Below are 141,742 nucleotides of genomic sequence, written 5' to 3'. Positions count from 1 at the left end.
ACAGTATATGAAGCAAAAATGGAGTTTGTACAGTTCTAATGAGCTTGAAAGTCATTATTAGGTATAAGCACCTTCATTCTTCAACACAGCCTGAACTATCTTACACAGCTTTCTTGTAATTTCTTTAGGTAATCTTCTGGAAAAGTTCTCCAGAATTCTTGAAGGTCATTCAAAGCTCATCTTTGGATATTTCTGCCTTCTGTTCTGTTCAAGTTGATCCCACACTGCTTCAATAATGTTCAGGTCCGGGCTCTGGCGAGGTCAGCCTACGACTGATAGTGTTCCACTCTGGGTTCTTCTGCACACAGAGTGTGTTTGGGATTGGTGTCATGCTGAAAAATGAAGTCATTGCCAATCAAGCATTACACAAAAAGTATTGTGTGGTGGATCAAAATCAAATCTACAACACTGGCTTTGAGCTGAGATGCAGCCCGAAACCATAACAGAACCACCACTATGTTTTACAGATTGCTGTACACTCTCAGTGCTAAAACTCTCTCTTTCAGTTAATAGCTATTTGAGAATCACCCTGTTCATGCAAAGGTATACTGTTTTTATGCCTTTCAAAGTTCCCACTGTGCAGTTGTATAGCTTGCAACAGGTCAGCCTTGCCTCCCTGCTTCCCTTTCTTAAAAATGGCTTCTTGATTCTGTCTCTGAGAACATTTCTGATGAGGCTCCAGTGTACAGGAGCAACAGAGTCTCTCAGGTTCTGTGTCAGGCCCTATTTCTTAAAGACATAATTTTCAGATACTGTTCATCTGTTATAGATTTCTAAAGCCTGGCACATCTTTTGCCCTCCAGTTGTGCAGTTTTCTAAAATGTTTGAAGGATGCACTGGACGACATGCGAAGATGTGCCAAGTTTTCAGCTAGTAGCTCTTTTGGAATCATCTTGTTGGTGCAAAAATATAATTTTATGCCTGTCATACTTTGTTCAACAAAAGCAATAGAAAAAGCAGGCTGCTTGGAAAAAAACACCTACAGATACAATTTAATATTGCTTCTATGTGCTTGTTTTATGCTTGAGCATAAGTCTAACACCTTGGAAGCACAATATAAAGAAATGAGGGGTGGATCGTGAATTTTACACTTTAATATACCTGATTTTAAAAGCCATAACAACCAAAGCAAAAATGTCTACAATCAAAGCTTTCTTCTTTATCAGCCAGCCTTGGCAACAGGCGGTGGGAGAGCGTGTGTGTGAGAGCTAGGTTAACTATCTGCGTTAGTAATCTAACTTCAATGGTAGAGAGCCAAGCCTGAGCCAGCCACCGCTTAAGATACACCCACTCGTGCTGTGCCACAACCAAGCTACTACATAATGCATGACACTCTATGGATCAGAGGGAATAAAGAAGAAGAAGAAAAAACATAAATTGCAAATTTAAATACTGCGAAGTCAAACTCACTGCTTAAATTGAAGAACTTTTTAATAGAGTTCTGTCAGCAGGCCTTAATATAAAATTCAACTGCAAGATTTGGAAAAAGTGTTGATGAAGATTTTAATCATCTATGTTTTTAATCTGTGTTCTTACTGCATCTTAGTAACAGGTTACGAATATTAAGCATGATGCCACTGGAGTGGAAGCAGCTTGTAGTAGCACTAATTAAACAGCTGCAAAAACAACTTGTAAAAGTAGGTTAAAACCTTCGAAGAGGTTCAAAGTAAACATCTATAATGCAATATATATATATATATATAATGTTTCAACTTAAGTTGTATGATAAAATAAAATAACTACAATGGAGTTTGATATGCAAGAAAGTATGATGTTGAAAGCAAATTGTTAAGATACTTAACTGAGCTGATATGTTACTGAGCTTTTTCATTCTCTTTACCTCCTCTACGTCTTCTTCCATCTGGATCTTTTGTGCTTATGAGGCACTCTATTAGGATTCAACTGGAATTACTGATCGTTATTCAGGTCCATTGGTCCATTTGATCAACCTTTGTTGTTATTATTTATTTTATTTTATTTTCAGTTGTTACAGACGGGACAGACATGACTGAGGGATGGGAAAGGGAGAAAGAAAGATGAAGGAAAAGAAAAACAGAAGGGAAGAGGGACAGTGAGAAAGGGCACTTAAAAAGAGAAAGAAGAGAAAAAAATCTCCTGGATCACCTGTTGAGAGAAAAAGAAGAGAAAACAAGCCAAAAAAAACAGAGCAACATACTAAACACAACACCATCACGTTAATCTAGCTAAGTGTAAACAGCAGTAAATACTAAATATTGAATGTTGTTGTGTAGCAAGCAGGATCGACAGCGCATAATGTGCTTGGAAATAGCAGCCAATAGAGGTGTAGTTTATGTCTATGAACAGTGAACACCCGTGTGCACACCTGTGTGGATCAGCGCGCTTGTATTCAAAAGGTTTCCCCATGTAATGGTCCGCTAGAGGATGTAGAGAGCCAATGCCCCGTCCCCCAGGGCATGAAGCAGGCATGGAGGAGATCCAGGCTCCAGACATCCAGAGGCCCCAGAGTGCGAGAGCCCAAGGAGGACCACCGGAGGGGCATCTGTGCAACCCTCCTGGGAAGAGCTGATGAGGGGTCACCCAGTAGCCACGGAGCAGAAGCTAGAGGGGGCTGTAGTGGCGTGCCCGCCGGCTCTGCCGGCAGCCAGCTGTGCCAGAGTGAACCGAGCTGCAGGCCCGGAGGCCCGAGGGCCCCCTTTGCCCCGGGAAGAGGCCTGACCGAGCAACAGGCACCAGGCCCCGCCAAGTAGTCACCGGGAGTGAGCTGGTACATACCTGAGCGCCCAGCCCCGGACACCAAGAACCACCAACGCACCGACCCCTGAGGGCATCAGTTACCGGCAGGGAGTGTGGTGAGGGGAGATAGGCTTTTGGAGGGCCTGGGAGTTCCCAGAGAGGTGGAGTGTAAGACCAGACCTGACATATAGACACAGACAAACAGGCACACACAGACACAAACATGCATTCCCACCCTCATGCACACATATACAAATACTCAGCACTCACCCAACGTAGGGATAGACATACATGGACACTGTACACACAATCACACTCCCCAAACAAACCCTATACCCCAGGTCCAGGTACCCTCGCCCCTGGAGGGGGAAACGGCACCTAGACCCAGGAGATGTTACCCATTACAGTGTATTCAATGAGTTAAAAAGAAAAACTCCCATATTGCATTTTGGACTGAAATATCCAGTCTCAGAGCTTAAAATTCTGTCATATGTGTTGCTAATGGGTGGAGGGAGTTTCTGATTACACTGCTTAGAAAACCTATTTTACAAACTAGAGCTTAATAGAGTTCACTTTTGTTTTTTTCTGCACTTCAGGATGAAAACAGCTATTTTATGTGTCTGTCTAAGAGTGTGGGCTACTTTAATTTAGCTTCTGAGATTCTTGGGTATCTGAACGGCACTTCAACCCGTACAACATTAAAGACCATCAACTAACTTATAGACAGCTTCTAAAACTGCTAGGCAAAACTCAACCCATGGTGGGTTTGAGTGGGTAATTAAGGTAAGTATGCTCAGCTGTTAAGTTTCATACTCATAGGTTTATTTAAAAAAAATAATTTCTTTGATCATGCAATTTTAATTTTTCAGTGTTGAGAAGAATTTGATTTTGATTGATTGGAGAATATCCTAGAAACCCGACAGATATGCAGATATGAATGACTGAGAATTAAGAATACAGCTTAAAAAAATACAGATAGATAGACAGAAACTACTGAAATATTATACTATTATATTATACTCATAACTTATTATAAATCTAATATATGAAAACACCCCTTACTTTTTTTTTTTTACAATATGCAGAAAATACCATCTTTGATCCTATTGTTTTTTGGTTCAGTTTGGGGTTTTTTTTTTATCTTGACTCCTTTTCCTCTCAGCATCCGAGGCACATTGCCCATCCTTGGACTATGGCAGTCTTTGCTTTGTCATCAGCTATCGACCCAAGAGACCATATCAACATCCTTGCAGCTAAGGCATCACAGATACAGCCTGACAATCATTATTTGTGTCTGATTTACTGAGACACGTCTGTCACCTAAGTGGCATACCACTACAAAAGAGAAGAAGGTTAAAGGTTTTTAAAAACCTCAATTATTTGTATTATTCGATCTTTTACAACGTTTTTCCTATATTAAAAAATAAATAAATGGAAAGAGGAATGATTAAAGATGCACTATATCTACACAGACAGAGACTAATTAAAGGTTTTCTGCACTTTCTAATAGTCCAAGACACAATTCTCACCTTCATTTACACTTGTATTGAATGTATTGAATCAGTCTTTACCTCAAGATTGTGACATTAAGACTGCTGTGAAGAAGTGTTCAAGGGTAGCATATTTTCAGTTCATGTTTTCTATCTTTGAATTTTCTTTGACAGTGGTGATTTTAAAGGAGACTTTCAAGGAGACAGTTTAAAATGGTTTAAGAGATTTTTGAGATTGTAGAGGAATGTAAAATAGGAAGTCAGGCCATTATCAACACAGCTAATATGCACTTTTTTCTGACATCATTAGCCATTTCCAGGTATAAAGGTTCCTTTATCAAACAAATACAGGCACACCACTGAGAGTTAAAAGCTGTCAAAATTCTTTAATCTTCAATAAAATGATCAGCGTGGCTACTGTCTCAGGTGTTGCAATAAAGACACCCAGGCATCAATGATAAAGAGGATTTACAAGGTTTATCAAATGGTCGCTGGTTTGATTCCATCTGGAAATACACTACAAATCCCATTTTAGGTTTTGTCAAGAATGCAATCTCTGCCAAATCAAACATGTGGAGCGACCCGCTTGTGACAAGGGAGCGGCCAAAAGAAGCAGATTATGCTTCATTTAAACTTCTTCAGGAAATCTACTGTAACCAGGATGTAATTGTTAACACCTCTTTGCTATAGCTATAGTGTACATAGTGAATTTTAGCTTAAAGACCTGCTGCACATGACTAATGACTAAATAAAAACTGAGAAAGATGAGAATGCTCTATAAACCTTGAATGCAATTCTAGTAAAACAACAAATCTAACCTTTTTGTTGTTGTGTGTAAAAATGAATTAGATCAGCTGCAGTTCTCCCTATTTACTTTTATTACCTTCTCATAGGAGTCAGTAATGGCTCTGTTATAGTCTGTCACTCCCCAATGAGACAGAGAAAATGCCGTACACTGTACACCTTTATGTCGGTGGCTACAATGTGAAGACAGTCCTGCATATTTAAAGGAACCTGCAACACCCTTTTTGTTACTGAAGAGTTTGCTGCAACTGCGTTATTATGCTCTGTTAACATACTGTTTAAACTGTATAATACTGCATAAAATAGGCAAATAGGTAAAACCTTGAACATTATTTACCAGTTTGCCAAAGCATTTTGTTTAGCTGCACATATTTAGAGGTCACCTTCATGTTCAGATAAATTTACAATGAAAATATTACCTTGGCTGAATCACGCTGTGTCGGGATATAGCCATGTCATGTCCTATCTTGTGCAATGCAGTAAATTTGTGTGCTTACATGATGTCTGACAATCCTGCATGCCATGCATGACTTGTACTCAAAAAGGCATGAGATTACCAAACAGCCTGTTAAGACTGACAGGAAGTGAGCAGTCACAATATTGGCTGTCGGTATAAGAACAGTTGTTATTCATCTTATTCATCTGCAGAGATTGAATACAATCTAAACAAGAAGTAAAGAGGTGAAGGTGGGAGGAAATAAAACAGAAACACGCTGTATCTGAGTGATGTTTTACATAACGTAGGCTTTGTGCTACTGGCAGCTTGTCCAAGGAGAGAAATGTTTGGACATTATTATTGTCCAGTGTGTTTGCTTAACATAGGAAATATGTATTTGTGTTATTATTCTGCAGTGCAAAAAAATTCAATATTTGCTATACTTTTTGATACCTTGTAAGTGTTTGCTGTGCCCAAGTCGTTCAGTGCCTTGAAGAGAAAAATGTTTTGCACAATGTCAATAAGACCTTTCTGTCAAGCCCACTGGACTCAGGTGTTGACTTTAACAAAATGACTGAACAGTCTAACTTCAGCTTATGTTCCAACATAAATCATTCCCAGCTGAAATGTTTACCTGACATGCTCTATCAACCCATGACCTTGCCAGGTATTACTTCTATCATTGTTGCTTTGATTATGTATGTCTGGCACACTGCGCTTTGTTATCTAGAACATCAAAATCAGCACCGTTGTTTTTCATGTCATAAACAACACATGGATACTAACACATGTAATCCCCCAGTTTCTTACACAAAATATGCTAGAAATGCTCTTAAAAGACTGGACTATAAAATATGTCAGCTTTTCAATACAATACATACACACTCAAAATTAAGACATTTTCTACTTTATATGTCTATTCTGAAGATATCCATTAATTTATTCTTAAACAACAGGGAAACTCTAATGAGCATTTATTTTTTGTTCCTTTGCCTTCTCTATATTAGGACATCTAAATGCAGGAGAGTTTCTTCACATGTATATTCCTGATTGGTTTCAATTACGTACTTGATAAAGGTCATGTGCAATAGAAATTAGAGATCTAACGTAGACCTAATGTAAATACATTCTTATCATTATTATTGTTGTTGTTGTTAAAAAACATTTATATTTCCCATAAATTGCTTATTTTGACAGAAAATCCAACATCCCAGGAATATGAACTTTTGTTTTCTCTAGTTGTCGTTGTCACTTGAAGTGAATCTCATATAATCAAACTCATTGTCCTTCCCATCATTCCATTAAAGGTGGAGAATGAAAAACCTACCAATTACTCTCAGGTTATATTGAAATCCTGATGATACACAATGTTCTTTGCTGCTTGTTAAAACCATTTTGTTTCCCGGACTGTTTTGACAATTACATTTAAATGTTTTATTGAGATAATTTTCATTGAGCCAATTTAGACAAGGCTGGGGTAACAACAATTAAAGAATAGCATATTAATATATGTACAAGAAAAACAAAGTGTATTGTCTTTGTTTGTAACCCCTAATGTAAACCCCCAAGGACAAAACTATATATTTAGATGCTATATTTCTTTTAATCTATCCATTAAAAGCCAATTCAGCCATCTCTAAGAAAGAATAAAAACAAGACATGCATTGTGTAAGTTGGAGAGGGGCAATGCTAGGCTAAAAGCATTGATTAAGATATTTTACATAGCCTGCTGAAAAAAAACATTATTAGAAAGCCAAACAATGGCTAATTGCTCTGCACTAATGTGCAAATGATGCTCTTCAGCAGCACTCAAACACTCAAATCACTGCTCAGCCTTATGACTGTTAGTTCTCTTTTTTCAATATATAGTCTCAAAAAATATTAAACTTTCAATAATGAAATCATTTAACACTCTTTGAACTACAAATAAGTTTGAAGAATAAAATAGGAAACACAGGTCAAATCTATTACTAGAGATGTATTAACTTTACGTTTGAGGGAGATGCTGCTACAGCCTCAAGGGAGTGAAACTGTCCCAAAATTTAATCTACTGAATTATGAAGCATGAGTGTGTGTTGGAAAGTGTAGTTTCATTGCTAGAAAGCAGTGAGCTTAATTAATAACTCATTAATAACAAATCGCAACACTAGGGAAATGAAGCATAAAAGCATAATAGGAATAAACTAGAACAATGAGGTAATAATTCAGTAGTTTTTGGATTATATTACAAAATATATGAATACACATTTCCATTTTAAAATCTTCAAGGAATCATAATTGGGCATGTTGATTAATTTCTCAGTGTTTCAATGTAAAAGTCACTTTTAATACAGTCACAGGTATGACTGAAATGCTTCAATTGATAATGTGAAGGATGGTTCACTCAAGTGAAAAACAGCAAGCACTAATGCTCGGTATTTAGACAGGCCGAGGTGGGGTCTTCTCGCAGAGCGAGAGGTCACAGAGAGATCACAGTGCCAAAAAAATGTTTTCTATATCATCACTTTGAAAAAAAAATCATCTCCCATGAGGCATGACAGATCACTCACTCAATTATTGTAGCAAGCACCAAAGATGCCTGCTTGCCCCTGCTGAGGCTGCACACCTGGGTCAAAAGAAACAGCTGCATCAGTCATGATTGCAGCTGCTTAACACCATGGGGCTCAGCTCAAAGGTGAGTTTAACCCTGCTAAAGAGGGTTCTCTGCAGAGAGCATAATGGCTCTCTTCTGAGAAGCTAAATATACCAAGTAAATGGCCAGATTAATTCCTATCATTAAAATAAGAGCTGTGAATGTCAAAGAGTCCTTCTTTGCATCATTTATGCTTTAAAAGTTGGCTAAATATTCTGAACAGTGCATGAGGGGTTAAGGCAGCATAAGACAATGAGATTTAAAAACGTATCAGCAGACTCATATCCACATGATACTATTTGATAAGCTTTTGAAAGCACTAGTATGCAATATTGCAAAGAGTTACACAAAGCCAGTAGAGCCTTTGTTTTGGTGTGAATACATCACCGTGAACTGTTGTCTAGCGTCACTTCAAAGCAATTAGGCCGTGAAGTCTGAGTTTAATTTCGATTAAAACTCCACAAAGTTGTATAACTGCATCACACAAGACATCAGAGCACAGAGGGGAAGAACATCAGAGAATGTTTAATTAAGCTATTGTTCAATTCTCTGTGAATAATATATGTTAAATGAATACATTCACTAAGAAAAAAAGGGGATGAACTATAGCAGGACGCAGTGTGAAGCTAAAGACCACAACAATGCAATTTTCTTCTTTCTCTCTGATGCTGTTGGTGTCGGCGTTAGTGGCAACTTACACGGCATTATCTTCTTCCTGCTGGTCTCCCTATTAGAAAATAAAATTTGTTTAGGTGCCTTCAAACCCAATTAGTGGCCAAGATAGAAGGTTTCCAAAGTGTCACTGTACGTGTAAAAAGGTTGAGGCAGAATCATCGATTTAGGTGGGCTTGATTAAAGAAAAGCAAGAGGTTTTTAGGAAGTGGCATCAGAAGACCTGTATAGTTTGTTTCATGTTTTTTTAAATGAATTGTTTGATTTGAATACTAGTAGGACAGAAATGCTGTTAGACAGTTTACACAATGACACAGCTCTGGTTTCCACGGATAAATGTCATTCACATCTGTTAAATTGTCATCTGACTGTTGACAGTGGATAACAACCACACAAATGTGAGTTGCTTTCAATTCTTTAGACATTAAAGGCTCCATACATTTCAAATGTGAATTGCTGCAGTTAAAGGACACTTTCAACTATAATCTGCTTCACATCCAACCCGACCTGAAATAAACAGAACTCTGCAACAGAGATTCTTTCCATAACACAATGCCTGTTTTTCAAACTCTGTTCAATGAAAATAGGGTCAACAATATACTTTACCTTGTTGGGTTTCTGATATAAAACTACATGACATTATAAATCAGGACTTTGCATATAGGAAGGAGAAAAAATCTGTTAAAATCATTAGAAGTTGTTTGCAGGTGTAAATTAAACAAAAATCTTATGGTTTTAAAGTAAAGGATTTGACTGTTTTCTATAGGTTAGAGTTTGTATTGAGACTCTAGTATTTTAGTCAAGTGGTTCAAAGCACAGACTGTAATTAAAAGATGGATATAGCGACCATGATGTCACGCATTAGTTAAGGACATCTCGTTGTGAAACACTAAGCTGTTTGCCTTCACCTTTGCCATCTTGAACATGATGAGCAAGGGGAGGAGTTGTTTTCACAACCAAGAGTGTTGTGTCCCTGCTGGCCAATGGAAAGAACGCACTTCTGGAGGCACCTCTACAGTGGATCCAGGTTTTTAGACTTGAAAAATTTGTCCATCATTTACATAATCTATTGTTTCTAATAGTGTATTGGTCAGGTAAAAAGACAAATGACAAGACACAAAGAAAGAAATGGTTTACCCAGTTCTTTTAATGAGCAGGAGAAGAGGACTGATGGTTTCATGCTGTCACGATGTAATCAAAATCAACACAGAAGGAAAATCCACACAAGTAAACAGACAGCACTTAATTTGCTCAGGGTCAGAGATGCTGTGAAGGGGGAAAATAAACTCAGAATAAAATAGCAATTTAAAAATGATACAGCAGACATTCACTTAGCAACATATTTTAAAAAAATCCAAGCTCAGGTCAAATATACCTCTGCTCTGTTCATTAACAATAATTTGATTCAGCTCAACTCCTAGCACTACATCTAAGTCAGTCACTGTGGTTCCAGGAAAAACCCTGTGAATGTGTAGGTCAATACAGCTCCCGAAACCATGCATTTCATTTCAATTTAATAAGGTGTCACTGTGGTAAATGAGTGTGTCACATGCTGGGAAGTGACTCCTTCAGTCTGTAAGGAATTATCGTGGCTGGTCATGAAGCATACATGGATTTTTAATCACAAATTCTCACATGGAGCTGTTAAAAATGGCTATGTCGATTCTGATATATGTCATTTAACCAGATTGGACAAATAATACCTGCAGTCTGACAGGTTTAACTAAAAGAATGCCTTAGTAACAGCAACACTTTTTACTATATCATTTCTATCTTCCAGTCGACAGGAAAGCACACATAAAGAAGCAAACAAGCACAGGGATTCAATGAGGAGAATCAATATACTTTGTCATAATAGTATACTTCACCCGATTGTGACCCCCATGTGGGTGGCTCACTACAGTTTATCACAATAATGACCCTGTCAAACATTCACAGAGTTTAAAGTAATTATTTTCAATACAAATGCCTGATCGTGTGGCACGTCTGTGGAATTTACGGGAAATAATTACTGTAAAAATCGGATGCTGTTTTTTTAAGCAAGGACAGCAATGGATTTCTGCTTTCAATTGTGCAATGGTCTGACAACATTCAAAATATAGATGGGTTTGTGAAATTGATTTGGTTTTCTTATGCATTGCAAAACTGGTCTTTTTTCTGTGAAAAAATCATCAATATCGTGCTTTAAGTTGCCTGATAATCCCTCCTCTATAGTGCAACTTCTCTATTACATTGTCATCCTCATGATAGTTAACATCCATTTTCTAGTAATTCCACTATTTCCAACTTTTCACTCTGCTGAGCTACATTTAAAGCTGTGGATCCAGAAGAATCCAGCAGTGTCCCATCTGCTCCATTCATCAGTAAAGCTTTTACAATGGGTACACAGCCGTGCTGGGCAGCCAGGTGTAAAGGTGTGGCATTTCCATAATTTAAAGCATTGACATTTGCGCCATGGAATATCAAGTGGAGGACACTTGGAAAACTCACACTTTTACAGGCCACATGTAGTGGTGTCCATCCTTTACTCTCCTCTGTGACATGTGGGTCAGCCTTGGCTGACAAGAGTTTTGCTACCAAATCTGGCTTACTCTGGTGACAGGCCAGGTGTAGTGGAGTCCATCCGTTCTCACCTCTTGCATTTACACAACCACCCTGACTCTCCAGTTGGACCAGTGTTGCTTCATGTCCCTTTAGGGCAGCCAGGTGCATGGGGGTCCATCCCTGGATAGTGGTGGCATCTGGGTTGGCTCCGTTTGACAACAGCTGCCTACATATGCCTGTATGACCCTTCAGAGCAGCCAGGTGAAGTGGAGTATTCCCTTTGCTGTCTGCAATGTCAACAGTCGCTCCACTCTGTATCAACTGTCTGACTACTCTGTTATGGCCTTCCTCGGCTGATAGGTGAAGAGCAGTGCACAGACATTTGTCTGTCGCATTGGGATCTGCTCCATGAGTTAGGAGGAGTTTCACGATACTGAGATGCCCGTAGATGGAGGCCAAGTGGAGCGGTGTCCTCCCGTTTGTCTTCTCCTGTTCTACGACAGCTTCCTGCGATTGTCGCAAAAGAAGCAGGCGCACCACAGTTTCATGTCCATTTTGGCAGGCCAGGTGGAAGGGCATCCAGCCGGTTTTTTCCTGGGCATTGATGACAGCACCTTTGTCCAGCAGGAGTCGGACAGTCCTGTCATCGCCATTTTGAGCTGCAAAATGGAGTGGTGTCCAATCATCCTCATCTCCCAGGCTCCCATCTGCGCCATGTTCCAGCAACAAAGAGACGATGTCATATAGCCTGTTGAAAATAAGTTTCATTGATAGAGTACATTACAACTTAAAAATAAAACAGTCCTACACTTCAGAAAACTACATAATGCCACCTCATCAGGATCAAAACAAGCTTGACTTTGCTTAAAAAACATAAATAGTGGGGAAACGTGGACAAATCACTACATTATACTTTTGCAGTGACCCATGCCTACCAGATGTGGAACAAGAGTCAGAGATATCATGAAGTGCATGTAGTTTTGCAATCAAGCAACTAGAGTAGAGACAATGTTGCAGTTTTCAGGGATGTTTGGGCAATAGTTCAAGCACACTTAATCACTTAGATGATTTTTTGATCTCTGTGCGTGTGAACACTTTGTTGCATACGTGGATAAATACAGTTTCAGGAAATACATGTTTACTGGATATTTATGCCTTTCTACCAATCAATGCATAAATATTTTTGCACAAATGGGATGCCATAAATAATTTTAACATCAAGATTATTATAACATTTCTCAATATTTGTAAGAGTTTTATAGATACGGTATAATAAAAAGACAATGACAGCGATACTGAATCAATCTTTTCCTTTAGTTCTTAGTAAGAAAGCAAAAACTGTATTTCCCTCATTTTCAGTGCTTCTCTTAAACTTTGAAGAGAAGAGCAGGAAATCTGGTTAAACCAAGGATCAAAATAGGCAGTTGTTAGCACAGCATTGTCCCTTAGTTGCTTGCAACTGATCTAAGACAACATACACAGGCTTATACATACCTCTGCAGAACAGCAATAAGAAGAGGAGTGTAACCTTTGGCAGTCGTACAGTTGACTTCGGCACCCAGATTCAGGATGTGCTCGACACTCTCTGAATCACCGCTAGCTACTGTGCAGTGAAGGAGTGTCTTTTTGCCGGAAAACCGTGAGGATACGTGTTCCCTTCTCACAGACTTCCTGAAACTGCCAAAGTCTTTTTTTGATAGCATAGAGAGAATGGCCTCCTTGTCATACTGGCCATCTGTTAAATAAAAAGAAATTTGCATTATACAGCTTAGTCTAATGTTAATGTCTCTATTTGAACCTTTTGTAAGCCAACTTTTAAAGGGATGTAGAGCTTTTGAGTACTAGTGTTGAAGATGCAGTGCTGTGCAAAAGTCATTTTTTAAAGTGGCTTTCTGAAGGTCTTTTATAGTTTTTCTTTGGACATTGGCTGCTTTTTCAGTCCAGTCCATGTACCTGACCATTTTAACACTGACCTATGAATCACTCAAGGATATTAAAGAAACCTAACTCAAGGGATGAACCAGTGTTGTGTCTACACTGTATCTTTAAGCACTTTAAGTACTAAGCCTGTCATCGCAAAAGCAAGAGAACACATTTTAACATGCGTTAAATAGTATTTTTGTACCAAGAAGCAAGTGTGCATTGAGTGTAAGGAGCAGATGGAAGAGAACATGGGGAGGTGGAAGTATAGCTTGAAAGTCAGTAAAAGCAAGATAGAATACATGTGTGAATACATGTGTTGAGCCTTTTTTGGACATGTGCACAGGCGCAAATGTCCCAAAAGTTATAAAGTGGATATTCTGGAGGAAGGCTGTTAAAGGTGGAGCGGCTGCTCAGGAAAAAAAGACACAACACGGAGAAGATTCATGGGTATTGTGAAGGCAGATATGCAAAGGGTTAGACTGATGAAAGAATGACATGAAATGATCCACTGTGGGGAAGTGAGTATCTACAGCCATGTGTAAAACACGGTTTCTGCCTGGATTTCAGTAAGTGGTGTTGGGGACCTTTTTGAAACTGATTAAATTATGAATGCAGAAAAGTAGCATCAGATCCACCATGAGCTACCATGACTTTAACCCCCCATGAAGTAGTCTGAAAAGAATCTAATTGCCAGCTTTTATGAGCGTGACTATGGTGCTAAAAAAATGCCAGTGTGTTTTTAAAAAAAATACCTGGACTGAAAAGCACACAATGGAACACAATCAGTCATGGATTGGCCTCCTCAGAGCCCGGACTTCAACATTACTGCAGCAGTGTGGGATCATTTTGATAGAGAAAAGAGAAAAGGCAGCCAACATCCAAAGAAGAGCTCTGAATGACCTTCAGGAAGCCTCAAGAACTATTAAATAAATTACAAGAAAGCTGTCTATGAGAGTTCAGGCTGTGTTGAAGAATAGTGATGGTTGATTTTCACGCTTGTTAGAATTGCAGAAACTCTTCAATCTTTTTGCATGAAGTAATGTATTTTCTGGGTAGGTTGTCAGTCATCCAGGTCGCCGTAGTCTGATAATCTAATTATAACAGACTGTAAAAGTGAAAAGCATCCTGACCTATTATTTTAATGTTGTTCGCAACACTGGGTCAAAAGCATCAACAACGCATTACTGTCTCCTCCCCTGAACAACAGCTCCTACGCTCTATTGATTGTATTGACTCTATTTGTCAGTGTGAAAGGTGATGGATTTTTTTTAATGTGACGGCACTGTAAGCATCACTCTTGAAGTGTCAGCCCTGCAAAAATTATATTGAACTGAACATTTCCACCATACTCTGAGAGCTGGTTTACCTGAAGGAGAGACGGACATCTCGGTATTAGTGATCTAAAATGGAAACAAAAGAAAAGAAAAGAAAACAAAGGTTAATGGTTGTGATATCAGTCATCACAAGTGGCTTACAAGCACATTAATTAGTTATCGCATGAGCTCCAGAGTTAAACAGAGTAATAAAAACTGATCACATTATTAATCTTATTTACACAGAATATTAGAAAAAATTGTGTGTGTGTGGGGGGGGGGGGGGGGCACGCTATTTCATGCCTTGAAAATTTGTACAGAACTTCAAAGAAGGGACTGAGACCTACCCTAAGCTAGAAAAATCGTTTTAAATTTCCCTTCAGTACTACCATGACTTTTATCCTTTTGAAATAATCTGTAGGTTACTAGACTGACTGCCATGAACCGTCCATATTTTTTCCAGCCATTTTAACCTCTTATACAGTTTAGGGTCATGGGGGCAGGTGGGTGAGTGGGTTAGAGGTCATCAAAGATAGCCCTTTCAAGTGTTAGTAAAGTGTCCGTTTAGAGAATGGTGGTTTTCATTTTGGCAGTTGTTGTTTTTTAATGACCCAAATTAGTTTGTGGGATTTTTAACCACAGTTGAGGTGGCTGCTGGATGCGTTCTCCACTAACTCTGTTGGTTAATCTTATGATCGGTTTTGTTGTTGTTGTTGTTGTTGTTTTTTTTGCTTTTGAAGGAGCCGGGGGTTGCAGAAAACACTTGAAAGCAACTGGCTTTGAGGGTAAATCCTGCTAAAACTGGCTCCCTTGACTCCCCTGACTTTTCATTTGGTGTAACACAATTGACATTTTTATCGGCCCCAGATGTACATTGTGCTAATTAGCGAACGCTAGTGAACATTATAGTCAAGCTCACTATAATACCACGAATCTGCCCTCAAAGCTGGAGTAGATACAGTGCATACAACAGAGCAACTAGAGTGGAGTCTAAAGAGTGGAGTCAAACAAACCTTTTTCACTGATGAGAACAGCCAGGGATAATTTGCTTTCTGATCCGCATCTCCATTTTTGCCACTGTGAATTGGTCCCGGGACCTTAAAGACTTCGCTCAAAGCCTCCGTTTGCTTCACAAAGTCTGCACACAAACAGCAGAAAGAAAATCTTTGAATTGGCCTCTTCAAGTTAATGTAGTCACCAAAACCCAGTGAGGACTGCCCCTCTACAGCATGAATGGTCATCCAGGAATCGCAGGAGAATTATTTCATAGATACGGTACTAATTGTGGAGAGATTTGCGAACACGACAAATTGGACAAGGTGCTGTTTATGAATAAACATGGAGGTGATTTGTATTCATCAGCATGACTTCTCAAGTCATGAGTGTTTCTTTAAACAATGGTGACCCTGCTTCTTATTATGTAAATGATGAAAACCTCATTTGAATGTATGTATTTCACTGAAGCATTATAATGTGTTCCCTGGGAGCACATCATTGACTTTTGACTTTAAAATTACTTGCAAAGCTGAAAGGAACAACATGACTATTTGTTGTTTATGCATTTATTTTTCTGAGTTCAAACACTGGTCTGATGAAACTGATGTGCACTAGTAATCTTATTAAAATCCGATTGCTGTGGCTCTGCTCTAGGTGCTTGAATGCAAAACTGCACGTAGTGCAGGATATCTCTAAATCTTGTTCCACGTCTGGCTAGTAACCTGGAATGCCCTCTCCAACAAGTTTTACATTTAAAACATTTAAATTCATAAGAAAAAGCCCAAAAGCATCCTTTTGCCGCACCTGAAAACGGTGGCCTCTTCCTGTGATCATCGTCCCAGCACTGCTTCATGATGCTGATCATCTGTTCACACTCAGGAGGCCTTTGATCGGGTATCATAGTCACACAAGGCCTCTTCCCCTGCGACACCTGTAAGAGCACTGTGGTCACACTGCAACCTGCATCCAGATTTAGATGTAGATGAGCACATGCAGTAAGCAGTCAATGGAGCAAAGTGAACCTACTTGTTTGATGGCTTTTTTCAAAGTGTGTGTAGGGCACTGAGCCAAAGTATGCTATACATTCATTTGGGAGAGTGTAATTTTCTTCTTCTACAAATGATCCCTCTGATTATCCCTCTAATGTTTAAGTTCTCACATAAAAATAGCCACACTTTTAACCTCAAAATCCGATTATTTTTCTCTAAAACATTGTGGTTATGAATCCTTAGTGGCTTATTATCAATGTGGTATTGCTTCTAAGGTCTAGACATACCAAATGAATCATTGTGCTTTTAACGTGTTTGTGGGTTTGTGCGTCATTACCATACTAAGCTTACAGACAGTTACTGTCGATATGCCAAGTTAAGATAACAACCTCTTGGCTTTGACTTTACTTTGAAAGTAGTATAAAGTTGATCTAATTCTGTAGGAAGACATCTGGCTTTTCTAACTCGTCTGACTTGCCACTTCAAAATCTTCACAGACAATTGTTTTCTCAGAAGGAAATGTCTAATAATGGAATCATGAGTACTAATTAAGCCAGTTTACCCCAAAGCACATTTTGGTGACATGTTTTAAAGCTTCTGCGAGTTTTGTTTTATATGTTTCACAATGTTATTCACATCATTTAAGAACTATTTCTAAAAACACTGAAATGAAATCCCTTCATGTTTATGCGGTGTTACATAATTCCTTTCTAAAGAAACGCCTATTAATCATGGAATGAAGATGGGATTCATTTCAAATGAATCATTTCCTACCTGCATACGGTTTCTGTTGTGTCAGAATTTCCCACATCACAATTCCAAAGCTGCAAATCAAAGCAGAAGGAAGCACTTCAGTCCTGGCGTTCTCATTCTGGCATACTGTGTATTCATTGAACTTTGTGGATGTCCTCCTCACACATAAAAGGCATTGAAAGCTCTTTTTTTGTTCAATGAAAAGCTTTTCAGCAATGAAAAATAAATAAATAAAAGTGCAAAATGGAGTGAGTGATATACATCTAATATGTCCCTCTGACTTCTGAAAGATTAAAGTATATATATTGTACAGCAAGGTTACACTGTGTGAAGTGAGGACTGTGCGTTGAATCAGAAAAAAAGCTGTGATTCTGATGGTGCAATTTCAAAAACACCCTTGGCAAGTCACCTGTAAACATCAAAGGTAGTTCCTGGAGGATGAGAGTGAGTGAAGGTCTCTGGAGGAATGTAACTTGTGTTCCCTCTAGCAGTCAGACGCTCCATGAACAAGGTCTTGTTCATGCCCTCCTCCCAGTGGATTAAACCAAAATCTGAAATCTTAGTGAAAAAAACCACACATACACACACACACACACAAAACAAGAATAAGACAATGTTATCGAATTATCATAGAGCGATCTGCAGAGCTCAGAATAAGCCAGGAGTTCATTTTAAGTTTCCAGAAGTTTACTGACCTTGATGTGGAGATGATCGTCCACAAGGATATTGGAAGTCTTCAGGTTAAGATGGAGTAGTGGAGGTTTCATGCTGTGAAGGAAATTCATGCCCAAGGAGGTCTCATGAATCATCTGAAACTTCTTCGGCCACATCAAAGTGTGACTGGCTAGAAGATTGTTCAGGGACCCATTACTCATGTACTCCATCACAAGTGCAGTCACTTCACTGCACATGCCATATATGGGAATTATGTACTTGAATTTCAATTTGGCTATGCTGGACACCTCCTCTATTATTTTCCTGGAATAGAAAAAAAAAGGCTGTGATTTTATTTGAATTTTGAACTTTGACCACTGGAAATGTTTTCTGTGAAAAACATCAAAAGTAGATGTGGTGAGAGCAATGGATACAATGAATCCAATAGTTTTTGTACAATTCAAGATGAAGTCCGAGTCCAATAAGCATTACCAAATGTTAGTTTAATCTTGAATTTGTTCCAGTTCACTGATATTTGCCTTGGACAATATACTGTTTACCTTTTTTTAGAATAGGTAGTGATGAATCTCTTGGCTTAAGCCATGTTAATTCTGTAGTTGGTTAATGTTTAACTAATACATATTCACCAGTCAGTTGTCATGTCTGGTTAAGAGGAGCAGAAATGAGTGTGATTAATCATAGCTGTGTTGTAACAAGTCCACGTGGTGTTTCACATTGCATTGTTCTGTACAGCCGTTACACTCCTACTGCCAAGTCTAAGTGCTCCCTGTTGCCTGTGATGGTGTTAATTTAGGCCTTCAGAGAGTGCGTGGTGCTATAATATAGTGGGGTGGGATTCGTTGAAAGCTTTGTCATATTACAATAAGATATCCTGGCATCGCAAATGCTAATTAAACGATAAACTGTGGGCCTTTCCTTTCTATAGACCCAATATTCTTCAAAGTATTCTAACAATTATAACTTAGTTCCCACCTGTAAAAGTTGTTTCCACACAAGGTTGTGTCAAACGTTTTCAACGCACAGTTTTCCCGCCAGAGCTTGACCTTGACCTGGAACACCTCACCAGATTTGCATTTAGCCACCTTGATCCAGTCAGCCTCAAAATCATCCTTCTGGAAGTTCCTGAACTGCCCAGGAGCTCGGTCAAGGCGATCCATGAGTGCAAAGCTCCTCTCTCACACAACCCCTCAAAACAATCTCAGTCTCTAATCCTTCACATCAACAGGGTTTATCTTCCAGATCAACATTGATGAGCAGCACCGCAGGAGCTTGTGTCTCACACGAGGAGAGAAAAAGCCCAAGAACACAGACACACTTTAAAATAAGTGGAGCTAGCTGTGTGGAAGTTACGAGGAGTGACATCCAAACTAAACTACACTTCAGATCTGTGGGCGGAGCTGAGCTGAGTTGTAGAACTTGTTTGCTCTGCAATGCTGCAAAGCTGGTTTTTAGCAGCCGAGACTGCTGTCATTGCTTTCGGTCAATAGTGAAAGAACCTTTTCTTTCTCCTCTGATGCCAAGTTGCGATAATTTTTACATGCCAGTGCACTCATGTTATACCATTCTGTTTAGTGTGTCTGTCAAAACACTAAAACCACCAGAAGAAAGGTGAATGAGACTGAACACATCACTGCAGTGGTCTGCTGGGGGACCTGCGGGTCAAAGAGGTGGTTTTATTATTATGGCTGATCACAGTAACCTTACTGGCTCATGATCCATTCACTTTAACAAGGCACACCACTGACACATATAGTTGAATGGCTCAGTTGCAATCTGAGTTGAAGGATATGCCCATTATTAACACACACACACACACACACACACACACACACACACACACACACACACACACACACAGAAAGCTTTCACATTCTGCTTGCTTGTGCTTTTATTTAGAGTTCACTCTCCTGCACTGGTGTTCTTATGCCTGTGTGCCTGTGTGTCAGGTTGCTCAGACATCAGTGCTTCCAAGGCGTCTGCAGGTCCCAGTCCACTGTTGCATAAGAGACACTGATTAGACGATATTCAACAGCTCTGCCACTCAGCCTGAATCTCACGCTCCACCTCTCCTCCTAAAATCTGAGCCAAAACCACACCTGAGTACAACAATCAGTTTTTAAGATCAATAACCCATCAGAACCCCCTACAGTAATGTAATCTGGTGGCTCTGCTTTGCCTTGGGAATGGTTTGACTCAATTTTTCCCCTTAGCAGGGAGGCTCAATGCAACTGCAACTCAGACAAGGTTGATGGGAGTGTTCTCTTCAAATTGATGATGCCTCCATCCATATGATGTACGGCATTGATTGAATAGCTGCGATAACTATGAAAATTTTGTCGTCATAGACATACTAGACAGTGCTCTGTACTGCCACCATAGAAAGACTAATTGAGGGAATGTGTTTTCAAAAATTTTTATGTCATTGTTCCTGCAGAGCTCCAAAGATTTGAACAATCATTTTGACACACACTGACCCTGGAGCTGTTTCAGCAGCATGTGGTGGCCCAGCACCTGGAAAATCTCATCTAACTCATCTAGTAGGCGACGTTTTGTGACAAAGCTCTACTCTCTTTTTTTAAAGCTTATTCTTTGTTCAGGCACTTATTTTTTAGTTATTCATTTGTTTTTTAATGTGTTGGGCACTGAACTGCACGCCAGCTGGTTTCTCTGAGATTAGATGTGAAATCAAAGACGGTGTGCAAACACATTAGCAAACACCTTGTCTTTGTATGCACTTCAAGTAGAGGACACAAAGTGACTGTCAAAATAAGAAATGATATAAAAAGTTTGAAAACAGTCATAGTCATAAGAACATGATGTGTTTCTCATTTAAAGTTCAAAATTACCTGAAACTGTGTGGAAAATTGACTGAATAACTTTAGAAATCTTTGAGCATTCATTATGTGTAAGCATCCACTACCACAAAACAATCAAGATCATCATTTTACCTACACCTTACCTTCAGCCTAGCTGGTTTTCCTGCCACAGTTTAAGACACAGAGATGCAGAGAAAATGAAATAAGAAAGACTTTGACCTGGTAGAGTCTTATTGTTTTCTGCATACAAGAAGAAGGACATCATTTCAATTACATTGTGCCTCTATCTTCGTTAAGGCTGGAACGAGGCACAGCATTGCTTCATTCTATGGAGCTGGTCATAGAGTTAATTTAGCATATTCCAAATGTATCAATAATCCTTAATAATGAATTGTAAATTTAGCAGCATGTTGATAATAGTGCACAGGCACTATTATCTGTGAACCCATTTCCTCTCCCGATCTTTCACAACATTTATCGTGAAGGATTGGGAGCCTTACATTTTCTAATTATGTATTTCCATCTTTCTGCATCATTAAAGCGGGCTGTTCCTTAAGAGAAAAGATTAAACTGCCCGGCTTATGCAAAAGGATTACGGTAATAGAAAGCTCATTCAGGAAGATGAGAAAACAAAGACGTCCTCTACCTTCTCTTCTATTCCCACCTGCTGTTCTGGTTTATAGGCTCATTCAGTTATACTCCACCACCATTCAACCCCCTTTAGAGCTAAATTTATCTTGGGACATGAGGTTTTGTTGCAGTGTTAACGATAGTAATGAACTCCCACATACATTTATAGACAAACACACATATATAAATGATTCCTGTGGGTCCCTGGTAGCTTTGGTACTCATTTGGGCCGTCTCCCTTGGGTTTCTTGATTCCCATATAGCAAATTTAGAATAAATATGGTTCCCTTGAGAGCAAAAGTCCAGCAAAAATTCCCAGTTGTCTGCAACTCTCTCTGTGAAGTCTATCTCTTATTGTGTGTGTTTTTGTCTTACTTTTTACACAACACATATAAATGTGATTCATCAGGTTCTCTATGCATAATGCACATCTTATGAGAGACCAACCACAGCCCAGCATTCTGCTGTCATTTCATCCTCTGAGCTAGCTTTTTGTTCAGGCTTTCATTTGTGAGACATGGTTAGAATTTTTTGGTTAATAATTCTACTTCTAAAGGATTTTCCCTTCCCGGCTCCTTTTAAATCTGTCAGCTCTCCCTGCAGGGATGCAGAGCATATGTGGAACATATCTACAGGGTCACATTCATTTAGACATGTCCTATTGATTATATGTTTATTTTGCAAAGCCCAAAATGGGATAATCTCTAACTATATTATTGTGAGGCTTTACAAGATTATAGATTCATTATTTCTGCAGAGCACTATCAAAGGGCATTGTGGTGAGCTGTGAATGCCGTTGCACTCATATATAGGAAGACATGAGCAGAATTAATAATTTAATGATATGAAAGATCTTCACTTAATACAAGGTCACGTTTGTTTTATTTTGACAGCATATCTTCTTCCAAAAAGACCAGAAAGGCTGTTTTCATCACAGGCATAAAATATGCCCTGCTTAGATATATTTTTTTTATTCTGCAGATGGCAAAAGTGTCAACCCCTCAACTCAAGTCCTAACTACCCAATCACTTTCATTCATCCTACAGAGACGGGTGCAATAATAAATGAATTTAACATTCACTGACAGCCACAGCGTCATGCCTCACTAACTAGCACTATTATTTAGGAGAGACTCATGGATTGATGTTCTAGTGTAAAGCAGGCATCCGTGATAAGATTTCAGATAGGCTACCTGAGGGTGGAAGTCTGTCTTCATTGATGGAACCCACATCTTTAGCTCAGCCAATGGCATTAGCAAGCTCAACCACACCCGGTAAGCTGACTGGTTAGAGCTAAAGGTTTTTGTCCTCTAATGGCTAACAAGCTTAACTCCAGCATTTCTTATTAATATTCTGTGAACACAGACGCCACCACTGGACTAGAACATTGCTGGGCCTCTCAAGAGCACCAAACATTTTTTACTCATTATTTATTTCTACAGAATAATAAATATTGTCGCAATGTTAAAAAAAAAAAAAAAAAAGGGAGTAATATAATGGTTACAAAAAAAGAGTCAGACTGAAAAACTGTGAAATAATTATTTATCCTTTGTGTAGTGGTTCAAAATCTGAGGGTGCAGGTAATTTAGTAGTGTTTCAAATTTAAATCCCATATAATATAAAGCAGGGTCTGTTTCGATTTGCCTAGATCAGCCAAAGTCAAGAGTCATTCTGCACACTGTGCTGTGGCCTACTTAAAACCTGAGAAAATCCCATGGAGCTCACCTAAAAAAAGAAAGTGATAGTGATATATATTTTGGAAAATTGTATTCAAAAAACATGAATAACACAGGCTGTTGACTATGTTTTTCATAATGCTACCCAGTCATATTCAAAGTGACCCACCTGACCCTAACATCCATTTAAAAGCAGAACATTCTGGTCAGGTTAATATCACAAACTGACCATCTCCTAATACCAGTTTTAATTCACTTTTCACATTAATAAATAAATGTTTATACACCTCTAACTCTACACATGTGAGTAATTTCAAACTGAATTACTGTGGCTTACCTGCAGTAACTTCACCAGCAGTGCCCACCCCACACTGTGGGAATCACTGGCCTAGGCACACGCAAAGTAACATAAAATTTACTTATTGTTTGGACTTTGATTTAAAGGTATATTATGTAAATTCTGATACCATTAGTTAAAAACATGTCTGCTAGTGCATGAAAGTGGGAGCACAGGAGTTGTTGTCTTCACCAATGTGTCATATTTTGGCTTAAAATGGACTCAAGGAGCAGACTGGTTAATATTTAGGGACAGCTGGTAATTGGCTGGGGAGGATGGTTTATCAGGGACGCGACCAGGAGCCCTGTCAGAAGAAGAGAGAAAGTGTTAACAGCAGCCAAGATCAATTGAACAAGACATTGCAGACTTGTTTAATTAAGTTCCACTATCTTCTTTTTGGTCTTATGAATAAAGTTTCCAGAGATGCTCACGGCTGGTAGGCCAAAATCCAAATCAGACCAGGGGTGCAGGGAATGGTGTTCAGGCAGGTGGAAAGCAGGTAAATCCATTCCTTTCCAAGGAAAGGAAGTGACTGATTGAAGCAGGCGAGAGTAGCTGGAGGTGTTTGAAATATTCTTCAGGTAGGTTGCGATTCAGATTTACAGGACAGGCTCCAGAAAGGAGATGACAAAACTGGGTTGCGAAGGAAAAAGCACAAACACTAAATGTAGCAGGGAGGGACTTATTATAATTATCATTATGATGATCATCATCAATCACCGGCCAGGATTTGAAGACCAGCTCTAGCCTCCACTCTTCGCCAGATGGTCTGCTACCTCACGGTGGGAAATCAGCTCATATAATATTGCTTAATGTTCATGTTCCTCCTCATGTTATTTTAACATGATTTTCTCCCTGCATCTTCAGTATCCACGCTCTAGGTTCAATACTCACCTGTCTCTCACCATGTCTTCCAGTGCTGGTCAACTCAGTCTTCATGTTTCTTACTTGTCTGCTCTCCTGCCTGCAACAATCCTCCGGACACTGAAAAGGGAAAAAGGTTGTACATCTTGGCTACTCACTCCTTGACTCTCTCGGACACTCACCTAGCTGCCTCCCCTGGGATTATTGTTCTTCATCTCTCCAAGTGAGCGATTTAATTCTTCTCACTCTTCTGAAAATTCTCACCTTGACATCCCTGATCGCATTTACTGGATTAACCCACCTTTTCTTCTCTTACAGTGAACTCATTTGCTGTGACATTCACAAAACTCTCTCTATTAAGATTCCTGAGTTAAATAAAACCTTTGCTCTAAAGAAACAGTTCACCACTATGTCTGCATTTGGGTCTAAACTCAAGCCTTTGTGATCATTTGTATTTTCTAATTAGTTTTTATTTTTGTTTTGACTCTTTCTTTTTTTTTTCATTTTTAGTTTTATTCAGTCCAGGAATGCCTCATCAGACAAGCTGTAGTCATTTTTATTTTACCAAACTAACAGATACTAAAACTAAGATTTATTTATTTATTTATTTTACCAAATTCAGGAAATCATTTTCAGTTCATTTCTGATTTTTATTAAATGTGGTATATAAACCAGATATGGAGACCGTTCACCTTCAAAGTAAAAGTTGTGCAGTTATTGCAAATGTATCCATTCCACTTCTAATCTTGTGTGAATGGGATCAAGTTGGCAATTACACGTAATCTGCTTGTGATAATTGAGCAATTAATAGTGATAGGTGTGTGATAGCCCTGCGACAGACTGGCGACCTGTCCAGTGACTATGTGAAACGTGTGTGACTATTACAGAAAATCCATCCATTCGCTACCGCTTATCCTTTTCAGGGTCGCGGGGGGTACTGGAGCCTATCCCAGCTGTCATGGGGCGAGAGGCGGGGTACACCCTGGACAGGTCGCTAGTCTGTCGCAGGGCTAACACACAAGGACAGACAACCATTCACACTCACATTCACACCTAGTGACAATTTGGATTATCCAATTAACCTATCCCCACAAACTGCATGTCTTTGGACGGTGGGAGGAAGCCAGAGTACCCGGAGGGAACCCACGCAGACACAGGGAGAACATGCAAACTCCACACAGAAAGACCCCGGCATGATGGTGGAATTGAACTCAGGACCTTCTTGCTGTGCGGCAACAGTGCTAACCACCGTGCCACCGTGCTGCCCTATTACAGAAAATCACCGATGCAAAACCTGAACTCTGATTTCAGATAGGTGCAGCGGGAGGGAGTCTTGAACACCTTGAGCTGAACTCTATGCTGATGGAATCTTATCATTCAAATACTGCCCCTGAATTTCGTGTCTGTTTTTGCTCCCACTAAAAACCCTGAAGGTCATCATCCTTCATTGGGAGTCAGTGTTGAACTCCCTGCACAGCAGTGCACCTACATTCAAAATGAGGAAAGAGAAAGAAACAGTGCTAACAATGTTCCCCAAAAAAACTTTACTGGTGCACATAAAATGGATCAAGGAATATTATGTTAGAAATACTGCTAGAAAGGCTTTTCCCATTTGTATTTTGCTTCATTGTACTTATTAAGGATTCAGATTAGAGATTGAGATCAGGAAAAAATTCTTCTTTAGACACAGATTAAAAGTAAATCAGCACTGATACATAATCTGATATTTTTTTTCCACTATTTCATATTATTAGCCACATCATATTACAGTGTATAGATACAGAAGCAACATTTCAGGGCTGTTGTATGTTCTCTTGCAATAATAAATGAGCTTCTACCACAAAGACTCGATATAGGTAACAAGACACAAATGCATACATTATCGTGTATCAAACAGTTATTCACAAGCCATTATTCTCAAAGTGGGAAACAAAGCATGCTGATTTCTTGCCCCTGGGGATAAAACAAAGGGCTCAAGGTGTTTTTTTTTTCTATTTGTGAATGATAATCGACTGCTCATGGTTAAGTACAAAATTAGACTGCAACAGCTGTGTCACCTGTGAAAGGCGGTGTGAATTGGATTGCTCCTCATTGTCTAGTCTAGCCTATACCAGCCGATGCAGCTGGCCGCCTCTGCTCTGTGGTTAATATGATTGACTGCTCCACTGTCTGTTGACTAATGTAATTGTCTGCAGCTATTTTGGTAAAGACTTGATCAGTGTAAAAGGCGACGGTCCCTCCTTGGTCACGGAAGGATCAAGTCACCTCCTGGGTGAAGACAGCCGCAGCAGGCTCGTGGCGGAGCCGCCGAGCGGAGCAGCCAGTCACCCCGTTTACGGTAGGCCAGCCACACCAGCAGCAGCATCACTGTGACAAGCGAGGAGCCAACCACCAGGCTGACTATGACCAGAGCCAGGTCCAGTTCTGATGGTTCTGATAAAAACACAAACAAACCGACCGTAAAAGTCACAGCCATGACTTGTTTGTGCAGTGTTCCCTAATCTCTTTTACTTTCATCGTGTAGCTTTATATGACGCACTCATGAGGAGAATATCTCATTTCCTGTCACATCATCTGCCGTGCATGCTCTGTTATCTCAGATCATCATTTTTGTGTAAGAACCAGCTAATAATTACCTATCTCCTCTGGAAAGGTAGAGTTCTTCACTTGTTTCAACATGGGTCCAAAGGATATGCGATTTTTCAGATTGGTGGCAAAAGTTTGCGAGCCCTCTGAGGGAAGTGCACGCCTCTTCTGAAGGCACTGCTACAAAAAGACGAGGAGATATGAAACAATTAAGTTTGGAAAATGGTGAAATAGCTAACAGGTTATTATCTGTTTGGGTGATGGATGGTTGTTCTTTCTGTCTTTGATGATAAACAGAAAGAAATGTGCACGAAACCAACACAAACAAATCACTCCTCTGATAAATATTTTGGAAAAACCTGATTTCTTTCCTGCCAGTTTTTTTTTTTAGTTGAATAAAAAGAGCATGAGCAGAAGTATTTATTTCAAATAAAGAGCTGCAAATATGGATTTGAGCTTGTAAGGAACAGCTTTCATTTAATCTAGGCATCCCATTCTGATTTAGAGCAGCTCAAACTGGGTTTTTGCAATGCAATGTATAGCTTTTCTGTAGCTGATGTGCTTCACCAGAATGCATAGTCTCAAATCAAGTGCAAAGAAGAAACACAATTTGTCACAACAACAGGGGGGAAAGGAGCAATAGATGTGGACAAAGAAAGTTGCAGATAATGCAGTACAATTTGTGTCAAAGCTCAAACTCTCAAAGTGTTTTACTGCTCTATAAGATGGAGCTTTTATCGTCTATCATATATCCCCACTGTTTTACATGACCACTGTAACAGGAAAAAACAAAAGAAAAATGGGTGAGAACTTAGCAATACTAGAATCACAGCTGCTGTGGGAGCTGTGGAAGTGCTCTTCAAAGCCAGACATCAAAATGAGTCTCTGGAGTTTTTCCTCTCTTTCACCTCCGCCCTCTAACATGCACTTGTCAGATGATTCCCCTTTTCTCATTAAATCAGAGCCCTCATTCCCAAAACAGCAGGATACAGGGGTTGGTATTAGAGCTGCTTGTCTAGTGCTATTCTCTAACTTTGTGAAGACCTCATCTAACCTATAGTGTGTCTATAATCACGTGACCAGGGTTCCAGGCTGTGTGTTTGATTCCTGGGGTTTGACTCCGGTCTTTGTAATCTTGCTAAAGAGTGAGATGTATAAAATACTTATTAGTATTAGCAATGGCATGTTGCATTAGTTGTACCAAAGCATTCTTTTAACTTTGATTCTGAAAAATTATGTATGCCTATGCTTTCAAATAATTTTGATTTACCCTCTCTCTTTGCTCTTGTACCCAACCAATTTAAAGGAGCCCGCTCACTTCTAGTCTGTCTCCATGTTTTCCGTGTCACAAAATTTAAATTACCTTCAGTCGCTTGCTCTTTCATTCTCTCACATCATTACGCTGTGCACCCACTGCAATCTTACCCTTTCACAGTCAGAGTGGTTCCTCAGGCAGACACTCAGATCGCAGTGTAGGTACACTACTGAGTAATTAATCATTTGGAAGAGACTGATGGTGAAGCTGGCACTCGTTGACAAGGCAGTGGGCAGTAGTGTGATCCCTGCTGGTTCTGCTGCTAACCTGAGGCACCAAAACAAATGCAGAGTATAACCTTAGTGGATTTTTTTTTTCTTTAAAAGAAATAGTGGAATGTTTAAGGAAAAGTGGTTAAAGTGAGAAAATCCTGCCACAGGCCATGGAAGCTGCAGTAATCAATAAACAGTCCACCCTTTTTGTGTCAATATTTTGGATTGGACTGAGCTGAACACTTAAAAAAACAATAAATCATATTAGGTAAATGTCAGTTTTTGTTTTAGGGTGTTGTAAGATTGGTAGTTATGGTATGTAATGTTAATAAGTTTTGCTATAAATTCTGATTTAGCGTCCAGAATATATTCACCAGTGTGCTGATTTTTTAACCGTTTCCTCAACTCTTTAGGAGTTATTGAGGTTATTATTTCAAGGTAATTTAAAATGATTTACTGTTTTTTTTCTTCATTTCACTCAGGAGAAATACATTTGAGAAAAAAAACTGCACATCACTGGTGTAAACATTTTTTTAAGTTTAACAGTCACTTGGACTTTGATATTTTACAGGTTGTCTATTTACAGTATATTGCTGCTTCTCCATATGTGTGGAGTGCACCCAATTTCCATCTATCTGACTGATCCTGGCTCAGAGAGATAACACCATCAACCTACAACAGCCTTCTTTTTATCTAGAATATTTAACTCTTAGAAATGGACCTGCAGCTTCCTGGATTGATGTAAGTTATAGTAAAACTGTTTATCTGGTAAAAAAATAAATAAATAAAAATAAATATTCTTTTAAGCAGAGACAGTCTAGCCCTACGTATAATAACAACCCTGGGCCGTGTGGATAAGTGTTACCTGGTAAAAATGTGATACCTGAATTTTTTAAATTATTTTATTCCCCCATCACCAGGTCAGAGATTTGGAAAAATTGAACATTTAAACTTATATTTAATCCAAAGTTTGAATGAGACTGCCTAATAACCTTATTACAAGAAGTCAACAAACACTGATGTTATCAAAGACATCAGAATTCTATCCATCCATCCATTTTCTTGACAGTTTATCCAATTCATTGTGGTGGGGGATTGCTGAAACACAAGAGTTGGAAAAGAACACAAACTCTTATTTCCGGCTTTCCTGTTTACCTGGAGAAAAGACAGCAGGTAGAGTTTGCAAGGTCTGGCTGGATGGTTGGAGACAGGCAACAGGAGGTGACCCCGAGGTTTATCTGACTGTTGTTTGTCTTTAGGTTGATAACCACTCTGAGGTTCCCCTGGGCAGGTACAGCATCGCCAGGCTCTACACCTCTCCCAAGGTCAAGACTCATTTCTGCTGTGTAGTTTCCACTGCCACACAGATCCTCTGAAACTTCTGTTATACTACCAACAAATTGGTGTATTTGCAACATGAATCTTAACATATTTACATCATAAATATCTTTAAAGAAGGGCGGCACCAAAAATGTTATTGTGTAAAGTACTGCATATTACATACTTTATGTTACTGCTAAACATACACACAGGAATCTTATTTTGTGATTGATTTCTCAATGTAGACATTCATTTACATCTATTTTGATTTAGTATAGAAATCAGCTTTAGGACTTGCAGTCGCATGAGTATCTCAGGTTGAACAAATACAGCTCTGAAAACTCTTCCCACCTCAGAGTTTTCACAGTTGTGAAGGATAGTAGTAGTTATGTCTAAGTTATTTTGCTCAGCTAAAATTCCTAATTGTGCTATAAACATTCATTGACTGCAGAAATAAATAAATAAATAAATAAAATGGCATCATAGTCTGTTTGCCAACTGTGGTTCCTGACTTCTTTTCACAAATTAGGAAGAAAAAAAACGTAAAAGTCATGGGATCATTTCTAGTCAATATTTTAATCATTCAAAATCTCCAGTATGTGTTAACTAATTATAAATAGTAGCATTACCCAGAGAGATACAGATGTGATGAGGTCCTTCCCCTTCGCTTCAGCTTTGGCAGCTCTGACTCAGACTCTGGCAGTAACAGGCTGCGCCCAGACTCTTCTTTAGCCGCGGCACTCACTAACCTGGTGGCATTTTGCGCTTCAAGTACCTCGACGTTGCCTGCTCCTTGGTTTAATTGTGTTTTTGTGTTTTTTTCAGAGAGCACCGTCAGCTCAGTAGCCTTTATTTTGGTCTGCAGAAGAGCTGCTTCAGGTTCAGATAAAGTGACCTCTTTAGCAGGAGCCTCCTGAGCCTTCGAGGTCTCTCTGTGAAAGCGTCTTTGTGTTGTTTTCCTTACAAAGTGGGGCCTCTCAGGTGTCCAGTGCCTCTCCAAATGAACAGCTTTAGCTGCCACACTCCTGGCCTTTTCTGACATCGTTTCATCAACGCCGCGATCGGATTCACCGATACTGATGAATGCTGAAAGCGTTGCATATTCAAGGTCAGCGGCCTGCGGTGTAGCCTTTCCAGCTACAAGACAGTCAGAGCTGCAATTGCCATTTTCTGGTTTTGCGCCAGCAGTGTCCTCGTCTCTGAAATGATCTCTTTCTGTGACTGCACCCTGTGTTTTATACATTTTCTGACTATGATCAATTTCACCTGGTCCAGTTGTTGTTTCAGTCGTCTTGGTTGACCGAGCACAGCCGATAGTCCTACAGCTGCTTTTATTAATAATGTCTGTGGGCGAGATCCTTGTAGTTGGTGCAGAATCTGCCATAAATCCAGATATCAATTGACTTATTGAAGTCTTTTCATGCGAGGTCTGCCTGTCAGGCTGCTCTGTTCTGTCCTGCGTATATGCTGCAGAAATTTTCTCAAGTAGAGATTGTTTGGCTTCAAAAGCACTCTTTGTAGTCAGAGCTGTTTTGATGTCTTTAATTAATGAATATTCCATTTTTCTAAGCATGGTAGATGTTGGACCATGCAAACCTTCAGCTCTGTGGGATGTCTGCAGCAAGTCTCTTTGGATGTCCTTCTCTGGGTCATTAATATTATGTGTTATTGCAAATACAGCAGGAGCAGCATGCTGACTCTGTTCAATAGTCCGTACAGAAATTTTATCCTCAGGCAGCTCGGCACTGTGTGTTTCTGTTGTGTGTTGTCTTTTCACAGCAGGGGTGGGTTTGCCAGTAGTAGGAGTTATGGGAGGCCCTATCAATGACAAAGACTCAGTATGACGATTCGAGTGCTCTATGTGCTCAGCAGCAGCGCGAGATGACTTTTCCACAACTGGCACACTCTCACTAGCCATCAGCAGTGATTCGTGATCTTCTTTGGACACAGTAACACCACCTATGGTAGGAGTTGGAGCCAGGGACACGGAATCATCAGTTACTGCTGTTATCATTTGAAAGGAAGAAGTAATTAGCTGGTCGTCAGTCTGGTGTGTGGATTTACTGAGGATAATGATATCATTTCTGAAAGTAATATGTGCAGCAGGGAGAGCACTGTTGCTCACTGAATTGTTTTGCTTTCCGGGTGTTTTTTCTGCATGATGCTTCACATCAGAAACAGACATTTTAGTCACATCATCATGCTGTATTTTAGGCATTTCAGGCCAACCTTCTGACTCAACATCTGGAGAGGTGCCAGATGGGGCATGTGTGCTAAAGGCAGGTGTTCCAAAATCATACACAAAATTGTCGTCCATAGCCTGCTCAGTCCTGGGCCCAGCATGAACCGCAAGCATGACAGACTTGATGGGAACTGTCACTGTGCTGTTTGCTCCATTTTCGCCATTTACACTGATCCGGTCATTCTCATGAATCATTTTCATTGCTGATTTATCAGCCTGCATTATAGACAAAGAGTTAAGTTCATCTATGTTATCTTTATTGCTGCCGGTCATTGGTGTAATAAAAGGTAAACTGTTCTTTTCAAGTCTCATCTCTGATATTTGCTCTGTGACCAGCTCTAAATGTTTCACTTTCAAGGTCACCATTGTTCGTGCATTATCATTCTCCTTGATTTGATTTGTCTCATCAGCAGTCCCTAACAAAGACTTGACACGGTCACTTTCACCATTCGCATGTTGAGTGTTGGAATTGGCCCTAAGTAAGTTTAGTAAGACAGGGCTAACCGCTGATCCGGTTAGACCTGTCAGCCTATAGGTGCCAGGTAAAATGTCACCTCCAAACAGGCTGAGATTTAGCAGCGGTGACATGTTGGTATGGGGAAATTGATCGTTTTCCGCTTTAGGACTCGATGATGCCGTTAGGGTATGCACAGATCTCTGCTCGTTACCATCAACAGAGGTATGCAGAGCATCTGGATGGGCTGTCTGCTCTGACAGTTTAAATGAGCATGGCTGGCCTGAAGTCATGTCAAAAGAGGGGGAGGAGGAGGACTCGCTGATCTGAGGGACAGGCTGCGCTTGGCGAGGCTGCAACTGGCCTATGGAGATGTGGGCCTCGGATGACAAGGCTGTGGCCGTGGGTGGCCTAGTAGATGAGTGATTATACATCTTCTGGTGTGGACCGGGATTCACTGATGCTATAATGTATTCTGCTTGCTCGCTCTCATTTGCGGTATGTAAAATTGAATTGGCCTTTGAAACTGAAGCACTAAATTTATGCGTCTGATTTGGGATGTCGTAAATAATTGATATATTGGGAGTAGAACTATTTACTGTAAAGTGGGGCTCAGCTCTCGGGAATCCAGCTGCGGTTGTCAATCGATGGGTGGTGAGTGACAACATATTGCTGATAGTCTTTAGTAAAGGGTGAGTGAATTTAGCTGCACTGCTGTTTGGGGAAACCGATGGCTTTAATATGTCCCCAAACTTTAAAGTGTGATGTCCAAATGTAGTTTCAACAACTTCGTTCCGGGCACTTTCTTTAGCGAGTGATGACGTAACTTCATGTTTTGGAAAAACGTCCTTGGGGGGAGAGAGATGAGATCTAATCTGTGTGTATGGCTCTTTGGGAAGAGATGTTGTTTTCGATTGGTTTGGGCTCTGACTTGTTGTTCTGTGATTTTTTGTCACTTTATAGGTAAATGATTTATTTGTGATTTCCACAATTGCTGTAGCATTTTCTCCCAGATGAATGCCCTTGTTCTCAGTGGTTCCCAGCTGTTTAATCAAACTGGGGCAGGGAGACAGGTTCTCAACAACGTGTTCTTTATCTCTGTTAAATTCTTTCGAATTAGTAGGGGGTCCAAAGGGAACATTTGTCATGTCCTTTTTCCCAGTTTCCCCAACACATTTATTGTCTTCTTTCCCCTCTGGCGTTTTCTCACTTCTATTCTCTGCTTCTTCCCTTTTTAAAGACTCACTCTGCTTTTCAGCTGCAACTTTTAGGAAATTCTCTTCATATATTTTAGTCACACTGTCTCTTTCAGCTCCTTCTTCATCACTGATTTGCCCTTTGCTTTGATCCAGGTTTTGTCTCAAGGTTACACCCTCCTTTCCATTGGTCATTCCACCTTTTTCCCTACTCATGTTGGCGGTTTGCGCTGCCATTTCTTCCCCTTCCCTGTCTACATTTTTATTTGTCTTAGCTCCGGTATTGATTATTCTTTCTTGTTCTTCTTCTCTGCTCTCTTTAAATTTTTCTCTTTGATAGTTCAAAGTTGTGTCTTTCCTGTTTTTCTCTCCTTCCTGCAACTTTATTATTGCGTTCATCTCCTCATCGTTTTCTGTCTTGTTCCCATTTTCTACAACTGCATACAACACCTGTTCATTTTCATCTCTTGATTTTGCATCATTATCTCTTAGTGACTCTCTGATTAAATCCCCACTATATGTTGAATAAGACTGATGAGTTGATGCTACATTCTTCCCTCTAGCTACATCATAAGTTCCTACCTGGATGAGTTTAGACTGAGTCCCTGAAAATTTACTTATTGTCAGTTTCTCAGAAAGAGATTTGCTTGATAGTGTTGGTAGTGTCAACACGGGCATGTCATCACCAAAGTCCTGACTCAACTCTGAGAGAAACAACTTCCTGGGCAAAACTTCTGTTGTTGCAGTGGTTGTAGTTTGTGGTTCTCTTATAACTGGTTTATTCATTGGCCCTGGGGGATCAACAGAAGAATGTTTAACAATGCTGTGTACAGCGTTAAATGTCAGAGGATCTTGTTTATCTGTCAAGTGTGTCTTTGTGGTTGCAGATGCAAGCTTTATGGCAGAATCCTTTGGTAATAATGTCAGTATGGGTCCTTTGGTCTGAAAGCTTGGTTTAGCTGGTGTTTGGAGTCTCAGAAGAGAGATCAAAGAATCCACTCTTCCTGTCTGAAAGTGAGACTCAGGATTTTTGACTGGCAAAGCGGTTGGCCTACTCCCGCTGAAGGGTGTTGCTGCACTGTGAGCTTCAATCGAGCTCATTCTTACTGCTGGATGAGATGCAGTGCTGTGATCACTACCCTCTGTAAGAACACTTATGTGACTGCTGTGGGGAGCTGAACTAATAACAGGCATATTGCTTACCGGCCCACTGCTGATGTCCAAAGACTGTCTTTGAATGAAACTTTTTAAGTTTGTTGAGACACTGTGGGAAGCTGTTTTGTTATTCTTACTGAAATATATCAGGTCTGACTGCGGGACCCCAGTGCTTACTTTTTTTTCATACAGCTCTTTTTCTCCACTTTCTACTGGTTTCCTTGCAATATAAAAGGATTTTGATGAGTGAGAAAATGTTGTAGATGTTGAGACGGGTCTCTCTTTGACAGAAGCTTCACTAGGATAGGTATGCCTCAATTGCTTCTTGGTGTCTTCTTTTGTTTCTGACGACACCTCAGCAAGAGGTCGTGTGTGAAACGCAACCACTTCTGGAGCTGATGAAAAAAAAATGTTTGGGGAATCATTCAAAACGCTTTGAGTATGACTCTGAGTGTTACTGAAGGAAAAAGAAAGGAAAGTCTGATCGTAAGGTAAACTTCCTCCCTCGCTGAAACTGGAATGTTTGGTGAGGTTTGCATGACTGACGTCTCTGTTTAACATTTCTTCTTGCACTCGAGCTGACTGTTGATATAAACTGGTTAATGAGGCTGTAAGTTTATTGTTGTCAGGGGAGCCATGAGTTGACAGTGCAGCTTTCCCGGTGGAGCTTGGCCTTTGATCTTTCAGGCAGGTCAAACACAAGTTTGTTATTGTGCTTCCTCTCGGTGAATCTTCTGCTGTAGCATTCTGAAAGATGGATTGCACTGTGCCCAAGCCATACAGGTCTCTTCCCGGGTTTGTGGTGTCCTTGCCTTGAGACTGTTTGTCACTGCTGTCATTACGTGCTGCATCCAGGTTATCAATTACACGAGAATGAGATGCAGATAGCACTGGAGGTCTCAGGGATCCATCAGCAGATGTGACCTTAACAGAGTTAGTGTTTCTTTGATTCCTGTAATCAAGAAGAGTGTGAAACCAAGGAGGGGCTTTCACTGCATCTGCAGTCAAATTGCCCTCTGGGTCAGAGGTGTCATTCATCATTGATTCTATTGCAGATTGCGCAGAAGATGATGAGATCTTTTCATAATTAGAGATCAATAGTTTTTCTGATTCAGTGTCAATCCTCATAGCCGACGGCTCTCTCTTTAATATGAGAGAGCTATTCCCATTTCTGGAGACAAAATGCTTTGAGCTTGGTAGGGAAATTAAAACTGACGCCTTTGTGATTAGACTTTTCTTATAAGGTTTTGTCAGTCTGGTGTCAAGCAAGACCGCCTCTGGAAACTTGGCAGTCAATGCCATTGCGGTATGTTGATGCGTCTTCTCTGTAGGTATTGCTTCTGTGCCATGACCAGTTGTGTTTTCATTTTTCAGAAGCAGATCTTTTGTGACAGTTGTGCCTTTTGTTTGCTCTGTGAAGTAACCTTGGAAATCTTCTTTTTCTGCCCTGACTACGAAGACAAAAGCAAAACATGTCACTCAAATGTCCTCCCTAGAGGCTCTGTTTCTTAAACCTAGCATGAAAAATAGCACAAAAATGAATAAATAAATAAAATAAATGTGTTACTGTTTAGTACTATTGAAGTCTTAAAATCACATTAGTACAAACACCTGGTAGTCAAAATAAGACCGAGTGACCGAGTGAGGTTAAAACATTTTAAATCAGCATCACTGTTTTAGTTATTGGAGAGGTTGTCTTGCCCTCATATAACTTGTCCTTGCTGGTGATTTTGAGAAGTTTAAAATAGTGTTAGAAAAAGAGCCTTGCTGCTATAGTACATGTATGCATAAGATACAAAATGTCTGAGGTTGATGTTTACACTGATAATTGCAGCACTGATATCAGCCAGTTTACAAACTGAATTAATCTTTGCACATTAATATTGTGAGTTATTACTCTACGGCAAACTGAGGAAACAGCAAAAAAAAAAAAAAAAACCTATACCATAACATCGTATATTTAAATACAGGATAACACATACAGGTCAGACATAGAATGGATGTGAAAGATAAATCAATTAATATTGATTATATTAAAAAATTATCATAAAGCTAAACAAAGTAGTCTTATGAATGTAATACGCCTTAACTTATGAATGTATTCCTCTGATTTAGGTAATTACTTTAAAATTAAAATGTAAGAGTCAGAATATCATTTATGTATCTATCCATCTACCAGGCATGACACACAATTAAATATAAATGTGAGGAAAATTCTTTTAATTTATTCAAAGAGCTGCTATTTTATTTTATTATTTTCGGCATCTTTACTCTACTCTGCAGACTACTCTTTGTTGTTTTTATTTTGGTATTTTCTTCTGATGAACAAATAAATAATCATTTCTGTATTTTTTAAAATTGCTTTAATATTTTTTACATTTTAAGCAGTATATTGTATTTTAAGTATTACAACTTTACAGCTCATATATGTGTACTGTATGCAGTTTATATATAGCTGCAAACTGCAAAAAACAAACATATTCTATCTAAGATAGAAATAATTTATTAAATTGGCCAATTAATTGATTATTCTGCAGTATACAGGGCTCACCATTAAGTTAAGTTACTTTACTGAGAAAATAAACACAACTGTGAGTACATACCTGGAAGCAGAAAGAGTCCTAGTATAAAACAGTGAAGCATTTTCATTTCTGTTCTGTCTTGTTTGCGATTTATCAGTCCCGCTGATTAAATGCTCTTATTACTGTTTAATCCACCTGAGCAGAAGGTATCAGCTGTTTGCAGTTACTAGCAGATGGTGCCATCCCATGCAGGGAGCTTTTGTCCTCTGAAGTTCATTTATACGTGGATTCGATTTCACAGTAATCCTCCCTCTTTACAGTCACAACTACATGGTCATGGGTTAGAAGATGAACGAATTCAATAAGGAATTTTAAACAATATGTATCAGAAACTCTGACTATAGGGCAACAATACAATTAGTTGTACTGAAAATGCTACATGTTAATGTAAAAAAGAAAAAAAAAACCAGAAACTGTATCTAAAGGTCTCAAGAAGTATAAACATGTTAATATTTCACTTTTCTAATCAATTTCCCAATAGAAATACCATCACCATGTTAATGTTGCCTTGTCTGGTCAATATCAATCCTTGAAAATACAACAATACAATACAGCTTATTCAACTGTACAAGAAGCAGATATTTGATGTTATAAAATAATGGCATTCAAATCATATAAGATACAGATAAACAAGGTATAACTGGGTGCACTTATGTGGTGATTCATACATGAAATACCTCCATGAAAAATAAGCACAGAATATTGTAGCTGTTCAGTGTTTAAATACACTGTTCTAATACACTGAACAGTGTATTTAAACACTGTTCAGTGTTTAAATACAAGGAGAACGGAGGAGACTCAAATCCAAATGAAATACAGCAAATATTTAATGAATCTCTAGTCAGACTTGGTTTTCTGTAATAGCAAATCAATATAATCTTAAATGAAATTTAATAAATAGGAAGACTAATAAACAACCAGGACTGGCACGTCTTCATTTTCATTTACTTTCACTTTTACCCAAAGGTAAGCAAGTATCAACGCCTAAAACAGAATACAGGAGAAAACAAGACTGGGGTCAAGGAAGGATATTACAAAATGCGTGGTCAGGGGTTCATGAGATGAGCTTTACACACGAGTGCAGAATCTCAAGGCCGTGTAGTTCTCGAAGTTTGCTCATGTGTCTGGAAAAGAAGAAAAAGTTTTGGGGGATTTTTTGCAAAAGAAAGTAGCAGTAATATATTCAGCTGGTTGGCATTCAATTATAACTACACTCGTGTGAGCTCAGGAACTGAAAACTAACACATCCTCAACACAGTCGCACGCAAGTGCTTCAGCCTGGAGGAATATTTTAGTCTTTCTAGGAATAAAGAGACACGTTGTCGCTGCCGACTCCTATTATAAAGTGTACTATTCCAGTTGTACTTGCATAATCGCAGAGGTTCTATAGTGGATGATGGCCCACAGCAGCACATCACTGCTTAACTAAGAACGTGATCACTTTTTATTTATATCCTCGTGGATTTATGAGTAGATGGATGTTCATACTCAAATTTCACTCTTCAGTGAGAGTCAGAGAAACAATATTTAACTTAACATGTTCTAGATCCTTAGAAGGGCTTTCTTCTCATTTATTTTACAGGCTGTTAAAAAACATTAATTTTTCCCAAATATTTATAAAATCCTCAAATAATGGTACTCCAAAAAGAGCTCGTTAAACTCATTAAATAATTGATAGCTAAATTTTATGATTTCTTTGCAAAAGTAGTGCTTTAAGCTGCTGGTTTAAAGGTCATTCAAAGATGAAAAAAAAAAAATCCAAAGTAGAAAATATTTTTCAGTGTTATCACAGGCTTCCAAAAAGTTATAAAGTTAAGTCATTTTAGTTATTTTTAAACTGAAGTGTTAAATAGCCATGTTATATTTTTACCGAAATTTTCAGTGAAAACACTACGTAGGCTACTTTTTTGCTTACGTTTAACTTTTGCTGTGCCGCTGGATATAATGCTGTGACACTACTATTACACTATAATGTTGCTGTTGCTGGGTTTGTTTCAGTAGATTTGCACTTCAAATTAGGCTGTGCCTCATCATTACAGCAGGAAAAGAAGGATTTATTTACTTACACTGAAATAAATGCTACTGCCTGCAAGCTGCAAGCATCAGTAACGGAGCCATTATTTTTTTCTGTATCATCAAAAATATACTTTTCATGAATTTCTTGAAATATTGTGATATAATATTTAGGCTATATCTCTTACCTCTACTATCAATGCTCAGTGTTGGGAAGGTTACCCTTAAAACGTATTCACTACAGATTACAGAATACATGCCCCAAAATGTATTTTGTAACGTATTCTGTTACGTTACTCAATGTTACTCTGAAAACTTTGGATTACTTAATATATTATCATGTTTTTTACAACTACATGAATGTACTATTGCTGTGTGATTTATTACTATTACTGAAGGCTACTCACCATACCAATACCAACTAGATTTTTAAATCTTAATATAAATCAGTAACAGTAGGTGGACATTAGGTAAGGCTGCACTTTTTGCAGCGATCTCGTATAGAAAACTATTCCGCGGGTATATAAAACAGGTCCGCAGCTCTGAACCGTAGTAAAGGGACCTCTGGCTAATGCATCGGGTTCCGTGTTGGGCTCGTAGCCGAAAACTGGCTTTACTTTGTTGTCTGGGTCAACTTTGCTAGCGAGAGACAGAGAGAGGCGTTGAAGGGCTGCTCCAATGGAACTTATTGTTTTGCAGGAAAACACGAACACAGCGTACAGTCGAGTCTTAATCCGGTCTTTAAGTCTGACGTCATTAGCCGTGCCTGGGCCCAAACTCCGCTGTCACACGATCAGTGCGGCATCACTGAGAGTTAAAAACTGTCTAAATCCTTTCATCTGTAATAAAATGATCAGGGTTACTGCTCTACCAGGTGTAACAATTACGTTTAACATCCAGGCATCCATGAAAACCAATTTAACGGGGTTAAAAGTTAGGTCATTTATAAACTATATTGACTAAACTATTACTAATAAACTTTGATATACGTGACTAGAGTGACTATCAATGAGAGTGAATATGGCTGGTTGACATAAGACCTGCTAGTAAATATATTAAAATGCCACCTAGGAAGCGTGTAATGTCCGGGAGCAACATGGCATCAGCTTCAAAGCAATACGTGGTGAGCGACTTGGTTCTATTGTTTACGTGGCTTTATCGAGTAGGGTGAGAGGGTACCTGGGTTCACATCGACACAACTTCCCAAGAGCTATTGCTGCATTTTGCTGCACAGCTGTCCTCTTAGCATCTCCTGCAGCGTGCTGCAGCAGCAACAGCACAATATCAGTGCCCAGCAGGTCACTGGCAACTCCCTCCAAATCAAGGCAGTGGGCCAAGCACAGGGCTGCATTTCCTGAGACCATCTCGTCACAGCTGGAGCTCAGCAAAAGACGTATTATAGACAATTCTGTGTGAAATAGTAAATGAAAGGCAATTAGGATGTATATTAAATATATTTAAAAACACCTAAAGAATTTTTTTAAAAATCAGTGGCTGTAGTATTTACTGTCCTCATATGTGAATCAACACACACATGCACACACTTTATTTGAATATTAGGTCAGCACTCAAATTTTATTCATGGACTAATGAAGGAGCTTGTTAAAACCAACACGTCAATCATTCCTCACTTTTATCAGAGTTCACCAGCTTCTCCCGTGCCAAGTGACTGGCAGCAGTGCACACTGTCAAAGTCTTAATGGCATACTTAGTGGCAGTCTGCCCGGCTCCCTGGGTAGGCAAGCACAAAAATAACAATGACATTAAAACCAGCAGAATGAATGTGGATAAACATTAAATTTATGGTGACAGTCAGAGGTCACGTGAAATATGAAGAAAAAATGAAAAAAAAGGCAAATATGTATGTATAGATAAAATTTGGGTCTCTGGCTTTGTTGCATTTTGTGTTGCTTTGATGATACATGATACAAAACATGAATGCACAAGACAAATAACCAAGCTCACAAATAAGCAACGAATTCAGGCCAAGTAGTTGCATGCGCTACTATGAAATGAATATGTGTTATACAATGACATCTTTCAACAAGAAGAAGCAGATAACTATGGTGGCATTTGAGCAGTAGATTAGTGTTCAGTTACCACCTTCAGGAGCCTGCACATGGTTTTGACCATTTCCCTTTGGATAACATGCTGAACGGCTTGTGAGGACTGGGGTAGGACAGTGCTTAGCACACCTGTGGCTCTCTGGAGAACAATGAAGAATTCTGGCATTAGAAAATGAAATAATACAAGACTGAAAAAAGTAGAAGCTTGAAAAACAAAGCAGAGAATTTGGATAGCAGATTATCAAAAAACTGCTATGGGGCAAGGAAAACTAGCAGAAAAAAACATTTGAAGAAAAAGGGTGTTTTCAGAAAATAATAAAAATAAGGCTATTACAAACTGGAAACTCATTGCAGGTTAAAATGTCTAAATTGCACTGTATTATCCAGGATTTTGAAAGCACAGTTTAATATTTTGAAGATACAAACTACACAATATGTGGGTGTGCAGTAGACAAAATAAAACAAAAGTGATGAAAAAAATTGTTCCTTCTTTTCTCTTTGTTTGCCGACACAAAGGAGGTTATTCTTAACAACAAATTAGGACCAAACTGGGTTTCAGGCTGCAGTCAGCTTGGTCTAAAGCCACTACTGACAATAATGTGAATAATGCATCTTTAAAAACTTTGAAGGGTGTTTTGAAGAAATTTTTACTTAATATTTTACCATAAAGACAACTTTCAACTTTCTCATGCTTTAAAGCAAATGTTAACTGTCGTTTCCAACGTATAATTGGAACATACATGCTCATTACAGATCCTCTCAGCAAAGCTAATCATAAGTAAATATACAAAATAGCAACACAATAATAGTAATAATAAAGGTGGTGCATGACAACATAACACCTGCATGGATGGCTGGACCAAAGGTCTCCCAGCAGAATATTGTCCAAAGTATCACAGTGCTTGCTTTTTTCCCATAGTGCATCCTGGTGCTGGGTGTTCCCAAGGTAAGTGCACCCAGCCATCTACCACGTGATGTAAAAGAAAAAACATGATGCATCAGACCAGGTCACCTTCTTCCACTGCTCCGAGGTCCCGTTCTGATGCTCACAAGCCCAATGTCAGAGCTTTGGCGATGGGCATGAGTCAGCATGGGCACCCTGACTGGTCTGCTGCAACAAAATGTGATGCACTGTGTATTCTGACACCTTTCTATCAGAACCAGCATTAACCTGTTCAGTAACAGTAGCTTGTCTGTTGAGCTGAACCACATGGGCTAGCCTTTGCTCCCCACATGCACTATTGAGCCTTAGCCATGCTTGACTCTGTCACCTGTTCACCAGTGATCCTTAGTTAGACCTTTTGATCGATACTTTTAGAGATGCTGTGATGCAGTCATCAAGCCACAACTTGGCTTTTGTCAAACTCACTCAAATCCTTACGCTTACTCATTTTTCCAGCTTCTAAAACATCAACCTTGACGATAATAGCTGATATATCCCACTCACTAAAAGGAGCCATGATGAAGAAATAATGAGTGCTGTACACTTCACACGTCCGTGGTCATAATGTTATGCCTGATCAATCTATGTTCTTTGTTAAGGTTAAAGTCTTCAGAGTGCTGGAGCATAAGCTTTACTCACAGTTATGATTCCCTCGTCGTTATGCCTCAGGAGATCCACACAGGAGTCGCAGAGTGAAACAGAAAGCTCCTTCAAACAGCCACAGATGGAAAAGTGGATAATCCAATTTTCACATTCAATTCACCTTTAAATAGGTGTCACAACAAATAATTGCTCTTTCTGCTTCCTTTCCCATTGGCTTTTATTCTTTTTTTTTTTTGATATGGTCTAATCTATCAATTTTATTTTATTACTATTAATGAATTTTGTAGTAGGAATATTGTTCCTCAAGTTGTCAGGAAAAAAGTCAGAGAACCTGAGAACTTACCTGGACGACAGGGGAGGTGACGGTTGAAAGGTTCATAATCAAGCCAAGTAAAGGGTAGAGGATCTCTCTGTATTCAGATGCAATGCATGTCCTCTGTGTGGAGAGAGAATAAAACCCTCCACTAAATAATAAGCAGACATCTTTTCTGTCTCATTGTGACAACACTATAGAAGACATTTAATTTCTTTGGCATATGACGTCAACACAATGAATAGCAATTTGCACTTTTCTAAAGAAAGAGACAAGTGTGTAACCATTACTAACAACAGCAACCAGAAAGGCCTTCCAACAATCAGGATCATGAGCAAGCTTGTGACGAATGACGTCATCTCTAGCCAGACAGCCGAGACCTGATATCAGTGACGGAAGTTTATGTTGATTGGACGTGTTGACATTTTTCTGAAAAATACAGGAAACACTTGAGTACTTTTTCCACATGCACACAAACTGCATATAAAATGAACCAGTATTTGCATATATTACCAGTATTGTTGTAACTGGAAGAAGGATGGAGCGGTCAAAACAGGCTCAACGGAAGACAAACCCGGCAAGAGAAAAAGAAACTCCAGATAGAGAGATACACAGACACAGATCAATATAGCATGACACAAAGTACACATATAAGATACACAGACAGATACACAGACATAGCAGAACATATCTAATATACACATACAGATACACTAGACAGATATCACACATACCGGACACATGACACAGATACACAGAACACCTGAAACACAATCACACAGACAAATAACACCATATATCACACACATATATCATAACATATACAGTATATATACACTACACATATACATATCATCTACACCTCCATAGACAGATACCCCACATATAGATTTACACATATATATACACACATACACATATACACAGCACAGATACACTACATACATAAGAAATAATCTATATATATCTACACACACCTATTACACCTATATATACCAGTATACATATATATACACATACATATCATATACACATACATACAGTATATATACACATACATATATATATACACATACATATATATACACACATATATATATATATATATACATATATACATATATATATATATATATATATATATATTAAAAAAACATGTCTGCTACAAATGCAAAACAGGATTTGTCTGAGTATAAATATGGAAAATGACAGAAGGTCTTCTACTGTCACACTGAAGTAGCAAATTGACAATATCCTGTGTGCTGTTTTTACAATGGGAATAAAGTCAAAGGTGAGAGAATGATGTCAGGTTAAGTTATACACAGCCATGCATGACAGAAGAAAGCAAATCAAGAACTTCAAGAAACGAAAACTGTGTATAACCTCAAAGGAGGGGACCTCTTTCCAAGCTGAACAGTTGAGTCCAGTGACTTATCTTCGAACCCTAGAGCCTCACCAATTGTAAATACTCCCCAAATGCACAAAATGTCCAAGTCATACAAGAGATACAGGACAATTCAATTTAGTGGTCAAACAGCACTGACTGTCATGTCTCTGAAGACTGTCACTCATCCACATCAAAGGCAGTAAAAGTCGGATGGATTTGCTGTGAGCTTTGTATCTGCACTGCACAGTCATTTTCCCTTTAATTCAATACTAAAGGTTAAGAATGCTGTATGATATCTATACTGCTTATATGTATACTACACTAAAATAGCATCTTTAAGTTGAAGTCGATCAGAAGCAGAGCAGCCTTGGCTTTAATGAGTGTAGTAATTAAGGCTTGGATAACACATTATTATTTCTCTCTAGACTTCTGCTGATACAGGTAGATCTGTGCTAGGCAAACAGGAGTGTCCCCAGGCCTTGTTTCTGTTTTATTAGTTTGTAAAGACTGCGTGAAGTGATCATGACTTGAGTATTTTGTTGGGTTAGTAATGAATCATACCGGCTTTCTGTTGCAAAGTTCTGCAGAATGTTGACCGCTGTGTTCTCCTGCTGCTTCTTTGGCTTTGAGACGCACACCATGAGGTTCCTCACTAACCTTTACATTCAGATAAGAGCAAAGGCAGATAAACAAAGAGAGAGGGAGAAGATATTACTAAATTAAATTAATATTTTGTTCCCACATAATGATGGCATTTAGCCTGGGACCAACAACTGGGATAATAATGCCAGAAATACTTTGACAATAAAAATCACTCTTTTTACATTTTCTGAAAATCTGCTCAGCCGCAGGTATACGGGTAGCAAAACAAATTGTTTGGGCTGCTCAGAGTTAACAGAGCAATGACAGAACAAAAGTTCTTGAAATATCATTAAAATTATGTCGCACCTGGAGTGACAATAACAAACATATTACCCGAGGCTAGACTAAAGTCCCTCCACTGCAGGGAGGAGGTAAAAGAGCATTACTGTTTCTGTCTATATAATATATAATTCCCTGTCCCTGCAAAGCGATTGACTATGGTGGACAATAACTGAATCTTCACTCCAACTGAGTCATCGCTAGTGGAATCTCCCGACAACATAAAGTAATATCTTACATGTTCAAATCAAGGCTCTCAATGGCCAAATGTCTGCCACGTGGTATCTCTGAGTACACCGACAGCAGTGCCAGACATTCTTTCGCCACTTCATCATGCTCCGATGAAGCCAAATGAACAATGGACTGTGTGGCGACCGGACATGTCATCAACAGCTTCTGGTTTTCATCTGAAAGCAGTGGAAAAACAAAGAAGAATAAAGAGACAGATATACTAGACACAGTGGTCCCATTGTCAGTTCCCAGTAAACAACAACCTAGTTTTAATGAATTTAGCATTGTATTATTAATCCTGTGTTGATAATCAAGGTATTTATATTACAGATACACAGTGTGTAAAAATGATCAAGGTTTGCACAAAATGCTAGACATTCCATGTATCAACAAAATACTGACAAGATGTGCATAAAGACCACAATACCAATTTAGAGGTCAACAGTATTGTTTTCTTATTTTACTCTCTACTTCCTTCTAAATCGGTGACAGTAAACTGATACATGGACAGACACTGAAGTGTACCTCAGTTGTCGACATACCATTTCCACAACAAACTCTCCTCCATATTTTAAAAACAGACACACACAGCTCACGACTCTCTGGATGATTTGTTTTCTCCAACAGGCAACTGCAGAGAAATTATACAAGCAATGTGAGTATGTCAGTAAACATAAAACCCGGTTGCCAAAGACAACATAGCTGATAATTTTATATGAAACAACCCTACTGCAGAACAGTGTTTATTTTTTTAAAAAGGCACTCACAAAAATAATATTCATTCATTTTTTAGATTCAGCTATGTATGTAAAAGTGAAGAGCTTGAAAGACACCTTGAAATAAAAATACTATATTTAGCATAAAATGTAACTTTGAAGCACTCTAGACCTTTTTTCCTGCTTATCTTTAACTCTCAGAAATGACCAAGAGCACCCAAACTCAGAGTGCCCCTTCAATTTGTGATTAGGACAGGCCACAATGACACTGGCTTTCCCTGCTTCATGGCTCACATAGGTGTTAGGTGATTTATCTGGCTCACACCAGCAGCCTTACTGAGTATTTCCATCAAGCTCAGACTGCAGTTTCTTTGCACCCTCTGCTTCCTGGACACTGTGTCCCAGCTTGAAAAAGGATAACAACGGACTACATTGAAAGCATGTGACAAGTTAATAATAACCTTACTGATCTGACACGAGGGAGTCATAATTTGTATCTTGTACAAAAACACACCCTCTTTCTGGGACAGAACAGGGGCCATTGCTTATTTCAGCACTCATCTCAATCTCTAGTGTGATCATCTTTTCTTCTCTGGGCTATCATAGAAACAGCTGAGGAGGGAGAGGGGGCGGTGAATGATCTCTCGAGTTTATGCCATCATTGTCTCTGTATGCCCCTGCCTCTAAGTCCATCTGTCAAAGCTCCACTGAGAGCTGACTGCTACCTCTCCCTCTGGTCTCCTTACCTTCTCACCGTGACATTGCTGGCGATGATACTAAAGCCATTGTTCAGCCTGAAAAGGGTCTGCCCTGTACCTGTTTGAAGAGAACAATATATGGTGTAAGAAGACGGAAAGCAGTGGAACATCATCAGGCAGCTTAGAGATTTTGCAGACGCACCTTTTTCACTGGCTGATTTACAGTCAAGGGCAGGAATGAAAAATACATAAAACATGTTAAGAGACTAAGGCAAAGTAAGAAACAGTTTATTATCTAATACCAAAGAAGACGAAGTAAAGCAGAGCAGTGAAGGAGTACTTTTAGGGGAGAAAGCTTGTAATGTCAGCCCTGCTGAGATCCTTTCAGTCGTAAGTTATGTAAGTTTTGCCCTTTTCTGTTGAATGGCACTGTAAGACAGGCATTATATCATTTGACATGACACTTTTATTCTTCTAAATGAAGAAAAAAGTGAAATTTGATGAGAGATGTTTGCCATTTGGCAGACAATACCCAGGGCAACATAACATCCTATGTTACAAACAGTCATACAAGTTAACAAAAAAAGAAAGAAGAAGAAGTAGAGAGAGTTACCATTTCATTTTGATGTGCTTTACCTTCTTGTGGTTTGCTGAGTGGTGAACTTTAAACATTATTAGTTTCATCAGCCCTTGCCCCTGCAGTCAAAATACCTGAAAATTTACAATGCAGGTAGCAGAACACTCGATGCAGCTCATTACCACGTCATTGCCACATGTTTAAAGTATAAGTAGACAAAAAAACAAACTTCAGATGGAGCCACTGACCTTGGCGAGTTATGCTGTTACAGTGCTGCTATTGAATAAAAAAAACTGCCATTTTTGCCTTGTGGCAATAACTAAAAAGAGTTACATTAGTAGCATGGACTTTCAAAGTTATTTGGCAGGTCAAAAACATTCACAAAAATATCACCAGCTCAAATAGGAAGGGTGAATCACCCAGTGAAGTTCAATTGCTCCCTGTCCACAGTGGCCCCTTTTCAGACTGCAGAGGACTTGGTAAACATATCAGTTATTTTTCAGCCTGAGTGTATCATTGTCAAACAGGAGCATGGGGTGAAATAGTGGTTGGCCGCCCAATTCCCTACTTCACCCAAGAAGAAATCAGGCCCATAAGAGTGTGTTCCTGCCTATCTAAAACCTTGAGAAACAAGCTCTGTGCTACCACCAAGCAAAAGGAATTAGATAGGTTTCTTTTCAACAGCTCACTTCTTGCACTGAAATGTATATAAACATGTCATTTTGAGGCCCATGTCCATGGAGAGTGCCCGGGGCCAGACTGTCACAAATCTAGTGTGTCAATGGAGAAGTTCCAACATTCAGTAGTGACCGACAGGACAGAGTGAAATAATGCTGCTGAGCTTAGTAAATGGACAAGTTCTATCACGGATGCTTTGTTAAATATTGCACTAAAGCTGCTCCACCAGGCACAGTAAAACAAAAAGGAAAAAAAAGAACTTCTGTCTGTACTAGACGCTAAAGAAAATTTCAGAGTGGCAATTCCAGGATTTTTATATAAGGAAATGCAAAGAACCAGTGAAGAAGAAATGAAAGATTTTCACAGAAGTGGCACTGCACAAAAGCCTGAAAATTATTTATTGAATAACAGTTTCACATGTAAAGGTGGATATATCATTTCACTGTTGAGGGACAATAAACAGGAACATTTTTCAGTTTCTAACAAAAGTACTGTTGCTTTATATGTAGAGTTATAAGAAAAATAACGTTTTCACAAGACTCTGCAGACTGGGCAGTCCTGTGAAAAACCAATAATTCAATAGCTTGCAGGTTGCTTTCGTTGATTGAGATGAGGTTTTCTCGTGGTAACCCTTCCAGACAGTAAAATTTTTCTAATTTTACTGTCATGAAATTTAACATTTAACATGCTAGTAATGCTCTCGGATGTAGCTATCAAGCTTTTTGCAAGTTACAGGACTGCACAGAGGTCCTGAAAACTTTCTTTTTCGTGACTAAATATAGAGGATTTCAGCACTGCTATGATTAATTCTCTTCTATTTTAACTGAGCCAGCATCCTGACAAAAAAAATAAACACACATAACACAAACACAGCAGCAACCGAGGTAGATGTAGTTTTTCAAAGAAAGCAAACCTCTGATGACTGTACCGTCAAAATCTAAAAGTACAGAACGTTACGAGGCCTGTCGAAAAAAATACTTAATTTTTAAACATACTGTAACGGTGTTTTTAATGAAGCAATTCATTGTTTATTTATAGATTCAAGAACAAAACTGCATCACTCTACAAGCAGGATGAAAAAGGAATACACAGTACTTAAAATTAATGAATTATTTTTTTAATTAACCAATATCTTGATTAGACATGTCTATTTAAATAGCTTTAAATTCAATAATTTAAGAAAATATTTGATTTAAAATAAAAGTGGAAATGCATTTGGACACATGCCCTGTGCCAATATGGAATCTGGATTGATATTAATGCACTGATCATTATTAAATAAACTAAAGAACAATGTCTGGCACGTCTTTCATTTTACATTGCGAAGCTGATACTTAATGGACATCAGCCACCATTTACACACTTGCTCCACTGTCACTGGTACCAAATACTAATGGTGCAGGACTTCATGGATGGTAAACATTTAACCTACCATGAAGTAATCCTGCAAAACTTTAAAAAGCATTTTTGTAATTAGCACTAGCTTTTAGAGCATATTATTGTAATCTCTTTTTCTGCTTCAAGTCTTCTTATCCAATCTAGCCTGAAATCCGTTTTTTGTTTGTTTGTTTGTTTGTTTGTTTTTTGTCATAAAACCAACAAATAGGTGCACCGGAGACGCAGTCTACCAAGAAAAAACTGAAAACAGTGATTAAAGGAGAAACACAATTGTTTGAACACTCACAGTCAGTAAGTGCTTGTGATAGAATCTCCAATCCTCCGCAGTAGTAGAGGGCAATCTGACCGGGTTTTGACAGCTTCTCCAACAGCTCCACCACTGTTGTGGCCTTCCTCTTCCCCTTGTCAAACTCTTCCCTTGCCTTTATCTCCTGAGTCTCTTTCTCCTTTCCCAAATCAACCTGGGTCAGGTATTCTGCAAAGGAGAACAAAAGAGAATGGAGAAGCAAGAAGAGAAAGTAAGTTATTCCATAGCAGTAAGTGCAGCTGCCCCTATCTGAGAAGAGTCTCCTGTGGTGCATCTGTCAACCTGGCATGACTACCACACCCACCACCTGCTATTAATATTCACTCAAATAGAAAGAGGTCACTTGCCAATGTATAAGAAATGTATTGGTACATCACATATGACCTAATAGCCCAAATAAGAAAATAGCAAAATCAGTGTAAAACACTGAACTTGATGCATCATATGCATTAAAGTAACAAAGTGCAGGAAGGTTAGGTTCTATCTGGGAATAAAACAAAATAGAGCACAGTGCTAGTTCAGATAAACCAGGTCAGGCCACATAATCCCAGGTCACATCAGCTTAGGTCTCAGCTGGTACCATTATATGAATCTGATCATCAAATCTGGTACAGGTCCCACTACTTAAGTTGCTTTAGTTAGCCTAAAGTCAATTTGCCTCAGGAAGTCACACTGCAACCCACCTCCACTCAAGCTCCTCCTTTTCAAACTATTTCTGATCTAAGCAGTGTCTAATCTTTTGTCACTGACAGGATAAGACATGAGGATGTCTCACTGCTGCTCTTCCTGCCTCAGTCATTGTGCACATACCATATGTGTTAGGGGCAGGGACTTCCAATAACGTGTGTAAAAGTAGGGCCCCAAGAAAGGACTCATACTGACTCATACAGTTCAAATCACAAGTTTTTAAACCCTTTCTATTCTTTTACATACAACTCTACTCTTTTGGCCTGGTAAGCATTTTGCCATCTTACCATCAGACTGAGAACAAAGAGTCCTGTATGCTAAAAAATACTGCTTAACCCTTTAATCACCTGATTAATATTTCATGTGGATGGATATTTCATCACTTAAATGTATTTTTTTTTTTTTTTTAATCAAGGATGGCACAGCGGGGCCGTTTTAAGTACTGTCACCTCACAGCAGGAAGGTCCTGAATTCAAATCCACAATCCAGCTGATGCCTTTCTGTGTAGAGTTAGCATGTTCTCTCCCTCTGTGTGAATTCTCTCCAGGTAATCTGGCTTCCTCCCACAGACCAAAGGCATGGATGTTACAGTAGGTTAACTGGTGATTCTAAATTGGCCATAGGTGTGAATGTGAGTGTGAATGGTTGTCTGTCTCTATGTGTTAGTCCTGTGATAGACCGAGATAGACTCCCAGCTGTCACAGGGTGCTACCCTGACAAGTGGAAGAAAATGAACGGATGCATTCTTCCTCTAACTGTCATGTTTTTGAGGAGTATGATGGCTTTATATTGTTAGGAAAACATATGACTCTTTTCACAGAATAATTAAGCAAAGTATTAAAAAAACCAAAATATTGTGGATGTTTTTCAAAGAAAAACGTAAACGTGTGCTGTACCCATCTTAAAACAGTTCTGGATGATACATGACCAAAGATGGTGATTTTCATTAATGGACCTTTTCCTAGCATAGTCCATGGGAAATAGTTCTTTACCTTTCACTATTTTTTCCTTCCCAGGTTGAATTTCTTCTATCTTTTCAAAACAGCCTCTTGCCTAAAAAAGGAAAAATGTTCTGCATCACTTTCTATATAATGTGTTTCAATCATGTACTAAAGACTCCAGAAGATTCTAGACTCTCAGCAGAGCTGGTATACAGCAAAAAGCTACAGTGCACTTTAATGTGATTCATACAATAAATCTTGCTTTACTGGTTATCTGTGTTAGATATAATCCTATTTTGGAATAAATAAATTGAAATAATTTGAAATTAGATTTACAGATGATTACTGTGAGTCCACATTATCTTAATCAGAAACATATTTATAATTTCTTGAGAATTCTTATTATCTTTCTACTTCAGGAGTACAACTGTAATGAGAGGTATTCTTACTCACCTCGTTATATTTCTTCAATCCCAGATATGCTTTACCCATGTGTAGATAAGCCTTTATGCACCTCTCATTACACTGGCAGAAATGAAATAATCATGGGATTACTTAATAAACCTCTTCATCTACATAATGGTCGTTTAATGACTCCAGCACACTTGCACAGTAAGAAATAAATATTCAACCTGACTTTCAGACACACTGCACTGGAGAAAATTGCATGAACAGTTTACAGAGCACATCTCCCACCCAAAAATTGTGTCTTTGACATTCTGGAGAAGCATAAAGAAAACATTATTCTGAGGATATTACCAAATTAAACCAGTTTTTCAAACATCCCAGTTTCTTTAGAGAATATTTCTAAACTGCTGGTGAGCTCACTAGATTTCAGTATAACACATGCGGCAGACCTTACCTTTAGGGCCCATTCACAGTCACTGACGGCCTCATTGTACTTTCCCAGTTTAATATAGGCCTACACAGATGTAAACATTAGACAGGACATTTTGAAAGGGAACATAATGATTTTACAATTTCACTGCAGATGGTAACAAAGATTCTAAATTTAAAATCTCTAAAGTTCTGTTTCACAGATGCCTAATGCACTCTGTGTCCACATAAACACACAAAAGCATCTCTGCTCTGTTTCCCCTGAGAAAAAAGGGAAGTCTGTGTTTTCATTGTAAAGCATAGATTGAAGATATTTACTTGAGCTCTGTTTGTGTACAGTGGCTGCATATCTTTGATTTCAGCCAAACCATCGCTGTAATACTTTACAGCAGTTTCATAGTCTTCTTGAGCATAAGCTTCATTCCCTTTGTCCTTGAACGCTGCAGGGATGGATACAAGCAGTTACATTTAAAAAGGAAACACTGTCAGCTCAGCAGAGCAATGACTATAGAGAAATGCTCATCTACAACAGGTGAACCCTCTGAAGTCTGATTCATCACAGGTGATAACCCTAATCCTGTATTTTGGAGAAATGCAAACTGCAAAGACACACAAACAATAAAAATACATATATTTTGATTGCTTGGAGTTCGAATTAGGTTTCAAATTGTTACTGATGATGACTCAGACCTCTGAGGGTTTGGTAGCTAAGTTTCACAAACCGATAGCCTTTTTCACATTTGCGGCTTTCCGAACTCTCCTTTCTTCTGCATCCATCTCCATAATCTTCATGAAATTCTCTGATCAAAACAGAAATAAAAAAAATAATCTTAAGCATGAGTACTACAAAGGAGGAAATAGTCAAAAAATGCCATTTTTAACAAGCACAGTATGAAGAGAGTTTGCACACCATTTAAATAAACAAAATCAAACCAACGCTGTCTGAGAAGCTCTGTTATTTTTAAACTACAGTCGTGTTAGAAAGTCATTATTAGTAACTACACAGATCCAGACAGTGTGCAGAGTGTGTGTTTATAATGCAAAGAGGGTTCACACAAAGCTAGATATTCTCTAAAAATAAGACCCAGAGAAATTTAAAATCTGTTTTGCTTTCTCAGCCCCGAGCACAAGATTATTTTTCTTACTCATCATGAATTCAGTGTATGGTGTGTTAATTTCAATATTAGAAGATTCACACACAGAGCTGTGAGTTTTTTTACACATTTGAAGCTTAACTGTTAATGAGTTTTACCCCTGGGCGACTTGAAAAGAAGTGCCGGCTGAAAAGCTGTTTTAAATGGAATATCACATTCAGGGTGCTGGGTTCAGTGGGATGTCATCACAGCGCTTCTCAGTATATAAAAATACTGTACACTAGCCTAGAGATTTCTCCTATTTGCATATGTTTAAGCAGTAAAACTGATGATGTAATGCAAGGCCTTGGTGAGCTAAACAGTTAACAAGGCTCCTTGACTAAAGGGCCTCTAGACAAATCAACTCAAAGCACATCACTGATTTCGAGTCATTCATATCCTCTAATGCATGGTAGTTCATGGGAGGAATAAATCATTTATGTTCTTTATTAATTTATCTTTGAAAAATGGATACTAGTTCTTGCTTCTTTGGTTGAAATATTTCATTATTGGGCACAGTATCAGTGTGCTTTCAATCACTGCAACTGACAGAGACATTTATTTTCATTGTGGCTCACCTGGAGTTTCAGTCTGTGGAGTCTGTAAAAGAAGAAAAAAACAATTTAAAAAACAATAACAGTCGCAAAGAGGTCAAATCCTACTCACTGCTTAATGTACACCGTGTTCTTTTTCTTAAAGAACAAGAGAGAACAAGGTGGATAACACAACAAGAAGCTGTTTGTAGTGTCTGTAGTGTTCCTGCCTGAGGGTCAGAGAGTGGATGAGAGACAGAGAAAGATACAAGGAGTTGCAGACTAAGACACATGCTGTTGACTGCGTGCATGTCTTTACTATGGAAGGAGGGAGTGGCGGTGGGTTTGTGTTGACTGTCATCTTGTTGATTTTGGTTCTGCAGGGCTCTGCCAAGGAAGTGATGTAGCAATCAGCTTTTTCCATTGCTTTTTGTTGGGCTTCAGCATCAGAAGACCTTAAGTCCTCCACAAGCTGACCTGAAAAGAATTCAAAGAAATAGAGAGATCTTTTCCAAGAGGCTTTACTTTGGCATTTGAAATAGGGCTAAAAGTAAAGAAATAGCTCAACAATCTACACCTTCAAACCAACAAAGTTCCCAGTAGCACAGAAGTATACACTACATTTGTGTTTTGAGCTCAAAATTTATTGAACACAATAGTTTTCTAGCGTTTACAGCTAATTAACTTAGCAAAATGGGTACAAGAGAATAACTTTGTGTTAGCTACTAGCATTAGCAAACTATACTTCTACCATTACTCACTTATTTCATCAACATTCTTCAGAAAACTTTCGATGTCTTCAAGTTTCTCCATTGCGTGTTTGTCCGTTTTAGACAGCTTTTGCTGGATTAGACACGTGGCTCCGTTTTATCTCAGCTAGACGCTGAATGTACTTCTCCCTCAGGTTTCAGCGTTGAGTTACCATAGCAACGTGATGCCTTCAGGCCCGCCCGTAAACTACACAAGTAAGCTATGTCATAAGAATGCCAAGAAGAAGCCGGAACAAACAGCGAAAGTAAATAACTAGGGCTTTTTAACAACACTACTTTTAGCTAACTGCTCTGGGTTATGAATGCAGGACAAATTTTAAAGAAAAAAAAAAGGGTAATTCTTAACTAAATCAAAACTGAATCAAAATAGCACTGAGACGTGTCTGATTCATTGTGAATGTAAGTTAGTTCCGTCATGGTTATGAATGCGGTATTTAACATATTTTTTATCACTGAAATAAGTGCATTGTGTTACATAATTATGTTTATGTTTCTTTAATCGCCGATTAGAGGAAGTATCTGAAGGCAGCACTCACTACCATATAAATTAGTAGTCTTTTTAATTAATTATTATTATTATTCCAATGAAAAGAAAAATAAAATATTTATTCTTATTATACCAGCAGCTGTTGTAGTACTACTAGTGATGAGTTCGTGCCATTACTCCTTTAAGGAGTAAATATTATGCTGTAAATTGCCCCTCATACATTACATATAACGACAGAGGGCTGTGAATTCTGCAGAGACCTTGTATATTATCGCAATAGGAAACCCCGTCGTCCATTTTTCTCTACAGTGGAGCTAAACTGCCTCCTTGTGGTTGAAAACACATCTATCCAAATATGTTGTCCATCTAGCTGTCCATTTATAGTGCTGTGGGTCTTTTATTATTCCTTTGTATGTACTGCATTCTTTTCATCTTTAATTAACTACAGAATATTCAAAATAGTCTTAATGAAGAGACTAAATCCGTTCTTAAGTTTCATCCTTCAACCAGTGAAAATAGTCAGGAATAACAAAATGTTTAAAAAAAAACAAAAAAAAACAGTGCCCCCCTTCTTGAATTTTTTTTATATATATATGTCACACTTACATGTGTCAAAGACATTTTAATATTAGACAAAGTTTAACCCAAATAATACGAAAGAACAGTTTTTAAATGAGGATTTTAAACAAGTCACAGTGAGAGCCAGAGCAGAACAGCATCTAAAAACTGCATTCCTGAATTTCCTCACTTGAGTTGAGAGTTCAAAATTCAATAATAAGAAATAAATTGAATAAAATAGCATGTATGGGATAGTTCCGATAAGAAAACCACTGCTGACCGGAAAGAGTCAAAGGCTCATCTCACATTTGACAAAAAAAACATCTTGATGAGGTTTGGACATGTTTTCCCCCATAAGAAATGAAATTATCGTGGCGCGGCTGCCCCTCTGTTGGTCTTCCTTGGTCTCTTGTGTTCTGGGGGCCTCTGGATGTCTGGAGTTTTGATCTCCTCCATACCTGCTTCATACCCTGGAGGACGGGGCTGTGGCTCCCCACACTCCCTAGCAGATCGTTACATGGAGAAACCTTTGGAATGCAAGCATGCTGATCCACACAGGTATGCACACAGGTGTACACACGGGTATTCACAGACGCGGACTACAGCTTTCTTGGCTGCTGCCTCAAAGCACATTGTGCGCTGTCTATCTTGCGTGCTGCACAATATCGTTTATTATTTAGTATCTACTGATATCTGCTGCTAGCTAGTTTATTGTGATGGTGCTGTTTTTTTTATTATGTTGCTCTTTGTTGTTTGCTTTCTCTTCTGTTTTTTTTCTCCCCAGGTGACCCAGGTGTTTTGTTTGTTTTGTTTTGTTTTTTGTTTTTTTCTTTCTTCCCCCCCTTCTCACCGTCTCTTCTCCCCTTTGGTTTTCTTTCTCTCCCTCTCTTTCTTTCATTCTTTCTCCCTGTCCTATCCCCCAGTCATGTCTGTCCTGTTTGTAGCAACTGAAAATAAAATAAATTCATAATTATAATAAAGGTCAATCAAATGGACCAATATGGCAAGGCCATGATGATCCACTTGGTAAAATAAATCCGCTTGGCATCTTTCTTGGCCTTAAGACAACAATTCTGATGGCTAAAGATCCAAACAGGACACAAAAAAAAAAAAAAAAAAAAAAAAAAAAGAAAGAAATGAAATTATCATTTTAAAAAAACTGCATTTTTTTTATTTCCTAGGGTTATCTTTGTTTAATATTAAACATTTGTTTGGTGATCTGAAACAAGCACGAGAGACAAAAATGCAAAACAATAAGAAATCAGGAAGGTAGGCTTTGTACCAAGCTGCTTCTGCAAAATAGGAATTCTTACTGTCTATTACAAGAAGACTCCACATGAAGTATGGTACTACAGGAAAGCTCACTGCCTCCCTCCTCACAGGCTGTCTGTGTTCACAGCTTGACATTTAATACAGATCCAAATCATCACACACAGTGAGGCTCATTGTCCACATCTGCGCAAAGAAAACGAAGATAGAGTTGCAATTATATCACTTACGGTCTCGAATTGAATTAGATTTTTTTGGTATAATGTTCTGTGTAATATCCTACACAAGTCTTAAACTAGGAAGCTGAAAATATTTCCAGAAAAGAGGCTTCAAAGGTTAAGAGCACAGCGAGACACAGAAACCAATCACATAAAATTAATTTGATCAAACAAAAGCAATTTTAAGAAATTATAGTTGTTTTCAGACTAAAGTTGTCGTGTCTAATCTGGTGTCCAGCTACTGCTTATGAATTTCCGTGTCAGAATATTTACTATAGTTTGTGAACTTCCATGGTAGAGTATGTATGTATGTATGTATGCACTGGAGCAGGACAGAATGCATATTGTGTGAGTTACAGACAGGGGCTTGTGTATGGCCGGATCTAGCTCCTGCAGTTCCGTGCCTCAGTGGACAACAGATACTGACAGCACAGAGCAGTCATTCATTAAATACGCTCCACTTTATCTTTCTTTGTGCACTAACTCTCCACAAGATTCCACGTCTTCTTCTTCTTGATCTGTAAAGATCAGTGTGAATGTTTCTACTTTTTAAAACATTTAACACCAGTAAATTTATTGTAATTCATGCCATTTTTCTCACAAAACTGAACACTGTGTGCTTTCTGCTACTTCTATTACATGCATATATATTGTTAGTGCTTTAAAATGAAGCTTTAATCCATCTATTTGATCTTGTTTGTTTATAAATATTCAGGCACATCTTCCACTTATCCTGTAGTTTTGAATTGATGCAGAATAACAGAGGCCATCCTGTATCCCAAATTTGATCTGAGGTTAGGGAACATTTTTGAAGCACTTAGACCAATACTTACAGCGAATATGCAAATTGCATGGCAAGAATTCAATTGCACTACAGAAAGACACTGAATCATCAGTTCCACTCCAAAGAGGGATTGCTATAGCAGTATTGCATTCATGGATTGATCTAAAACCAGACCACAGGTGGGCCACAAGCTAGTGTACTCTGAGTGCAAGCAAAATAGAGAACGTTGGGTCAGGAAGGGCATCCAGCTTAAAATCGTGGCCAGATCAAACGTGTGACTCATAAAGAATGAGATTTCCATACTAGGCTTGTGGGGGCTCAGGTTAACAACAACCACTTCTAGTGCTGTTGGCCAACAGTTAAAGTGCAAATGTGATGGATAAGAAATCTGATTCCTTACTGAGGTATTTCATTCTGTTTCTTATAACATAACAGAATTTCATAACAGAATTTCATTGTTTTTTGACTGTGTTGCTGTAGGGAATATGCAGTGAGAATGTAAAGAGCAGAAATGGGTGTTGCCTGGGTTCATTGTGCTTTGATCCACTGGTTGTGTCTTACATGAGTTAATAAAATACATTTACTTCATGTTATGGTTCATACGGTTAATATATTCCTCAGTTAGAAAAGAAAAGAAGGATAATTTAGTTTGGGAATGGTGTCCTAAGGCCGAGTTTATCTATGTTGAGAAAATGTGATTTGGTTTTGTGAGCTAAAGGCGAGAGTAGCGTGTCAATCTCTTCTATTTACCCTGTTTAAGGGCAGAACAAACGGTGGCTACAACTACTGCTGGCCAAAGACAAAGAAAGAGGAAAGAAAGAAGGCACACTGAAAAGGAGCAGGAGAAGAGAAAAAGCCAGAGTGTGGATATGACAGTCATGGGTCTGATAAAGGGGGATATCTAGACAGTCAGTGTGACAGAAGAGGAGACTAGGAAAAGGGTGAAATCACTTTGTTGACCCTAAAAGGAACAACGGAAAGAAGAAGAAGACATGAGGTGTGACGGAAAGGTTTTGTGACGATGCCTATGAAAACAAAAACAAAATTGATTTGACCATCTGCTCATGTCCATCTAAAATGTTATTATTGAGCCCAAATTTTATCATGGACCCCTAGTGACCTAAGCTCGGCTTCCCTGTCTGATAGATAATGACCACCACTAGTGAGCATGACCAGAATTATGCTTGTTTTATCAGTATGCACAGATTTGTAAACTTTGACAGATTCAAAGTGTGCCATTGGCCACTGTACTCTCCAAAACCTCGTGCTCTTAACCAAAATCAATGTTGCTTGTGTTTCCTCTTTTACTTTGATAGTCTTGTGTCATGTGTTCAGTGTTTTGAGTTTTGCTTTCCCTCTGTCTCATTATATCTGATAAGTCCCAGCTGTGTTTCCACCTGTGACACCCAGTTCCCTCCTACTGTTCGTGTTTTTTTCCCAGTGTTTCAGCTCTCAGTTTCTGGTTTAGTGTATTTTTTCGTGAGTTTATTTTCCGAACATCTGCACAGTGCAATGGAGTTCACCCTTCTGTGTCCGTGACTCCTGCGTTTTGGTCCTCATCCTGCCCTCCACAGCACCAAACCGTGATAGTAATTGCATCTTGTAATCATGCTCAGCACAGTTACAACGATTTGGTACAAATGTAACTTTTGAACGTGCCATCTCATAAAAAAGCTACTTCAAAGAAGGAGGCAGATTTAATTATCTACCAAAACTTATTTTTCCTTAATCCTGTTAATTATACAATGAGTTAAGTCTCAGAAGTAAAAACAAACAAAAAAAAAATAATTTCTGTTGCAATGTTCTGATTAGATAGAAAACCAAAAGTAAAACAATTTAACCAATGACACATTGTGTTGGGTGTCATAAATCGATGTGAGCTACAGAATAAAACTGTTGTAATTAATTAATTGCATTTACACAAGCAGATTTTGCTTCCAGACTCAACCAGGGATGAGGCTCTTTACAGTGGGAAGTTTCTTGGCTTCATTTGAATCTTTCTTGATTTTCAGTCCTATAGAAGTGCATGGAGGGGGTTTTCCCCTTCTCTGTTCCACACATACATGCAGCTGTTAGCTATTAAACTCCAAAACCACACCCCTGAAGTATAAAAGGTTTTGGGTCACAACACCCACCACCCACTGGATCCAGACACTGACCAATAAACCATAAAGTACAAGAGATTGACACAATGGAAGAAGGCGCGACCCACGCTGTTGCTCCATCCTATCTTGGTTGGTCCATCTTTAACACTTTATGCTGCTGTCTGCCACTTGGGATTCCTGCTATTATCTTTTCCTGCAAGGTAGGAAACATTCCCTGAGAATCAAGATTTTTTTTTCCCCTGCTCAAACTTTTGCTCCTCTGTACCTGCTGTCAGAGACACACCGAAAAATCAGAGCAACAATCATCCAAAGCCTTTCAGTTTTTTTGAACATCATTGCTGTTTTTGTTTTTTTGTTTTTTAAATAACCAGATAAATCACTTAAAAGTAAAATTCAAAGTAATATATTTGAATTTTTATTTTTAGGTTTTCTCCAGGCTGATTTGCAATGATTTGTGCTTATTATAAGGTAGCCAGTCAGATTTCATTGACGCATCATTTTTTCCATCACACATATACACATATTTTCTCTAAGCAAGTTAAATGTAAAAGAAAAAAAAAGATTTTTTTTTTTTCTTAAAGGCACAAAATGCAAACACTCTGGGAGAATCAGCTATTGCTGAGGAAGCATCAAGGACGGCCAAGACCCTGAACATCATCGGAACAGTCTTTGGAGTAATCATCATCATCATCGTCTGGATTACAGCTACATTTATGTAAGATAGAGAAGGCCAAATTTTGCCAGAAAATAAAAAGTAAAAATCAAAAAAGTTTTTATAATTATGTGCTACACCTCCTCTACATGGATCATTAATTAGGAATATATGTCTGTAGGTCCTTGTTCGCATGTGTTTGCAGACTATGTTTAATTGGCTTTTTCCATTTAAAATAAAAAAAACCCCAAAATGATATGATATGAAAATTATAGGAAGAACAATGAGTGCATGTCAGCATCAGAGTACTGCACGAGTGTGCCATTTACTAAAAGGAAGAAAACAAAGGCATATTATTGTAAAAAATATTGTTTTTATTTGTCTTATTTACAGTTATGTTGGCATGGGCCGTGATGAAAGAAGAAAATATATAAAAATTGTAACAAAGGGTGTGTGTTATAATAAAAGTACTTCTTTTAATTTGATAGTGAAAATTGTCTGTGGCTTATTTTAAACATTTCTGTTTGTAAAACATCTATCAGCTATATTTAGGGCCCGAGCACCGAGAGTGCGAAGGCCCTATTGTATCTGCTCTGTTTCTTATTATTATTATTATTATTATTATTATTCAGGCAAAACAAGGGCCTTTTTGAGGGCCTAAACATGCTCAAAAACTCATGAAATTTTGCACACGCATCAGGTCTGGTGAAAAATTTTGTATTTTAATGGTTTTACATATGAGCACTGGGAAATGGCTCTACAGCGCCACCTATGCCTTGTTAAATGCAGCCCTACGACCACATCGTTTGAGCTACATGTATGAAATTTGGCACACATGTGTATCATGCCAAGACGAACAAAAAAGTCTGTGTGCCCATTGACGCAAACCCAACAGGAAGTCCGCCATTTTGGATTGAAGGTGACATTTTGGCTCTGATTTTACCGTTTCCATGCCTTGTACTTTAACGAACTCCTCCTTGGGATTTGGTCCTATAAACTTCAAATTTGGACAGTGTCAACTACACCCTTGTGCCATGTTAAATTGCGGAGCTTTTGAGTTTTCACAATACTATGAGGCCGTGGCGCCATGGCGAATTTCGATGACTCGCCATCAAAATCTTATTGCCTCTCATTTTGTCATACATTTTCTGACCTTGACCAAAGTGAACACATATGATAAGGCTCCACCCCTGAACATATTTCAACTGCCATATTTGACATCAAGGACAGCGCCACCTAGTGGGAACAGGAAATGTCATGTTTTACACTTTGGGGTACAGTATAGTGATGGGTGACATCTGCAGCCTCAAATTTCTCCAGGAAAGCCTTAAGGAGTTGGTCTTGGGTTACAGTGAAAACTGTGACTTTTCGCGAAAGGGTGTGACCCCAGCAGCATGGCGAACTTTGATGTCACGCCATGAAGAAACAAATTAGTATAACTCAATGAAATCCAGTCTGATGAGTACCAGACTTTACAGGCATGATGTCAGACCCGCCCTGAACAGATTGATGTGCCCATTGTCGGAAATACGGACAGCGCCACCTAGTGGGAACAGGAAATGTCATGGCTTTCATTTTGTTGTACTGATTTTCACAGGTTCATCGTGGCCACCTCAAAAGCGGTGAATATCACCATCAGTCCCTCGTGATGCTTCAGTGCAAAAATTGTGACTTTAAACTGAACGGCGCACCCTGGTGGCAACGCTGTTCACCATGAAAGATGAAGTGGCTTTTGAGGGTCTTGGCAAGTGTATAGAGGCTTGAAATTTGGCACACACCTCCAATGTGCATAAGGCTTTGTTGTCATGTGATCATTTTCATTGAATATCCCAAAATGGCTCCACAGCGCCCCCTACAAAATTTCAAAACCACAGCCCCAGCTCTGTGTTTGATGTATGAGTCTGAAACCTGGTAGGCTTATAGGAGATATCAAGATGTACAAAAAAGTCTCTTGGAGCAATATCCCAAATCCAACAGGAAGTCAGCCATTTTAAAATTAACGTGCAATTTTGGCAACATTTTCCCCTCTTTCCAGGCACCGTTCTTTGACGAACTCCTCCAAGGGATTTCATCATATTGAACCAATCTCCAGTGTGTGGAATCTAAAGACCTTTGTGATGTTAAATTGCGAAGCTTTTTACATTCAGGGAAACGGGGTGGTCATGGCGGCACGTGGAGTTTCAATCACTCGCCAAAAAGCAGTAATCTGCTGTCACTCAAAAACACAATGTCCAATCTCTCCCAAAGCTCATAGGCGTGATGAGACTCGAGCTCGGAAATGTTTGTTATGCCATTTGTCAGTAATGGTTAGAGCGCCACCTAGTGGGACGACTATAATCATGATTGAATGAGATGAAATGTTAGCTGGTGGTTAAATGCATGAATTCCATCAATGTGACAGCAGATCGGACGTGCTGGTTTTAGGTGTTGGGCGTGGCTCGACGCGCCGGGGGTGCGAGGGCCCTCATAACGCTGCTTGCAGCTTTAATGTATTATTGGGTTTATGATACTTGACACCTCCTTTGCTTTGGCACCTGGTGGCCATGTGGTAAATTTTGCCTCTGTTTTTCTTTTTTTCCGTTTCTTACACTGACTTGGATTTTATAACCTTCTGTAAATATAATATAAATATAAAACATCTATATTAAACATTAATATAGATGCATAAAAGATGTACCATATGTTTATTCAGTCTTGTCTTCACCTTCAGAGAATTCTCTTTTCCCAAAATTCCTTCAAGATGAGAAAACAGAAGCATTTCCCTGGGTCCACTGAAGTTTTTCAACTTACTGTCTGTATGATCATAAACAGACTCAAGAAGCAATCAAGGTCGTGGTGCTTACTTGAAATATATTCTATATTTTTATGTGGTGTAAATAAATACAATACTTTGGAAAAATAGGAACAATAATTTGAAACATCAAATGAAGTTAAAATTATGTTTTACATGTGACCCATCCTGCAGTAAATTATTATAAATGAAAATACAGAAATTTAAATATTCCAGAGGACAGTCTGGGCAATGAGCTTCCACAACTTTTGCTGTAATTTTACATATTTATTTCTTGCAACTTTAGCCTAAAGGTGACAGATTCCTTTCTGTAGCTGCAGGAGTATATTGCAACATGTTCATCTATGTTGAAATCCTCCAACTTGTTCTTATATTGAGATAGCTCAAGGATTAAATGTGCAGTTAAACTATACTTTGACAAAAAAAAGCTATTTTTACTAGTCAGGACCACTTACAATCAAAGTGAACCCACTTGTTGTATGAGGCCCTTGATGTAAAGTACATTTCACATCCCTGACTTAAAGGATATATATAGCCTTTATAACATAGAATAATAACAGATAAGAACAGGCTTATAAAATCATTTACAGCCTAAAGAAAGCATTTTAAATGTTGAAATTTCATTGAGCTTTGAAGGTTAAGACAGAAAGAGTGGGATGGACCGTGCAACAAGTGCTTAACTGTAGAGATTAAACACACTAAATACTTCTACCAAATCAAAAGATAGAACTTAAGCAGTAATTATAGTGTGAAATAGATATTATTCATAGAAATCTCCATCAGGGAAGAAATCAGAGCCCAACTTGTTTGGTTATTCCTCTGAAACCTTAAGAAAAAAGCACTGTGCTACAACCAATATGTAAAAATTAGATATGACCTGTGTTCTGTAACCATTTCTGCCATCATGTGGCAGTATAGCATTTAACATCTCATTCTGCTCATTCTATTGGCTTATAGTATATGAGCCACACCTTTGAATCCATGCATACATGCTCATTCATGTTGTCCTGTCCCCTACCTCAATTCTAACCCTATGTCAAGATTTGCCTCCAAACACTATCAGTACAAGGTTTTTAAATGTATTCATTTTTTGATTTAACTAGCAGCGCAGACCTGGCATGCCCATAGATTACATCAGGGATAGCAGCCCAGCTGTGAAATAGAGCAGGATTGTAATATTATATTATATTATATTATATTATATTATATTATATTATATTATATTATATTGGTCAGACATAGATGGCTTACAAATAAATCAGCATAACACAATTTTTTTGTGTATGTGAGCAGCCATGTGCACACCTGTGTGCATGAGCGCGCTTGAGTTCAAAAGGCTTCTCCATGTAACGATCTGCTAGAGGGTGTGGTGAGCCATAGCCCCAGACGTGAGGTCACCCAACAACCAAGGTGCAGAAACCACAGAGGAGGGCTACAGTGGCGAGCCCGCCGGCCACCAGCCACACCAGGGCGGACCGAGCTACAGTCCCAGAGGCCGTCGAGAGTGAGTACGGTGCAGCCCCGAACGCCGAGAATCACCAAGGCACCAACAGCAGAGGGCATCAGCCACCGGAAGGTAGTGTGGTGGGTGGAGCTAGGCCTCTACACCCGGGGGGGGGGGGGGGGGGGGGGCCTAAGATGTTCCCAAAGAGGCAGAGGTGGGGACTTGACCTGACACATAGACAAACTGGCACACACAGACACAACCATATGTTCCCACCCTCATTCACAAAAAAACAAATACTCAGCACTTGCCCAATGAAGAGACAAACAGAAATGAACACTATACACCCATTCACACTCCACAGACATACTCTATACTCCCAAGTCCAGGTATCACCACCCCCAGGGGGGCAATCGACCCCCAGACCCAAGAGATGTTACCTTTTTCCCTGTGGTGGGGGCAAGCAGACCACCCCCAGCCCAGCAGTCACAGGGAAGCCCAGCGTCACAGACCCCAACCAGACTGCCAACTTATCCCAGCCCCCCCTGCCCTGAAGACCCCATACCTCACTCCACCCGCTCATATGTCGTGATGCTGCATGCTGTTCTATTTTTATTTTTTTTCCCCGCATGTCCCGTTTGGTTCTTTTGCATTCAGAATTATTGTCTAAAGGCAAAGAAAGATCCCCAACGGATTTACTTTACCAAATGGACCACCCCGGCCTTGCCATATTGGTCTATTTAGTTCACCTTTGCTTTTATTGTTTATTTTATTTTATTTTCACTTGCTACACACGGGACAGACATGACTGGATTTCCCCCAGAAAAGGAAGAAAGAAAGAGGGAAAGAGAAACAGCAGGGAAGAGGAACGGTGATAAAGGGCAAAAAACAAAAACCAACAAAACAAACAGACAAAAAATACATATATCAATCACCTGGATCACCTGTTGAGAAAGAAAAAAGAGAAAACAAGCAAAAAAAGCAATATAATAAACAACATCATGGCAATAATCTATGTGAATATAACAGTAAATACTAAATATTAAATATTATCGTGCAGCACGTAAGATCGACAGCACACAGTGTGCTTTGAGGTAGGAGCCAAAAAGGGTGTAGTTTGTGTCTGTGAGCACCCGTGTGTACACCTGTGAGCATGAGCGCACTTGTATTTAAAAGGTTCCTTCATGTAATGATCTGTTAGAGGGCCATAGCCCCATCCTCCAGGGCATGAAGCAGGTATGGAGGAGATCCAGGCTCCAGACATCCAGAGGCCCTCAGAGCACAAGAGACCAAGAAGGACCAACAGAGGGGCAACCGCGCCACTCTCCCGGAAAGAGCTGAGGAGAGTCCCAGATGAGAGGTCACTCAGCAGCCGCGGAGCAGAAGCCAGGGGGGGTTGCAGTGACGTGCCCGTGAGCTCCGCCAGCAGCCAGCTGTGCCAGAGTGACCGAGCCCCAGGCCGAGAGGCCGAGGGCATCCCACCCCCAAAGGGGCCCGAGCGAGCCCCAGGCTCCAGGCCCCGACAAGCAGCCACCAGGAGTGACCCGGTGTGTACCTGGACGCCCCTGGACACAAAGAACCACCAATGCACCGATGTCTGAGGGCGTCTGCCACTGGCAGGGAGAGTGGTGGGGGAGATAGGCCTCCATACCATGGAGGGCCTGAGATGTCCCTAGAGAGGTGGCGTCTGATACCCGACCTGACATATAGACACAGACATACAGGCACACACAGATACAAACATCCATTCCCACCCTCATGCTCTCATATGCAAATACTCAGCACTCACTTAACGTGGAGACAGACATAAATAGACACTGTACACACAATCACACTCCCCAAGCGTACTCTATACCCCAGGTCTTGGTACCCTTGCCCCTAGAGGGGGAACTCACCCGCTGACCCCAATAGGCACCCCCACCAAGGCCCATCCAGACCGGGGCCAACAGCAGCAGCACCGCCAAGCCAGGCGTGACCCACCCAACCCCACCGCAGAGGAAACTACACCCACCCCATCATCCAATCATTCACCATTCTACATAAGACAGGTTGAGTTCATTCTCCACCTCTCCTCTCCTCCCCTACCTGCAGGGTAGACTCCTGTGGAGCAGAGGCCTCCTGCAAGGATGTGACAAACTAACCGCCAGTTGAAGAGACTCCCATCTCCGCCGGCGCATCAGAGGCCCCAGACCACCCAGGGGCAGCTAGGCCACCAGGAGTTACCAGAGTCCCCACTAGAACATGACCTACTCTTAAGATATACATCACAACTCACATCACATTAAATTACTGAAAACATTTACTTCACCTCTCACTATCATTTATTTATTTCTTTATTTGACAAAAATATATTTCATGACAAGCTTCACTGATTCATACTAAACCCATAAAGAAAATGTAGCCACAACAAAACACTGCAGCATCCCAGCAGGAGCTGATAAGGTAAGATATGACGAGACGAAATGAAAACGGGCGAGATGAGATGACATGAGATGAGATAAGACAGCCTCTATTAATCCCACAAATGAAAAATTTACAATATATTATGTATTATGTATATATTATAAAGATGTCACAACTATGTTAATCTGAAAAAAGTTTGAATTGCTCCATCTGAAAACATAAATCGAACGCTGGACAATATGAACAAGTGTGAGACAAGTGAGAGCTCTGGTTAGGAGTGAAGCAAGTGTACAAACACAATGAGAAAGGCAGTGTGGGTGGGGAAATGCATTCCTGATGTGAGAACTGCATCAAAGGAATGAAGAAAAACTGTGACACTTGAGTGAACTCGTGGTTAGACGATCTACTTGGCTGCAAAGGAAACACACTGATGCAAACTTGTCAGAGCCACCAGTTTATTGAAGGTCAAGTTTAAGAAGTTGTGTAAAAAAAGTTTCAAATCTTTTAGTGTCTAAGTCTTAAAACACTGGTGAAATTATTTTATTCACTGGGCACAGCTGAAGTGATTTACTGACTTTGCATGTATTGACAAGTGATAAGGGTTTTGTTGTTCAACTGTTTGAGTGACAAATTCCTTAACTGTTTTGAGAACTGCTTTAAGAGTGGTGAGAGTAACGTTCCCAATGTGAGAGCAACGGGTTATGGCAGATGGCTTTCCTCATTCTGCCAGAGCTTTCTTTCTTTCTTTTAAAAGAGAGTTTTTCAAAATTGAACTGAATTAAAAAATAATCATGTTTTTGACAGAAAGACCTATATGCAGGATTTTCAGTCAAAAATTAGAAAAACAAAACTTTTATTTAGGTGGAAAGAACTGAAGTCAATAAAAACCAAAAAGAAAATTAGAGAAATAGAGATCAAAATCTTCCTTTAGCTCCAGAAGCACAAATTAGTGTAAGATAAATAGATTAAAGGGACCTTAGTAAATGAATTCAGAGCTCAAAAAGCCCAACGCTGATGGTTCTGAATGCAGCATGTTAAACCACAATCTAGTAAATTTTCCCTTTATATCATTTTGAAAGACTTATTTGTGGGTTTTTAGGTTATTTTATTCCCAGCTACTCGGTTCCACTGTAATTATTCCTGCACTAGAGTTTCTCTTGCTTCTTTGGGATATGATAGATTTTTATACACCATGTTTTGATGTAAAACACTTTGAAACCCTGTTTTTGATATCTCAGATCAGGTTGTCATATCTTTAAAAAACATTTTAAATTAATGAAATAAATAAAAAAATAAATAAATAAATAACATACAATGTTCCAGGGCTCAGTCTGATGATCTGGTGAAATGTGTACATATTGTTTGTAAATACAATTGTTCTTCTTATTTACCTCATTTTTGGAAATTCTTTAAAAATGTGTTGACCTACATTCATATCACAAAGAGGTCAGCTCTATGTAAGCAGTTAAACCACACCCCGACACAATAAAACGACGTGAGTCATAACTCCCACCAGCCACTCGATCCAGACACTTGCCAATAATTCATAATTCTCATCTACTACAAGTTGGCAAAGAGGACCAAATGGAAATTGACCAAACTCGTGCTCCTCCTCCATCCTATCTTGGATGGTCTTACTTCAGTGCTCTTTGTTGCTGTCTGCCTCTTGGGGCTTTTGCCATTCGTTACTCTAAGAAGGTAACATTTGCTGAACTTGTTTTTCTCATTGATTCTCTTTATTCTGATGCACAGCTTAAAAACACATTTTGTGTTTTACAAAGATGATTTTTATTTAGATTAAACTGTCAATGTAAAATCATTAAAATATACAGCAAATTCTAAGAAATCCAGTCAGATTCATGAGTATTCAATTAATGTTTTCTGAGTAGATAATAAGAAGTTCTAAACAGGTCTACTGTATGTTACACTTTAATCATGTCCTACAAGTGAAATTGAAAAACTTGAATTGCTTATAGCAAACATTTCACTGATGATTTTCATACACTCTTCTTCTCACATCTTTAATTGCATGTAAAATGAAACTGAGCTTTGATTATTAAAAACTTTAAAGGTGAAGGCTGCAAACGAACAGGGAGAAATAGCTCTAGCCGAGGATGCATCACGAACTGCCATGGCCTTGAACATCGCTTCAGTCATCCTGGGAAGCATTTGCATCACCATCTTTGTTATTTACAAAGTCCAAGAAATTCAGGAATTAAAAAAACAACATTGAAGGTCCTTGCTTTGGGAAGAAGACATGCCGCAATTTTACTGTCTGCGTTCTCTCTTCAGCATCCATCTCTAAATACAAAGTAATACCTTTACATGCTTGTTCACCTCTGTATATTGCTTTAATTGGTTGTCAATACAAATAACAAAAGAATGCCTTGACCTCAACATGGTACATGCCAAAAATATGTATGAGTTGTTAAATGAAATATGTCTCTGGATTTATGTATTCTGTGTTGTAGGTTATATAAAACTAATTAAATGATTTTTGCTTTGTTTTATTTTGTAATGAGTGATCGGAACCTAATATGACAGTTATGATATGTTTTATGATCAGCGACTCACTTTCACATTATTAAAATGACATAAAGACTCTAATTAGTTTAGTTTAGTTTATTGACTGCAGCAGTGCAGCAGCTACTATTCCTGGGGTAGCACATATTTACATTTTGACAATGCATTGTAAGACAGACTAATATACAATATAACATTCTGGCATGACAAACTTCATATACACACCAACAAAACAGTTCTGTACAACACAAATAAGGTCTCCTATGAGGGTAAGGATTGATAACCTCACATTTGCACAACATTATATTCATAATTCACTACATTGCTTTAATGAAGACATTTACTAACCTAACCTTAAGAGAGAAAAATTCACTATCACCTTCTTTCTTTGCCAAGAAAAGGAGGAAACTTTTCTTCATGATGATTTACTTCACTAATCTCTACTAAACCAAATAAGAGATGATTATAGCCACACCCCGCAGGAAGAGCAGATACTGAATCAACAAAATTGATTTACCAAAATTTGATTAATCCACAGACGATCGACAAATGTTGCTGCAGAAACCATTTTTCTTTATCTTAATAATAAATTCCTCTTTTAAATCATCTTTGAAAATAACAATAGATTGATTTTCTCTAAAATACCAGTTTTTCCTAGTGCACACAGCATAGCAAAACACAACTACCAAAACTCACCTGCTCACCCGAACTTTTATTTTGTGTATGAAAAGTGACTGAAAGAGTAAAAACAAAGAAATCCTCACCAAGTCGCTGCTTAATGTAAACCACTCTCTCCTTCAGAGGAGAGCAACAGGGTGCAAGGTAGACAACACAATAAGGTGATAGTAGTTTTTGTTACACAGAGACAAAGATAGTGGGAAGTGGCAGACACAGAAAGAAACAACAACGGTGTGAAAGACTGTGTGCATGTGTTTATATGGAAAGTGTTGTGGGTTTGCTGATGGCAGGCTCTAAAGACTGTATGTAATTTTAACACCTAAGTGAGCACGTGGTTAGACAATCTACTGTGCCTGCCAGTGTTAAAAACACAATGCTGCAAACTTGTCAGAACCACTGCTTTTGACTCATTTATAGAAAAGTAATCAATGTTATTATAACCACAGGAAGGAGTGAGAAATTACCAGCACAAAAAGAGAAAAAGTGTGAGGCCTTTTCTCCTTTTGGCCGAGCAGCATGACTTCATCATCCGATCCTCCCACACTTTCCTGCTCAGTGTGTTAAATGTTTAGCTACTCCTCAGTCTTTACTCAATCAGTTGAAGATCTGGCTCTGCAACCTTGAAAATTCTGAAAAACAAGCCCTCTGTAGTTGGTGTGAAGGCTGCGTAGCCACAGTTAGCTAGAGTTAGAGTTAGAGACACCTGAAACCAATGTGGACTGTTGTCCAGGGGCCTTGGTAGGACACTGAATGAACCCTGAAAATGCTTGCCAACGATAATGTTGACTTAGTAAAATAATCATTTGTGTCAGCACCAATCCATGATGAATATGAAATTCATATTGGTGGGTAAATTTGCACAACAATGTCAGACTCTGTACTTTACTCTGGTCCCCTCCCCAATCAGGCTGGGAGTGGCATGTTTAGTCGCATGTTTTCCTTAAATTGCTGGTGTCCATTAAAACAGTGTGGGGTTTTTAGATAATTGGGAAACTTTTGGGGAAAAACCTGGTCTTGTTAGGAGTGATGGCATCTCAGTTTGGATGGAACAGCTCTCATTTCTACAAATCTACTTCTATTGAGGTTGATTATCTTGTTAACAATGTTACATCTTCACTGCACAGTGCCCTGGATGCTGTGGCTCAAGCCAAGCCTCAAACCAAAAGTTCTTGGCTCCCTGGTAAAACTCTCAAATGCATGCCTTAAAGCAAATAGCCTATAAGCTGAAGAGGAAATTGTCATGGTTCCCCCTGTCTCCCCAGCGAGTGATCTCATCTAAGATCGCAGTGTTGTTCTTTTTCTCTCTCTCTCTCTCGCCAGTGCGGAACTCATTGCGGGTTCTCACCTGCAAACAATCACGCACCTGCTGCTCATTGTCCTGACACCATTTACTACTTAAGGCGACAGCTCAGTGTTTCTCATCACTGGATCGTTGTGCGACAGTTTTTTTTTTTCTTTTCTAAATGACATCAGAAACAGCAGTATGTGACATTACGTGATGGCAGAGCTTCAGTTCATCCTTTGTCATTTTTTTTTTTTTTTTTTTTTTTTTTTTAATTTTTAATTAATTTATTTTTTTAATAAATAGGACAGGGGGAATGAATGAGAGAAAGAGGGGGAGAGAAAGAAAGAAAACCAAAGGGGAGAAGAGACGGTGAGAAGGGGGGGGAAGAGAGAGAAAAAAAAAAAAAAACACTCCTGGGTCACCTGTATGGAGAAAAAAACAAACAAACAAAAAAACAAACAAACAGAGGAGACAGCAAACAACAAAGAGCAACATAATAATAGAGAAAACAAAGCACCATCACAATAAACTAGCTAGTCATAGATATCAATAGTTACTAAATAATAAACGATATTGTGCAGCACGCAAGATAGACAGCGCACAGTGTGCTTTGAGGCAGCAGCCAAGAAAGCTTTAGTCCGCGTCTGTGAATACCCATGTGTACACCTGTGTGCATACCTGTGTGGATCAGCATGCTTGCATTCCAAAGGTTTCTCCATGTAATGATCTGCTAGGGAGTGTGGGGGGGCCACAGCCCCGTCCTCCAGGGTGTGAAGCGGGTATGGAGGAGATCAAAACTCCAGACATCCAGAGGCCCCCAGAACACAAGAGACCATGGAAGACCAACAGAGGGGCAGCCGCGCCACTGTTCCAGTAAGAGCTGAGGAGAGTCCCAGATGAGGGCTCGCCCAGCAGCCGCGGAGCAGAAGCCAGGGGGAGTTGCAGTGACGCGCCCGTGAGCTCCGCCGGCCCCCAGCTGTGCCTGAGTGACCGAGCCCCAGGCCGAGAGGCCGGGGGCACCCCATCTCCAAAGGGGCCCGAGCGAGCCCCAGGCCCCAGGCCCCGACAGCGGCCGCCAAGGAGTGAGCCGGTGTGTACCCGGACGCCCACCCCCAGACACAAAGAACCACCAACACACCGACACCTGAGGGAGTCCGCCACCGGCAGGGGAAGTGGTGGTGGGTGGAGATAGGCCTCCATACCTTGGAGGGCCTGAGGTGTCCCCAGAGAGGTGGCGTCTGATACCCAACCTGACATATAGACACAGACATACAGGCACACACAGACACAAACATCCATTCCCACCCTCATGCTCTCATATGCACTCACTCCACACTCAACCAACGTGGAGACAGACATAAAGAGACACTGTACACACAATCACACTCCCCAAGCGTACTCTACAAACCGGGTCTAGGTACCCTTGCCCCTGGAGGGGGGAATTGCACCCAGACCCAGGTGGTGTTACCCTTTTCCCTGCGGTGGGGAGAGGCAGACCACCCCGACTCCGCAGCAGCAGGGAGGCCCCACACCCCAGACCGCAGTCGGACGGCCAACTCCTCCTACTAGCCCTCCCGCTCCAGCAGGCCGCAGAGAATGGGGGTGGGAGAAGACTCCAAACCTCCCTCCACCCGCTCATTGTAGTGTTGATGCATATGTGTTCTAAGGTGCAATTAAAACCCAGGAGGGCATGGAGCTACCTGCCAAGGAGAAGCAGGTAAGCGCATAGTCCCTCCTGCTAGCCCTCAATGACTAAGTGTATTTAAAATTGAGAGGTGGGCAACGACGTCAGGGGTGAGGTATACACCCTGATGGTAATTTGGACTCCGTGATTGTGCCCACCCCCAAGATCCTATATGTATGTGTAATGAGAGTGTGAATAATGTGAATGTCTAAGTTGTGGGATAAAATTGAGGCAGAGGCAGCCAGAAGGGGACAGAGGGGGGGGTAGCCTCCTCTGCACCCTGGTGACATACCCCTACTCCAAGGCCCTGCATGTGTGGGTGGTTGTGGAGGAGCGGGAAGAGGGAGGAAGCTGGAGATGGGGAGGGAAGGAAGGGAGGGGCAGGTAACCCCTCCCTGGGGCCAGCTCCCCCGCTGACCCCAGTAGGCACTCCCACCCTTCGCGACCCGCCAGGGAAAGGGGGCCCAGGCCCATCAGACCGGGGCCCAGTGCAGTAGCGCCCCCCGGCTCCACAGAGCCCTGGACAGTCCACCCAACCCCACCACAGAGAAAACTGCACCCACCCCACCATCCACTCATCTTCCAGACTACATAAGACGGTAAACGCCCAGGCTGAGATCTTCCTCCACCTCTCCTGTATCTCCCCCTCCTGCAGAGAGTTCCTGAAGAGAAGAAAGCTCCTGCAAGATGTGACCATCCCCCCCACCAGTTGAAGAGCCCCCCAGGCGGCTCGACGCACCGGCGGCACCCTGCTCCAGGGCCGGGCCCCCATGCACCCACCCGCCCACAACCCCGGCAACACACCAACCAGGACCCAAGCCCCCGAGGCCCGGCCAGGGCCCCAGCCCAGAGACGGAGCGCCCCCAGAACCTCACGCCCATCCCGGACCCACCCAGGGGCAGCCAGGTTGCCAGGTCAGTAACCCACGTCCGTCAGCACAGACCCTCCCCTAGCCCCGCTGCACGCAGCCGCGAGGAAACAGTCACCTGAGAGCCAGCAGAGCCCCCAACCGGACGTGACCGCTACCCCGGGTTGAGCCCCCCAAGGAAGATGCCTCCGGGGAACCCCCCGACGCCCTAAGCCTGTCCCTACCCCCTCACCAATCACAACAGTGAAGGCGGGACCAAACTATGACCCCCCACCCCCACTAGGTGATGGAGCTGATAAAAGGGGCCCAGAGCAATTGATCTAATGTGGTGGCAGAAGCTGTGTCAAGACTAATGTAATCTAATAGATAATTTCTATATTGGTTAGAATTAAGATTATTTTTATTTTTCCAGTTCATGAGGACTGTTTTCTTGGCTATGCATAGGGCAGTGAAGATCATATGGGCTATATTCTTTTCTGAAGTGACATTATCTAAGCTGCCCAGTAGACACACTAAGGGGGAAGTTGGAATGTTACATTTCAGACACTTTGATAAGTCTTCACATATCTCGCGCCAAAACTTTTGCACTGGTGGACAGAACCAAAGAGCGTGGATGTAATTGTCTGGTGTATTGCCTTGACAGTGTGAGCAGTTGTTGGAAGATGTAAAGCCCATCTTGAACATCCGATGACCTGTATAGTGCACTCTATGTAGTATTTTGTATTGTATTAATTGCAGACTTGGATTTTTAATTAATTTAAAGGTTTTTAAGCAAATCTGAGACCAGAAGTTTTGGTCTAGGTTGACTGATAAATCTGCTTCCCACTTTGCAGTAGGAAGGGATATTGATTCATCTAATTTAGAAAGTGTTCTGTATATTTTAGATAATAATTTGGGGGCATGTTTAGTCGCATGTTTTCCTTAAATTGCTGGTGTCCATTAAAACAGTGTGGGGTTTTTAGATAATTGGGAAACTTTTGGGGAAAAACCTGGTCTTGTTAGGAGTGATGGCATCTCAGTTTGGATGGAACAGCTCTCATTTCTACAAATCTACTTCTATTGAGGTTGATTATCTTGTTAACAATGTTACATCTTCACTGCACAGTGCCCTGGATGCTGTGGCTCAAGCCAAGCCTCAAACCAAAAGTTCTTGGCTCCCTGGTAAAACTCTCAAATGCATGCCTTAAAGCAAATAGCCTATAAGCTGAAGAGGAAATTGTCATGGTTCCCCCTGTCTCCCCAGCGAGTGATCTCATCTAAGATCGCAGTGTTGTTCTTTTTCTCTCTCTCTCTCTCGCCAGTGCGGAACTCATTGCGGGTTCTCACCTGCAAACAATCACGCACCTGCTGCTCATTGTCCTGACACCATTTACTACTTAAGGCGACAGCTCAGTGTTTCTCATCACTGGATCGTTGTGCGACAGTCAGCGTAGCCTTGGCTCTTTCCTGTGTATTCTCATTCCTAGCGTTTTTCCTGGCTTCTAATTTTGCTTTCATGTACATGGATCATCCTGGCCCGTCCCAATTTCCACCCTTGGAGTGACCTGTGAGCATGAGTGTTTTTGCTCAGTGTCATGTGTGTGACCGAACTGGAGCGTGGTGTGTGTGACCGAAGAAGAGTGTGGTTTTCCCTCTGGATTTCCTGAAGCCCCTTTTCCGGTCGCACTTTGTGATTGTGTAAATAAACTATCATTGTTGCAACATCAACAGAGTCCTGCACTTGAGTCTGCTCATTCTTATGACATAAATTACTTTGGTTTTCTCCTCATTAAGTTGAAGAACATTCAACCTCTAATGGAGTCTATGCGCCTATGCAAAATTCTGTAGTTTCGAAACACCTTGGGGCTTAAAGGAGATATACAACTGAATATCATCTGTATAGTAGTGATAAGAAATGTCCTTAAGAGTGCTCAGAAGGTGCTGAAGAGGAAGTAATTACAAAAAAATCAATAAAGATCCCAAACAGAACCCTGTGGCACACCTGGCTGTAGCTCAGGCAGGTAGAGCAGGTCATACTGATCGGAAGGTTGGTGGTTCGATTCCTGGCTTCCCACTAGTCTACGTGCCAAATATCCTTGGGCAAGAAACTAACCCATTACATTACAACACCAAATGTGTCTATCGCGTTTGGTGTAATAATTAAATAATTGGTCTTCACTATGTTCCTATATAGTAGTATATTTTTTCATTAGTATAATATGAAATAAAATCTACATGTGTCACGTTGTGTGCCAATATTTGCTGTGCAGCAGAATTGAGACATTAGTCATTTCAAAAATGTATTTGAAATAATATTACAATTCTCAAACTGAAAAACATTAAACATAAATATATAAAATATAATTATTTACAGAGAGACAGGAATAAAAAGAACCCAGCTTGAAGTGGAAGAGAAGGCTGGAACTGCCCCTTTGAACTAGGTCAGAGCATCACGTCACCAGGCTCCTGATTGGTTGTCGTGACGCGACTTGAAGCTGGAGTTCAGATTTTTCCAACTCGAGCAGTATAGGCGATACGCACGAATGCACAAAATGCACCACACAAACTGCCGTTAGTATTTTTATTCGCGCTTCAAACGCGTCAGTCGCGCTACTTGCTCGCGTTTTCGCGACGCAAATCTGCTTCTGAATTTTCGCGGGACCCCCAGACGCACTTCATCGCCCTCCTCCATTGACTTTACACGTAAACCTGACGCTCTGGTCGTGTCTATCGCGTTCGGTGTGAACACACCGAAACAGCTTAGGAAAGAGTGCTTGTGTGATTGAGTGAATGAATTAGTATATATAGTATGTATGAGTGCTCACATAGAGTAGAAAAGCGCTACATAAGAACCAGTCCATTTACCATAGGTAAGAGAAGTCGAAAAGGACCTATGTATTTAGAGATGTGAACTAATCCAAAGCAGACCCAGATACACCCACCCAGTGTCTCAGCCTATCTAGCAAAATGTATAGTAAAAAAACCACACACACACATATCGCTTTAGGCCTAAACTGACAGTGTCAATACACTGGAAAAAAGAGATTGGCCATCTCTTGGATTTATGTAAGCATCTTGCGTGTATTTAATGCTGGGCTTACACTGTGCGATTTTTGGCCCATTTTGAGCAGATTTTTGAGTCGTACGACAGTTTTGGTGATCGGCCCGAATTTGGCGTTCATCGTGCGTCGTGCATCGTGTAGTATACGTGGGGTAACGAGAAGCGATTAACACCTCACGACCAGCTCCCGATCATCAATCGCTTGGTCGGGAGGATTTAAAACCTGTTTGAAATCCTCACGACCGTCGTGAGGGTGTCACCGCAGCCGCTCACACTGCGCACGCGCAAACACGTAAACGTCGGTGAAAAAGACGGAGTAGCACAGCAGTGCAGCGTGTGATCTGGACACAAGCGATGGAGGCACAACTTGTAGAACTTTGGAAAGCTCATCCGAGCCTTTTCGATGTAGCCTCACAAAATTATCACAACCACAACAACCGTGAAAATAGTTGGATTTACATTGCTGCTCAATCACAGCTGCCTGATCAATGTTTTTCATTAGCAATTTAGCAAAATTGATGGTGGTGGTGTGCGTGTCTGTGTGAGTGAAAGACAGAGAGGGAGAGTGAGCAACAAATTTTCTGTTATAACCTTCATTTTATGGACGCACAGTGTGAGCACTCAGGTCGCATCAGAGCATCGGCCGTATAGTGTGAGACCTGCATCGTGACCTACGAACTTCTAACCCCTGCGAGTCAATCGTACAGTTTGAGCAGGAGCTGAATCGCGCGACAGAAAAAAATCGCACAGTGTCTGCCCAGCTTAACACAACTGCCTCATGCTTTAAAGTTAAGTGCAACTATATAGTGTAGAAACTACATGATATGCAGAACGGGAAGATTAAATTGTTCATATCATGTTCAAGTGAAGTAAGTCAATAATACAGCAATGTTAACTCTCACGACACCGCACGGTATTTCAGTCTTGTGCGCTTTGGGTCGTGGTTTGAGGAAGGCATCCATCTCAGTCGAGTCGAGCAGCCACCCGTACTTTTTTCAGTATACCGAACAAAGTAAATTGGGTGGTTGTTACATTAAAAAAGTCTACCTTGTAACTTGAACACAAAAATGTCATGTTTCTATCTTGAACGTAATTAAATCATGTAGGATCTGTATGAAATTCAACAACTTAATTTGTTCTTGTTGAGATGACCTGATACAATCTAGTAAGAGTGGTTAGTTTGTGGACTCGTGAAATTCACAAGATCACATGAGATTTCAAACTGCAAGAAAATCACTGTGAGTGTGAGGTTGTTTGTTTGTTTGTCTCTATGTGACAGACTGGTGAGCTGTCCAGGGTGTACCCTGCCTCTTACCCCATCACTTCTGGATTATGCCCCAGCCCCCCTGCAACCCGGATGAGGATGGTAGTTGTTCAATAGATCCATTCAATTTTTGTGGTAACCAGACTCTAAACTTTGTTGAACATTATGTTATATGAAGACAACATGTAGTATTCAAGTGACCAAGCAGTACTGGACTAAACGTTATTGAATAGCGTTGAAGTAAAATGACAACATGATTACAACAACAGGATTAAAATATTCCAAGAGCTCACCTTACTTCATCTAAACATGTTTCAATCATGTTTTATCAACACAAAATGCACAGGTTTATTGAATATGAATAAGTTGTGTTGATTTAACTCAGTTGTTTAAGTTTCTGCCAAAGCCAAACAGTTGTGTGCAAACAATGTCCACTATTGAATTCCAACATGGCCTTTTTTTCAGTGTACCACACATTCAGACACAGTAGTAGATGGTGTTTTAATACTATATGTGCTATTCTAATTTGGTTGTATGAAGTGTACATTGACCTTTTGTGTCATAGGTTATAATGGTTGCACAGCCAATACAGCTTCTGAATACTTTCATGGTTTTTCTCCCTCTGCTTGCTTCTTACTGTTTTTGAGGCTCGGGAACAGCACTCCACACATTACATCAAATTCTTACAAGTCTAGAAAAGGAGTTGTTGGACAGAAAGACATCAAGTGAGTGGTAAGGATTTTGGTTTTCCAATATATTAGCAACTGTCAGTGACATTTATATTAATCAGGCTGAACTTTAATCATACTTTAAATCAACCTTTTTTACTTATCGTTTCATTTGTACTTTGGTTTGGGGAAGTTGTTTCTTTACTGATCTTTTCCTGTCTTCTGTTATTAGACTTGAGATATGACTGCACTATGCTGTAAATTCTACAAGACATGCTATATAAGTAAACAAACAACGACAGTTTGGTCTGCATTTCTTGAAACATCATATCCCACAAACTGTCATGGTCCTGTGTCAGTGATCCAGCGCTTTAAGTTTATTATTATCATTTTCTAGTTTATTCTGATTTTATATTTGTTCTTTGGGTTTGGTCGTCGTGTTTATTATCCCTATCTGTGTCTTCCCTCTGTGCTCCGTTCGGGTCCCCGTTTGTGTTGTAAAATAGTCTGTGTTTCCTGTTTTACTTTGTAGGTCTGTGTCTCGTTATGTCCATGAGTCCCAACTGTGTGCCCACTTGTTCCTCGTTTCCTAATGTGCCTGCCAGTGTATTTTAGTCCCTGTCAGTTAGTTTTTGTTGCGTCGTTAACGTTGGTTCCCCTCTCGTGCTGTGTTTTCTCTCGTGAGTTATATTCTTGGATTTCCCAGTTTAGTTTCTTATTGTTTTGTATTCCTTCCAAGCCTGCATTAAAGCAGAGTTTTTGAGTTCACGTTTTTCCTCTGAGTCCTGCATTTTGGGTCCAATTCCTGCCTGCCACACTGCACATCATGACACAAACTTAGTTTAGAGGGTCCACACTGTCTACACTGTATATAGTGAAGTCTGCAAGTTTTTGAACAGTTAAATTTGTTTTGTGCCCAAATCATTTTGCACATCATCAGAATGAAATGGTAAAATGGTAAATGGCCTGTATTTATATAGCGCTTTACTAGTCCCTAAGGACCCCAAAGCGCTTTACATATCCAGTCATCCACCCATTCACACACTGGTGATGGCAAGCTACATTGTAGCCACAGCCACCCTGGGGCGCACTGACAGAGGCGTTATTGAAAGTTATTGGCCTTTTTAAAATGATGCATTAATGACATAATTGTATGTTGGGTGGAAGTCAGGGCTATCCAGACTGACAAGTGGGACATTGAATGTCACCTCTCCAGCGGGGAGGGAGCCTGAGATTGTCTAAATTTGGGTCTGTTCTATAGTAAATGCAGAAAAAAATGTTTTAAAAAAGCAAATATGTTGGTTTTCTAAAAAATATGATTGTTTGCTTGCAGGACACCAGGAGAGATGAGTCCTCCGTCAAAGATGGTGTGGTCAGTGAAGATGGTCACCAGCAGGTTCAGGTTCAAAGACTTTCTTCTGCACTTACATTTGGATCACCTAAGTCCATGACAGTCATTTAGGCAGTACTAGTACTACCAGGACTGGAAGCAAGCCATCCTTAAAATATTACAACATACCAAGCTCCTATTTGAATGCAAAACAAATGTGTTATTTAATCTAGAGACTGCAGTTGTGACTGAACAATAAATACATTTTATTTTGATTATATAAGTAATGTAAGTACAAAAAAAAAGTTGTGGTAAGCCTAAAATTAGTTTCAGAATCATTAAATCTGAGACTTTGTTTCATTGTAAGATTATAACAATGATGGCAGTATAATTGTTTGTTGTTCAGCAGAACAGTGTCCAGTATGTTGGCTGTTATACTTTTTTTGCATTTGAAAATAAAAGTTGTGCTGATTTTAACATCATTTCAAAAAGTGTTGTTAATTATTTATTAATCATGATTCATATTCAGGTTACCACAAATTGTTCTTTTTAATTTAGTTGAACTTGAAATGTTTATCAGTGGGTAAACAATTAGTATTGTACAGTCAGAAACATCAAGTTATTCTTAATACTGCAGACTTGCAATGAATAAGTTGTCCTAACAATCATCTTAAGTAAGCTTTACTTAGTTTTTTTGAGGCAACGAGTTTGCATAGATTTTTTTGGAGTTCTGGGAACTAATGAGGTTGTACAGTGTACTCAAAATGAAAATGAATAAGTTGCCCTAACTTAGTCTTAAGTAAACTTTACTCAATTTTTTGAGGCAATGAGTTTGCATAGTTTTTTTGAGTTCTGTGAACTAATTAGATTTTACAGTGTACAGTGTTTTCGGTTTGGCACCAACGTTCTGTCCAACTTTCCAGCTGACTGTCCCATCACCAGCTCCCAGTGTCACTAAAACGGGAGAGACCTGATTACACAAATAAGCTACCCCATCAGCCTTCCTGCCACTTAACCCCTATGAGAGTCTGTGTCTGTGTCTTCAGTCATGTCTTTATCTCCCCCCATGTCTCGTCTCCCTTGTCAGTCCCTATGTTCCCCTCCTTGTGTTTCATTTTAGGTCCCCCGTTTGTCATGTGCATCCATGTGTGTTCTCCCCAGCCCCCCTGTCCATCTCCTCAGTCTGTTTGTCCTCATGTTAAACATGATATATAAGTCACCTAGATAACCTAAAATTGTTAATGTTTGACTTTTTTCAGTGTTTTATTTGTTCCTGAGTAAATTGGTTTGGCTGAGATTAAAGTTATTAGATTAAATAAAACTTTATTAATCCCTCGGGAGGGTTCCTCCGGGGTTTTCACACAGCTGAATAAACATCAAACAGAAAGCTGATTGAACAGAAGAAGGTCGAGAATTTACGCCAGTGTCCTGTTATATTTAGATAACAAGGAGCAGACGGGAGAGTTTCACTCCACCGAGAGAGCTCGTGACATAATTCTAAAGGCTAGACGTCACAGTCGCTCACTTCCGGCCTACCTGGCTTTTGGAGGCCCACTTAGACCACGAAGGCTGGGTCCTCAGGTGTTTGTATCGGTTTTTGTATATGTGTATGTATTCCTAACCCCCACCCTAACCCCCCAGAATCAAAAAAATTAATAGAAAAATCTGTCACCTTTTGCTTCCTGTACCTGAGAATAAATAGCCTATGAGCTGCACCGTCAGGTTTAGAGCTCCTGTCACTTCCGAATTTTATTTAAAACTCCTCAAAACAGATCTGGGTGTGACTTCAACCAGGTCCTCGGCAGCTCTGTCATGACAGCGCTCTTTGAACAATCTAAGAAGAAACTCGGGCCGAGTCCTGCTTCTGACCGAAAACCAAATCACACACACACACAAGATAGACAGAGATGTACAGCGGGACAGAGGCCCATGAAGGACCCCCGTTCTGCGGGAGTTTTCTTCCAGTTAAAAGGGAGTTTTTCGTTGCAACTGTGCCATCTTATTGACGTAAGATCTTTACCTTAGAGCACAAAGCGCTTTGAGGCGACTGCTGTTGTGATTTGAAATTTTATAAATAAAACTGAACTGAACTGAACTGAAATCACTGAATGTGGGACAGGACCATTTGAATTATCTTTGTTCGTGGTTTGATCAACTTAAATAACGATAGAACACGCATGAAGAAACAGTCGAAAGAGACAGAAAGTAACAATATACTCATAACGCGTGTTTGGTAAACTCAAAGCCAGGTGCTATGAAATAGAGTTGACTAAAGCTTATACGAGGTTTGAGGAACACCTTGTAATAAATCTGATCTATCAAGGGCTCAGTGTAATGGGTCATATGTGTGCATATTAAATGTGGGGGAAAAATATCCTTCGGGCTGTCTTCACTGTGATATGTTCATATCACAATGATGAAGATAATACAGTTCATTCGTCAACACTGAATATTCACTCAAACCACACCCTGCACCTTCCCCGATAAAATGATGCGAGTCACAAGCCCCACCAGCCACTTAATACAGACATTTGCCAGTGAATCATAGTTCTCATAAACTTGAAGTTGACAGAGGGATACAATGGAAGTACGCCAAACTCCTCCTTCATCCTATCTTGGATGGTCCATCTTTAATACTTTTTGCTGTTGTCTGCCTCTCGGGATTGCAGCTATTATCTATTCTAGCAAGGTAGGTAATATATACTGAACACTAAACTTTTTTATATGTACTCCTGCACACATTCAAACCAATTTTTAGTATTCTGCAGCATAATATATTTTCTAATAAAAAATATATTGAAAGTGGACGGGAAAATAATTTACATTTTATTTAAAAAAAAATATTACTGGGGCATCGATTAAAAAAGAAAAGTCTGGTGGGATTAAACAACTGTTACTTTAGTTGTGTCCCAAAAGTAAAACTGAATTGCTCAGCAGCAGAAATTTTACTTTAATTTTTTTACTTCAAGTAAACTCTCTTCTAGAAAACTGAAATTAAATTGAATCGTTTTGATTGCTGTCTTTCAAAGGTAGAGTCGGCAAATGGACGCGGAGACATCGACAGAGCTGAAGATGCATCAAAAACAGCCAAGACGCTGAACATCGCCGGACTCATCTGTGGAATAATTATTATCATCATTTATGTCTCCATCAAACTTACTGAACAAAAGTGAAGCTTCTGGTATTTCCCAGAAGGCGCACTGCAATCCCAGCCATTTTATGCCCTCTGCTTTCGCTCTTCAACGTTCACCACTAGATATGGACTGTCGTCTTTATGTGTGGCGTTTACCTTACCAGTAAAAAGCAAAACAATTCTTTGCTTTCATGGTGCAAGCCAAAAGTTGTTGTCAAATGAGAAGCCTCAATTAAGTTTTGATTTTCATGTGCATAAACTTGATTTTTTTTTTTTTTTGATTTATTGCTTAATTTGCTTAGATTTTTTTTCAAGTAATCTCTTAAAGAAAGCTGAGAATGAAAAAAATAAATATTTAGCCCCCCATAAATTTGGCATAATAAAACACAATATGAACTTTTTAAAGTTTTATTGTCGATACTGTTATTGTTGGTCTCATTGCATTTACCGTTTATAATTTTATTTCAGAGATTTGTTTTTCTGTTTGTACAACTCCTTCAGACTGCATTATAATAAATGCACAGTTTGTCAGACACATAGTAAATTTAGCCTTTATTGTATTTATTTCTTAAATAGATTTGAGATTTTCCTATATATTTAACATTATCACGAAAATGTGAAACGCATGCACTATGTTCAACCAGGCTGGTCTTCAGCTTTTTCTGTGGCTTCAGAACTCTTCTCTCTCAGAAGTTCTTCAAGATGAGAGAATAAAGATGTTTCTCTGTGCTTCCTCTGAAGTTTCTCAATTTCCTGTTTGTATAAATCAAAATCAGACACAAAAAAACAGTCAAAGTCCCTCACTCACTCATTCACTCACTCTCTCAGACAGATAGATTATATACTTACATCTTCAGAGAGCAATCCTCTGCTTGGTTTGTGAAGTCTCTGAAGCAGTGAGGCAGCATGAGAACCACACCAAGTCTCATTCATGTTCCTTGTTGAAGCATCTTGGTTCTGATACCAAACACACAAACTGGCATCCTGTTCAGATGAAGAGGCACCCAGTCTAGCCTGAAAGAGCTCACCCAGACATTCCTGGAGTACCTACAGTGGGGCAAAAAAGTATTTAGTCAGCCACCGATTGTGCAAGTTCCCCCACCTAAAATGATGACAGAGGTCAGTAATTTGCACCAGAGGTACACTCCAACTGTGAGAGACAGAATGTGAAAAAAAAATCCATGAATCCACATGGTAGGATTTGTAAAGAATTTATTCGTAAATCAGGGTGGAAAATAAGTATTTGGTCAATAACAAAAATACAACTCAATACTTTGTAACATAACCTTTGTTGGCAATAACAGAGGTCAAACGTTTACTATAAGTCTTTACCAGGTTTGCACACACAGTAGCTGGTATTTTGGCCCATTCCTCCATGCAGATCTTCTCGAGAGCAGTGATGTTTTGGGGCTGTCGCCGAGCAACACGGACTTTCAACTCCCGCCACAGATTTTCTATGGGGTTGAGGTCTGGAGACTGGCTAGGCCACTCCAGGACTTTCAAATGCTTCTTACGGAGCCACTCCTTTGTTGCCCGGGCGGTGTGTTTTGGATCATTGTCATGTTGGAAGACCCAGCCTCGTTTCATCTTCAAAGTTCTCACTGATGGAAGGAGGTTTTGGCTCAAAATCTCACGATACATGGCCCCATTCATTCTGTCCTTAACACGGATCAGTCGTCCTGTCCCCTTGGCAGAAAAACAGCCCCATAGCATGATGTTTCCACCCCCATGCTTCACAGTAGGTATGGTGTTCTTGGGATGCAACTCAGTATTCTTCTTCCTCCAAACACGACGAGTTGAGTTTATACCAAAAAGTTCTACTTTGGTTTCATCTGACCACATGACATTCTCCCAATCCTCTGCTGTATCATCCATGTGCTCTCTGGCAAACTTCAGACAGGCCTGGACATGCACTGGCTTCAGCAGCGGAACACGTCTGGCACTGCGGGATTTGATTCCCTGCCCTTGTAGTGTGTTACTGATGGTGACCTTTGTTACTTTGGTCCCAGCTCTCTGCAGGTCATTCACCAGGTCCCCCCGTGTGGTTCTGGGATCTTTGCTCACCGTTCTCATGATCATTTTGACCCCACGGGATGAGATCTTGCGTGGAGCCCCAGATCGAGGGAGATTATCAGTGGTCTTGTATGTCTTCCATTTTCTGATGATTGCTCCCACAGTTGATTTTTTCACACCAAGCTGCTTGCCTATTGTAGATTCACTCTTCCCAGTCTGGTGCAGGTCTACAATACTTTTCCTGGTGTCCTTCGAAAGCGCTTTGGTCTTGGCCATGGCGGAGTTTGGAGTCTGACTGTTTGAGGCTGTGGACAGGTGTCTTTTATACAGATGATGAGTTCAAACAGGTGCCATTCATACAGGTAACGAGTGGGGGACAGAAAAGCTTCTTACAGAAGACGTTACAGGTCTGTGAGAGCCAGAGATTTTCCTTGTTTGAGGTGACCAAATACTTATTTTCCACCCTAATTTACGAATAAATTCTTTACAAATCCTACCATGTGAATTCATGGATTTTTTTTTCACATTCTGTCTCTCACAGTTGAAGTGTACCTCTGGTGCAAATTACTGACCTCTGTCATCATTTTAAGTGGGGGAACTTGCACAATCGGTGGCTGACTAAATACTTTTTTGCCCCACTGTATGACATGGCATGAAGTAAATTAAATTAGTTTAATTAATTACAACAAACACTGCCATAGAGCAAAAGTCATCCAACCTAGAATCAAACAATAGGTAACCTGAAATGTAAAGTTTGGCTTTAAAGCGAAATCAAAGCTCATTAAAGGCCTATTTTATATCAAAAAGAAAAAATAATAATTTAATTCATGCACACTTAGTGTGTTTGCACCTTGAAAAAAAGTCTCTGGAAGGCAGAACTGGAGTCAGAGCTCATGTCTTTAATTTTGATATGGGACAGACAATGGAGTAGCAGGAGAGAGAAGCCTCCAACTGACAGCAACCTCTGGCGACGGACAAAGAGAGTTTCTGCGGCTTCCTGTCAACATACATCAGAGATTTACACTCTAAACTGGATTTAATTGGAACATTTAATATATATATATATATATATATATATATATATATATATATATATATATATATATATATATATATATATATATATATATATATATATACATACATACATACATATATATATATATATATATATATATATATATATATATATATATATATATATATACACACATACATATATTATAAGTTTACCTGATAAAAGAAGGAATTTCTGAAGACATTGTTGAAATAGGTGTTGTTTGGGAGACTAGATGCTATCTCGATTGAAATGACTGGAGTCTGTTAAAAAAGAACAATTTTATTTTCCTATAACATCCCAGCTTAAGTTCAAGCCATGCTAATATTAAAAAAGAAATTCAGACAAATGTATGCATGGATTCAAATATATCCAGTATATAATTAATAACTGAACATGTAATAGATAAATAGCTATATTTAGGCGAAAGGAAAAGATATGGAAAAAAAAACAAAAAACAAAACAGCAAGGTTGAGATTTCTGGACAACAGTCACTGATTAGGAAAATCACAATGTATAGCCCACGTAGGATACAGCTTCTGTCTGCTGCCCTGAGCTTTTTCTCCTGTAATATAGATAGGATAAAAATTATGAGGATAAGATGGTGCGTTTTCCCAGCACACCTTCAAACCATGCTCTTTTTATACCCAGTTGGTGAATTGAGTTGAGTTATATTCAAAAACACACATTTTATGAGGTCCCAGTGACCCTGACCTTAAACCAATATTTTTTTAATCCTTTCATCCACAAGAAAACATTTGTGGGATTTTTAAGGAAATCCCGTTGTGATTTTCCTGACATATCAAATGGTATAGACATGATTTCACATAACAAAGGGCCAAAGACTACAGCTTTTAGTTGTTTCACAGTACGCAACAGAGTGAGAGTGAAGCTTTGACACTAACCAGTTTTAGCTTATGCAGAGTGTGCATCAGGAACAGTCCATGCTGATAGACAAGAAACTCTCTGGGCTTCAGGACTGACAGCTCCAAAGGAATCAGCTCACCTTCACATTGCCACTGAGCATCGAGGACATCGACAAAACCTTTGCCTCTGTCTAGGCACCACACAAAAAACAGTACATTGCATTTTAGTGGATATAGTTAGAAAACAAGAACAACCAAGGTTGTGTTTACCCCCAGATTCATTCTGCAAGTGACACATGGTAAGGGAAAGGAAAAGAAATTCATTACCCCAAACCCCAAATTGAAAGCTATCTCAAAATATTGTTTTGTATGTGTGACTTCTTGATGTCAATTAGAAGACTTTTTTTTATTGGTTAGGTTTAATTTAGTTCTATCTGTGAATTTCGATAAGCACATTCAGTGGTTAGCAGATCATCTGTATGTTTGTTTGTTTGTCAGGTTTTGGAATCTTCCGCTTAACCTCAACAAAACCACACGTGCAAAATTTCCCATATATGTCATATTGTGAATGCAGACTGCATGCACATCAAAGAACACATCTCAAATACCTTTATGTGTGAAGATAATTTAATCAAACTGTTCAAATGTAACTCTGATTCAGGAGGTCTTTCTTCTGGGTTTTTTTTTTTTATTTTTTACGTTTTTTTACATTGAATGAACATTCTCACAATAACAAAATAATCTCGCCTGATGTACATGGATTTTATGCAACTTGCCAGTAAAACATGCTAATGAAATTTTGAGCCATCGAGATCTTTCAATCAGACTTTAATTCAAACAAATTTTAATTTATTGAAGTCATCACATTATACTTGAATAGAAAACAGAATAATTTTGAAATGAGTTTAATATGTATGGTGCTTAAAACACATCATTTGTAGTCAATCTTTGATGAAGGAACAACTCAAAGTAAGTTCAAATGAATAGATGAAATTATAACCCCTAAAATATAAGACTGTATATTTGTACATGTTATTTTTTTTGTCTAAATACTGTTCATAACTGTTCATAACTGACAGTTAAAGTCAGTCATGATCACTAATGTGACGCTTGTCAAGTTAAACACACTGTAGAATCTTCAGCATCACTTATTAAAAGTTTTAAGTGAATTTATCTATATATTTGAACCTTGATCCATACTTTCTTGATTAGAGAAAATCCTAAATGAATTCAGACTTGTGAACCCAATTCCGGGTTTTTTACTTTGTTTGTTTGTTTTGTTTTGTTTTTCCTCTGCTAAAACACAGGACAAGAGTAGGTAACAGCAAGGTTGAGACTTCTGAGATGTATGATGCTCACAAGGCAATCAAAGAGGGGAAGAAAAGCCCATTGGCCAGACAATGGATGGTACAGCTTTGGCGCACCACAATTTAATGTAGACTGTGATGGTTTTGTCTTTTTGTTAGTAGTATAAAAATAATAAGTGAAGCTTTGACAGCAACCAGGTTTAGTCTATGTAATGTTTGTAAAAGTCCATGTTGGAAGTCCTGAAAATCTGTGGGTGTCAGAACTGACAGGTCCAATAGGAATTTTTCCCTCTCTTTGAATACAACACAAGAATTTTAGTAACTACAGTTTGAAGACAAGAAGGAACAAGCTGGTACTTTCCCTATACTCATTCTGCAAGAAACCAGACTGGGAGGGAAAAGACACAAAGACTGAGAGAGAAAATAAACATTTTCTTCCAAGGACTGAACTGATGCCTAAAACATAATTTAATGTGTTTAAACTGTCTTATCTCATTTAGAATACCTTTTTTTTTTGGTTTGGTTCAAGCTCAACACTGTGCATACATTGTGCTGCAGACTGTATTTTTAGCACAAGACATCAATAGGTGTTACTTGTCAGTTATTGGAATCTTCTGCCAAACCCCAAAAACCACATCTGCAGTTTCGTGTATCATTTTGTGTCGTGCGAAAATGTGTGTTGTTTCAGCAATGGAAAAAAAATCAACCAGAATGTATATGACATCAGTGTTTGTTCAATGAATAGACATTCTAACAACACCAAAAACAATCGTGCTTGATTTACAGATGGATTTTACTAATCTAATAACATAAGAATTACTTTATCAACTACTGTTACAAGTGTGAAAATGTGGGACAATGCTGTGGAAAGTCCCAAGCAAGCAAAAAAAAAAAAGGAAATGGATGGAAGGGAAGTTCCTAAATGGAAAAATCAGTAAATGCTTCCTTATCTTATAGTATTGCTATGATGTATTCAGTTAACGGTGTGTGGAGCGTATCAGTATTTTCTCAACAGCAATGCAAAATACAGTTTGCATGTGTGTAGTTGAGGCCGATGCATGATTGCTCTTACTGCTCAGTGTACAGTTATTAAAATTAACATTGTCTTAGCAGAAAAAGTATACTTCTATCTTTAAAAGTACTCAGAAATTAAGAGCTATTAAGACTTAAAGGGAAGCTATCATTAACCAAAGCATTTTCCTTGGGAATTCTTTAGGTTGGTCAGTAGCAGTGCTAATGAAAAGGGAGTGCGGAAGGATATGAAAATACACTTGGCAGTTGGAAGAACATCCATCACTTAGGCTTTTGTATTTTTTTTTAATAAAATAACTAGCATTTGTTCTAATAAGTTATCAGCCAGAAAAATGTACCACCGTAAAAGCGAGCTCTCAACTAGCTTCCTGTATTGTGGTTAGAGTGTAATGGTCAGTGGTTTTGTGGACTCATTTTGAGTTTTCTCACGATTACTATGAAGAGTTTTCAGTTTGTCTGTCATTTTTATTTTTTAAGTTTTGTAACAATAATAATAATAGTATCTAATCCCACTAACTGCATGTCTTTGGGCTGGGGAGGAAGCCAGAGTACCCAGAGAGAATGCACATGGGGAGAACATGCAAACTCCAGCTAAACCCCAGTTAGGTGGATTGCATTGGTGGATCTAAATTGTGATATTGTGATATGCGTGAATGTGAGTATGAATGTCTGTCTGCATCATTGTGTTGACTGGCAACCTGTTCAGATACCCTGCCTGTAACCCTATGGTAGTTGGGATAGGCTCCAGCACTCCAAACACACTATTAGGGATAAGTGGAGGAGAATGAATGGATGGATAATAAGAATAAGAATAAGAATAATAACTTACATTTGTATAGCACCTTTCAAGAAGGATGCTTTTCAAAAGAATATAAATAAACAAAAGTATAGAAATAAAGAAAAAAAAGGACTAGTTTAATAGTTTTGTTTGTTGGTTGATGATTTTTTTGCTCTCTGAGCTCCATTACTTTCTTACTGTTCCTCGCTTTATATTCTGGTAAAGTCTCTGTATTAGGTGTTTTCCTGTTTAGTTGGTTCCTATTTTAAGTAGTTGATAGTCGTTTGTGTCGTGTGCCTACAATTTACTTTCACTTTTGTTTATGGACTTTTCTACAACCATATTATTAAAACCATGTTTTTGAGTTCAATTAAGGCTGTTTTTTTATCTGCATTTGGATTCAAATTCTTTGGAACTGGGTTGGATTAAGGATATGCAGCAAGGATATTAAGGATATGCTCAAACATCTGCAGCAAATATGTGCTGTTGTCATGAGAATATGAATGGACTAAAATCTCTGAGAAATGTTTCCAGCATCTTGCTGAATCTATCTCATAAAGAGTTATGGAAGCAAAAGGGGATCCAACAAGGCATAGAGTTTTAAAAGACTTAAATAAAAAAATTTCCATCTGTGATGGAGCATGATTTAATTGTGAAACTGTGATTGTGCAACAGCTGAGCGCATGGTCTGAGGTGCTCTTGACTCAACCTGTCTGTGTTGTTACACTTTCTGCCAATCAAATAAAGGTACATAACTGCATCTAAGAGTAGGGGGGTGTGGGGCAGGGTGGGGGTGGGGGTGTGGGTCTGTCTTCTTTGGACTATTACTGCCAGAAGAAGAGGCCAAAAGCTGTGCCAGCAGAGCAAAACACTCCATCTGTTCCCCAGTGACATCCTAATGATACCCAGTCCAAATTTATTCTCTCGGTTAGTTTAACTGTTAAACTGGCCGTATTTCTGGGCTACTCTAACAAGCTTACCAGCTCACAGCAGTAGACACCTATTTATATTTATCAAGAGAATTAAAGTCGACAGATGTCAACACAGTCACTATGCAAGAAACACCTCCTGGATGCACTGTCACGCATTTTCACTCATGTATCCTGGGGTCATCAGGTGTTTCGGGTCTCGCAACTTGATACACCCTTGCTCAGGCAACCTGGTCTGCGGTGATCAGGCCCCGACTTGCACCATTAGCTACCCACAGATCAGCCCTCTGAAACCACAGCCACCTTGTGGCTTTCTCTGCTGCTTTGCTCACAGCCTGGATGGCCCTCTTCTTGGCTGCCCCAGACACATCCAGCCAGCACAGGACTTTGCAGAGTGATCGCCCTGCAAAACCCCTACAACCCACTTCTATGGGCTCATAGAAAGTCTTCCAGCTCCTTCCCCTGTACTCCTACACTAGTTCCTGGTATTTTGTGTGTTTCCTCTCGTTGGCCTCCTCGATCCCCTCTTCCCAGTTCCAGCATGATCAGATGTTTTGAGGCCTCAGAAATAATGATCATGTCTGGTCGGAGGGATATTTTTTCAATGTGCTGTGGGAACTTCAGCTGTTTACCCAGGTCAGCCTGAAGCTGCAAATTAGAGACGGTGTTGAGGAGGCTGGTTGTTAAATGTATGCGCACCTGGGGTTTCTCTCCAGCCTTAATGTAAGAGATTGCCTTCCTCGGAGCATGATGGTGGTCCTGATTGATGCTGACAGATGTGAACAGAGTCAAAGTTTGAATTGTGAAAGATTTTACATTTTTCTTTAAAGTGGGGAAGCACACGTGGAAGGCCGGTAATTCTCTCTACATGAGGAGCCTACTCTGCCCCCCACGCTACTCTCTCGAAACACAAACAAGAGGTCATGGAGAAGGATAATTCAAAAAACTGTTACATCGGTTCTTTTGAAACCGAGTCTGTCATCATGTGGCTGTCTCCATCAAGCTGCCATCAGGATTCAAAATACTTTCTATGCCTTACAGTCAAAGGCCACTCTTCAAGTCCTCTGTGTCTTCCTTATAACACCCTTCCACTTGCTGTGGTTATGTGCTGTCTGCTGCCATTGTGTGGGTGGAAGTGTAGCAGCTCAATGCAGCATAAGAATTGCAGCCCTTCTCTCTTGAATTTGCTCCAGAATGGAAAAATCAGTTTTTGTGAAAGACGAAAGTGTCAATAATTTTATTCTTTTTTCTCAAAGAGAGAATTGCACCTCAGTTTCATGGTTCTGTGTTTTCTTGATATAACAACACTAAAGATTCTGATTCTGATACAACAAAAGTCAGAGTGAAAAATGATGCAGTAAGTGAGTCCATTTTGTCGAAATTTCATTGAAGCTACTCATAAGTTTGGATGGCCCCCATGTGTTTGTATGCATGGCTGACAACATGAGGGCATGCTCCTTATAAGGTGTCCTGGGTTATTTCCTACCAGATCTGGCCTACGGCATTACAAAGCCTCTGGGCAGTCTAAGGTGCAACATGATAGCATCACACGAACTGAAACATAATCTCCCAGAGGTGTTGTATTGGATTTAGATTAGGGTGCAAGTGGGGGTACAAGCAGCATAACGTTCTCCACGGCCTCTCATGTCTGTCTTCATGCTCCGGGTCTTTCTTGGTGCCCTGCCAATTCAGCTATTGTATTGCAAATGCCAGTCAAGGCCCACGGTGCAGGACTGTGAACACTGGGACAACAGGACCCTCAGGGCAACCTCATGAAGTCTGTTTCTAATCATTTGGTCAGAGAAATTCATTCGTGGCCTGCAGAAGTTCACATTGTAGGGTCTGGCAATGCTCATGTGTAATACTTTATCTTTTATGAGTAACGAAAACAACAGTACACAGTATACAGAGTTCATGGTCGACTTAGCGACTGCAAGAAACCCAAGTCTTCTGAGCACAATATGGGCACGAATCATACTCCCACCACCTGTTTTTGGTTTTCATCAAACACAGTGCTGTGCATCATAGCCAAACATTTCTACTGAAACGTTGTGGTTTCTTCAGTTACAACATTTAAAACCTAAACCATGGCAGCTGGTTTTTAAACACATGACAGCAAAAACAGAGTGTAAGAATGAATTTTACTTTTTTCATATAACTGTCCACCGATATAACTAATTACTGTTTTAAATATTATTTATTCCTTGAATATACAACGAACATCAAAACAATATAAAAATGATCATTGTGCAGAACTACCTATTTCCAATTATATTATATTATATTATATTATATTATATTATATTATATTATATTATATTATAATCAAATGCATGTTTAAATCCAGAGGATTCTAACAGACTTATTATCTGATTTATATTCAAAATTAATAATCTAAATTGCAACACAGCCAGTAACAAAAACTTAAAAATGTAGGCGAGCAGAAAGTACAATATTATCAATCACAAAACACTGTTTAAGTAATGAACTTAGAAACTTAAAAACATATTTATTATAACATAATGCTGGAAACATATAGTTGTCCTTACAGAACCCGATAGGTGATGTAATGTCGTCATCATCTCTCTTTTTGCATTTCCTGTCCTCCTTTCTTTAAAATCCACTTGTCTGATCTCGGTGGCAGTGCCATTTCCTGTTGTCAGTACAGAGGGGGCTGCAGCTACCTATTCTTGTATGCAGATGTTTTCACACTTGCCTCTTTGAGTTCACACCCATTGCCTTTTCTCACGCTATATTTCTTCCAAGCCCACATACACAAACAGGTCTTGACGTAGTATTTATGATCATTTGTTTTCAGAAATAAGTACTATAGTGTCTTTTACAAATGCACATACCGACCACCCCTCCTCCTAACCAATAACACACACATCAGCAGCTTGCCACAGTGGTTAGGATAGAGATACTGCCTTTTCAGAAATAAGTATTGTAAGCTGGTACTAACGCACATAGCTGTGCTTATGTGGTAACCTCCATTTGTACCTCAATGGTTACTTTGGGTTGCACTTGACTTTATGTAGGTATGTGTGTGTCAAGCACCGCCATGCGCATGTCCCTTCTGGTATTAGCAAATACACTTCCTTCTTCTAGTATAGTCCTGTGATCCATTTTACCTAATGTATGTTATTATTCACTAAATGTACTTATTGTACTACAGTCTGTGATCTTCTTTTGTCTTTGCCTGTCCTCCTGTAATGCACTCCTGTACTTCGCAGCTCTAAGTCTCAGATCCTCTTTAGGATGTTATCATGCAATGCCATCTGTTGACTGGCACCATAGTAAAGAAGCTCAGCTAGGCGCTGCACTATGAACCGAGTTTGATATCCATGATATACTTCTGTTATCTGTCAGTTACATGAAGGTGATTATCAACTTGATAGAACAACCCAAGCTTTTCCACAGAAACACAGCTGTTGTTAGCTAACAGCTAGCTAACCTTGATGTAAATACAACAAGCTTTGTTTTATGATCTTAAATAAAAGGTTATAGAATAATAAAATTGTTTAGAGTTTCTTTATAGTTATAACAATATCAATTTTGATGTCACAACGTTTCTGCAGAAGAGGTCTGATGGGAGTTTCTTAATTAAATGGTGTTGTCCTAGAAGCCAAACACACTAACATATGGAGAAAATCTCTCCCACCTGGGCTCCATTAAACAGCAACTAAAACACATGTGGGCATTGATGAAATCTTATCAATTGTTTAATATCAACCTACCCGAGTCACATTATCTGTAACATTTTAGATAAAATATGTGACACACTAGCTAGATGCACAGCAATGATCCAAATGATCTGCACATCTTATTCTTCAAACATGATGTTTGATTCATCTAAAAATATCTAGCTACCACCTGAGCCACGCACACATGCATAAAAACTTCATTTATAGAGTTTACCTTTCTGATTAAAATCAGTTAAAGATTAGCTTTCATCTCTTCAGTGCTTGAATGTCTATAAATTACAGTTAATGATTATGCTATCTAAAAGTGTCCTAATGTGAGCTGCTGCATACAGTTGGTGACTGTAATCGAAACAAAAAACTCAAATGTTTCCAACTTACTCGCTAGCTCTCCTGCAAGAAGCCCTGCCTTGGAGGCCCAACCCTTTAGCTGCAGCTCCACACCCTTCAACAGCTGGAACAGAGGAGAGAGCTCCAGCAGCCTTGTCCACTCCTCCTCTAAGAAACAAAGAATGGATGACAGTTGGTATGTCTTATCCCTTGAACATTTAAACTGTCCTATTATGGCATCATATCATAAATACCTGGAACTTTGGGAACAGTGATGTGTGTCGACTGAGTGGATTCTTTCATATGCTGGCTCTCTGTATGAGTAAATTAAAACATAATTGTTATTATTTTGTGACCATTTTTAATTCACCTTCTGACTGAAAAATTTTAAAAGGAAGTTGTTAGCATTCTCTGATCTGTGTAGTATGAGGTCAGTATGTGTGCTCTGTCTCACCCTGGGAGTGAATGCCAGAAGATCCAGTTTGTCTCTGCGAGTTGTGTGTCACTGCCGAGCTGGCTTGTAGCCCGGTGTCCTGGGATTGAGCAATGTTCCCAGTCTCCCTGAAAGACTGGGTTGAGATTCCTTTGAGAACGCACAAAGAAACGTGTTGAACCATGTATTTACGCTGCAGAGGTTTAATATGCAAGTTGCTTGCACATTATCTCAGGGTGTGAAAGAAAGCAAAAATGAAATCCTGACTAAAAAAGCAAGAATATTATTAGCGAAGATGAAAAGGCCACAAAAATTACTGATAAACCCTCAGTTGACTTCACCTTTGTGTGAACACATTGCTGATGTTCGGGTAAGGGACGCCTGATAAGGATCTGGTAAACTAAACTTGCTTCATAGAAATACCCCAAGTTAATATTTGGACACAGCAATCAAATACAGTCACAGGAATTAAGACTATTTGTTCTCTTCTTTAAAACTCCTTAGGTTTTAATTAGTTGTTTTTTCCTCGTGCATTGTATGGTATTGCTATGAAAGCATCGGGGGGGTTGTGTATCATTCCTAACCCTGGACATAATATGTTTAAATAGAATGACCCATGTTTGTCTCTCGCGCCCTCTGTTCTGTTCTGTGTCTTATTGTGTGTGTCTCATGTTTCCTGTTTTGTTTTGATAGTTCCTTGTTCAGTGTATTCAGTTTTGCTTCCTCTCTGTCCCATTATGTTAGGTCTGATCCAGCTGTTTCTCATTCCCTTGTTACCCTGAGTTTTTTGTCTTTCTCTGTTGTCACACCCTCCCACATTGCTGTGGGTTCTCCATTGTTCCTTGTGTTTTCAAGCTTTCTCCCTAGCTCCTTGTCCTGGTTCTTGTTTTTGTTCCTAGTTCCTTGTTCTCAGTTTCCAGTTTTAAGTTTTGTTTTCATGTATTTAGAGTGTTTTGTTTCGAGTCTTGCGTTTTGGTCCAACTCCTACGTGCTGCACAGCATCTCATGACATCCATACCATATACATAGGCTTAAAATAAAAAATTAAATAAAATAAATACAAAATCGAAGGGGAAACCATGACAAGTGACCTACACAATATGTTGTTTGCTCAATAAACATTTTATTATCTTAGTGTTTTCTCTTTTGGGGCAAAGATTACTCCGAAACTTAGCCAGCAGGTACATTTGTTTCACTGCTTTAAATGCTTTAATGTGCTTTTTGGCATATTGAACATATTTGTATGCTTATATGCATTATTTCTACATATACACTCATATGGCACATACCTTTCACGACAGGCACGGAGGCTGTCCAGACTCTAGATGCACTCTCCAAACCATATTCCTGCTTTGTTGACAAACCTAAAACATTAAAAATCTAACTTTAGAAGTCTGTACATTTTTGAAATATGACACAGTTTTCATAATTTTCCCACTGTACGCCATCACAGAGGATTTTTAAACTAAAGGATCAGGATTAACAAAAGTATAGTTTTAGTTATTTAAGAATTAAAGCAATTTTTGTACATGGCTTGCCCCCACCCCACTCCAGGTCATGTGAGGCCTGCTATTCCCTAACTCTCGGTTCCAAACAGATGATACAAGGGGACCAGCATTAGAGAAGAAACTAAAAAAAACAAAAGAAATTCTCACAGAGGCAGTAAAAACTTTAAGAGTGTCCAGATCAATAATCTGGTACATTTTTTAGAAAAAAAGAACACACTGGTCAGCTCAGCAACACCAAAAGGCCAGAACCCCAACAAAAGACAACTAAAGTGAATGATGACCGAATTATTTCCATGGTTATTAAAAAAACAGGTCAAACAGCGATATGTAGCAGGAGGTACAGTAGATGTATCAGTATCAAATTCTACCGTTAAGAGATGCAAATACAGAGCAGAAGACTTTCATCAAGTATTCAAGTATTAAAAACTGATATTTAAAACTTTTATATAAATATATCTAATATTTAGTTTTCCAATCAAAAGTAATAATAAAGTAATAAAATAATTATTCAATTCAAAATTGGCAAGGCAAAATTACAAAAACTATTACACTGTCCAAAAAAGAACCCCTTCGGCCTAACTGTACTTTATATCATCTAGTTTGGTCTAGTCCCACGGTACGATTGTTTTATTTTTAACTTTTGCTGTGTTATTATTAAAGGTGTCAATTTTTATGTCTTGGAAATGTCCTTGAGTGTTTGAAATGCAGAAATATTATTTGTTATTATTGTTATTAACATAAAATGTTGATTTCATTGCTTGTTAAGTTCAACGTACTACTGAGAAATAAGGCTGTCTCAAAGGCCTCTGTTGTTTTGTAGAACATTTTTAAAATGTGGGAGTTAAAATAAACATGAGCTCTGGAGATTGTCATGATTGATTGTCTTGGGTTGTGGTCATGTGACCAGTCACAGGTGATTTAAGATCCCTGATTTAAGATGATGAAAAGCAGGTGTGCTCAAAATGTCACGCACTGCTAAGATACAGGAAATAAGTTGATAAGTTGAGTTCTGCAGTATGCTTTTTTGTGTCCTTATATTTTTTTTGGGCCCAGTACTTAACTCATATATTTGTGAGTGCATAGATGGTTTTTCTGTTTTATGCAAAGACTTTATATACAAACATCTTAAGCTGGCACATCCAATGGCATGGAGAAAAGCCAAAAATTGCCTTTATTTAACTGGAAACTGTGCTTTCTTCAGGGCAATCTGTAGTATATATTATGTACCAGAGATGTGCTGATTGCATGTGTTGGAGGAGAATCCAGCTGGCTGTTTTTCTTCAAGGAGCTGGTTCAGTCTCTCGAGCAGAGGCAAAGCCTTCTGCTGAAGCAAACCCATGATCTTCACATTCGGTTGGTATCCACTGTACTGCACCAGGCCATATTCCTTGAACCAAAACTTCCCACACAGTACAGCCTAGACAGTCGAGCAGAAAAAGATAACTGTTACGCAATCCAAGCATTTATACAACAAGAGTCCAATCTTAAACCAAGGCACCTCACTGTCTTACTTTTACCTTCTAGTTTACCTTGAAGACCTAGAAGGGTTGTTAAAATGACCCCACTGTACACTCCTACAAAGTTTTATCAAAGATTTATCAGAATTGATTTAAAAGTTTATGAGTTGCAAACTCTACCAGCAAAGCCATAACTTTGATGGTGAAGAGATTAAGCTTGCTTTCACCTCACTTTGGCTGTTTACTAAAGGTTCAAACAAAACAGAGAGCAAAATAAAAGATAAAAATATCTGTTCTGTTTTCTGCTATTTTTATTTCTTTTAAGGGGTTTATTTATATTCAGTGTTCTTTATTCACCTGAGCAGTGTCTGCACGGAGCAGCGAAAGGTGTCTGACAAAGTGAAGTGGATTAAGAGCGGCCTCCAATTCAGTCTGTCTGGAACAACACTGCTCCACCAGCTCTCTCTGTCTCAGCTCTCTGTCCTGCAGGAAAAATAATGATAGCCTTGTTATTTACAGTGTTAGAGAGTGCTTTTCACAGCAAAGAGCTGGCGTTAAAGTTTAACTACAAGACGTTCCAAACCTCTCTATACCATACATTTTTTACTGCTGGCATAAAAGAGGAAGTGGCCTAACGGTGTCACTCATTTACACAGCTGAAGTGATAGCAATAAACCATAAAGCAACTGTTCTTACTGTAGCATGAATGTTTGTAGACCAATCTCCTGCCTGTGCCATCCATTTTTCCTGTTCCTCCTGCAGCTGATCCATATACATGTCCAATTTATCAAGGCCAGAGAGGAGCTCTGAATGCCAAACACACTGCTGATCCCATTCCTCCTCATCACCTGTTCCCACAGATGGAGAAACATAAGCTTAAATGCCTGCCAAACCAAATAAAAAGAAAAATAATATTTTAATTAATTAGTGTGCTGTGAGACACTGGCAAGAAACCACTCTCCTTTGGAAAGCTATGAATATAAGTGCACTGCAGGTCATGACTATAATTTCCTTCGTGCTTTCATTCACTCCTACCAGCTTGCCAAATAATTGACCTAACGTGAGGATGTGCAGAACAAGTGGAGGCAGGATCAGAGCCAAGCGGGAGTGCTGAGCTGCTCTCCTCTGGGCCTCTGTCTGTGCTGAATCCTGCAGCTCCATGGCTGCTTCCCTCAGCTGCTTCCCAGACCACTGGGCCTGAAACAGAGTACAGACACTGTGAATGAGAAAAAGATGCACATATTTGCACAATGACACTAAAAAGCCAAATGCATGCACATATCCCCATTCTAAGGTGCAGAGAACAGACACACACTTTCATATCTTCATGTAGAGGAACATTGAGGAGGAACAACATTTTCACTTGCAGTGCAGGGAAAGAAATTGAAAACTTTATTTTCCAGTGTTTGCTCCCGATTCATTTGCATTATTTGTAAATGTTAAAACAGCCCAACCCCTTTGAATTTCTTGCTCTATACTTCGAGTTAAGGCTCTATAAGATATTTAGAACCAGAAAGGAAACCGCTCCTGCTGACCTGATAAGAGTTTACGTCTGTGACTCTAAAGAAACACTGGGACAGAGTCGAGTCCAGATCAGTTAGAATATCTTCCTCCCGCTGCCTCTGCTGCTGCCAGTAACCGTTTCGCACACACACCTCTCTTTGAAGTGCCTCCACCTGGCAGGAAGAAACAAAAATATATATATCATATCAGATATCACATCAGAAGAGGGGGGCATTTGTGAAAACATCTATCTGTTACCTGCACACTGTCAGTTTGCTCTCTAATCATTAACCAGTAGGAAGATGTAACTGGCACAACATTTTTTCTAGATGCATCCAGCCTTGCCCCGACGACTGGGGCCAACAGCCCTGTCACTGGGTCAACCGTCTGAGATCCATAACGGATCGCCACCAGTCCTGTGAAGTATAACAGCATCAGTAAGCAGAACTTCCACAATTCTGTAATGTTTAACAGAATTTAATTGGAGATCTTTTAACTGAAATTTCCTGAGTAGGACTAAACTTCAAACGCTCCTGTGCCAGTTCTTGGTTTAGATACGATTCACCTGCACTACAAGCTGTTAGTTCTCATTCTCACCCTTCTTTTTTCAATTAATTCCTCTGTCATTAGTACATGGGGATCCGCCAGGCCCGGGAGCTGCTGCCAGTCTCCTCTGAAGCCTTCCCCAAACTGCAGCCTCAGTTCATACTCACGCCACCTGCCATTATCTCCTAGACATGCTATCAAATCTAAATTAGGATGCAGTCCTAGCTAGTGAAAAGCCAATTAGACAAGATTAGGTTTTATACTATATATCAAAAGCATGTTTTCACAATACCTTTTCCATTTGGGTCCTCCATGGTCCCTGCCAGTGGTATTGTTTTCCCAGAAACAAGATCAGTCTGAAATCCCAGGATCGGTACACTAAGGCCAGATCCTAAAGGATCAGGATACTCCACCCCTAGCAAAGCCGGTACACATATATCTGAACCTGGCAGAGGCATCTCTCCTGGTATGAACAAAACAGGAGCGTGTTATAGAAGAAGAAACAAATGCAATCATTCAAGTTCTGTCAACTAACATATTTCTATCAAGGGTTTTTAACCAGTGTTAAAAAGAATGAATTTTTACATTCATTACACATAAATGCAGACAAAACCTTTTTTAAATGAAACATGATCATGATTTCTCGAAACATCTTACAAAACATGTTAAACATGATGAGAAGTGAACCTAATCACCTTAATGATTATCAAGGAAAAAAGGTCAAACACTGCAGTTGTGGCAACTACAATGGGAAAGTCAAAGAAACTCACTGAAGATCTACAAAAAACTGTAGATTTATATAAGTTTATATATAAATCTACAGTTTATATCTACAGCAGCTGTAGATTCCAAGACTTCAACAACTGTAGACACAAACAATTGTACATAAGAGGAAATAAAACAGCTCCACCCAGAGGAAATTGGTTTGTTCAGGAACCACAAAGGCTCAACCAAACTCAGCCATGAACTGGAAACTTCTGGGACACCAGCATAACTGTTTCCAGTCAATCACAGTGGTGGTAGCATCATGCTGTGGGGTTGTTTTGCTGTCAGTGGTACTGGTACATTGCGCAAAGTGGATGAAATATTGAAGGATGGTTACTTCAAATTCTTTAACTTCACCTTAAATCAACAGCTAGGTGGTTGAAACACGAGGGAATATGTATATATTTGAGTCTGAATACATTTTTGACAATGTGTGGATGTCAAAGGCCAATTCTTGTTTTTTAAAGTTATTAAAAATGTATGCTGTATAATAGTTCTACTGTGGAAAAGGAAAAATTGAAAAAAATAATTAAAAATGCCTAAGTACCATGTTATTCGAAAGTTTACATAAACTTCTGACCACAACTGTTTATCGATATTGAAATCCATGCCATAAAGTTCCCAGTGCACAGTTTCTGTGCTGATGTTAATGTCAGAGAAGGTTTGGAGCTGTGCAGTTATTGAGCGAGCAGTAAGTAGCTCACCACTTAAAGACCTCGTTCTGTAAGTTGACATGGTCTGACACTTCATGACTGTGTTGTTGTGGTTGTGGTACACTAATGCCACTTACAGTTTGTCATGTCTAGGGGGGAAGAAATGTCTTGTTGCAACCCGTTAATGTAAACTACTCAAATTCAGTGAACTCTTTATAAAATCCCATTCTTTTATTAGCATTTTTGTAGGTGCTTCGTTTTATGGAGCTGTGAGTGTGGGACTGAAAAACATCTGAATTCAAAGATTAACATGTAAACGTCAAAACTCTATGCAAAGCCTTTCTGGGATTTCTTAATACGTGTAGTTTCCTATTGTGCAGGAAACTGTTTAACTCCCTCACAAAGGCTGCCTTTTGGTTTTTGGCCTAACACTCTCTCTGGTTACCAATCAGCTATTTCTAATTACTTTGTACTACTGGAGAAACACGTTTCCATGCCTGCAGGAGACTGTAATGCAAACTATGTAAATCAAAACTGGATTATTTCTGGCTCTTGTGCATACTGAATTATAAATGTGCTTTATCTGCAGCTAAGGTAATATGTTTCTTTTACATAACCAATAGCAACAAAAGGTCAAGCATACTTCTCGGCGCAGCAGCCAAATTTAGCTTAGAGGTTTAACATTACTTAGGTTAACTAGAGGTTTGCCTGTCTGCTGTAAAAAGTTAAATGTCTCTTAATTTCCAGTTAAAAAAAAACAAAACAGACACTGGCCATTAAACTAACAGTCACTTTCATTTCTCAAATTGTGAAAAATCTGTTATGTTTGATTCTAACCGTTCTCTAATAATCAACACATGAACGATATCACCAAAACACTTTTTCATAAGTTTTTTTAGGTCAAGGTTTTTTTAATTCAGGTTGTTTTCGGTGTCGGAAAAAGGTCATATGAAAAAAGTGAGGCATGAGTCATTCTCCTTGGGCTAATGACTCATTTCCAAAAGCCATATTACGCTTCAAATTTTATGGGTTATTAACGTTGTTCCACTAAGGAGGAGCCAATAACTGAAAGATGTACTCAGTCCTTAGCAAATGCTTTGTGTTTTATTTATTTATATATATATATATATGTGTGTGTGTGTGTGTGTGTGTGTGTGTGTGTGTGTGTGTGTGTGTGTGTGTGTGTGTGTGTGTGTGTGTGTGTGTGTGTGTGCAATATCTGCTTTGTTTTATTTATCTGTTTATTTATTTGTTTGTTTGTTTTTTTGAGACAGGCTCCTTGTGATATATAAAGGTCGTGTAAAAAAAAAAAAAAACAACTTTAACTTAGTAAATGTCATTGTCCTGGAGCTCTTCTTCACTTCCAAAACCTAATTTACACTTTGAAAACAGACATGGACAGACAAATTACCCATGAAATGTTTCTCCTTTGTTTTCAGCAGCAGTAGATATTTACTCACTTTTTATAGAAACACCCAAAAAGCAAATCAAATGGTGTGCATATTCCCATGTGCAATACGATAAATAAAATGGCTACAGCTTCCTGTTTTCAAAAGCATGGACTTTGAGGGGTGTGTATCACAATGGGCTGTGCAAAAATAAACGTGGGTTGAACAAGATTCATTTTATGCATCTATAATTTTGAATTGAGTGTGACTCAGGCACCCCGCACCTTGCAAACCTATGATTCACACCACCACCATTAGTTCATATTTGTGACATGATGGTAGGGATGATTCACACCACTAACAACAGTTCGCAGTTATATGAAGTAATTTGTCACAGAAGAAAAAGTGTGACAATGTGAATTGTATTGCCTGTGTGACATTAACCCCTGGTGGGACAAAGGGTTATCAGAATTCAAGTTTTTCCTAATTAATAAATCAAAGAAACCTTCTTTCTTACTGTTGTTTTGTCAAGATTCAATTCTACTCCATTACAAATTACTGGTAACAAATTGAAAAAAAAAAACTACTATGTTATTTTTTGCATTATTTTTTTGGACACTTTTACTTCTATGATTATCAAAGTTCCGAACTATACTCTCATGCATTTTAAGTATGAATACACTATTATGATGATACCTTTAAAATCAACAGTTCCCTGTTAATGGTGCCAATTAATATCCACACCATTGATTTTTGCAGTAAATACATTAGGCTTTGCATGTCTCTGTGTTCTACTTCTACTAATGTGCAACACTTTTCTGCTTTGGTGATTTTGACCTCAGTCTTAAAAGTAGGTTAGCTCATGAGTTTCATTTTGCACACTTGGGGAAATCCAAGCTGTGGAGTCTAAATAACCTTTGACTTGTTTTCACATTTACAGTTTATGTAAATCTTCTTTGTATTTGCTCCCACTTTATCTCTCAGTTTCATTTTCCCCTGACATGCAATTATGAGATATTTCTCTTCACTGCTACGCTGACGATACTCTGGTGCAGCTGGGTGTTAAAGCCTGTGACCTTAGCATGCTGAGATCACTAAATGACTCACAAGATTATATCAAAAACAGAATGTCTCAGAAATTTTCTGCAGCTTAATTATATCAGGAAATAAATCCTGTGTTTTGCTGACTCCCTGATGGATCACATTAAGCCCCCTACAAACAATCATAGGTATTGCTTTGATTGTAACTTAAGCTATTTACTAGGGGTGCAACGATATTCGTATCGATATTGAACCGTTCGATACAGTGCTTTCGGTTCGGTACGCATATGTATCGAACAATACAAAATTTGTAATTTATTTTATCAACTTTCCTTCTGACGATGCTGTCTGTGTTGAGCGCTCAGTGAATCTGCGTTCGACTACTCCGCCTAGGCTGCACTGTCGAGCGCAGATCCACTGAGCGCTCAACACAGACAGCATCATCAGAAGGAAGAGCGCAGGGCAAGCTAGCAGACAGAAGTTAAGCTCTCCTTGCAACATGGCAAATTGAACCTCCCCCACCCTCATTCAGATCTGGCGTTTGGAATTATTTTGGTTTTCATGTGACGTATGACCCTGAAGGTAAGCGCGTCATGGACTAAAGTAAAACAGTATGTTGGATGTGCCACGCAATGCTCAATTACATGGGTGGGAACTAGTGTGTTAGCGCAGTTAGCCCGACGTCCCGGGGCTAGCGATTTTTCCAGTCGGGCTACCAAAATCTATCTCTGCCCTGCCCGTCGGGCTATCGTAGGAAGGAAAAATATATGTCAATGCTTTTGCATTCTTTCGGAAATGTAGCTGGGTAATTATGTCATTGGCATCAGTGAGCCACTGTCAATATGTGACATATTGAAATTGCGTTTGAATTGGCGCTTGTTTTTTGCTTTCACTTTGCAATCGCGCGAACTGTGTATAGAGAGCGACAGCACTGGACCGGAGCCTCCTGCCTGAGGGGAGCAGGTCAAACAGACTGTGTCCAGGGTGAGAAGGGTCAGCTGAGATCCGAGCTGCACGCCCCAGTGTCCTGGAGGTGTACAGGTCCTGCAGAGATGGGAGTCTGCAGCCAATCACCTTCTCAGCAGAGCGCACAACACGCTGCAGTCTCTGTTTGTCCCTGATAGTGGCTCCAGCGTACCACACGGTGATGGAGGAGGTGAGGATGGACTCGATGATTGCAGTGTAGAATTGCATCATCGTCCGTGTTGGCAGGTTGAATTTCTTCAGCTGCCTCAGGAAGTACATCCTCTGCTGGGCTTTCTTAATGACGGAGGTGATGGTGGGCTCCCACTTCAGGTCCTGGGTGATGGTGGTACCCAGGAAGCGGAATGAGTCCACAGAGGTGATGGGGGTGTCAGTCAGGATGATGGGGGGGAGTGGAGCTGTGTGCTTCCTGAAGTCCACAATAATCTCCACTGTCTTCTGGGCATTCAGCACCAGGTTGTTGTGGCTGCACCAGGACACCAGACGTTCAACCTCCCTCCTGTAGGCAGACTCATCCCCGTCCGAGATGAGTCCAATAACGGTGGTGTCATCTGCAAACTTGATTAGCTTGACAGACTGGTGGGTGGAGGTGCAGCAGTTAGTATACAGGGAGAAGAGCAGGGGAGAAAGAACACAGCCCTGAGGGGAGCCGGTGCTGATGGTCCGGGAGTCCGAGACATTCTTTCCCAGCCTCACATGCTGTTTCCTGTCCATCAGGAAGTCAGTGATCCACCGGCAGATGGGATCAGGCACATTCATCTGGGAAAGCTTGCCTTGGAGATGGTCTGGTAGGATGGTATTGAAGGCAGAGCTGAAGTCCACAAACAGGATCCTGGCGTAGGTTCCTGGGGAGTCCAGATGCTGCAGGATGAAGTGTAGGGCCATGTTGATGGCGTCATCTACAGACCTGTTGGCTCTGTATGCAAACTGCAGGGGGTCCAGGAGGGGGGCCGTGAGGGTCTTGAGATAGGAGAGAACCAGGCGCTCAAATGACTTCATGACCACAGATGTCAGAGCCACGGGTCTGTAGTCATTTAGACCAGTGATCCTAGGTTTCTTGGGGACAGGGATTATGGTAGAGGACTTGAAGCAGGCAGGCACATGACATATAAAGCAGCAGAATATATATTTTAGTTCTGCTGAGCCAAATAAGACAGGTCAGGGTGAAGAAGTGACAGCCAAAGAAAAGCTTACCACAAAACGGAAAAGTTATGACAAATCAGACTATAAGGCAAAAAGAAAGTGCAGCTTTATGGTTTCATGGACAAAAGAATTTCTGTGGCTGCGATATGATGAGCTATATAACCGGGGCTGCACATAAGTGGTCCGCAGGTGCGCATTCGCTGTCAAAATAAAAAACACGCACAAGGGTTAGGGTTAAATTTAAAAACTGTACTTTTGAGTTAAAATATATATTTATAATTTTAATAAATGACAAATTAAAAAGGCATGAACATTTTTTTTGTATCGAAAAAATATCGAACCGTGACACCAAAGTATCGAACCGAACCGAACCGAACCGTGAATTTTGTGTATCGTTCACCCCTACTATTTACATCAACTTTCAAAAGTAAATACAAAATAGAAATAAATCTATATTTAAAAGATATAGGCCTTTTCACATGTCTTTGTCTCCTCATCCCTACAAATATTTCAACAGCCTCTTCCCCTGCCTCAATTAAAAACTCATTAATTGCCTCCTGAATGTACAGAACTTGGTTGCCATGACTACTAAACAAAAACCAAAAGCAATGACAACATTTTATCAGTACTTACACTTTGGGTGATTTTTTTTAACCATGTTCATCAATTATAAGCATTTTGATTGTTTTATGTTTTCAGTATCTTGTGATCAGAGATGGACAATAACGTGTTTCTGTAATCCGATTACTTTTTCAAGTAACGAGTGATTAGATTACTGTTACTTTCTCATAAACAGGCTGCGTAACTGCGTTACTAAACCATGATTGTTTGTGAGAGTGTCTCATGACAATGACGTACGAGCGTGCAACGTCCATGGCAACAACAAACGTGTGTAGATCACCAATGGATAATATGGAGCACGGGAGAGAGTACGACCGTGCAGCGCTTAAAGCTTGGAAGTACTGACATTACTTTGAGTTTGACTCCGTAAAAAGTGACACAAACATTAGTGTCTGATGTACACTCTGCATGGGAATAAAACTTTTTTCTACAGAAAAAAATGGAAACTTCAAATCTGAGCAAGCACCGAGCACGCTGTAACGGGAATGTGAAATTCACAGAGAAACCCCCAGATCCCCCCACTGACATGACCGCTGCAGCACCACACCACACTCCTGCTAAACAGGTGAAACTAGATGTAAGAGTGACAGGATTTTGTGCTGTGGAATCTTTGGTTTTATTTATTTTTTGCTGTCTTTTACTTGCATCTATTTGAAAGAGTGAGTATAAACACAAAACATTATTTATATGCTCGAATATGCAGAAAATAGGTTTAAATGTTAAACAAATTTCTTCAGGTGAAAAACTGTTGCGTATAATTTAATTTTTGCTTGATGCAGTGTGCATAAAGTTAAAAATTAAAACTAAGTAATCTAAGTAACTAAGTAATAAGTAATTAATTACTTTTGGAAATAAGTAATCAGTAAAGTAACAGGATTACTTTCTTGGAGAAGTAATCAGTAATTAGTAACTATTACTTCTTGCATTCTTGTGTAGGTTGTAGAAATAAAAGTAAAACTGTATGCTTATGCAACCTTCGGTTGTTCTTGGCCTCTGCACAGAACTGTGTATTTCAGCGTTCTTACCATTTATATTTGCTCCAATATCAAGTCTGAATCTCTCTTCTCTGAGAAATGACTTCATTAAATTTTCTGAAGTTAGTAATAAGTGCATTTCAATATGTTGAGTAAGAGACCAACACCTCGTAATTTTTCCTTTCAGCAACCAGACTGTTTGTGGAAGATGGTGAGCAAAGATTAAGATGAAAAGCTAAAAGGAGATTGAAATGCTAACTTTTTTTTTCCATGTGGAGAAATGTATTTTTAGTAAACTTAGAGAAGCTAAAAGTTTAGAGAGCACCTAAAGGTGAAAGATAAGAGCTTCTCAAGAGAGAAAGAAGCAACAACAAAAAAAAGGAGAGAAGAAAAAATGTTTTTTTTTTAAAAACTGTTTTGTACTGCCCAAAACAAACTATTCAAGTATTTCCTCACCCAGAGTCCCTCCATCCTGCTGCAGACCCATGGACCACTCCTGCAGGATCTCCAACCTGGTCTGCAGCTGTAGTTGACAGTGCAAACTCCTCCCCCAGGCCTGCTGGAGCTCTTTGGCTGCAGTGAGAAGATGATCTTGTTGACTACTCCCTCTGTCACTGCCAGGTTGGGACTGCACATGTTGCAAACTTTGATCTGAACCCCACTCTTCAGTTAGTGGCTTCAGCACATTCAGTACTTTGAACAATGCTGCCAGAACCTGTGAGACACAAATCTTACTCTGACTCCAAAAATGTTTTTATTTTTGAATCAAACATCTGCTATTATCTGTTTCATTTGTTTTGTTACGTAGAAACAGTTACTTTTTATCGTATCGATACTTATTATGTAAATGCAACCAAAAGCAATCAGTCTAATTAAGCACCTTGCTTTCTAATAAAGTTTGATATCCTCCTGCATGGGGCACTAGTTGTCCAGCCCGTATGGTTGCCCCTCCAACTCTCACCATCTGCCCACTCAGTGGTTCAACAAAGGGCTCACCCAGCAGGACTCCACCTACTGGCAGCACATCTCCTACAGAGGCACACAGAACAAGTTTGTCTGACTGAAGTTATGTACTCTAGAGTGTAATGGGAACTCCAGCAGCTCTAACCTGTGATTGGATCCAAGCTCACCCCGACGGTGAGCACAATGTTCCCTGTCCTGGAGTCCAGCATAGGATAACCAATCTGTATAGGCTGTGGTAAGCGGGTGAGAGGGCAGACATGGATTCTTCCCAGAGTGTAGACTAACCCAGTTTGGGGGTGAATGGTTACTGCCAGAATAGGTACTGGGACCCCTTTGTCAGGGTCTGCCATGGGAATCCCCAGCTGCAGTCTCTGGCCTGGTCGGAGGCCTCTGAGGTGAGTGCTGGGGAGAGGCTGGTCTGAGTGGCAGGAGGTTGGGTAAGGAATGAAAGGAAGGAGAGGACTATCCCACTTCCTGTTATCATCTGGAATCATTTAAAAACAGCACATAATTGCTTTTTAATGCAGAGGTCTCAGACATGTTTCATGAACCATATGAGCCCTTCTTCAGTAATCTTTAATGCGTGTCATAAGTTATTTTCCATGAGCTATTTTAGCATAAAATGGTTATATTCATTTTGATTCAGTTCATTGCTGCTTGAAATGACCAGGATCCCAGTGTATTAGGCTTTCTATTTGTAGAAACAGCATGTTTTGGTCAGGTTGTAACATGTTTAACACAAATGATCTGTTCTGCTTTAGTAATTGTATTCTAATAGCACGGTTTTAAAAATGACTCTTGGTGAGTTTAGATTTATTCATCTCTAAAATACAAAAGATTGCCATTGGTGTTTTGTGTTTTCTGAGCATAAACACAAGATTGATTGATTGGGCTCTTTATTTTTTTTTTTTAAAAAAGTCTGAACTAAGTTCACATGAAATCTTTTTTCTTTGACTGTTTTATTTAGCATTGCCCTCCTCAGTAACCCACAGACAATTCATACCTGTACAATGGTCAGCTGTGCAAACTAATGTAGAGCTGGCAGGATCATAGGCCACGTTTCCAGCAATGGGCAGAACTCTACCGGTGTGTGGATGAACAAAGAAATTAGGCGGCACTGCCATCGTGTGGCCGCTGCTCAGCAGCACATGGCTGTGAGCATTTGGCCTTATGAGGCCTGTGACTGAATCACAATAAACAGCCCCAGAGACACGGACGGACCCATCAGGATCTGGAGTTAAGCAGAAGAGGAGATTATTGTGATCAATCATCTAAATAAAATTTTCATTTAAACCCATTCACACTGTTTGTAAATTTAAATCCCCAGTAGTTATTCAGCCTTATGTGGCTACACAGCTATGTTTGATTTACAACAAAAACATACAGTGTATTTATTGGATACATCATCTAACATTTAGCAAATTAATAATGACCTGTAAATGGCCTGTATTTGTATAGCGCGTTACTTAGTCCCTAAGGACCCCAAAGCGGTTTACACTACATTCAGTCATCCACCCATTCACACACACATTCACACAATAATGTATTCTAACCCAGCTTTTCTCAGCCATAGTCTGTCTGCATGTTGCAGTGCACCTAATAAGCAGCAGATGGTGTAGTTTCTTTAAGAAACATAGGCGCAGATAAACAAATGAAAGAGTTTTGACTCACCAAAGATGTCATCTTTGGTAAGGACAGTTCCAGTATCAGGGCACAACAGTTTGGCTCCTATACCTTCGCCCAACAAGCCCCAAGACCCCTGACGGTGGCACTCTGCCGACAGTAGATCTCCCATCTCATCGACCAGTGATGTTAACCTCTGAATCAAACTGAAGATGGGAGACAGCAAATTGAATATTCAAGGGAATTTAAAGCCTTAAACTCTAAGGTTCCCCAGTACTACAGTCATGTGGAAAAAGAAAGTTTTCACAGGACTCTATGCATGTGGAAAACGACATACATCCCACGATTCAAAAGCTTGTAGAATCACTTTTTAACCTGAATAAATTGATTATTAATAATTGAGTATTCATTTATGGACAGCTCTTTTAAGGTCCCACCCTTGTATTTCACTAAGGACTTTGATTTGCTAACTGCACCGCCTTCTTTTCTTTTTCATCCAATTTCTTGTACCTTTGCTGCTGCACTGAAAATCATTGTCCTGTTATGTTACCCAATTTCAGCCATCTATGTTACCATCTAGAGTCTACTCAACACTTAGAGTCCCCCGAGAGCAGCTTCTACCTTTCTACCTTTAAAACCCGCCTTCCAGCCAAATGGTTGGTAGGTGTTTAGCTAGGCTTTAGCTTCAGCCAAGTGGAAGCTAAATTGGATTGTCATTCATGTGTAAATTAGGTTGTTACCTGAGAATTCTGGAGGGGAGTGGGGGTGTGTGAATGAGGGGGTGGGGGAGCTGCTAAAAGCTGTGAACTTCCTTTTGTGTTCGTCTTGATGCATTCTCAATCATCCAGGGAAATAAATCTCCAAAAGTCACCAACTTGGAGTGTTTCAGTTTGCCATCTTAGGGAGAAATCAACACACATGGGTGTATGTCCTTTGTTGCTGAGATTTATTGATAAAAACAGTACAAAAAACCAACCATTTGTACACATATTTACAAATAATAATAAAAAGTGAGTGAGTACATTTCAACATTTTCAGCAATCACTCACAATCCTGGCACTGCCATGGTATCTGTAGTCTGCATTTACCACATGTGTATCTGTAGCAGTCAATCATGTTGTAAAACATGGCAAATGGCCAGCGCCGTGTTCCTCTGCGGACAGTGTACTCCCGAACCATCTGGTCCATCACATCCACGCCACACTTTGTTTTGTTGTAAAGGGTGACAGTGTTTGGCTTCCTTTTGGTAGTGTTGGGAAGCTGGGAAGAAGGCAAGAAAAGAACAGTTGCTTTGGACACAACCCTCCACACCTAGCCCTGGAAAAAGAGCCATGTGTCAGGTCAAACACAAATGCAAGAAGAATCATGCCACTGTGCGATGTGTTCACTGCTACAGATACACATGTGGTAAATGCAGACTACAGATACCATGGCAGTGCCAGGATTGTGAGTGATTGCTGAAAATGTTGAAATGTACTCACTCACTTTTTATTATTATTTGTAAATATGTGTACAAATGGTTGGTTTTTTGTACTGTTTTTATCAATAAATCTCAGCAACAAAGGACATACACCCATGTGTGTTGATTTCTCCCTAAGATGGCAAACTGAAACACTCCAAGTTGGTGACTTTTGGAGATTTATTTCCCTGGATGATTGAGAATGCATCAAGACGAACACAAAAGGAAGTTCACAGCTTTTAGCAGCTCCCCCACCCCCTCATTCACACACCCCCACTCCCCTCCAGAATTCTCAGGTAACAACCTAATTTACATATGAATGACTAGCCAATTTAGCTTCCACTTGGCTGAAGCTAAAGCCTAGCTAAACACCTACCAGCCATTTGGCTGGAAGGCGAGTTTTAAAGGTAGAAAAGCCAAATGGCTGCTCTCGGGGGACTCTAAGTGTCAAAGACTGCAAGTTGCCTAGATCCTGTTGGTGCAAAACAAGCCCAATTATCACCCCTCCACCCCCTGTCCTTGACAGTTAGTATCAGATGATTGTGCTGATATGCTGTGTTTGGTTTCCACCAAACATGGTGATGAGCATTATGTCCAAACATCACTACTTTGGACTCATCAGTCCAAAGGACAGTCAGTCAGTTCTATAAATTTTAATTGTGCTGTCATAAACTTTGAGGTCTGTAGCGTCTGATATGTGGCTCCTGGGTTTTTTGGTCAGACCTTGGGGTGAATTTGTTGGGACCTCCACTGTTGGGGTACTGAGTAAACACACACCTGGCTCTTTCTTTTTCACATGGCTGTACTTGAATAACTGAACAAATGAAAGCTTTACATTTGTTGGAACAGTTCAGTGGAAGTCTGGTTGTTACTATAAAGCTTAGACAGTAGTCTGGTGCACTCTCTGAGCCGAGATGTGAACACACTGTGGATCCTCCACTGGGCCTGCTGCTCTCGCCTCAGAACCTGAAGAAAACCAGTTATACTTGATCATGTATACCTTGCTAATGCAATAATTTTACATCTGAAAGTATATACTTGTTGAGCCATGCCATATAAATATACTTTACTCAAACTGATGCTACACTTGCTATTAAACCTTTTGTTAAAAATTTGAATATAATTTGACATGTATATGCAGCTTAATAAAATGTAAACCTTCAGCTGACTGTCAAGTAGTGTCCTCAGCTGTGAGGCCAAAGATTTTCGTCGCACCACCTCTCGTTCAATCTCCCTCCTCAACATCTCATAACCTTCCCCCGGCTTTTCTTCAGCGATCATACGCGGATGGAGTATTTGCAGTTTCCCAAGCACTCCTTGGTATAGCTCTTTTACCTAGATGAACACATATTTTGGAGACAAAAAGAAAACATTAAGTGTTTGTCATAACCAGATAATCTATTGACAGCCCAAAGCAACAACCACACATTTAAATAGCACTAGTGAGAAATGCAAGCTGCAAAATGTGCAGTGCAAAATGTTCCATCTCCACTTACATCTTTAACACCTGAGCTGTCCTGAGGGCTGTAACCAAAATCTGTTTGTTTTTTTAATAACTTAACTTTTCCAAACATTCCCAAATTGCTCTTTCTCAAATTACACAAAAATTTCTTGAGAGAATAGGCATGAGTGTGTGTGAGTGAGACAAGAGAGTAAGCGTTTATCATTTGACATGCTTTGTGATTGATTGGCATTTAAACTAACAGCAGCAGACCTCAGTGGTGAGCTGTCCCAGTCGTGTAGTGACAGACAGGCTCTGCTTGAGCAGGAGGCTGTAAAAGGTGTTGCTGTTGAATGCCTCCAGATCCACCTGGTGTTCATAATCCCAGAACTCCTCCGAGGCGTCTGTGGAGGCTGTAAAATAAACACCGTCACAAAGAAAAAGATCACAACAATATAAAAAACTCATCCATATTCCATAACTTATCTCAAGGTGAACTTTGATGGGTTATAGCATTATATGATCTTTTGAAACACGTAAGCATGTTTTGCAACATCCTCTCTACTGTTCATTTACAGACACACAGAAGCCTTGCTAAACATTTCACATTTTACAAGCGTGTAGCAGGTACTTATTTCTCCCTTTTAACAGGTATTTTAATATGAAAATGTAACATTTTGTGGCATAAGAATTCATTTTAAATGAAGTAATAAGGTCTTGAGGGAACTCCATAAGTTCCCTAAAGATCACTGATGTCCATGGACAAGCTGTTCCTGGCAGTTCCTAAAGCTTTTTCAGTTATTGTGGAATGATCTGTCTGCCCATGTTACGTTGCTACCCCTTGATTTGGGGGGTATTTTGGTGCTTTTTAAAGCACTTTGTCAAAACTGTGTTTTTTATAAGGGCTCTATAAATAGATTGGATTGGATGTGGGCTGTTTTCATTTTACTATCAATGAGAAATCAGGCATGTAAAGAGGGTTTTTTTCAGCAGTGATTGGTTGGAAATTTCACCTTAGGGTCATTGCCGGTGCTACATAAGATGTTACAAGGGTTCTCAACGTGTCAGTGTGTCGTTTCATGTTCATTCAAGTGCCATATGTGTACACTCTGCAGGTGCATTAGTTGAAGTGGAGAAAACCATGTTATTTATGTAATGTATTGGGCTTTAGGGTTTCGACGAATGAGTAAAGTGTCAAAGTGTTTACGTCTACAATGTTCCACCTGGCTGAATGGAGCCTTGAGTCGTTCTCGATTGTTGGTTTCGATGAGTCTTTCTCTGTGAGATCACCCTTGAACCTTTTGACGAGTAGTCATCCATTTGGTAGGCCAGCTGCAGCGAGCGGTACCGTGCTTTGATTGGCTCCTTCTCTGGCCATCCATATTCACGAAACAGGATCTACATAGTACAGACTCATCAATTAGAGTGATACTTTTATATTTCATATATACTTGTGTATGTAGACTAACCAGCATTGTCACACATAAACAGAGGATGACCACAGCTCCAAACATTATTCCTACGGTCACCAGCCAGTCTGGCCGGAGTAACAGGTTGCGTCTCCTACTGATTCCCAACCTGGTCACGTGACGTGGGATGGTAGGGAAGAAAAAGCCAGGCTCATAGCACTGGCCACCCGCAGGCATCACTCGTACATACTGAATAATGGGAAATAAGTAGTTAGAGTATCGTGGCATAGCAGAAAGAGAGAGAGAATTTGTGTAAATTTACATTTACTGTATACTTACTATTTACTTGTTGCTACATCAAGGAAGTTATCGTGTTTGGCTTCACTGATTGGGATTTGTTTTTAAACTACCTACATTACATTGTATAAGAGAGGTAAAGACGAGAGTGCAAGTAGGGTGGATTTATGACAGAAGGACAGCAGAGAGTTTACAAGATAGTAGTGAGAGCTGCTATGATGCACATTTTGGAGACAGCGGCACTGGCAAAGAAGCGGGAGGCCAAGCTGGAGGTGGTGAAGCTGCTCAGATTTTTGTTGGGAGTGACTAGAAGGGACAGGATTGTAAATGAGTACATCACAGAGAAAGCTTAAGTTCAGCATCTTAGAGACAAGATGGAGATGGACATGGGCATGCAGAGGGTTGATGTGACGGAAGAGGATGTAAGGGATAGAGAAAGTGGAGCAGCCAAAAGAAGAAGAAGACTTAAATTTCCTTGTTTGATGGAACAAACGTGGATTACCTAATAGCTATTTACTAACAAGGTGTAGCTGCTTATAACACTAGCTTCATGGGGTATGCTTAAAGAATACAGCTGCGGTCAGAAGCTAACATCCACTCATCATGTGCATAAATGTCGTGGCAATTTGGGCTTTTAATGATTTCTTTGAACTGTTCTTTTCCAGGGTGAAATGACTGTACAGCATACATGTTTAATGACTTTAAAAACGAAGAATCTAGTGCACAAGCTTGAATTTCTTTTGGGTTATCTCTAATCCACACAGCGTCAAAAGCAACATAAGACTTCAAATATGTACATACACCCACTTTACTATTTGGTTCATTGCACCTGAAGCTTTTGGTAGCCAACAGCAATCATATGGCATTTTTCCCTCTGGATATTTGACCTCTCTTCTTGGCAGAATAGTTCATTTAGACTGGTTGGTTTCCTGTCAGGAACAAGCTTTTAATATATTCTACAAATGTTCAATAGAGTGGAGGTTGGGGCTTTGGGAAGGTCATTGCAGAAGCTTAATGTTAGCCTGCCTTATCCATACCAAACCCAGTTCTGATGTGTGTTTGGGGTCATCATTGGAGCACTCGACTCTGTCCAAGTTTCAACCATCTAGCTGCTGATCTGAGGTTGAAGACCTTGGAGGTAGTCCCACTCTTCACAATCAGTTCAAAGAAATCATTAAAAATCCCCAAAATAACCATGACTATGATGAGTCCTTAAACATCTGAGCATAACTGTGTATTTTTGTAAAGTTTGTTACCAAATGTTTGTGCTGATGGCTGCTCGGTGTAAAGACATATACTCCCGGCTGGCTAAAGACCACAGCAAAGCAGCTAGGAGGAGTCCATGACAACGTCAGCTCTTCTTTTAACTGTCTGAATGCGCCCCAGTCAAAGTCAGTGTTTGTGTTGTACAAGTTGTCACTGAAAGACATAAATAAGCGAGTTGGGAGAAAATGTACAAACAGAGAAATGGCAGGAGAAAATGGGCATGAAAACAAGTATCCGGCTTACATGTCATACTGGGGATAGTGACGTGGGCTGACAGTGAAGAGTATTACATCACCCAAATGGAGACATGCTGTCGGGTTCAAAACGCCACTTATGCTTGGCCTTCTTCCTTTTCCATTAATATCAGCCTTATCTCCTCTCTCCATTTCTGTGTCTCCATGACTGATGTTTCTAATACTGACATAATGTTTCCCTGAAAATCCACAATGCGGTGCCCTCATTATTGCAGCAATTACTTGGGTAAAATTGCTCATGCATTCATTTGTGTTTTCATGATGTGAAAAGATTGTTTTATTATGGCACACCAGCTGAGCTCTGAGAATCCTGTTGAGCGGTGTCAGGAAACAGTTGCTCAAGTTCCTTTGGGAGGCCGCTGAGGAGGCCAAGGAAGCCTGCATCTGCAATCAGACAGGAAGAAGACAGATAGATGGGGGGAGGGTTCTCAAAAAGAGAGAGAAAGAGAGGGGGAGCTGCAAAGCGATAAAGTGCAGGACATAAAAGGCATTGTGTGCGGCTGCGTCTCCACCTGTTGTTTGAACAATGTAGACAGGACGTGATGACTGGATCTGGCTGCTGCACTGCAGGTTCCCTTGGGAGTCCCACTGTTTAAAAATTGTCTCTAGCACACTGCCAGAGACGCTCAACACCTGAACACACACAATAAGTGTGTTTGCCATTAATAGGTCACTGCAGCACTGTCTGCAGCTTTCTCTTTTGGAGAGATAGATATGTCTCGCATAGATGTGTGCATATTATACCTAAAAACTGTCCATCATATGATAGTTTCAGTGCAAATGTTACATTACAGTATATAGTTATCGCACAGTTTTTGTGCTTCAGTGCATGAACCTGCAATTTCCTTTCTTCACCTGATTGTCATAGCTCCACACCAGTCCCATTTCCCCATTGGTCTCGCACTGGAGCTTCAGTTCAGCAGCTGGCCTGCTCCTGCAAAGGCCTCCACATGCAGCTCTTCCAGGAGGCTCTCTACAAATACACAGGCCCAGCTCCCCATCAAAACCCCAGTAGTCCTCTGCAGTATGGCACACCTGCAGGAAAAAGGCAGAGCAAGAATCAGCTCACAGTTTTTAGTGGTCTCCTTTCTAAACAGAAAGAACAGTGAAAGCATTGCTAATGAAGTTAGAGTTTCATGCAGTAGTTAATGGTTAAATGCTAAGTGGACTTAATATGAGTCTGTGCTAGGTAAACTATTGTCAGGTTCATGTAAGAGAGGGCAAAGACATCTGGTTTGTACTCATTAGCCTTGCTTAATATGTTTAGTCAGTGTGTTCTGTAAACAGGCTGCAGTTTAAAACTGAACTTGTGTCACATATCTTGAGCATGAGTTTCCTGTCTAATGTCATTTTGTGGCGGAACCTTTGCCCTACTTTGACTGTATACATCTGATTATGACATGATTGCACAATGCATAACCTGCTGACTACAGTGAAATGACCACTGGTGTCTGTCCAGGCAGTCTCCATACTGTGTACGGGTTTTTCCGTCTCTGCAGACATCGTACTGTTGTTGTACACATTTGTCTCCGTTTCCGGTGGTTTGATAGCCGATGGTGCAGTGGCAACGTCCATCATTGGCCTGTGGAAAACTCAGGGGGATAGCAGTTCATGCTGTGGTCAGTTTGTTACCTAATATTCCAAAGTGCTCATTCATTCATTCCTTCATTCATTGACACACACAGACACACTGCACTTTGAACCTTACTACATATCAGAGTATTATTATTGCTCAGTCTGAACATTGATTTTCCTGTCCTTCCTTTTTTATACAACTGTATACACAAACACCGATATGACAGCGAGACAAATCTCATATCTGTTAGTCTGAGCTGATGAAAGAATATCTCAACACCTGCACGCACTGCAGCAGGCTAGGAAATTTGACCCTGAAGTGAGGAAACTTGATCAGAAGCTATTGAGCTTGAAGCTACAGATTGTTCTGTCGAATGCTTCAGAGGGAAAGTGAGGAAGATACTCTACCGACTATAAAAGTGTTCACACTGGAACAGGGCTTTCCTAACACAAAAAAAAACAGGCTTGAGAAATTTGAGCTCTTCCTTGGGTTTCATTTATAATGGATGAACTCACAAGACAATAAAGGAAGTGTGTGACAAGCGCTGTCGAAAGCTGTGATGTGTCAGATGAAGTCAAATGAAAACAATGGGGAGAACACATAGATACACTTAACCCACAATCTACACAAATACCCAGGTGGATCCTTCAATCATGTGAAAAACACTTCAACAAAACAAGCCAGTGAAGAACACCTGAAAACTCTGTCCCTCTTCTGGACAGATGCAAGTGTCCTGGCCAGGCACAGGCTGCTGAGCCACTGGACCACAGGAAAGTGGGGAATACAAGCCTGGTCTAGGGCAGTAGTGATGGGCAGGACACTTCAGACAGCTGTCCATGGACACAGCTCCAGCATGTGGACCATATGTTCCTTTAGGACAGGGGACTGGAGCAGGGCTCCCCAGTGGGCAGTAGAAACCTAATAGAAACAATAACATCGTGTCTCACACACACACACACACACACTATAAAACAAATCTTTTGTCATCCATTTTTCTTTATTCTCTTTATTTTTGCGTTGTTGTAATGTTTTCCAGAATAATGCCACTTTATTATGCAGTCAAAACAGCCTACCTGGCTGACAGCGTGGTCTCTCCTGGTTATGTCCACTGAAGTTGTTTCCACGAGTCACAGTTAGCAGCACAGAAGCAAACAGCCACCGCAGAGAAGCTAACCCCATGCATTTGCAAGTTTGCTGCATTGTTAATATGTCCACCATTGAAGTAAAAACCAGATGAACATCAATCCCAACTCTATTCCAGACTGTGGAAGGAAAAAATGAATAATTTAATCCATGATCCTTGTTTTCATCATAGACTGGAAACTACTTCTAGAGATGCCGCAAACCCACAGAGATGCAAGGTAAGTAGTGTGCTAGTTAATCTGCATAACTTTCAATGGCTTGCTGAAAAATTTATAAGGCCAGTAAGGTAAGGTGACAGTAAGAGTGGAGTGACTGGTCACTGGTGGAAAGCAGCAAGGAAAAACAGACTGATGCTGCCTGATCACATTACTGCTTTTGTTCTTCTCAGTGCTACCATGATACTGATTAATGATTTGGCTCCTGATGTACAACAACGCAGCTTTGCTTTAGAGGAGTCTACTGAGAATGAGGTGCGTCTCATCTAAGAGAGGATATCAATAAGATTTTTGTATAGAAATGCCACTGCAGATTCTGCTTACAGGTCAAATTCTTTATTGATTTCCTTATTGATTCCTGAAAAAATGTAAGTCTACATGGGTTTTCAGGGTCAATGCAGCTTCATTATCTCTGAGTTAAAAACAGCATGGAAACACAGAAGAATAAAGGCTTCCCAGAAACTGGGATGTACAAAAGCTCCACTGCTCGGAGTTTCACGTCATTGTTTTGTGACGTGAGACTGTCAGAAAAACACAACAGCACTGATAAAAGGAACAGAGAATCCAGAATCCTGTTATTTCCAGAATCTTTTTAGCTTGCAACCAGTTCTCAAATACCATTCCCATTCACAGAGGCAACTTTTAAATTCACATAGTATGACAAGTATGGTATTGATAACTGATCAGATCAAGAGTCTGTCATTGTGCAAGCTTTAGCTTCACCTGCCGATGAACCAGTCTCACAAACCTGCCGAATGCTGCGTTGTCCGTGTGTGTTTACTTTCTGATAGCTGCTGCAAATTAGCTGAAAGTGGAATGAAACTAAGGTCAAGGTCTGTGTGGCTCAAAAGCGACAGATCATTTGCATCAACAAATGCCACTTTTATCTGTGAACTGATTAAATTGCCCATTGATCACCAGTAATCCAGGTTGTTGTTATATAAAGTGTAATGATCTGACGAGTTATTTCCATGCAATTTTATGTAACGTTAAAAAATATCATCATTTTCTAGAAATATAAACTCATGGTTATACATGCATGTGCCCTCAGCTCACCATATACGAGTGACAAGAGTCACATATGCTCAAACTCTTCAGTGCAAAGAGGAGCCAGCAGGTCCATTGTTGTGTACAGTAACCAAAGTCTTTCTCACTCTGTGCTGTTTTTGTAGTGAAATAGATACTGGACTTTAGATCATACGAATAACCTAGATATTCCACTAGGGTAGCCATGAACTATGATCTTCTGATGACTACTCGCAATTTATCTAACCGAGCAGCGTTCAACTTTCACCCACATACGCGTGTCACTGGTGGAAAAAGCCTGCACATTTCACTTACCAAAAAACAGTAAACATAGCCAACAAAGAACTGCTAAATAATATCACAGATTTTATTACCAGCAGCATAAAAATATAAAAAGAAAAAGCAACTCAAAAATTTAAAAGGACCTCCGCGCTGTTTACATGAGTTGTTTTTTTCTGTTCTTACAAGCAGCACAAACACTGATGAGTAAACTCTTCTCTGTCAAGCATCCAAAGCAATCCATGATAAACCAAAGCTTGGTGAGCTGGTCCAAAACACATTTCGTTGAAATGTTACACAATTTAAAGACTACAAAACACACAACAAACAACTTTTCGTCGGGAATGATGCATAAAAAGCCATAACCTTGACTGCAAGTCAAACAAGTTACTCAGTGCAAATATTCACGTAGTCTGGGTTCTTGTAAAATGAGCTTTTGACGTAAAAAGACAGAAATCAGGCCAAAGTTCACATGTGTCTGCAAATAACATTGTTAAACTTGTTTGGGTCACCCTAATAAATCCAAACCTCTGCAAGAATTCAAGGTAAAATGTCCACATTTGGGAGGAATGAGACCTTTCCATGAACTATAGACTGACATTTACCTCTTGCACAGATTACCCAACTTTCTTCTTTTTTTTGCTTTTTAGCATGGAGGTAAGGACAAAGACATTTTAAGGCCTTTTAGAACAAAAGAATGAAAGAGGTACTAAGCAAAGAGCAAATTCTTCGTCTAAAATATCCACTATTCTTTGTGCCAACCATCTCAACCTTGCCTCTCTAACTTTGTCTGTCAGTCTGTGATAGACTCATCCTGGTCATGTCCTCATTTTTGGCATCTGCAGCTCAACCTCCTGTGAAGTGAATCTAAAAAAAGTCCCACAAAAAGAGGTTGTTTATCACATGCATGTATTTGAATTCTGGGAGGAAGCCTGAGTACCTGGAAGAACCCATGCTAGCACGGGGAGAATGTGCCAAATAGTGCTAGGCGGTCGGTGGCTTCTCAGACTCAAACTCCAGCACACCCCTGTGCTCTCCTTTCATTAAACAACATGTAGTCATGCAATCTGAACTAGTTCATTATAATGTGAACTTTGAGCTAGCTGCCTCTTGTGCAGTGTAAACTTACCCACTGGGTTTGTAGGCTTTGTTTTTGCATTTTGATAATTACCCTTTTCTTGCTGGGGGTTGTAGCCAGGAGTGAAAATATTTTTTCAAAAGGGGGTAGATGGACTGAAACAAGAGATCCTGTCTAAACTTTGCATGCAAACGCTAAGGTACAGCTGGAAACTAGCACTAGCTAGCTTGGGTGAAAAGGTTTTCATGTAATTCATAAAATGAACATCAGACTTCTTTAAGTATAATCTTGAAAGCTGCTTTTAGGTGCTCCAAATGTTATCAGTCATCTCCCGTGACAGTGTAGAAGGGGCAAAGGTACAAAACGCTGCCATAAATAGGCCAGGCTACACCTTTGTTACTTGAAATAATGGCTTCTCAATCACAAGGTAGCCACAACCTATAGCATACACATCTTACTTACATTTTTCTGCTATAAATCCAACTATAGTATGCAAATTGCATCCCACACTGTATTGAAATGAGTGTCTGAGACCAGAAGCTATTGTGGTATCAAATCAAATGAGAACGAGAATGAGTTCAGTACAGTCAGACTCTTTATTTTTTCTTTTCACTAGTGGAGTTAGGCTTTGCTGGCTATTAGGGTTACAAGTGTAATACACTTTCAAGCATTTGCAGACGTGAAGGCCATTTCTTCCGTGCAAGGTGTGTTTCTAACTTACTTTAGGCTTTTTTTCACTCAAAATTCCAAAGGTAGTGTTGAGCTTTGCTGGAAACATTTTTATTCTTATTTTTTTCATTCTTTAATCCTCTCCAATCCTTCAATCCTAATTTCATTTCAATAATGCGGCAAAAAAATCTGGGTACGTTTTATAACAGCTAAACAGTTAGAGGCATGACATCACCTTGTGTGTGTGTGTGTTCTATCATCAGTGTGACCCTCCACGTGTTGACTGTTGACATAAGCAGAGTTGGGGCAGCTGCTCTGATAACAAGGACTTTATAAGTCAGATGAGATGAGCAGTCAGTCCACACACCCCTGATACTCAGGTAAAGACATACTTACATTCATAATGTGCTTATTTTTGTACTGGGAGAAGAATATATTGAAAAGTTCTTATAGTTATATGTTTTGAGGGTGAAATTCAAATATTTTTCTATCATCTGTCCTTCTACAGAAAGATGAACATGCATTTAAAAGTTGTAATCTTTGCTGTGTCCTTCCTGACAACTTCAGGTATGTTTATCTCCTCCTTTCCTCCTTTTTCTTCATTTTGCCATGTGATTCTTTATTTATGTAGATTTATGCTCCTTCTTTTTTTTTTAAACTATAGGATACCCACTACACAGTGACAGCAGAGAGCCAACTTGGTCTGATGGAAAGACCAACCAAGCTCATGACAAGGCAGACCTCACAAAAGATTTGCAGTAAGTTGTCTTCATGAACGACCATATCTTCAGTATACATATGCAAATATAAATACTTGCTTACTACTATTTTGTAGCATATAACCTGTCTTCACACGTTATAATTCAGTTCTTCTTTCTTGATTTCTGCAGAAAGATTTACAAGAGCAGCATAGACAGCAGTGCACTTTACAACCAAGAACATGATGACAACCCTGTGACAGAGGAAATGCAGCGCAAGCTCGCCATGGAGTCGGAGCGCCTGCGCATCCGTCTGCGTCAAGAGCTGGTGGAGCTGCGAGAGAGGCTGTCCCCATCTTCGGCGCATCTCAGTTCCCGCCTGGCCAGCATGAGAGAACGCTTAACTCCCCTGACTCAGCAGCTCCAAGGCTCTCTTAGTAGCAACAGCCAAGATCTGTGCAGCCAGCTGGGTCTCTATCTACAGGCTTTAGAAACAGCTGAGGCTCAGGAGGAGGCCAGTCCGTCTCTGTATCAGGAAGCCTTCGAGTTAATCAGCCAATCCCTGGAGCACAGCAGTTTTAAGTTTGCTAACACCATCAGTGACTTTTATACCAAAGCAAGTGGAGTGATTGAACATCTGAAACAGACTAGTGATCGTGAAGAAGAGCCAAGCACATCAAATGTATGGCTGGAAATGAGCTCCAAGTTGGGACAGGAAGTGAGTTCACTTAAAGAGGAGGCACAGAACAGGGTGGAGGCCCTGAAAGTACAGCTTTCTGCAGTGCTACAATCTGCACAACCTCATACGGCAGAAGTGAGAGGTAGCATAGAGCAGTTCTGCCAAAACGCATCCGTGGAGGTCCAAGTGCTTCAAGCTCGAATGGAAAGGCTGTTTACAGGGCTGAAAAAGGAGCTTGTGGTCCCAAGAGCCTCCAGCGCGACTTCTTCTTCATTTACACTCCAAAGTGGCTCTTTGCGGGAGGACTTCTCAGTTAAGCTCTCAGCTCTGATTCAGGACATTATGCAGTCAATGCAGTGACTACAGAAATCTGTATTCCTTTTCATTTATTTGTTTGTTTGTTGCCATTGTAGCAGCACAGTGAGTATGTTGTAAATATGTCTGAAAGTGTGAATTTGATGCATTTGTCTCATTCTGTATGTGACCCGGTGAGGAATTGTCAATATGTATATATATGTATATATATGTATATATATATCGCTGTCTTTTGAGAGTAAAGGTATTCATGACACTGTACAAATGACCCTTTCTTTCTGTCAATTAATTATTGCATGTCAGTCACAGAGTCTGTGAGTTTCTTTGTTTGTTTGTGTTTATTTAAAGCATATACTTTATTTGCTTATAAGCAGTTGAGATTCTATAGAAGACATCTTACAGAAAAAACATCTTGTAGACAAGTATAATCAAAATTTATTTCTATTGCCATAAAATATCAGAATTACTTGTTTTTTAATTGCTTTACAGTTCAAGTTTGACTTTCCCTTCACAACTGACAACTAAGTATGGATACAAAATTATATTTAATAGGATGAAAACTACAACATTATCAGATTTTACCTCACAATCTACAGCACTATGCAGCTTCAGCATTGTACAAGGTGACAATGCAAAGAGAATTGGCTGGTTGATCTGTCAGTCCAGTGCAATTAAACAGCTTCAGAACAAACCAGCCACCAAGACCCAGCAGGACAGCAGGCGCACAGTCAGGCCTGTCATGTTATGGCCATCGCTGCCTGAAGTCACGGTATTACCTGATGCACACAAGAAGAGATGAATTAAGTTTGCTTTTTGAATTATGAAACAATATTAAGATGTATTTATGAGTCCAACTAAAGTATACTCACTGTCTTCTGCATTGGGAGAGTCTTTAATAAAGTAAAAGAAAAATGGAAAGTGAGAAACTTTATAACTTAAGTATTCTTGGAAAATCGCAAGAAAAGAATAAAAATATGTTTCAAACCTTTAGCCGTGTAAAGAGGTCCGACTGAAATGGTAGTTGATTCGCTGCTTTCTTTACCAAAAGGAACCAAAGACCTTTTTCTTCTGTTATTAGCACAATTCTGAAAATATTTAACACAAAACATGTGGAAACTATGGATTTATAATATACATGTTAAGATAGGGATGAGCATACAGCCCCAGGGATTTAGTGGCCCAACTGTGAACCACAAAGTGTTGCTGGTGGAAATAACAATCTCTTTCCTGCCAAGTTCTATAAAACCATTAAGTAATATATATTATATATTATTAAATATCGTCTGTGGTATCTTTTCTCTACCATGACTTTATCTGCTGTTTCAAAGAACGCGTTCATTCTTGACTTTTCGACTTACTTGAAATTACCTGAATTTGTTGACATTTGCTAGGCTCACAGAGTCTCAGCATGCAGTGCACATAGATGCTGGACTTTGCCTGGTCATGGTGCTGAACAAAGCGGAAGGCCTCAAAGTTAAACCGGGCAACCGTGGAGACGCCATTGCTCGTCACAGTCGTCCTGTTAGCTATATTGCAGCTGGTGGAAAGTGTTTTGTTTTTTTATTAGAGACATGAAAATATCTTAATGTACAGTTACACTGTGCTAGTGTGCGCTTTCTTACCCAGTGAAGAAGTCATACTGCACGCTCTGTGGCATATTGTAAGGAGTTGGAGTAGCAAAACAACGATCCAAGAGTAAATTGAAACTAAAAAAAAGACAATACTGAATCAACAGGAATGAAGTCTGATGAGTTCGTTATGAGCATCCGAAAGGCATTTACTTACTTTTGTGTCAGATTATCAGCTTTGACCTCCACATATATCTTGGTTCGCAGCTCAAGTCCTGTTGGAGGCACCACTAACGGATAGTTATAGTTAGAGTCCTAGAAAAAGAGTGTCAGAGTAAACCAAGTCATTAGAAACACATCTGATTTGTGTCCTCATGAGCTGACTGATAATTTATACCTACGTTAAAAACACTCATTTTGAGTGAATCGATGAAGGTCCCATTATTGTTGCTGGTTGCCACAGAGACTGAGGAGCTAGAAAAATAATTGAAAACGTGCAAAAAAAGACAGAGAAAGATATGGTAACTTTTAGATTTGCTGTAAATGCGCAATAAGAAACATATCTCTGGAGTAAGTATATCTGGTTCCTCACGCTGTAATCTGTGTATTGTTCAAAAGGTATTGCAGTGGATATCGGCAGGAGAAGTGGTAATAGAGATCTGTGGAGTAGCTGATCAGCCCCTGGTCAGATCTAGGTGTGTTAATGTATCCTGTAACAATAACTGCCTGGATACTCGAGAAGCTGCTGAAGGGACCTGTAGGGTCTGGCTTTTCATCTACAATCTAAGAAAGATAGAAAGAGATACGATTGTGGTTCATGTATGCTGCTAAACAGTTTCCCAAAAAGCAGCCAGATAACTAACATCTGGGAGCTCCCTTTTCCAGATATGTGTCATTTTTTGCCAATCTCTCCATTCTCCAATATCCAGTAACCTGCAGAGACTGGCGACAGGAGTTATCCTGACTCTGGTTGACAGGAAGCTGGAAATGGACGACCGGAGGGTTCACACTGGTGTCCACAGAGCCCTGGCACGCTGTATTACTGTACTGCCCATTCAGTGCTAGCTCTGTGGCATTGAAGCCAGCCCACTGAACTGTGCATAGGTTGATGTCCAGGGTAATCATGCTGGTGCCACATTGAACCATTAGGTCTGAGTTTTCTGCGAAAGAAAGAAATTTTAAAAACCCTGGGAGTTAAATAGTTGTTTACTTTTATATATTAATAATGTGATTTTTTTTTTTTTAATTAAAAGGTTAAATGATTATGATTTAGTGGCTGCCATGTTTAAAGCCTAAATCTTGTACAGCTAAATAAATATCTACCAAAATTGGTCAAAAAGTTTTAAAAAGAGCATTGTTTTTGTTTTCTTAATAGCACTGATATTTTATTTGTTGAAAGTCACACAAAAAGTACCTGGGGTCCTTTGATATTCAGAGGAGCAGTTATAGAGGCACCGAACAGGCTGCAAAAGCATCACCAGCAGGGGGAGACAACGGTAAAGAGCCATAATGGCAGTTCCTGTAAAAGGAGTAAAACAACAGTAGCAACAGTTATTTTTATTATTTTATGTGAAAAATGTGTAAATAAGTTGCTGTTTTTCTGCTAGATGATTCCAATGTTTATAATAAGGTCTACAATCATGTGGAAAGGTCCGGAGCCACACTTCATTTCTTTAGAGAAGCCAGACGCTTTTGTAATTTCTTTTTAAGTGGTCTTGAGCAGTTTTCTGGGTTTTTTTTCTTTTAATTTCACTGACCTATGATAATAGTAGATAACCTATCAGAGAGCCAATTTTAAATTGTATCATGCCTGGTATATCACAGTATGCAGTCCTTAAAAAATCAGAGGAGGACAAAAGAAGAAGTGGTAGGCCTAAAAAACTATCTACAGCACATGAACAAAATCTGAAAATAATGTCCTTAAGAAATTGGATAAATACAGCAACGACCTGACATGGGACCTGAGAGATGCATCTGGCCCTTTAGTGCATTCATCTACTGTTCACTGAAGCCTCATCAGAAATGGTCTCAGTCTAATTCTGGCTGTCAAGAAACCATTCTCAAGGAAGGAAACAGGGAGAAAAGGATGTTTGCCAATTTACACAAGAACTGGACTGAAAATCAGTGGCATCTTGACATGGAGCTGACCAACAGGCAACCAACATCCAAAGAAAAGCTTTGAGCTTCAAGAAGCCTGAAGAACTATTCTTGAAGACTACTTAACAATAGATGTATCATTGCACCAATTTCCCATTTCCACATTACTGTATTTTTAAAAAATGACAATTGACTGAATCCTTTTTCACAGTACTGCATATAATTCTTTATTTTAGGCAGAGACCTATATGCAACAACCAGAAGAGGGTCTTACCTTGGTGATACCTGAGCAGGTGCTTGTCACAGTATTTGAGATGTATGGCTTATATAGTATTCAGGATACATACCACAGTTGCGTGACTCAGTAGCCCTCCCTTTGTCTAATTTTAGACCCCTACACACACACACACACACACACTTTCCCCTATCTTTGTGTACTGGGACTTGTGTGACACAGCTCCCGCAGGTTAGCTGCAACTGTTGTTTCGGGTTTCTTCCATCAGAAATCATTATCAAAGAACAGAAGTTAAATATAGCTGTCGGCTGTCGCACCTTCCTGCAATGAGGCAAGTGAGGTTTAAACCTTGATGCAGTGTGCATATTTGGTTGTTGAACTTTTCGACTGACTTCAGACAAAGTGAGCCACGGACACTTTTCTCCCTTACTTAATTTTTCACTATAACTTCTTACAAAAATCAGGCAACATTACTGAAGACCTGCAGGTTTTTCATTATCATATTGCAGCTAATGTTTCTAATAAAAAAATGCCTGAAACACATGCAGAGCAAATGCATTTTACAAAGCAGAACCCAGGCCAATGCATAAATTTAATAACTGAGATCCTCCATCGACTTGCAAATAATTCAAGAATCAGATTTCAAAACCAAAAGCAAAAAAACAAAAAGACTAAACATACATGCTTCAAGAGTGGCTTTATCTCTTGAGAATTATGCACAATGAATGCTTGAGAGGTGATCTTGCCACAACAGCCTATTAAAAACTTGCTGTTAGTTCCCCTTGCATGTCAGACTTATTTCAATCTTGATAGAACTGCATTGCCTATAGACTAGATACCTATAGGCCACAACTGTTACAACTCTACTGAGAACACCCATTGTTCACTAGTAATATAGAAGAAAATTAGCTTAGTGTTCTGCTAAAGAGCCCAAGGTGAAAGAAAACATTTGTCACTCTATCCAGTGTCACTCTGTCCTGATTTTTACCTCAGAGGAAACTTGTTTAGAAAAAATTCACAGGCCATTCTTCCACTCCTTAGTCCTTGTATTGTTATATTTTTTTCCTGCAATGACCTTGACTGCACACATGGTTGTAGTGCTTTTTGATAGAAAGTGTGGTTGGTTTGTTTGAATTGTTGTACCAAGTGTGAAATAAATAAATAAATAAATTAAATGAAATCAGTGAATTATGCAAGTAGAATGATTCAGTTCAAATCAGTTTTATTTATATAGCACCAAATTACAACAACAGTTGCCTCAGCACATTTTATATTGCAAGGTAAAGCCCCTATAATAATATACAGAAAACAGAGAACATGATGGTCACATGTCCAGAGGTTAATGGGTCAGCTTTAGCCACCAATGTCTCAAACACTGGACATGTGTGGCTTAATCTTAATATTTAATAGTTTATCTTAATACTAAATGTTTATCTTTATAAAGACTAAGATTAGGTATCAAACCCATTTCGTTTAATAAGCTTAACAGAAGCACTACTACTTTAAAATATGTGAATTTTACTGTGAAATGAACTTGCCTGATGCATCGATACATTGCTCCCAGAACAGGGGCTGAAATCAACTGTAGTGTCACCATCTTTAGCAGGGTATGTTTCACAGACCACACAGGATTATTATGACAGTGAGCTCCAACAAGGATTTGTGTGCAGCTTTAATGGCTCCTTTCAACAAGAACTATAATGGTTACTGACATATAATCACACTAGAAAAGTATAAAACCAGGGCACAAGAGAAGGCAAGGGTTTAGATTTGGAGGAAAGAAGATACGCTGGGAAGCTTGTGAGAAATTGGTACTGTACTCTGCAGACATGTACAGCAGAGAAAATCCCCACTGTTACAGATAACCCCTCTGGGTGGGAATATAGAATATCACTTGGACAAGAAACTGAGAAACTTGTATGTTTAATAACATTTGTAATGCTTCGTTGTTGGAGAGGGTTCATTTTTTATTTATTTTGACAACTTGTAATAAATACACAGATAATTGCTCCTATGACACAATGCTGTAATCATCTTACACTGTAAAACAAATCCTGAATGGGTTTCAGATGCTTTTGATGGTAACAGATATTGTGTTGGTTACTCACATCAAGTGGCAGAAGAAGAAGGATGAGTAAAACTACCAAAGCAGTGATCCCACTAGAAATATATATATATATATATATATATATATATATATATATATATATATATATATAATATTATTATTTAATATTATTATTAAACTGTACAAATATGTGATTTCAGGAATGGCTGATGGTTTGTTACTAGAAACCCACAACTCTCAAGTTTAACCACATGTTAATGCAGCATTAAAATCCAGTTCTACCAAATAAATGTAAAAGTTTTCTTTAAATTTTGTGTAATGTGTTACTTTTTTGTAACGTACAAGAAAATATAATTTTTTACATAAATAAATCATTTTTCATAAATAATAATAAATATGGACCTTTTTCAGATTACAAACTGCTTTACGAGATCAGGTAAATGAAACGCAAGTAAGAAATGTATGAGATAAAAAAGACCATTCAAATTAAAGACTTAGTTTTCAGTCAAGGTAGGAAGTGGTGCTGCAAAAATAATCAGTACAATCTTAAAATCAATTCCAACACATACTGATGTGATCCCATCACTTTGCTCAAGTTCAAATCATGGCACCTGAGTTCTGTATAGTCTGCAGTCATTCAGTAGGTTAGGAAGTAAAACAGTCATTGTAGTAATCTAGATGTTAAGAGACAAAAGCATGTAAAATAGTCTGTGTCTTTAACCTCCTAGGACCTTGCGTCCACATATGTGGACATCACATTTTGGGTTATTTAGACCAAAATACTAAATCTTGCTCTACAAGGGCCTGATATCCCCTTACGAGGACATTATACTGCCACTGTTCTATCGAAATTTTAAACGAATCCTCATATGTGGCTCTCATTTTTCTTAGAAACAAAAATCAGGTAAAAAAATAAATAAAAATCTGGTAATTCTTTGTTTTTACATTCATCAGGTCCCAATCATCCCAAATATCAAAGAGAAATTAAAAATGCATGCCATGAAAGAGTTTGGGTCTTAGGAGGTTAAATATTAAAATAGGTCTTACTTTTGAAATATTTCCATAAGTAAAGATTAAAACATGACTGTGTTAGTTTACAGGCTTAAAAGTAAATAGTTGTCAGAAAAAAATGAGTGTAGTTGGTAAGTAAGGATAATATTTTCTATTTTAAGTTTGGTATCCAAAGTAAAGAAAAAAAGCTGAATGCCTGAATTGATGTGAGTCATTACTTTCTGGACACTTAAACAGTTTAAACCATGAATGGGAGTGGCTGCTTAACCTTACTTCTGTGTGGTTTGGTGTCATCTGCTGGGCAAAATTAGACAGAGTTCAAATGCTTCGTTGTTGTTGGGTCTGGGTTACAACTCGTGATTTGCCAGAGCTGAAGAGTTCAAACCAAGTGACACAACTTCCACTCCAGCAGAGTCACTCAGAAAGTTCGAATAAATATCCAATAAAGCGATACGTGAAAAATTCAGGTACAATTTTTTTAATGAAGTTTACATTAGTGGATTCATTATGTTTGTCTTGCTTATTACGAGCTGTGCAAAGCAGTGAAATCCATAGGTTTATTTATTGTATTGTATGGATATAATTGGCACTTTGAAATAGGCTTAGTATCACCTAACATGATGATGGATTTAAGGTGGATCCTGAGCTCGAGGTGTTGTAGTTGTAAGCTGTATTTTATGCAGCTTTGCTACTAAAATAGTCCCTCCTATATTATTTTCACGTTTCCAAACTTAAAAGATGAATCTGCCAGTGTCTCTGCAATAATCCTGAAGGGGTTGCTTGCAAAATAACAATTCTGGTTTACAGTCTAGCATTTGAGTCCTCACATGAAGTTATCCACGTTGCATTCCTGTGCTGAGCAAATAAGATTTGAGCCTGTTGCCCGATAATAAACTCAATGATGATGTGAGGAGAGGCTCAACAGTGGCAGGGTTTATAACACACAGTCACAGCTCTTCATCACATGACAAACGTTTGCCTTCACCAGCCAATAATCAAATTTACTGCACAGGCAGCAAAAGACCAAAATGAAGGAGAGGAAATCAGTCCAGAGGCTCAGTCTCTCTAGAGGTACCCACATGACCGACACAGCTGTGTCACCAACAAAGAGACAGCCAGCGAGACTGCTTGATCCCAGGTAGCAGACCACATGCCTTACTAACCTATGATTATCTGTCCTCTCTCAGCTCTCCACAGAATGGTATTTTTATTCCACTTCCAAGGTCATGTGTTGATAGCTGTTATTAGAGGACATGCAAGACCACAGGCTGAAGCCAACATCTGTGTTGTGAGTCTATGTGAGTGTCTTTATGTCTTAAAAATGTGTTCGATTCTTTCAGTATATCTCCACCAAAATAATTTTAACTCATCAGCATTACAGTGCAAGCAAGTACAAGCCTTTGATGGATACACGCTGGAAATTAGTCTGGAAGACCTAAGAAGAGGGTCTTTCTATTTTTCCTATATTTTTCCCATCCATCCATCCATACAGATAAACTGTTTTCTTTATGTGTGTTTGTATATGTTTCCAATAAGAGAACTGTAGTGGAAATATGCCATTATGTTACTACGACTTAGGTTGAAATGTGCAGTTTTTTATGTACAATTATCTAAAAAGTTATGATGAAATTTACCTGAAATATTTACCAAACGTGGGACTTTAGAGGTGCAATTTAGAGGATTTTGTGTTGGGAAGCAGGTACATTGTGCGACATATGTTAACGTTAACAAATACTTGTGAAATTAAAATAAGACAAAATGGGGGGCATTATCAAAATATTCTTAAGAAAACATCAAAATGCATGTCCAGATATGCTTCTTGATGCAAGGACTCACCTGATGCAGGTGCAGATTGGGCACTTGTCTTGTGATCTGATTGCACACTGACAAGTGAAGATAGCAAACAGATGGGTGACTATGTATGCAGTCTTCAGTTGGTTTTATGGCTGCAAAGGCTAGTGCATATAATTCAGTCCACTCAGTTCCTCTTGATCAGAGAAAGACCCCCACCCTGGAAATGACCACTGACTTCACATTCATTTAGAATAGTGATGAAATAATTTGGCCAGAAAGAAAAATATCTGGTGGAGCTGACGTTGAAATTTGATTTATTTCCATTTTATAACTCATGACTGATCCAGACAGTCTAACCTCAGTCATTTCTACTCTGAAAATTAAGGAAACCAGACCAAAGCAATGAACAGGAAGTGCGGGTCTAAAAAAAAAATACTTTCCTCTTCCTCCACTGCCTGTTTTCCTGTTTTATGGGCAATCCCTCGCTCTCTTCCACCCAATTCCACTTTATCTTTTACTCTGTAATAATCTTACTTCGTGTCCTTACTGTTTATCTCTCTTTAAATGTTGTTTTCACAGTGTGTTCTAAATCATTTTCCTCTAAACGTATTACTTACTGACGCATTTCTTTTAGTTGTGATCAGTATGTTTTTAAATAAATAAAATACAAAAAGCAGCATAATATCAGATCAACTTGTTTATCAGAAAGACACAATGAAAAACTGAATTCTACTTTTAACGAGCAACACAACATTTTGAAGTAAACCTGTTTTTTCCTCCTCTCAGCTGTTTTTCCCTGGACATGGCACTCAGCCAGGAAGAATGAAAGATGCTCATTAACAGTTTTAATACAACGCGCATGATATGCACAAAGAACTCTATTCATCCTATCATGGCATCAGTATATATGAAATGGGACTCTGCATTGTTGATTAAGAACTGCGCGGACTTATACCTCAGTGATTACAGCTAAAAAGAACACCAACTCTATTTTTTCTTGCGACATATGTACTTTTTTTCTTTTTCTTTTCTTTTTTTTTCCAAAAATCGGCCTCTGTCTCTCCCTCCTGGTTTTTTTTTTTTCTTTTTTCCGCCTCAGCAGACGGCATATGCACGCCTTCAGCAAGACGACCCACTTTTAGGCTGAATAGACTATTCTGCTGCTCCCTCTGTGTCATCACTGTGTTTACCACGGAGGTCTGAAGCTCAAGCTCATATCCCAACTCCCTAGTTTACACCTTATTTACGATTCCAGCACACTAGGTGAACATGTAGAGATGGATTTTATGAAGCTGTTTGGCACTGTTATCGCCGTTTTGTTCCAGCCTGGCTCCACTTCTAAACTTAATGGTAAGAATTTCCTTCGAAGTGGGGAAAACTCCCTTAAAAAAAACTTATAGTAGTTTTATTTCCGAGTTGTACGAGTTTTGTTGTTTTTGTTTTGTTTTTCGCCGAGAAAGCTTCGATAATATCTGAATGACAAGACCATGAGTTGTATTTGTGTTGTTGTTGTTAATGTTTAAGTTAACGGGCTTAAACCAGAACCGCTGGAAAACTTGTCCTCGGTGTGTGTGTGTGCGCGCGTTATAATCATAAACAGACAGCAGTCAAACTCACAGCACAGCAGCATGCGATTAGGTGGGCGAACTCATTTAATATGAGGAAGAATTATAATTTAACACCTTTAACTGTACTATAGCGCATCAGTAGGACTAAAAGGATACAATAATGCTGCTAACTATAGGCCTAATCACAACAATAGCCATAACTACGCCAACATAATGTAAATCCGTATGCAGTATTGTAGTTTTTCCCCTCACAGTCTCCGCTGCGAGCCAGTCTGAAGGTATTTCTAGCCCATGGTTTGATCCCTTGTCTCTCCCAGGCTAGCGTAAGCGACGTGCAGCAAGTAGCTAACTAGGATCAATTGATTGTGAAAAGCTGAAGAGACTGGGACAGTTGCAACACTTTTTGCACTTCTCTCAGTCACTCTGGCGTTGTTTGGCTTACTTCTGGTCTGGGCAGACGTTGAGATCTTGGTCATGTTTCCCTTGAAAGAGATATTAATCTCAAGGGATTTCCTGGTTAAATAATGCCAGTGATCAAAGGAGACTAGCCAGACTGCTTTGATTTGATAGGAAAACAACAGTAACTCAAATACCAACTCCTTACAAGCAAGATATGCAGAAGAGCATAGCTGAACACACAGTATATCAAAGCCTTGAAGATGATGGGCAGCAGCAAAAGACCACACCAGGTGCCACTGCTGCCTAAGAAAAGCAATGGAAGCTGAAGTTTGCATGGGGTTTGCAAGATTATAAAAACATCGCCTGGTCTGATGAGTCTTGATTTGTGCTGTGACATTTGGTTTGCAGGGTCAGGATTTGGTGTAAACAGCAGGAAAGGATCCATTCTGCCTTGTATCAGTGGGTCAGGCTTGTGGTGCTGGTGTAAAGGTGTGGGGGACATTTTCTTGACTCACTCTGGGTCCCTTTGTACCAACTCAGTGTTGTTTAAATGCCACAGTCTACCTAACTGTTGGTGACCATGTCCATCCTTTAATGACTGTAGTGCCTAATGAAGGTTCTGGTTAGTGCATATGATGTATCACTCAAAATCTTGATGTGACTTTTGAGAAAGTCAGAAGTTGCACATGACCCAGTCTCAAAGGATGTTTGCACCATGAAGAAACTTGATTAAATTTGACTAATTAATTCATTGCATAACTACTATTAATTAATGATAGTTATAAAATAGCAATGACTTTGCTGATCTTGATTTAGCTTGCAGATTCTGCTGAAGACAAGTTCTGTATGTTTTTATTTTAGTTAGATTTATCAGCGCACAATGTCATTTAATTCAGATTTTACCCTTTTTTAAAGTTTGGTTCTTAGTTTTACTTCAGTTTTACTAAAATTGTTTATTCATGAGTTTAATTTTAGCAAACTTCAACAACCTTGCACTGCAGTGAAACACAGCCACGTGTTTTCGATTGTTCTTGGGAATGTATAGGCAATCAGAACACAACAAATTCAATTGTGCATTTTAGTATAAGAAAATGGAAACAAGGGAGGTTTTTTAGCCTGTCATGGTCTCATATTTCTTCATTCTTTTCATCAGATGCAATAGGATAAAGTGCGCATAAACTAATTAAAAATCTAGAAAACCTAGAAAAACATTATTCTGATGACTGCTTTGATATGGTTGCCCTGCTCTCTCCCATGACAAAATATCATGTACCAGCCTGACACACTTAGTTTGATGGATGTGGAAGTCAGAAAAACAGTGATTAAAACTGAGTCTGGACATACAGAGGGTTGAGACAGCAAATTTTGAAATGTGAAAAAATGAGAGTAAAATTATTTTTACTGGAGTGAGACTGATGTAGAAAAAAAAACCTTTTTTAAGCCCTTGAAAGTAAAGGTATAAATATCAGTACCATCTGGTTGACTCTGCCCACATTGCAGTGGAAAGAATTTGGCAATGCAACCCAAACATTCTGGTTCCTATTTTTTGTCTGTGACACTGTAAGCAGCTTAAAATCTTCCTGCCACACAGATACCACAGGAAGGGTTCAGAAAACAAAAACCCTGCATTTATCATCTTGTTTTATCCTCAATGCTCCCGGTTGGTGTCCAGGGCAAAGAATATGCCGGAGCGGGACACAGCGTCCGTGTTACAAGGCGTCCTACATCCACGACAGCAGGCGAAGGCTGACCTTTGAGGATGCCAGACAGGCCTGCAGGTTGGACGGAGGCGAGCTGCTAAGCATCGAGACGGAAAGTGAGCAGCAACTGATAGAGAGGTACATACAAAAGCTGACCAATAGAGATGGCGACTTCTGGATCGGGCTCCGTCGCAACCCGCAACGTTACAGCGTCGGGACGTCAAGCCCAGGTTGCCCCTCGCAGTATTACTGGCTGGATGGAAGCAAGGCTAAGTTCAGGTTTTTCCTCTTTGTTTTAACATATATTTTTCATCTGTGTAAATGTTTAAGCTGCATCTGTGAAAACAGTAAGAGTGGCCCCCGAGACAGTGTGCTGCAGATGGAAGTGGAAAAAGGCTGTATTCAATGATGACTCAGAAAAAATATTGGATTAGGTGATGTTTGTGTGGGAGCGAAGGAATGTCTAATGTCCTTTGCAAGAATTTGGGATTAAGATAGAAATAAATGACACACTGTTTGAGCTCAGGACAGCACGGTGGTGTGGTGGTTAGCATTGCTGCCACACAGTAAGTGGGTCCTGTGTTTGAATCCAGCATCTACCAGTGGAGTTTGCATGTTCTCGTTATATCTGAGTCCATTCTCTCGAGGTACCATAGGTTTCTCTCACAGACCAAACACGTGCAGTTTAATGAGGTTTGTGTTAGGTAATTGGTGATTGTAAACTGCCCATAGGGGTGAGTAAGAATAGTCATCTGTCTCTGTCAGCAGTCAAGCGAAAGAATGAAAGAAAATTAATATATAGTCTAAACTTGTGCATCTTATTTGTTGCAGGAACTGGCACTGGGATGAGCCATCGTGCGGTAAGGAAATGTGCGTAGTTTTGTATCACCAGCCCTCTGAAACACCTGAGGGTCGTTTCCTGTTCCAGTGGAATGATGAAAACTGCAGCTCCAAGAACAACTTTGTCTGCAAATACGCAGAAGGTGAGCTGGTATACCTCACACATATCAGTGATCTAGCTGGCTTAAGAGTGCTGGAAAATGTTAAAATTTGGTGCTCCTGGTTGTTTTTTTAGTTCCTAAATCTACAAAACTAGAATTTTATTGTCTAGGGATCGCTGCTACAATGTATCCACTGCTGCCAGCAGCTAAAACTAAACAGAAAGAGTTTTAATGGTATGTTTTCTTACAACCGACATTAAAATATAGCTGATTACATGAAAAGAGGGGAAAAAATGACTCATTTCTTTCCATAAAGCAACCTTTAGTAGTCTCACCCATGTATTGCTTTCTTCCTCTGAATAACACTAATTTATTTCCCTGTTCTGCAGAAAAAGTACCAGTATTTACTGAGGACAGAAACACAGCATATGCAGGTACTTGTCAGCTTAGAAATGCTAATATTAGAACGTGATACAACGTCTGCTGTGTACTGTGCATTCTGAAAACAACCATGTATTCCATGTAATGTGATCGCATGAAAATTTTTATATTATACATAATATTCTGTATGTTCGATTACATTTTGTTTATTGTCCTTTGAGACACCCAACACCTGCAGGAAGCATCCTAATCAGATGCCTGAACCACTTCGACTGGCTCCTTTCAATGTGGAGGAGCAGCAGCTCTACTCCAAATCCATTTTGAATAACCAAGCTCTTCACCATTACTTTAAGGGAGAGCTCAGCCACCCTTCTCATTGCTTATATCTGCAGCCTCATTCTTTTGGGTATTACTACAGTTTTCATAAATACATAAAAGGCTAAAGAAAATTTATACATGCTTGTGACCTCTTTTAAACACCTTTTCTGCGAGAAACATGGTAAATGGGCTACATACTACATGCGTCATTCACCCATGCAAACATATTCATAAAAGCACTTTTTTTCTACTCATAAATCCTTTCTAGCTAAATTTCACACACATTCATACTCCGATAAATCATTGGAGAGCAACCTGAGGTTCAGCATCTTGCCTAAGCATATTTGGTATGCAGACTGGAGCAGCCAAGGATCCAGCCACCAACCATATAAAGATAAAACATGAAGATTCTCTGGAGAACTCTATTTTTTTAACTGCTAAATTTTCTAGAAATTAAAATGCAACTGTCCTCTGCAGTAGAACATATGCGTCATATGCGTCAGCTGTAATAGTCTATCTATGGGTGAGTTTAGTGAAATCATACATTATGTGATATATATATATATATATATATATATATATATATATATATATATATATTATGGACTAATCGAATCATTTAAAATATTTTTCACACGCACCTGTTGATTTTGTTTTCTGGTTTCTCTAGTTCCATCTTTGATTCCAAGCATACTGTCAACCACAGAAAGTAATGAAAGGATAAAAATAGCACTACCTGAATCCTCTGGTAAGAAAGGAAAGAAAATATTCTTGATACTCTGAGGTATGTTTTGGGAAGCTATGAAAAACCACTGTGTCACAAGCAAAGTTCTTTTGTTCACAGTATCTTTCTCTGGCAACACCCTCAACATTTCCTACATCCTTTATGCGACTATCCCTGCGCTACTGTTGCTGTTGTTTGCAGCTGTTGGTTTCTTTTGCTACAAACAGCATGCTAAGAGGTAAAACAGACAGCTATAACAATTTTTTTAATGCATTTGATTATATGAGTATGTCCTGTTGATTTTAACTTTGGCCCTCTTTCATATTTAGGAGGAAGACAGAAACAGAAAGCTATCCCAGCAGATCAAAACAGTGGGTGCTAGCAACAGCTTCATCTTGCCCTGTGCAAGGACCTTATGCCTACAGTGACATTACCAAACTGCCTCACACTGCTCTGGACAGCAGGATAGCAGCAGAAATCATGACAAAGTACTCCGGTTCTCCGTCCCATGACTCCCTGTGCAACGATTATGAGAATGTGTCGTGTGTGGACAATGAGAGCGGCTTTGTCACCAATGACATTTACGAGCCCTGCAGAGCTCAAAGCCGGCGCTGCCGCAGTCAGACTGGATGGGTGGAAAATGAGATCTATGGATAACACCGGTGTCTGCAAATCTCTGTCAACCACAGACAGACTACAGTTACACTGTGCGGTGCAGGATTTCTAAACAGCTTGGCCATATCTGTACAGGTTTCACTCAATTTTCTAGTCCTGCATGTAGAATGTACTGTCTGCAAATCAGTGTATTCCATAAAACAGGGGTTCTTAATGTTTTGTCCATGACTTGGTATTCACGTACACATGACTTTATATTTCTGATGTTTTAATAAAAATGTGTTACAGTCAGACCAATGGCACCGTTAACTCCGTGAATCACTGTGATAGCATGCTGATAGATGTAGACACATTGTTTTCCATATTCACCATCGTAGTATGGATGCCCAAAATTGCAGACTAGTTCCACACACTATATAAAGCTGAAGCCGATCGAATCTGATTGAAAAAGAAAAGGATGAGAAGTTAAAGGATTGCCAAAGTGATTCTGATGAGGGCACAAATGTGTGTATACAATTTCATAATAATCCATCCAACAGCCGTTGAGACCCTTACTGTAATCCACTAATCTTATAGTGGCACTTACTACATGACAGGCTATGCACTGAAATGCGAAGGCTGGAAACTGCAAAAATACAAAACC

The 141,742-nt window shown here is 39.6% G+C and overlaps 9 protein-coding genes and 4 long non-coding RNA genes across 14 annotated transcripts; 5 read left to right on the top strand and 8 right to left on the bottom strand.

The window, feature by feature from the left end:
* Positions 1 to 9,878: 9,878 nt before the first annotated feature.
* On the bottom strand, positions 9,879 to 19,323 carry ankk1 (ankyrin repeat and kinase domain containing 1). The gene is made up of 9 exons (XM_040009226.1): positions 18,915 to 19,323; positions 17,963 to 18,245; positions 17,677 to 17,825; positions 17,289 to 17,338; positions 16,330 to 16,485; positions 15,543 to 15,667; positions 14,583 to 14,616; positions 12,788 to 13,028; positions 9,879 to 12,041 (listed from the first exon to the last, which is right to left on the bottom strand). The coding sequence occupies exons 1-9, from the start codon at positions 19,097 to 19,099 to the stop codon at positions 11,000 to 11,002; spliced, it is 2,265 nt and encodes a 754-aa protein (XP_039865160.1). The 5' UTR covers positions 19,100 to 19,323; the 3' UTR covers positions 9,879 to 10,999.
* Positions 19,324 to 26,888: 7,565 nt separating this feature from the next.
* Positions 26,889 to 29,840, bottom strand: LOC120719965 (uromodulin-like 1). Its single transcript, XM_040009524.1, has 3 exons — positions 29,532 to 29,840; positions 28,275 to 28,431; positions 26,889 to 27,029 (listed from the first exon to the last, which is right to left on the bottom strand). The coding sequence occupies exons 1-3, from the start codon at positions 29,804 to 29,806 to the stop codon at positions 26,889 to 26,891; spliced, it is 573 nt and encodes a 190-aa protein (XP_039865458.1). The 5' UTR covers positions 29,807 to 29,840.
* A 481-nt stretch (positions 29,841 to 30,321) lies between these two features.
* Positions 30,322 to 37,449, bottom strand: LOC120719964. Its single transcript, XM_040009522.1, has 5 exons — positions 37,347 to 37,449; positions 33,382 to 36,194; positions 31,926 to 32,154; positions 31,293 to 31,655; positions 30,322 to 31,073 (listed from the first exon to the last, which is right to left on the bottom strand). The coding sequence occupies exons 1-5, from the start codon at positions 37,390 to 37,392 to the stop codon at positions 30,322 to 30,324; spliced, it is 4,203 nt and encodes a 1,400-aa protein (XP_039865456.1). The 5' UTR covers positions 37,393 to 37,449.
* Positions 37,450 to 38,109: 660 nt separating this feature from the next.
* LOC120719764 (tetratricopeptide repeat protein 12-like) lies at positions 38,110 to 43,687 on the bottom strand. Its single transcript, XM_040009228.1, has 7 exons — positions 43,558 to 43,687; positions 43,294 to 43,386; positions 42,987 to 43,055; positions 41,439 to 41,543; positions 40,970 to 41,069; positions 40,518 to 40,746; positions 38,110 to 38,449 (listed from the first exon to the last, which is right to left on the bottom strand). The coding sequence occupies exons 2-7, from the start codon at positions 43,327 to 43,329 to the stop codon at positions 38,380 to 38,382; spliced, it is 609 nt and encodes a 202-aa protein (XP_039865162.1). The 5' UTR covers positions 43,330 to 43,386; positions 43,558 to 43,687; the 3' UTR covers positions 38,110 to 38,379.
* Positions 43,688 to 43,776: 89 nt separating this feature from the next.
* On the bottom strand, positions 43,777 to 55,257 carry LOC120719763 (tetratricopeptide repeat protein 12-like). Its single transcript, XM_040009227.1, has 14 exons — positions 55,069 to 55,257; positions 54,627 to 54,784; positions 54,353 to 54,374; positions 53,364 to 53,441; positions 52,960 to 53,081; positions 52,667 to 52,726; positions 52,258 to 52,329; positions 51,856 to 51,916; positions 50,156 to 50,344; positions 47,265 to 47,334; positions 46,345 to 46,433; positions 45,810 to 45,978; positions 45,210 to 45,307; positions 43,777 to 43,836 (listed from the first exon to the last, which is right to left on the bottom strand). The coding sequence occupies exons 1-14, from the start codon at positions 55,118 to 55,120 to the stop codon at positions 43,811 to 43,813; spliced, it is 1,266 nt and encodes a 421-aa protein (XP_039865161.1). The 5' UTR covers positions 55,121 to 55,257; the 3' UTR covers positions 43,777 to 43,810.
* Positions 55,258 to 63,084: 7,827 nt separating this feature from the next.
* Positions 63,085 to 73,319, top strand: LOC120720021. Its single transcript, XR_005692774.1, has 3 exons — positions 63,085 to 63,639; positions 71,158 to 71,159; positions 73,308 to 73,319. It is a non-coding gene; the product is annotated as an uncharacterized LOC120720021 (long non-coding RNA).
* Positions 69,179 to 70,282, top strand: LOC120720020. Its single transcript, XR_005692773.1, has 2 exons — positions 69,179 to 69,486; positions 69,860 to 70,282. It is a non-coding gene; the product is annotated as an uncharacterized LOC120720020 (long non-coding RNA).
* Positions 73,320 to 75,738: 2,419 nt separating the features above from the next.
* Positions 75,739 to 82,462, bottom strand: LOC120719987. Its single transcript, XR_005692768.1, has 4 exons — positions 82,451 to 82,462; positions 80,632 to 80,634; positions 79,676 to 79,681; positions 75,739 to 75,876 (listed from the first exon to the last, which is right to left on the bottom strand). It is a non-coding gene; the product is annotated as an uncharacterized LOC120719987 (long non-coding RNA).
* A 1,168-nt stretch (positions 82,463 to 83,630) lies between these two features.
* On the top strand, positions 83,631 to 84,990 carry LOC120719862. Its single transcript, XR_005692763.1, has 2 exons — positions 83,631 to 83,817; positions 84,158 to 84,990. It is a non-coding gene; the product is annotated as an uncharacterized LOC120719862 (long non-coding RNA).
* Positions 84,872 to 121,590, bottom strand: LOC120719860. The gene is made up of 34 exons (XM_040009395.1): positions 120,652 to 121,590; positions 120,273 to 120,496; positions 119,423 to 119,584; positions 118,858 to 119,037; positions 118,515 to 118,635; positions 118,294 to 118,386; positions 117,992 to 118,181; positions 117,739 to 117,901; positions 116,246 to 116,434; positions 116,000 to 116,174; positions 115,050 to 115,189; positions 114,494 to 114,670; positions 114,171 to 114,301; positions 111,925 to 112,082; positions 111,257 to 111,484; positions 110,399 to 110,737; positions 110,171 to 110,319; positions 109,747 to 110,005; positions 102,014 to 102,184; positions 101,434 to 101,591; positions 101,208 to 101,348; positions 100,728 to 100,869; positions 100,369 to 100,520; positions 100,030 to 100,155; positions 99,443 to 99,632; positions 97,997 to 98,071; positions 96,729 to 96,857; positions 96,529 to 96,588; positions 96,326 to 96,442; positions 88,237 to 88,388; positions 87,508 to 87,594; positions 87,125 to 87,271; positions 85,111 to 85,308; positions 84,872 to 85,014 (listed from the first exon to the last, which is right to left on the bottom strand). The coding sequence occupies exons 1-34, from the start codon at positions 120,794 to 120,796 to the stop codon at positions 84,898 to 84,900; spliced, it is 5,385 nt and encodes a 1,794-aa protein (XP_039865329.1). The 5' UTR covers positions 120,797 to 121,590; the 3' UTR covers positions 84,872 to 84,897.
* A 2,828-nt stretch (positions 121,591 to 124,418) lies between these two features.
* Positions 124,419 to 125,968, top strand: zgc:162608 (uncharacterized protein LOC100037332 homolog). The gene is made up of 3 exons (XM_040009394.1): positions 124,419 to 124,555; positions 124,653 to 124,746; positions 124,879 to 125,968. Exons 1-3 carry the CDS (start codon positions 124,501 to 124,503, stop codon positions 125,723 to 125,725), a joined length of 996 nt encoding a protein of 331 aa, XP_039865328.1. The 5' UTR covers positions 124,419 to 124,500; the 3' UTR covers positions 125,726 to 125,968.
* A 30-nt stretch (positions 125,969 to 125,998) lies between these two features.
* LOC120719858 (zona pellucida-like domain-containing protein 1) lies at positions 125,999 to 129,633 on the bottom strand. The gene is made up of 11 exons (XM_040009393.1): positions 129,620 to 129,633; positions 128,663 to 128,767; positions 128,182 to 128,408; positions 127,841 to 128,031; positions 127,650 to 127,722; positions 127,466 to 127,563; positions 127,303 to 127,386; positions 127,049 to 127,217; positions 126,666 to 126,765; positions 126,550 to 126,570; positions 125,999 to 126,456 (listed from the first exon to the last, which is right to left on the bottom strand). The coding sequence occupies exons 2-11, from the start codon at positions 128,754 to 128,756 to the stop codon at positions 126,362 to 126,364; spliced, it is 1,152 nt and encodes a 383-aa protein (XP_039865327.1). The 5' UTR covers positions 128,757 to 128,767; positions 129,620 to 129,633; the 3' UTR covers positions 125,999 to 126,361.
* Positions 129,634 to 135,428: 5,795 nt separating this feature from the next.
* Positions 135,429 to 141,398, top strand: laynb (layilin b). 2 transcript variants are annotated; one of them, XM_040009186.1, is made up of 7 exons: positions 135,429 to 135,803; positions 138,075 to 138,399; positions 138,952 to 139,103; positions 139,451 to 139,495; positions 140,431 to 140,508; positions 140,605 to 140,722; positions 140,814 to 141,398. In XM_040009186.1, the coding sequence occupies exons 1-7, from the start codon at positions 135,731 to 135,733 to the stop codon at positions 141,139 to 141,141; spliced, it is 1,119 nt and encodes a 372-aa protein (XP_039865120.1). In that variant the 5' UTR covers positions 135,429 to 135,730; the 3' UTR covers positions 141,142 to 141,398. The 2 variants fall into 2 exon arrangements, with proteins under 2 accessions (XP_039865120.1, XP_039865121.1); XM_040009187.1 differs by having other exon boundaries at positions 135,437 to 135,803; positions 138,093 to 138,399.
* The last annotated feature ends 344 nt before the right edge of the window (positions 141,399 to 141,742 follow it).

This window comes from Simochromis diagramma, unplaced genomic scaffold, assembly GCF_900408965.1.
Source record: "Simochromis diagramma unplaced genomic scaffold, fSimDia1.1 OVJJ01000344.1, whole genome shotgun sequence".
NCBI classification, from domain to species: domain Eukaryota; kingdom Metazoa; phylum Chordata; class Actinopteri; order Cichliformes; family Cichlidae; genus Simochromis; species Simochromis diagramma.
The sequence above is the reverse complement of the archived record's forward strand: the minus strand, read 5'-3'. Positions and strand labels throughout refer to the sequence as shown.

Excerpts from the sequence above, each read along its gene's own strand:
- ankk1 (XM_040009226.1), bottom strand. The coding sequence starts at position 19,099 with ATGGATCGCCTTGACCGAGCTCCTGGGCAGTTCAGGAACTTCCAGAAG. Across the intron at positions 17,826-17,962 it reads ACGATCATCTCCACATCAAG|ATTTCAGATTTTGGTTTAAT; the intron begins GTCAGTAAACTT and ends TTTTTCACTAAG. Across the intron at positions 12,042-12,787 it reads CTTATTGCTGTTCTGCAGAG|GCTATATGACATCGTCTCTT; the intron begins GTATGTATAAGC and ends TATTTTCAACAG.
- LOC120719764 (XM_040009228.1), bottom strand. The coding sequence starts at position 43,329 with ATGAACCTTTCAACCGTCACCTCCCCTGTCGTCCAG. Across the intron at positions 41,544-42,986 it reads ACGACGAGGGAATCATAACT|AGAGCCACAGGTGTGCTAAG; the intron begins GTGAGTAAAGCT and ends ATTGTTCTCCAG. Across the intron at positions 40,747-40,969 it reads GCTGGTGAACTCTGATAAAA|AATTGTCTATAATACGTCTT; the intron begins GTGAGGAATGAT and ends TATTTCACACAG.
- laynb (XM_040009186.1), top strand. The coding sequence starts at position 135,731 with ATGGATTTTATGAAGCTGTTTGGCACTGTTATCGCCGTTTTGTTCCAG. Across the intron at positions 138,400-138,951 it reads GGAAGCAAGGCTAAGTTCAG|GAACTGGCACTGGGATGAGC; the intron begins GTTTTTCCTCTT and ends TATTTGTTGCAG. Across the intron at positions 139,104-139,450 it reads TGTCTGCAAATACGCAGAAG|AAAAAGTACCAGTATTTACT; the intron begins GTGAGCTGGTAT and ends CCTGTTCTGCAG.
- LOC120719965 (XM_040009524.1), bottom strand. The coding sequence starts at position 29,806 with ATGTTAAGATTCATGTTGCAAATACACCAATTTGTTGGTAGTATAACA. Across the intron at positions 28,432-29,531 it reads ACCTGCTGTCTTTTCTCCAG|GTTAGCAGCAGAACCAGCAG; the intron begins GTAAACAGGAAA and ends TTGGTGCCTCAG. Across the intron at positions 27,030-28,274 it reads ACCACTCTGACTGTGAAAGG|CAGTGCCTTCAGAAGAGGCG; the intron begins GTAAGATTGCAG and ends GTCTTTTTGTAG.
- LOC120719860 (XM_040009395.1), bottom strand. The coding sequence starts at position 120,796 with ATGGTGGACATATTAACAATGCAGCAAACTTGCAAATGCATGGGGTTA. Across the intron at positions 118,387-118,514 it reads CTACATTGTTCAAACAACAG|ATGCAGGCTTCCTTGGCCTC; the intron begins GTGGAGACGCAG and ends GTCTGATTGCAG. Across the intron at positions 110,320-110,398 it reads GAGCTTGGATCCAATCACAG|GAGATGTGCTGCCAGTAGGT; the intron begins GTTAGAGCTGCT and ends GTGCCTCTGTAG.
- zgc:162608 (XM_040009394.1), top strand. The coding sequence starts at position 124,501 with ATGAACATGCATTTAAAAGTTGTAATCTTTGCTGTGTCCTTCCTGACA. Across the intron at positions 124,556-124,652 it reads GTCCTTCCTGACAACTTCAG|GATACCCACTACACAGTGAC; the intron begins GTATGTTTATCT and ends TTTAAACTATAG. Across the intron at positions 124,747-124,878 it reads GACCTCACAAAAGATTTGCA|AAAGATTTACAAGAGCAGCA; the intron begins GTAAGTTGTCTT and ends TGATTTCTGCAG.
- LOC120719964 (XM_040009522.1), bottom strand. The coding sequence starts at position 37,392 with ATGAAAATGCTTCACTGTTTTATACTAGGACTCTTTCTGCTTCCAG. Across the intron at positions 36,195-37,346 it reads AGGACTCTTTCTGCTTCCAG|TCAGGGCAGAAAAAGAAGAT; the intron begins GTATGTACTCAC and ends TTGTCTTCGTAG. Across the intron at positions 31,656-31,925 it reads TCCAGATGTTGAGTCAGAAG|GTGGTGTTACTGTGTCCAAA; the intron begins GTTGGCCTGAAA and ends CTCCTACCATAG.
- LOC120719763 (XM_040009227.1), bottom strand. The coding sequence starts at position 55,120 with ATGGAGAAACTTGAAGACATCGAAAGTTTTCTGAAGAATGTTGATGAA. Across the intron at positions 47,335-50,155 it reads ATCACAAGCACTTACTGACT|GTACAGGGCAGACCCTTTTC; the intron begins GTGAGTGTTCAA and ends CTCTTCAAACAG. Across the intron at positions 45,979-46,344 it reads GAGAGTTTGTTGTGGAAATG|ATGAAAACCAGAAGCTGTTG; the intron begins GTATGTCGACAA and ends CACTGCTTTCAG.
- LOC120719858 (XM_040009393.1), bottom strand. The coding sequence starts at position 128,756 with ATGGCTCTTTACCGTTGTCTCCCCCTGCTGGTGATGCTTTTGCAGCCT. Across the intron at positions 127,723-127,840 it reads AACAATACACAGATTACAGC|CTCCTCAGTCTCTGTGGCAA; the intron begins GTGAGGAACCAG and ends TTATTTTTCTAG. Across the intron at positions 126,766-127,048 it reads GCAAATGTCAACAAATTCAG|AATTGTGCTAATAACAGAAG; the intron begins GTAATTTCAAGT and ends AAATATTTTCAG.